Source organism: Diaporthe batatas, assembly GCF_019321695.1.
Source record: "Diaporthe batatas strain CRI 302-4 chromosome Unknown Contig00029, whole genome shotgun sequence".
Taxonomy (NCBI): Eukaryota; Fungi; Ascomycota; class Sordariomycetes; order Diaporthales; family Diaporthaceae; genus Diaporthe; species Diaporthe batatas.
The window spans coordinates 10,719-143,529 of record NW_025408576.1 but is presented as its reverse complement, the minus strand read 5'-3'; the positions used below and the strand labels follow the sequence as shown (position 1 = coordinate 143,529).

Sequence of the window (132,811 nt, the reverse complement as noted above, 5' to 3'; positions counted from 1 at the left end):
CACACTTTCGCCGGATTGAGAATGCGATCTCATACCCAGATTCCCCTGAGAGGGGACACAACGGTACATTGAAGCGGACCGAGCAATTGCGGTGATGTGCATCCGCTGACTTGAGACCACCAGGACTCATTCCCCTGCAACACAAGTCGTGGCCATTCAAGTGGCCAAGATAGTAAGTCTCACCTTTTTTGTAAATATTAGGACGAATACCTAGCTCACCACCTATGTAGTGTTGACCGGGCTGCGAAAAGACTTGGACTTCCAGTGGGTGAAGATTGTAACAATCCTTCTGCCCCAAGCATGGGGCTTTTCAACCTCGACATGGCCATCCATCCCAATGGGCAGAGAGCTTCCGCGTACAACACCTACCTCAACAGGACGCTAGCACTGGAAAGACAAAAGCGACTTACGGTTTGTACCGGCGTTGTTGTTTTGAGTTTAGATGTCGACGAGCAAGCCGGCATTGTCCGTGGTGTTCATTTTCAAGATGAGAGCGCGAATGGGGAATCGATTACATACGTGAAAGCCAGGCGTGAAGTCATCGTCTGCTCAGGTGTCATTTGCACACCCCAGATTCTGCTCTTGAGCGGCATCGGCCCGCGAAGTCAGCTTGACGCCTTCGATATCCCTGTGAAGAAGGAATTACCGGTACGAACAGTCCCAAAATACTCATCTCGGATCTCAACCATAACTAATTACCATTCTGTCCATGGCTATTCAGGTCGGTGCCACTCTCAAGGACCACTTTAGCTGCGTCGTCAGTGTCGAAATCCCCAAATCAGAGACACTGGATTTGCTCCAGACTATCCAAGGCCTTTGGCATCTAGTCCTCTTCATATTCTTTGGGAAAGGTCTGATGGGTGCCAGTTCCACCCCGAAAACGGTCTTCCTCCGCACAGCTGCCCTCGACAAGGAGACGATGCAGGTCAACACCACCGAAGACGGGTTTGACGCCTCCAACCCGGCCAACTTACCCGACACGGAGATCATGGTCCAGGCGGTGAACAGTATGTGGAGACCCGTGCCTGGTCATTCAGTGCTTACCTTCTTTACCACCCTTGTACAGCCCAAGTCCGTGGGCAGTGTCGAGCTCGCGACCAAGGATCCTCACACCAATCTGCGCATACATCATCCCATGTTCCAGGACCCAGCAGACATAACAACATTCAGAAAGAGCATGCGGTTTGCCATGAAATTTGCAGAAGAGTTCATCGGCTCCGGCTATTCACATACCGCCTCAATTGCATTTGCCCCCGGCGCGAACCCGGAATTGCTGGAGGCATGGGAGAAAACCGCACCGAGCAGCACGGCAACCGAAGGGCCACCGCCAGCTCCTGGACTAACCTTCAGTTCTGGAACTGGAGAGTTGTTGACGCCTAATACAGAAAAGTCTGAAAACAACAAAACGTGGAAGACTGTGTCTGATGATGAAATCGATGACTATGTCCGGCGGATCAGTGTGGGAAGCCTTCACAGCTGTTGCACCTGTCCGATGTCGAGGGACGAGAAGTCTGGAGTGGTCGACCAGCATCTCCGTGTCCATGGCTTCAAGAACCTGAGGATCGCAGATGCAAGCGTTTTTCCGAAGATTCCAAGCGGACATACCATGGCCCCTACTATGATGGTAAGTATACAGTCAAGTCTTGAGACGTTAATGACAAGCCTCTATAATGTACTAACACCCTACAGGTTGCAGAAAGGTGTGCAAGTTTCATTATCAACGATTGGTCAGATGCCCAATGATGTTGTTGGGCCTGATATTATAGCAGAGGGGAATTGAATGCAAAAAGATATCCACGGCAGATGGAAGGAGAAACCTCATCTTTGGGGTCGGGGGTGCAGTATGAATGGAGGCACAATTGCTGGTCACTGAGGTTGGCATGCCCGGCCAACTCCCGGTGCATCCACGTCGACAACGCTGTCAAGTTGCATCTAAAGCGTCGTGTCGCCATACTTGCTGTCTAAGATGGGTACATGAGTGCAAACTACATACCTAGGTACCTTCCCCCTGACACTTCCATTCTAAGAATGGCTGCCCAAGAAGTTGGCTCTCTTCATCACTCGCACGTGCATATGTTGAACCGGTCTGCGTCCCTTTGCACAACTTCTGAACCAACTGATGCCAAGGAGTTGCACCCCGACCATTCAAGGTCTCGCAAGGCCCCCTTTCATTTGAACTAAGTGATAGCTCAACATTCTCAACTCCTCAGCACAGTGAGATCCTGGAGCCGCAGCACAGGCTCAATATGCCGTCTGAAAGGTTCTCCTTCTTCCTGCAGTAGCCACGAGACCGATTATCATTTCCCATGTCTTGTCCATTCCCTCCCACCTTGCCCGAGACGCACCGCTCGACTACCTGAGGGCCCTCATTGCAGGTTTTAAGCTGCTGGCGTTTATTCACTCGTGTGATTGACCCGCCTCAAATTATTCAGGATCCACGCATGGGCTCCCAATACTCAATCAAGATTCAAGGTTATCGTCCCATCAAAAAACCTCTTGACATCGTCTAGCGACCCGACAATCCCGCACCACACACGTTCTCCGACCATGTTGGACAACACTGGCATTCCAGCAGCTTCGATCTCTGCAAGAGGTTTTCTCTGGGTTTGTGCACTCGTGCCCGTGTTGGTTCGTCTTATTTCCTATTTTTCCTATCACTATAGCACCCTTTGAGGGATAAAGCAGATCAGCTGACCAAGATCCCAGCTACTTGCTAGTGCACTCTACAACCTCTACCTACATCCCCTTTGGCATGTGCCAGGCCCTTTCTGGGCTAGAGCAAGCGAAATCCCGTCATGGTACTACACAACCCGCGGAAAGCGCCATATTTGGCTGTGGCAATTATTTCAGATCTACGGAAGTCGTATCCGCGTCGCGCCAAACTTGGTTCTGTTCTGTGACCCAAAGGCCCACGCGGCTATCTATGGCATGAAGTCCAACGTCTGATGGAGCAAATTCTATGTGGGACTAACCAAGAGTATTCGGGAAAAGACAACTTTTAATACTATAGATCCCGCGGAACATGCCCAGAGACGCAAGATACTTAATTCATGCTTTACCGATACCTTGGTGGCTACTATCTCGACTTTTATAGGTCAGCATCTTGACCGTTGGCACTAGATACTACTAGATGAGCACAACAGTATAACGGAGTGGTCTGCCTCTATCAATCTTGGTGAAAGAATGGACTATCTTGTTTTTGATATTACTGGTGATCTTAGCTTTGGGAGGTCCTTTAATATCAAAGAGCCTGGTGAGAATCCTCTCAGGGAGGTGCCACAGAACATTGTCCAATACCTCAAATTCTATTATCTGGTAAGCATTTCCTTTTCCCTGATTCAGGCACGGTTGACGAGAATGACTACTGACGTTTATTTTGAATGAAGATGTGCCGCTCGCCTTTTCTCGGCTCAATTATTTGGCTTAAGCCTCGTGGGTTAGACCGACTCATGGAGCTCGTCACTCCAAAACCGGTCCGACAATTCAATGACTTTATCTTTGAAAGTGTTACAAAACGACTTGAGCTTTATGAGAAGCAGGAGGCTCTTGATAAGAACGATTGTCGTCGAGATCTATTCTATTTTCTATGCAAGGCTCAAGATTCTGGAGGCCGCCCAGCATATACCCAAGATGAGCTACGTGCAGAGGCCATGTTATTCATCATCGCCGGGTCCGACACTACGACTGCCAGCTTGGCTAGTATCTTCTGGTACCTCGTTAGAGCACCGAGGTGCTACTAGAAACTTGTTGGCGAGCTACAAAGAACATTCAACACAGCTACGGATGTCATCCATAGCCCGAAGCTCATGGGTTGTACATATCTTCGGGCATGTATTGACGAAGGAATGCGTCTTGTCCCCCCTGGACCCTGTGAACCTCCACGAGAAGTCCTTGCCGGTGGCCTCCAGGTTCTAGATTATCACTATCCCAAGGGAACGATAGTTAGCACAGCTCCCTGGTGCGACTCACTGAACGTGGAAGTCTACGGGGACCCGGGGGTCTTTCGACCCGAGCGCTGGATCATAGATGAGGCTACGGGCGTCACTAGGGAGATGGTAGCCGAGATCCGTGCCAACTTCCACCCGTTTCTCACAGGTCCCGGTGGCTGCGCTGGCAAGAATATCGCACTGGCGGAGATTATGCTTGTAGTCTCCAAGACGCTGCTTCGCTTTGATTTGAGGAAAACGCCTGGGTCGACTTTGGGGGAAGGTAGGCCTGAGCTGGGCTGGGGCCAGAGGGATAGGAGGCAATTTCAAATAGCGGATGCATTGGTGTCACTGAAGCAAGGTCCAGAGGTCCAATTCAGGAAGAGGCCGTCTCCTGAGACAAAATTCGGTTGAATACGAGTTGGCATAGAGAATGTTGAAAATTGCAGAGTCGGATATGGGGGGTCTTGCTTTGGCCCCTGGAGTCACTTGTACTGTGCTTCACCTCTAGTTCACACAAGTTGTATCTTTCCTCTCCTGACTACCTACTTTACATTGTGGCGAGTTGGGCACGCTTCCAGCACGTCATCTAGGCACCTCGTGCCGGTCCTTCTGGCTCCCCCACCCCAATGTCGCCTCCAACGACCTACATCTATCATAACAAATGAACTTTGCGGTTGCTTTGTGTGACCGTTGGACGCAGCCCGACGGTCCTTCACGCCCCGTTCGCCAGTTTCCCTCATGTCACCCCCGGGATGCGAGCCTGGTGGCGTTCATCCCTAGTGTCACACGGTTCTTGCAGCATATGTACCAACGCAAGTCTGAGCGCATCCTTTTTAAAAGGATTTCCAGGCTCCCTTTCGTGAACATGTCACGGAGACCAAAAACAATCCTACACCCGCTGCTCGACCATGGCAAGCAAAGATGTCGGCAGTGGTGAGACTCCTCAAAATAATGAGGAAGAAGTGCTGAACACCAACCCACACAAGACGGAAACTCCTGCTGGGGACCTCGACTGGGAAACACCTGACGATCCTGAAAACCCTCGCAATTGGCCGAAATGGAAGAGGATCTTTCACACTATCGTGCCAGCTGTCTGGTCATTTGGATTGTATGAACCGCCGCCGCCGCTATTCTGACCTGGCTAACAACACCTTCCAGATGTGCCGGTATCTCGAGCCTAGTCGCCGCGATACCAATCCTCCAACGAGAATTCGATCTGAGCAGAAACGTCGCCCTCTTGCCCGTCACTCTATACACCCTCGGTTTCAGTATTGGACCTTGCATCGCATCGCCTCTGTCTGAACTATACGGCCGTCGCTGGATCTACTGGACCAATCTCCCCATGCTGATCATCTTCAACGGCATAGCCGCAGCCTCCAACAACTTTGTCGTCCTCGTTGTCTTTAGGTTCTTGGCCGGCGTGGGTGGCTCCGGCGTCCTGGCCGTCTCAGCCGGCTCCTTGTCTGACATATGGGATACGAGAAACTCAGGGCGCGTTGGCGTGCCCTACATCATGGCACCATTCCTTGGCCCTACAATGGGACCTCTGATCGGCGCCTATATCCTACACCAGTATGACAATGACTGGAGGTGGACTATCTGGGTTCTTCTCTGCATCCTGGCACCGGTCGCTCTGGCTCTTCCTCTGATGCAAGAGACGTCTAAGAGCCGAATCCTGTACTTGCGACACAAGAGGCGCGGGAATGATGCGCTCGGCATGACAGCCTCGTCCCGGACCAGGACAATCCAGAGGGGCTTGTTACGACCGCTGCACATGGCCATTTCCGAGGCATGCTACCCTTTTCCTGCTTCATCCTGATGAGCGATAGAGTCTGGCTAATCTGAAACGTGCAGCCGCTTACATTCCTCCTTGGCCTCTACACGGCTTACAGTTTCGCCATGATCTTTTCATTCTTTGGCTCTTATGCGTACATCTATACAACAATCTACCACTTCAATTCCAGGCAGATAGGGCTTTGTTACATCCCCGTCATTGTGGGTCAGGCAAACTCTTCCATTATATGATTCACATGCCTTGACCTCCTACTGACAACTCACAGGATTCATTATGGCAGTGCTTACATTTGGGGCCTTTGATGTGCTGAAATATCAAAAGTTGGCACGAACCAGGGGAAAGGTCGTGCCAGAAGACCGGCTTTACGCAGCTCTATTCGGTTCTGGCTTCGTTCCCATCGGATTGTTTGTGAGCCGCCCGCAGCACTAAAATATCATCTTTTATGTGGCTCACAACTGACTCGATTCCATCACAGTGGTATGCATGGGCGCCGCGTGCCGGAGTCCACTGGATAGTACCGGTGCTCGCTGGTCTGCCCGTAGGCTGGGGTACTCTGACGGCATTTGTCACCTCTATAGCGTACATTGTAGACGTCTACGGCAGCGCCAACTCGGCATCCGCTGTGGCAGCCAACGGTCTGATTCGGTTCCTACTGGCAGCCGCCTTTCCGCAGTTCATCATCCAGCTATATTCATCTCGCATTGGAATCTACTGGGCTGGGAGTATTTTCGCCTTTCTGAGCCTGGTTCTGGTTCCTGTGCCGTGGTACTTTTTCTACAGGGGTCAATCTCTGAGACAAAAGAGCCATTATCCCACTAATACCAACTGATCTCTCCTCATACTCGGCCTTTTCTTTTTGGCCAAGTTTCACTTCACAGTCGCCGCCAAGCTTGTGTGATACTGGATAAGACATTGATAGAGTCTTCACTCGACTTCGGGAGAGGTGGAATTCTACTCTGATGCAAGAATGACGATAGCATAGCATAATTGATTACCAGGTTTCAATTTTTGTTCCTCATACATCCGGTGACATACATGGCGCCTTCATACGGTGCCAGCCCAAGTAAAACACAAAGCAATTAGAATCATTAAGACGCTGTGTCAGTGGCCGAAACTCTTCCTTAGTGTATGTATCACCTGTTCCCGCCAGCCATCGAACTCGCCACATCACATACATCCACCGTGTCTCCCTCGGCATCCTCACCGTCTCCGCCAACATCGTCCTGCTCGCTTCCCTGAAGGCTTAGCTGCCCGCTCACATTCATCAACGTCATTCGCACATCAAGTGTCCAAGACGAATCAGATACGGACGTCCTCGAAGACGCCGATACGGGTCTATCCAGGTCAGCTGCGCTGTCCGAGCGGACAGATCCGCCATCCGGAGACGAGGAATCTTCCGGGGCGTCACTAGTGTCGAAAGCTTCAGTCGTCACCTTTAGTGGCCCCGGCTTGCAAAGAATCGGGTGTTCCGGGTCCGAGATATCTAGATTTGCCAAGAAGACATCTGGGTCTGTGGTTGGGATGTCATCCGCGCACCTGTCCCACTTCTGGCCCATGAGCTGCTCGTGTGCCATACGGTGCAGCTGCAGGCTGTTGTTGCTGATCCACTCGAGGTGTGCGTATGAATTGTGCTGTCGGCGTCGGTGAAGGCAGTTGAGAATCGGCTCTAGAATGTAGGATATGACGGTGATGAGAGCGCCTGTGATGAAGGTGAAGTAGAGGCCGAAGCAGCTGAAAGATGTATACGCCGAGCTTCGAACTTTCTGTTTAGAGTATCAGGGCGTTTCACATAACACATGACAGAGAGAGACGTAGTGATGGCTACTGGGTGTGTACCTGACTGTTGCAAATTTTCCTCTCGTGTTCATTCAGTGGCGGCGATTGATGTTCAAAGAATTCTGGGTTAGTAGCACCTTGTGCAGCATCGACAACTGGTACGCGTAAGCTGGAAATGTCCAATAAGATACACTTGCAGCATGTAAAGATGGCACGTGTGCCAGGACGTTGACTCACTATTGATAATTTAGCAAAGAAATCATCTGGTATAGTTCTCGACCAGCACTACCCGCTTATCATGACAGAGCGAGGCATTGCTGATGCGGCATAAAGGAAGAAGGGGTGAAAGGGGATAAAATGCTAACCGTGATGCCTGAATCGTAGCCATGATGATGTGCCACCACTGGAGTACGTCCAATTGCCATTGGTTATCCGGAAGTGGCGACTGAACGCCTTCGAAAAAGTTGGACTGAGATGCGAGCGATCTTGTCCCTAGAGAGCCTAACATTGACCCAAGAGTAGTACCGTGGAAATTCATAGCCAGAGCAGGCCATATGAAGCGAGCGGAAGTTGCATCAAAAGACAACGGTCGATCTGGATCTAAGGCATCGTCTTCCAAGTTGAAGAATGGCGCAGCTCCATATAGAGCATCAAAGAAGCTTGCCAATGGCCCACATCCACGCTCTCTTGGGTACGCTGAGTTACACCACTGGAACTGCTCCAAGCATCCCATTGGCGACGCAGAAACATCTGACCGCCAAGTCGTTTGTTCGGTTGGCAAATCCAAATAGTATATGCCACCAGATGGCGTGTTCCCTCGATACCAGTCATCGTCCGTCTGTTGGAGGAATTTGACTCCGACTCCGGAAAGAAAAACGATTGTCAAGTCTCCGTCCAAGCGCACGAGCTCGGATATCGGATCCCAATCTGGTGATTCTCCTTCAATCCTGAAGAGTCTCAGGTAGCTTCAGAAAGGTCAAACCATGATCTTAGCAGATTCCCCTAGATGGGCTTACCTCAATTTGAAATTGATTCCAGCCATAATGATACCGAGTGGAAGATTATACTGAAAGTCTACATCCCAAATTTCGTAGACGTAGTCTAGAAAGCCCGACTGATTGTCAGCTATTCCAAGGCTCGGTAAAGCCCCGTAATGATATTGATCCCAGCCTATACCGTCGTCATCGACATGACTTGTATAGTTGTCAGTCTCGAGCGGGGCGCAATGCAGCACATATCTGTACGCAAACCTTTCACCTTTGGGAGCATTAAGCCCCAAGTCATCATGACTATCGATGTAGCCTGAGTCTAATCGTAGTGTCGATTGTGGGTTTCGGCATATCTGGAATGGGCATTCGGCGGTAGTATTGATCGTATGTGTTGGAAGCCTGCTGCGAATAAACTTGTTGCAAGCTGTAGTCGTATCGGACTGGTTGGTGCGGTAGCACTGATGCACGTAGTTTGCTGCGCTGTTGGCTTGCTCGGAAGCCCACTCACGACCTATAGAGCGGCTTTCCGCCGTCGAATTGGGCACTACAAGGCCACAATTTTGGCCGTTAATCAGGACCTCGTCGCCGATTGAACTTGAAATGCTTGATGAGAAACCTCCAGCAGCTGTGAATGCCGCTAGATAACAGCTGCTGAATATAACCAAGGGCATCAGGCCGGAAAAGAGACGAGTGTGTGACTTGCGCCAAGCCCAGAATAGGAACAGAACCTCGGATAACGCCGACTCGGCAGTGCGCGAGTTACGCAGAATAACTTGACGCTGGTGATGAATGGCGTTCTTGTCTTCTGTGGTTGATAAATATCGATGCAAAATGAGGCAAGAGATTCGCCAGGCCCTGGAGGCGATAAACCCGACAAAAAGAGCCATAAATGCAATAAGCAGATTGCCGTACTCTTTGGTCATGGTGAGGGTAGCTCCGAAAATAGGGCCACGGGACCAGTTCGTCCAAAGCCCTGTATAGATGTTGTTGTCCATGGCAGCTTCATGTATTCGAGTTGGCAATTGGGGAAAAGGAGAAGCGGCAGTGCGTTAGATTTCAGACAGTCTGACGCTCGCTGAGCTGATGAAACGACCCGAAAGGAGCGAAAAAAGCATGCTTCCATATTGATCTTTAAAGCTTTCGCATGCACACAACCTTTGCTCACAAGGACTGTTGTTACCGCGGCTACCCTAAATTTGAGGGCTCTCGAGAGCTGAACCTTGCGTTACCCATTTCATGTGTCATTTGTCTGCCGCGGGGGCCAAATTGCCACAGCCCTCCAACGGCAGCCCCCAACCGATCTCCCCTTCCTCCAACAGTTTATCGTGGGCCAGGAATCGGACGGGCTTCGCGGATATGCGCCGCACCACAACATGGACAGCTGAGTGAAAATCTTGGCTGGATATTGAGCAGAGCCTCACAAATTAAATGACCCCCTTATCATAATCAAGATATGTGCTGCTGACCAGCAAATCAAATCCTGCACCGAGCAACAGGGTTGAGAGACGGGTGGGGGATATTTGCCTCACCGCAGTTGCTGAGTAACCAGCACAGGCGTCGTTGGACGGCATTTGACGCCATCTGCAGTGGTGTCACCCAGCTTCAGGACGAGAACTTGCTTATATTTGGCAGAAACCTCTTTTCCAGCCAGCCCCCAAGTTGCATTTAATTTCTCGCCACTGGTGCAGCAGCTATAGAAGCACAGCCGGCGGCGACCCCGATTGAGCGTGAGACCAGTACAGATTGTCCGTGCCAGGATTGATGGTAGCATATAACAAATTGTATTCTTTAAGTTCCTCTATTAGAGTGGATTCATTTCTAATTCCCATATATATAAAACGTTTTTTTTGGAGCAAATTCTAAGCAGTCAGACCCTCGGAGCGCAACTGCACCGACGCTCACTTCGACGTTGGTCATGTCAACCATGGAGCTTGATAACATTCGACCACATTTAAGAGAAGGGCAAATAGTCCATAGTCCATATATAAAACGTATATAGTACCTTCACACAAAGATAAAGACTTAAGACCTATTATTTTTTAAAAGAAAATATAACACTAATGATGAAGTAGAGAGAATATAGAATGTGGACTTGTAGCCTTCGCCTTAAACTAGTAGTGTATAGATAAGGGTAGGAGGTACCACTCCTAAAGGTGCTGCTGACCAGAATCATTGACACAAGTACCCTAGCCTAAGGGCTAATAGGCAGTAAAGCAATCATACAATGAGACTATAATAGTCTCCAAATGGCCCCTATAACTGTTAAGTCGGAACAACAGTAAGTGCCCTAGTAGAAGGACAAGGCAGTGTAGCATAAAGGTCTATCCAGGTATGCAAATGCTTTACCTTCACACAAGGATGTCAACACCACGGGCCTTTCTAAGGGGACTACTTCTTGAGAGTCCATCTCTCAAGAGTTCATTCTGGAAGAAAGCAGGATGGACTAGAAAACCGTCTTGTGTGGTTCTAGACGCCATCCATACTGCGGTGCCCTTCCCACATGGCAACAACTCTGGCCGCGCACCTAGGTAAATAGTGGACGACAGACTAGCGATTGTAACGATAGATGGTTGTGCTCCACCACACATATAGGGGAAGTAAGCAATGAGGACGAAAGGATCGTTCAGAATATATATATTTGATCACAAGATACCAAAGCACATGTGCACGTGAACCGTCTGCAAATTACAAACATGGACGAAGCAAGGGACTTGGTCTCAAAAGTCATGTACAGCAAAGTCTTGAATTGTATGGTATATACAGAGAAGCAACACAACGGTTCCCAAATCCACAATCACCCAGGAAGCGGATCTCGTCCCCAATTCCCCAAACTCTCATCACCACTGAACCCTAGTCACCCACGCCAGCCCGGATCAAGCCCTAAACCGCTTAGGCACGGAAGGCACGGCGGGTCTTGCGCTTGGAGCAGGCAGACGCGTTGTCGTCAGCAGCCTCGGTAGGGGCGGCAGCGGCAGCGTTGGCAGCGACCGAGGTGGTAGGGGCAGCGCTGGAGGCAGCGGGGGCGGGGGCGGGGGCCGACGCGGCGGGGGCGGAGGCGGCGGGGGCCTCAGGGGCCGGGGCCGGGGCGGAGGAGCCAGAGGCGCCGGCGACGACAAAGTCGACACAGCTCATGTAGGTCTGGTCGATGGAGCGGGCGTCCCACCACCACTGGATGGCACAGCCGCCCTTCTGGGAGCAGGTCTCGGGGAGGTCGGTGGGGATGGTGACGGAGAAGTTCTCGTCGCCGGGCTGGACGCCGCGCTCGGTGGAGGCGTAGCTGTCCCAGGAGATGAGGGCGTCGCCGATGACGGCGTTGGCGCCGAGGTCGACGACGGAGACGTTGGCGACGCCCGAGTGGGGCGCGGCGATGTCGACGACGAAGGGGACCTTCTGGCCCGGGGTGAAGCTCTGCACCGAGGCGTCGGTGGCGTCGTCGAACTGGTAGCCGCGGCACTGCCACAGGTGGCACTTGGCCGCGTCAAAGTCGGACTGCGACGTGCCGATCTGCGCCATGGTCTGGATGTTGCCGTTGTTGTCCGACGACTGCATGTTCCACACCTGGTCGCCGCAGGCGGCCTTCATGGCGGCGCCGAGGGGGCGGGGCGTGGGCGAGGTGACGCGGCCGTGGGCCGAGACGCCGGCGGCGAAGAGGGCGGCTGCGGTGATTTGCTTGTACATCTTGGCTGGTTTGTTGGAGGGTGGGACTTTTTTGGTTTTTGGAAACAACTTGTTAGGCTCGGCCTGTTAAGTGAGTGTGTTTGTTTTTTTAGAGATTGGTTTGAAAGAATGGTTTCGCAAGAGCTGGCTTGCTAGAAAAGAATGGCTGTTGATTCCAAAAAGGGAGAACTGTAGTGAAGCTTAAGCTGAGGCTGAAGATGAGGAGCCAAGAGATGGAAACAGCCCGGGAGAGAAATCAGGAGACGTCCCTTATGTATTAGTTATGCTGCCGCCCTGCTCGACCCTCCTTGGAACACAAGACCGAGGAGGACCCGCCATCATCGGTGTCAGCCGAGATGAGTTTGGCCCTGGAGATCCCACGAGCCTGGGCTGCCTGGTTCCCGCCTGCTGCCCCTTTGGTGGCAGTTGGTTTCATGCGCCTCGAAACGAATGACGAGGTGTGCTCCGTACAGTAGTGTGCGGCTCCGGGACAGGGTGGGCTCGACATGTCAGAATTAAACGCGGGCCGGGGTAGGCTCAGGGGTTGTATCAGGGGAAGCGAGCCCAAGATGGAGGCGGGCAAATCAGAGGGGGCCAGACAAGCGACGAAACCAGGTGCGTGGGTCCTGCGGTTGTACTATGTAGAAACTTGCAGTAGGAAAGGCTGATTAAAGTCACATCCCGACCCACTGCATGGTCCGGGGTCCACCGACTCAGCCGAGTCAATCAATCAGGTGAACAGTCAAGAGCCTCAGGTCGTCGATCATAAACACACATCCAGGCAGCCTATAAAAAAAACCACTACTAACCAACTTTTCTCCTCCCACACTACTAATCACCATTAAAATAAGCAAACTTTAACTACACTTTATTCAACAACTACATAACATATAATACTATTTTCTTTAACGAATTAATTTAAAATTAATTACTCTATTTAACGATACTAATTTCTTAATATTTTAAGTACTATAGGTAATTAGATAGGCTAGATTTATTATAATACCCTAAAATATATTAAAATATATAAAGTCTACCAGTTCCTCCAAGAATTCAACCTCCTTAACTATATAAAAAACTAAATTACTAAAAAGTAAGTCTTTATATACTTTAGTGTTAGTAAAAGGTAAGGTAGAGATATTATTTACTATTATATCAATGATAATAACCTCCAACCCATCCCCTTTAATCTAAAAGTTATTAAAAATAATTCTAACTCTTAAATAATTATTAATAACCCTTACCTTAAAGAGCGCTAAAAGTACCTATATAAGCTTACTAATATTAACATTATTAAAATTAATAACTACTTTAAATATCTAACTAAAAAAAACTTATAAACTATATAAAAAGCTATCTATTAGTTAGTACTTAATAATATAGTTAATACTAATATAAACCTTAAAATCTACCTAACTATACTCTTTTATTAGCTTAATAACCTTAAATAGTATATTTAAATAAAAATAATTAAAATAAATAATAATCTATTAATTAAAAGCTTACTATTATTATATTATATAAAAATCTACTTTAATTAATAATAAAACCTTAAATAGTATATTTATATATACTATATAAATAAATAATACTTTAGCTTTTATATTAAAGGATAAAAACTTATCCTTTATAAACTATATTATAAAAACGCTTTATAGATAATTAAGAACTTATTATATTAATAAAACCTAAATACTTAAAACCTAAATAACTATAACTTTAAGACTATTATTATTAGGGTAAACCTTATATTTAAAAGGTAAAAATAGTGAAAAAGGAAGTATTTTACTAAACTCTCTACTATAGAATAAAAAAATATCCATATTATAATTATAATTAACTAAAAATACTAAATAATATACTTCTATAAAATAGAAACTAATAATAATAAAAAATAGATATTACTATATATAAATCTATATATAAACAAGTTATAAACTATATTTAAAACCACTATAAAAAAAGTATAAGTCTTATAATATCATCCTATAAAAAGATAGTAATAATAGCTATACTATAATTAAAACCCTTAAATAAAAGAAGTTAAAGAGTATTATTACTATAATTAACACCTATAACTACCTAAAAACTAACCTAATTAAAAACATTAATATAGCTAATAAAATTAAATAGTATATATATAGGCATTCTCACTATACGCTAAAAGACTTTTAAAAGCTAATATAAAAAGGTCTTATTAATATATATAAAAGTATAATTCAAAGCGCTTATAAAGATATACCCTAATAATAACTAAATCTAAAGTTAATATAAAGTCGATAAATTAATTAATAAACAATTTTTTTCCACAATATAATTACTATACAATTCGTTAATTTATAGTAGTGGCTAGGTCTAGTGGGACATCCGGCTCAGCCCGGCCTAGCGGCGGTTTTTTTTGCAGGCTGCCTGACATCCTGAAGTCAATCACTGTCCAGACTTGTTCGGCCGAGTCGATCTCCCGTGGTAGAAACAAACAAACAAACAACCACAGAAACACCGGCCAATAAGGAACACCTCGCAACCTCGGAACGGCGCCTTGGATTGGTCGCCCCTGAGAATCGCATCTTTGCTCGCTGACTGATGATGCAACCGTTTCTCCTATCTCGTTCCGGCAGATTTCTCACCTGCACTCATTTCTAGCAGACTTCTCGAAGAAGACAGAGAAGAAAGAAAAAAAAGGCCTTGGGCAATCTTCCTGAGGGGCGCGCCCTCCCCGCGTGCCGCCGAAGGAGCCTCCTTTTCGCTCGGTCACGATCCATGGTGTTTCAGGACAGGCAGGGGAAAGCCCACATCAAAGGGGGGGCCTCAGCGCCAGCGATAGCCCCAGCTAGATCCGTCCCTGTCCCACGTAGCGCCAAGCCCAATACACCGACCGCACCAATTTGCGAGGGGGAGATTTTCTCCGAGCTGGACGACAAGAAAAAAAAAACATCCTAACCTTGGAAGAGATGCTGTGGTAGATCGTAGATGCAGTGGCTCGGTTATGGCAACCATGGAACGGTGAAACAGCTACCGGAAGATTATGCGCGCCGTCATAGGTGTGCATACCTGGGTACCTAGGTATGGCATCTGGCATCTGGCTCGGCGCTATCGCTGCTTGCATGAAGATGAGGCTTGGTCTCGCTGATAACCAACTTGCACGTGGGAGCGCACCGTCGTCAGCCTGGGCTGCCCAAAACAGTCATCACATCCGGGATCCTGGCGGTCCTACTCATGTGGTTCTCCTCCCTCGACCAAGACAGAAAGGAGGCTCCGTTACCGCCGATGAGGGCACGGCCAGTCGGAAAAATGTCCTCTTGGGACCCCGAGGCCCGGCCGTACACGTAGATTAATCTCGTACCGACGGGCCAGGCAGTGGACCGCTACCGCTCACTCCCTTCTGGGACCGATGCCGATCAGTTGCGAACCAATACCAATTACGGAGTCAACGGGGTCGACCTGTCACATTGCTGATGGTCCACTTTGGCGTCCCGAGTACCAACAAGAAGTGCCTGGCGGTAAGAGATGCGGGATGCATTGTGCTCGGGCACTGCCAGTGGAGAGGAGGACCCAGTGCTCATAATTGGCCGACTCCTATCTTCATTGCAGGTCTCTCCTTGCTGGGTGTTTTCTTCTCCTTCTCGTAGCTAGGTACCTAGGTATACAGAGTTGGGTGGAACTCTGACCGCTCCTTGCCTTGGAGCCTCTTCCTTTCCTCGACTGTCGATATTGTTAGGAGTGTTCCAAGGTTGGTATTCTGCCCACGATTCCACAATGCTGGATAATACAGCGCATTGCGGGGATTATTGCTGTTGGTCTGGGGCTCGAGGATGCCGCTGGTGAATAACAACCGCATCTTAGATGTCGACTTCGTACACGACCTCAATGCAAGCCTCGGCGACCTTGATCACCCAGGCCTGTTGCTACTGCACGTTAGTCGAACGAACACTTGAATATACAATTCCACATGATACCAGGCTGCTCACCTCCGCCCTGGCCCAGAGGGCAATCTTGTCCCCAGGCATCAGCGCATCCAGAAACCCCTCGCCGTCACCGACAGCCCCCGGGACGTCGATCTCGGTGGGTTCCCCGGCGACCCAGTCGACCCGGTAATCCTTCCAGGCTCGAGAGGCCGTGACTGCAGGCACGTGGGGTCAGTTGTTGTCGTCAACCCAGCCACCATCTCAGAGAACCTCGCCATGGAATGTCCCATAACAGAAGTACCCTGGGGTTTGGGATGACACACTGTTGTGATGCACCAGCCAGGTGCTCCTCCCGCCGTGCTCGACCATCCGCCAGCCGAACTGCTCGAGCTCCCCCCTCGCGTCGCCGGGGGTCTCGAACACCCGCACGATATCGCCCCGCGTCTCGAGAGGCTCATCCTCCCCCTCCCCTTCCTCCTGTTGCACCGGCTGCACCCCATCCCCCCCATCAACAGGCCGCAGGACACAAGCCTCAAACCAGGTATGGCTGTTCTCATACGTCCCCTCGCCCCCAAACGTAGCCCACCCCTGGTCCGCAGCGCGCACCTGCAGCGTGACGGAGGCCACCCTCCGCAGACACCCCGGCAGCGGGTCACGGGTGGTGAGGTACAAGCCCGCGACGCTGGCGCGCGGGCCGGGCTGCCAGAAGTCGTCGGCGTGGTACCTGGCCTCGTCCGCGCGGCTCGATGTGATGCGCGGGTTGTAGCCCGCGTGGGACAGGACGGACCGGGCCAGCTCGGGTGGGAGGTGGGCTGGCGTGTCGGCTGCCGGCGGGCGTGGGAGGCGCAGGCCCATGAGGATCCGCGCGGCGATGTAGATGTCTTCGCGGGTTGGGTTGAAGCCCGTGTGGGCGGGCTGGAGGTGGGGGGCTGCCATTCTGGAGGGGGGTTGTGTCTGTGTTCAAGTGGTGTTGTGACTGAGTGGGTGAGTGAATGAGTGAGGTCGTTGCGGCTCACCAGATAATACTGATATGCCAAGTGCCTGTTACAGGTGAGCTGCGTGGCGGCTGCCTGATTGAGCCACGGGGCGTGTCCTCCCGCCAGCTTGCATCTCCGTAGGGCTGAACACCTGCCAGACACCACGTGGCGTTCCATCCTAATCATGCTGCAGCAGTGACTACCGACGAGGCTTGAATAGACGCTTGTTCGATATTGATCATATTAATTGTGGGCCTCGGCCGTCTATTGCGCATACTCACTCGGCCTGAGTGTAGACCTCAGATATCAGAGACCAGGTTGTAGGTGAGAACGTGTGTCTCACACACGTGCGTCACGAGTTTACTAGTATGACACGGACTCTTCACCATTTCTGGCTCGAGGCTGTGACCTTGAAATCTGACTTGCCCGCATTATCAGGGCTGTCCTGTGAGCGACCAGAGGTCAGTGTCGGGCAGGCCAGAACTGGCATGTCTTTCCATCAACGACCCATGTTGCCCAGGTCCTCAAGATATAGTCCTCCAAGTAACATTTGATGTATCTGGTACCCAAGGACTGAGGCACACATCAATACAAATTCATCCCATCACCCTCAACCACCGGAATATTGTGACTCATCTTCCTCAGCTACGTCGACAGTTCTGGGCCCTGGATAGAGTCCCAGACGGCCAAGGTCAGAAGTAGAAGGCTAGGAGTGCTTATATTAACTCATGACCTGGTATCACTGAATGTTTCAAAACGTCACAGCGCATGAACATTGAGTTCTTTCCCCGCCCGTCTGTGAAGCACCCATCACCGGCAGCCATAACTACTTGGTCCCCGAGGGTCCCGAGGCCGCTCACAGCCCGCCAGCCAGTCTACGTCAATTTGGAGTTCTCGAGCCCAGAACAAAATCACAGCTGTAGGCTGTTTCTCAGCACGACTGCAACCACCCGGATGTCGCATGATAATCGTGTCTGCCCTCGGATGGTTCCCGGACTCATGAATATTGATCACGAGTCTGCCGTATAGCAAAGCGAGGCCAGATGTCAGTCAGGACTTCAAAATGCTACCAGCACCACCCAACTCCTCCAGCCAGTTGAGACAAATAACTCCACACATGGAACCGCCGCGGTGTGGGTGTAAGCAATCTCTACCTAAATCAAGACCGAGACGCCCTTGGAAGTGATTCAACAACCATCCCGGGCAGAGACACCATCACTCACAGCCACTTTCAACTCCTGTAACCTTTCACCATGTACCGCGTCAAGGGAAAACACATGATAACCTAACTTGGCAAGCCGTGTAGGCGGGCTAGGGCCATGTTTCTGATCAATTGATGCGAAAGGGCTCGTCAGAGCCTTGGAGGCAGGCCAGGCAAATCAGTACTATTTCCATCCAACATGACATGACCAATCTTGCATAATTAAAAGGCGGCTCCAAGGTTCCCTAATAAGCGGGAATCGTATCTACTATACCTCTTCATACCTTGAGAACTATCCCAGCTCGGTCCAGCCCAGCTCTATCATCCACTGTAATAGTCATCCGGGTAGTCGGTGAAGCACACCGCACTCTAACACACCTGGTCCCAAGACCAAAGCACCAAGGCGCAGTCACCACAAACACTGACAGGGTTGAGAATTATCCCAAATTCGTTGGCCCAAGTCCGAACCACAATTAAATCTTAACTACAACAATTACCAAGTCTATATACAATACCTCGCCACCCCCCCCCTTCACCCACAAAGGAGTGTCGTGCCTGTCCATCGGCCTCACCCGCAAGCTACCCCATCCATAAAATATCGAGCGAGACCCGCCAACAACGCCAGACTTGGGAGGGGTGCCATCTCCAAGCAATATGCTAATGATTATAAAAGAGTGTTTGTTTGTAATTTTATCCCAGCCCATACATAGTGTTCATTTGCGCGAGTATATCCTCATGTCTCATAATAAATAATAAACCAACGGACAAACAAAGGCGGGAGGAGCATTTCAGAACGGAACGGGCAGGGCATGCGAGGCAGCATCATGCGTGCCTAGATACACGCATGCATGCACGCGTGCCACCCAACGGGCACGCTATACATCCAACATGCTCTTGATCTGCTGCGGCGGCGACGCGAGGGAGTTGCTCGTGTTCGCGCTCGTGCTCCTCTCGGCGGCGGTGGCCCGGATCGAATCGTCACTGCGCTGCCGGCCCCGCTCCGCCTCCTCCTGGTGCTGCGGTGGCTGCTGGGGCTTGGGCTGGGCTTGGGGCTCCGGGTAAGGCGGGGGCGGGCCGTCCGCCGAGATGTAGCTCACGCGGTCGACAAAGCCCTGCGGGTTGCCGGCGCTGGGGAACAGCAGGCCTGCCACGGCCTGCATGGCCTGTTCTGTCCGGCGGCGGTCGTTGTTGCTGCCCGAGTAGGTCGTGACGCCGCCGCCCGGGGTCGGCCGTGCTGCTGCGCCGACAGCACCACCGCCGCCAGCGTTGGACGCCGTCCGTCGGACCTGACCGGCCTCGACGTCTGCCGGGGCGCTGGCGGACCCTGCTTCCCTGGTGCGGACCTCGTGCATCTCGTCAATATTCTTGGCCGTGGCGCGGCCGCCGCCGACCTCGCGCACGTTCCTCGCGATGCGCTCGCGCATGGTCTCGCCGTCGTGCACCTCGCCGTTGGCACGCCTCCACCAGGCGGGCTTCCGCACGACGCCGAGCTCGTGGTCGGCGGCGGCCCCGCGGATCCGGCGCTGGCGGATGAGCTCCCTGTCCTCGTTGGGGTTGAGGAAGCCGGCGACGATCTGGACGAGCATGATCAACAGGGCCGGGGCGTACCCGCCGACAAAGGTGGAGACGTTGTCGCCTCTGATGTCCATGACCGAGTACTGGAACTCCCAGGCGCTGAGTGCCTGGTAGGCGACGACGGACAGGGCGAGGGGGAGGATGAGCATGAAGCGGTAAGGGGTGAACTTGACAAAGCCGACAGCCCGGTTGAAGATGCCCCTGTTGCGCTCCTTGTAGTGTTTGATCGAGTGGCGGAGGTAGTAGACGGTGGTCAGCCAGCACATGAGCAGCAGGAAGGCGGCGGCCTTGAGCCTGTTGTCGGTGGCGCCGGGGGCGGCACGGAGGCGGGTCTGCTCGGGGTAGCGCTGCAGTTCGAGGCTGCCCCAGTTGCGAGGGATGCCCATGAAGAAGTCGAGCCACCACCAGAGGTAGAAGAAGAGGGGCACCCAGAACTCGAACTTTGCCCTCTTGTCGTCCATCTTGAGGCGGAAGGGGTCCGGGTCGATAAACTGCCTCTCCTGCCAGCTGCCCCAGTGGCGGACTGCCTCCCAGACGCAGGCCATCGTGCACAGGTTCATGAGGAACCAGAAGAAGGAGGTGAGGACGATGGGGATCTCGGGCAGGAAGTAGCGGTCGACGTCGATGTTGGTGACGAGGCTGATGAAGCCGGTGGCGCACATTGCGATCATCCAGTACCACTGCCACCTCCTGCCGACGGGCCTGAACCGCTTCTCGGTGGGGAGGTACATGCGGCCGTGCCTGCGGAGGCAGATGAGGGTGAAGATCAGGGCCAGGCCGAAGACGACAGCCAGGCCGATGCTGATGAAGCCCCTGGTGGAGATGGGCTTGATAGGCGAGTAGCACGAGGTGGTGTTGAGGAACGTGCCGTTGGGGAAGACATATTTGGGCGTGAAGTCGCCATAGGGACCCGAGGTCAGCAGGCACCGGGAGCCGTTGGACAGGGTGCCATTGGAGTAGAGGGTGAAGTTCCAATGCTGGAGAGCCGTCAGGTTGAAGTGGATGCCCGCAATGACCGTGTCCGTGTCGTTGTCGCCGCGATCGAAGGACAAGATGTCCCTGGCGTCGAAGACGGGCATCGTTTTGTCGTGCAGGTGTGTATTCGACGGCGTGGACAGTCGGTATGTTGGAAGAATTAATTCTTGTCGCGTCGGTCAATCACGGCGGATTGAACCTGTCGTCGTGATGTCGTGATGCGGTGGCCCGTTGACCGTATTTCAATCAAGAAATCGGTGGACTCGAAGCACAGGGGGGAGAGAGAGAGAGAGAGAGAGACAGGTAGTCAGCAGACAGCAGACAGACAGACCATTTGGCATGTCGTGTCTGTCGTGGATTTGAACTGCCGCACTGCTCTGGAATGGAGTGCAACGGGGAGGTCGAGCGATGAGGGGCGGAAGGCTGGAAGGTTGCGCTCGACCGTCGCTCTGACGGGAATGTCAAAAGTCAGTTGCTGCTACTGCAAGAGCCGAGACTCCGAAGAAGCCGCATGGCCCCCAGGCAAGCAGGCAAGGTTCAAGGTCGAAAATCACTCAATAACACCGCAGGAAGGGCCAGCCTGCCAGCCCAATGGAAGGAAGGTGGGGCAGTCCATGCTACTGTTAGCCCTCCCAGGCCAGCTAGCGTGGTGGATAAGGCGGATAAGCTCGCCAAGAGTCAGCACGCGCAGGACGTCATCTATAGGCGGTGGTGTTTGCGGTGTTTGTTTATTGGACTTGCGGCATTTCAGGTCATATACCATGGTGTGGTTTGCCTTGGAGCAGTCATGATATTTGCATGAATATAACTGTTTTGTTTCAACTGCACTAGCAGCAAGAATCCCATCCGATGAACCCCGTCTGAGAAACCTCCCAGGTCCAGAGGTACAAGGGTACATCGGTACTTGGATACACAGTACAAGGGTACATCAGATGACTTCATTCGGGGTCGCCAGTTGAACATGGGGAAGGTACAGTACCGACCCCTGTCACCCCCAACTCCCCAAGTCTGCAGACGGCCAAGGCTCAAGCTCCTTGAAGCCAGATCGTGGGGAGCTTTTCTGCTAACAAACAGCTCCTCAATTCGCCCATCCGCCCCATCACCAACTCAAGGGCCAGCCATTGACCGATTCAGACAGATACTGACAGGTGTGGGTGCTGGGATATTATTTCTACGACTAACACCCGCTCCTTATTTCCTATTGGCATCACCACCACCACCACCACCACAGCGAGATGGACAGCCCAACAGAAGGCCGTGATGATGAGCCCTCGTACATCGACTACGAGACCTTTGTCGCACCAGACTTCTCGCCTGCCGCATTCGCAAACACCCTCGTCCTCTCCACCAACAACGCAAACGACACCCCCCTCGACCTGTCCACGCCGCTGTCCCGCGTCCTGTTCGACATCCAGGAGATCGACTCCCACATCGACCTCCTCACCACCCGCTCCGCCCTCCCCTTGCTCACACACACAAAGGACCAGACCGAGGCCAGCGGCAGGATCGTCAGCGAGCTCGACGGCCAGATCAAGAGCCTGAACGACAGCTACAAGCAGCTGGAGAGGGAGGTCATCCAGAAGCATGCCGAGGCCGACGAGGTCAGGCAGGTCGCCAGCCGCCTCTGGGAGACCCTGAGGATGGGCCGCGCCGTCGGCCGCTGCCTGCAGCTCGGGCGCCAGCTGGAGGTGCAGCACGCAGAGCTCGCCCCCGGCACCAAGAAGGAGGACCACAGGGCCTTGGTGCGCTGCGCACACACCATACTGTCGCTGCGCGAGATACTGGAGCACAAGGGTTCCGGCGACGAGGGCCAGGGCCTCGACAGGGTCGACAGCATCCGGTCGCTGCAGGAAAATGTCACCGGGCCCATCGAGACGTCGGTCAGGGAGACGAGCGAGAGGATAATACGCGAGTTCTCAATGGGGTCTGCCTCGGGCTCTTCGACATTTGCGCAGTCCGAGGAGACCAAGGCCCGGACGATATCCGCACTGTCAACGCTATATCTCCTCTCACCAACAACCCTGGAGAAGGGCCAGAAGTGGTCGCCAATCTGGATGCTGCGCGCCCTGGAGGCCTACCTGCGCACGCAGCTGCAGAGCAGCACCTCCACCCTCCGCGACGCCCTCGCCGCCCTGCCCAGGCTGGAGCGGACCTTGGCCGAGGTAGCAGCCCGGTGCCAGAACATCGTCGCCCTCGAGATGGTCCTAGAGGCCACCAAGGCCCCAGCACACCCGCTGCTGCCCCCGGGCCCCGGCACGGAAAAGGGCCATGGCAACCTCCTCCACCCGCTGCTGGCCCACCTCGAGACCGGCTCCCTGCCCAGCTACTTCTGGCGCACCATGGCCGGCGGCCTGTCCTCTCGCGTCCAGGAGATCATCAACCGGGGTGGCGTCTCTGCGCGGACACTAAGGACAAACAAGGACAACGTGGCGGCGTTCATCCGGGAGTGTGTGATCCGCGGCAGCCAGCCACCGAGTGCCATGGCCAAGACAAAAGGTGAGAGGGCGGCTGGTTGGGACCGTGAGGTTGCCGTCATGGTGGGAAGTGTGACTGGCAACCTCGGACGGTGATGAACCCAGGCAGTCATGGGGCTTCATTTGTCTCCAGACAATGACCACTCAGTATTGTTCGAAGAAAAACATGCGTGTCCGCTTGTTGAGCTGCCAGCTGCGCCAATCTCGGTCCGGGGCCAGCCGGTAGTTCATCGCCTTGCCTCTGCGACAGCTGCTCTCAGCAAAATCCTCCGCCAGATCCCAGACCCAACCTAGTCTCAAAGCTGGAGAGATGACACGATGGCCAAGGGTAGTGTGGGTTTCTGTCTGCAAGATGCCACATGGACCAAGACCGATTGACACTCCGCCTCAAAGAACCTTGTGTCAGCAAGGCTCCTCAAGTCCCTCCCAAAACATTGCAAATCTTGTCTTTGTATGCCCGGGGCTATTTCCGTGCCACAATCAGCACACCAGCTTCCTGTGCGGCGCCGCGAAGAGAACCATTGGTATTAAACCTTGCCTTGGCCTTCTAGAGACCGCTATGGTCTTGTCCAACGTGCCCAGAGGAATATCATTTCGAGATTTTTAAAGGTTATTGGCTACGCTTCAACCGACTTGATGTGACTAACTGCATAATAACCTGTCCCCTTTTTTCTGCTTTGAACACGCCAGGTCTTATCCAAACATGACTTCACCCGTCGACCGTCCGTCCCACTCGGCATCATCATCGAGCCCCAAGCCGTCCAGAAAACCACGAAGCACAAGGGGCATTCTCGACGCCCATATCAAGAAGCTCAGCGCAGGGCCCTTGGTAAACCAGGTCCGCGCTGAGCTGCTGAGAAGGACAGTCCGCCGCTTTGACTCGTCACTTCCAAAGTCGGACACATTCACCTTTCAGGTCGCCGAAGCGGACAAGATGGCCCTGCTTTTCAAGATGGGCGGCAGCATGCACCACATTCGCAGGTTCATTCTCGAGTACGACGTGTCGAGAACGGATAGAAGACTCGACACGGCCGAGCAAATCGAGCCCTACATCATCGCCATCAAGCACCTCCCCTCCCTCGATGAGATCTCCTTCGACGGGGTTTCACTAGGTCCCTGGGCTGCCTTCACACTGGCGCAGGCGCTGCGGACCAAGACGAGGCTGCGCAGGGCCGACTTCTCCAACTGCTTCGCACAGCGGGGACCGCACGAGATCTCCCCGGCACTGGGCGTCCTCGCCTTGGCCATGGTCGAGCTGCCCAACCTGGGCTCCATCAACCTCTCGTCCAACGCCCTGGGCCCATGCGTCGAGGGGCCCCTCCTGTACCTGGCGGGGAACCACACACCACTGCAGGAGCTCAACCTCAACGACACGGGCCTGGGGCCCGAGACGGGCGCCGCGGTCGCCAGGGCCCTGGCGAGCCTGGCCGCCAAGAAGAAAGCCCGCGCCGGCGCACCGCCCCTGCGGGCGCTGCTCCTCGCCCAGAACAAGCTCTGCCAGGACGACGACGACCCGATGTTCGGCATGCGCGAGTGGGCGGCCGCGCTCGCGGCACACCCGCACCTGACGACAGTCGCCCTCAAGAACAACGGCATCCGGCACGGCGGGATGACGCACCTCGTGGCGGAGGGCCTGGCGCGCCTGCACGGGCTCGAGGTGCTCGACCTGGCCGACAACATCATCGCGGCGCGCGGGGCGACCCACGCGGCGCTCGCGGGCGCCGTGGGCGCGTGGCCGGCCCTGCGCGTCCTCGACCTCGACGAGTCGCTGCTGGGCTCCCGCGGCGCTCGCGGGCGCCGTGGGCGCGTGGCCGGCCCTGCGCGTCCTCGACCTCGACGAGTCGCTGCTGGGCTCCCGCGGCGCCGCGCTGCTCATCGCCGCGCTGGCGGCCGCGCCGCACCCCAGCAGGTTGGAGGTCCTCCGGCTGAGGCTGTGCAACCTCAGCCCCGCAAACACGCTCGCGCTGGCGGGGGTGCTGTGGCGCCTCCCCGGGCTGAGGGAGCTGGCGCTCGAGGGGAACAACTTTTCGCGGGCGGACGAGGGGTACCAGGCGCTCGTGCGGCTGATGCGCGAGAGGGGGGAGGCGAGGGGCGTCGTCACCTCCGTGGACCGGGTCCCCCGGCGGGCGTTCTCGGACCCGTCGCTCTCGCCTGGGTCGGAGGGGCGGGCGGGGCTGGGGGCGGGGGAGGGGGAGGGGGAGGGGAGGGCGGCGTCGCTTTCGTCGCTGTCTTCGGGGTCGGAGGAGGAGGAGGGCGGATCACCGTGATTGATTGAGTTAACCTGGATTGGATTGGGTTGTATCGGCCTTGGGGGTTTGGGTCTCGGAGCGTGCGTGCATTGGTGCTGGTGCTGCTTGGCCGGGCATGATATGTCTGTATGTGCCTTGTCGTGTCTTTTGGACGTGATGTAAATCTGGGATACTGGGAACAAGTGTTGAAGGGGGCTGCCACCTGACCACATGGACTTCTGGCTTCTCTCTCAGTTGATGTATTTCATCAGGATTAGGAACTGATGGACAGGAACGCTCTATCCAAACTCAAGGCATCTTTCAAAACTTGGCAGTTCTGACAGCGTCCTTCAATATCCAGGCCCCAGATCCATTGCGGCCAACTGATTCTTGGGTGATTACGGGCGTCGCGTCAGCCTTGCATTTGATCATGGCTCTCAGAGCCATGGAGACAGTCGTTGACGTGGAGCCAGAGTATCTGCTGTTCGATCTCTTCACTCAGGCCTGCTTGGTGACAATCCTCGCCGTGTATGGTCTTCCGGACCACTCCGGCACAGTGAATCTGGTATGCGGCATGCTGGCTGTCCGAGATTGACACAACTACTAGTGCTACGAATCGGGCGGCACCGACAGCCACTGGCATAAGCTGATCCTGCCTGGGTGGGACTTGCATTGGCAGAGTGTATCAGGGTGTTGTCCTGGTTGCTGCGGCTCCAAAGCATGCAACCAACCAATTCACCTCGGGAGGCTTTGCAGGTTTGACTATCATCTCATTGGAAACACGGTCCACCCATTTAAGGCGACCTGTCAGTCCACATGTCGTGCGTCAGATCATGGATGTGTCACGCCCATGTTCAACTAGGTAACAGAGGATTGCTTGTAATCTCATCATAGATCTCTCCGCAGTCTTTCCCTTTTGGTCTCAATCTCCCCGCAGGATTCCTATGAACAAGCCTCCCACTGGCTCCACTGCCCCCAACAATTGCATAGGACTACTACTAGTATTATGTGACGCCGGTGGAAGCTCCCCAGAAGGAGACGAGGGTCACGCCGCCCACCGCATCAACTACCTAACTAGGGACTGGAAGCAGGCTGCCATCCGCTCAGCTGACAACACCTTGGGAGGGCCAGACGAGAAGTCTTTGATACCCAGGTATTGGAGTGCAGAGTCGTCGGAGAGGCTAGGGAGCAGCATATCAGTGATGCTTATGGGATGGGCTGATGGATTTCAAGGACCGGCGCGCAATCAAAGTTGTGGGAGGGGCATCTTTGACTAATAAATGAGGCGGTTGTGCCACTTCACTGGCACTTTGCTGATAAACCGCATCTCGTCTCGATTTAGTCTCGCGTCCTGTTATCATCACAGACCTCTATAAGAACACTATTGATACCTCATTGACCACTGCTAAATATGGCGCAAGCCAGCTGGCCCCTCACCCCATCCCTCTAATCGATTCCAAGAGCTCCGTAATGATTCACGGGTCTCCTCCAGCGTCTCCTCCAGCCCGGATTCGAGTCCAAGAAGCATTTGGCGTTCCTCATCCTGATACTTGGAAAGTTTGCTCTCGGCCATCTATTCTATGAGCATACCTGGGCAAGAGTCACAGGTCTTGAACGAAACTTTCCGCCCCCTCCTCCTTGCCTCCACTTACTTCTAAAGGCTCTAGACCAGCGTACACGTAATTCCAAACGCCCGCGGCGAGTCAACACCGAGCTTAACATGATTCCGCACCCATGGCACCACCCCACAAGCCAATCCCTTGGTCTCAAAACAGTCTCCGTTGCGAAATATCCAGCCAGAGGTCAGCCAGCATATTTTATCCAAGGGATCCTTGCATCGCCCTCCGTAGCTAATAGTTAGCATTGTCCGGATAGACAGTCGCAAAAAGCCTCTTCCCTCAATAAGACCCGATGAGCCTTTTGCAGGGTTCCAACGCCGAGCAAGCAGGCGCTGCCAAGTGACGGGCTCGGCCGTGTGAAGCTTTTCGGGTACCACCGCCGCCTGCCCAGGCTGGCGGAGAATCGGGCTCGGCCGGAGCTGGAAGTGCAGGAACCGGAGCCGCTGCGGCGTGGAGAGGGCGGTGTCGGGGTTGACATGCTCAAGCTCGTTGGGCTCACGAGAGTCGCGCTGGGAGATTCTGTCTTGAATTTGACGCCTCACCTTACGATCGGCTTAATTGTTTAGTTCACCAACCTCATCTCAAGCAAGTTTCGACGAGTCAAGGGTGCCCAAATTATCAGAGGGCTGCATTCTTTATCCGTACAAATGTAGAAGCAAAACATCGCGTGCTCAGGATGAACAGGGCTGTTTAATCCCACTTGTTGAGATAGATAGCAAGTTCGACCCCCAGAGAGACTTTTCTGGTGGAAGAGTAGTACGCTTCGTTGCACTATTCCATTCGGCTTGAAAGCCGGCGTTGATGATCAACGAGTAGAGTACATGTCCAACTTGTATGGGAGTGTTTGCGTATGATTTCGCCTCACTGTGGCGATTTGCTGTCGCGACGTGAAGTTGTGCTCTCCAATGTGAACCAATGAAGAGATTAGAGTCCCAGGTACCACTGTCTGTAAAGGTAACACAGGATTGAAGAACGAGGAATATCCGGGAAACTTTTCAGGCTGGTGGAGCGGGACAAACGGCAGCGTGTCGCCTTGTCACCAACCAACTCTTGTCAGTCAGGAAACGAGCGTCATCAGGCAACCAACAACAAGGCAAGCTGTACTTCAAGCCACCACTTCCTTTCATTCTCTTCCAAGGTTTGGCGAGTACTTGTCATTCTTTCCACCTCGGTCAAGTCACACTCCTATCCTAAAATCTTGACAACCTATTAAAGGCTCTGTTAGCATGTGTGCAATGGTCGGTGGCAGTCTCAACCCCCCTCCAGACTTTGGGAGCCTACGTCTCGCGACTCCGTCTGACATCCTGCGAATCGGAATTGTAACGACTGCGGGATTTCGTTACTCTCCCGTTTTTCGTTGGGAACGCCCGCACCATGTGGAGTTCCCCGAAGACACGCTTCTGTCTTATCGCTCGCAATTCGTGGATGCAGTGAAGAGCGATGATGTGGTCGTTCTGGTCCATGAGGACCGTTATGACCCCGATGAAACAAGCAAAACCTCGGCCATCATTTCCCCCGACAACGGTTGGTCTCCACCGGAGGCTGGGGAAAAGGTTGTTGTTGGCGTGATGACAGTGAAACTGGGGCCCGAGTCGAAGAGAAGCGGAGAGCTCAAGGACCACACAGGTGAGCAAGCACGGCAGCATTTCCAGTGACAGCCTTCTAATCTGAAGGCAGGATCTTACCCAGGGTTGTCGGAAAACCCAGGGAGAGATTTGAATCGCCAGCACTACGATTCTTGGGGTTCCCAGGTGGGCTCCACTCGCAAAAGGTAAGCCGTCGTGGTGTTTTCATCGGAAAAAGTGTGAGCAACAAAGTCACTGAAATTTATGCTCTTAATCTAGGCATTGTGATGGTGATGCTGTCGTCAGCATGGTCGTCGTTCATCCCGCCTATTGGAAACGTGGGACTGGTACTAAGCTCTTGGAATGGGCACGGGATCTGGCACGCACGGATGGAATTGCAATGTGCACCAGCTCGGCGCCCATGTCAGCACCGATATTCCGCAAATTAGGCTTTCTTCACATCACTGAAATCGAAGCTGAGGGCGATGAGGATGACCCAGAAGGGTTGAGAACAGAACTCCTTGAGTACAGGCCTGACAAAGCTGCGAATGTGTCGGGTTGATTGCTCAAGAGTCATTGCTTCGAGCGCAGCAGATCAGACCAGAGTCTATTTGAGGACCACAATTTGAGAGATGTAGCTAGTCTCTTCACTGTTCCGTGGCTGCAATAGAAATGCGATTACATGAACACAAATGCGTCATCGGATGCACTGCTGAACGGGACTGTATAATATCGAACAACAGCGGCAGAGTCATTGTTTCCTTTCCCCCAAAAGCATCCCATGGGATCGCGAGGGGCCACAGCATCAAGTCCAAGCTCTACCTTGAAGAGCTTGGGAGGACGAAATTGGCAGATTACAAGGTTTCTATCTACCTAGGTAGGTACGTATCGTGGATGCATCGTCATAGGGTACGATAGTACATTCTGTTTGAGTTTTTGCTGTTGCTGGTGGAATCATTTGCTGTATTCACCCTTCACGGAGGCCAACCTGTAGACTTCCTCGAATTAGAGAATCTGACCATTGCGGCATCCCTGTTACGACTAGCTAATTATCAAATCTCTAGGGAAACCTGTGATTATAATCACAGTTGGGCTGCTGTACTTCTCAAGCTCATATAAAGAACAACGAAATAAGTGATCGATCTGTCTGCGGTTATGCGCGGTCCTGGGGATTTCACTATCTGTCAGCGGACTCTTCTCGGCACCCAGGAAACCGTCCCCAGCTTTGACATAACATTCCTTTCGACAAGGACGAACTCGACTGATGGTCATGGCCCGGACTCTTTGTTTCAGGGGCACCAGCAACTTAGCCAAGAATAGTTCTAGCGCGTGCACATTCTTCTGGGCCTTCTGGCCGAGAAATGGCCCTGACGATCTCTATAGCATTCTTGCCTAGTTTGTATACAGTTTTGGTCCGGCTCAAGCTGCTGAACACTTGCCAGCACTTCTTGCCAGCATACAAGGGCTACAGGCGCTGTCAAGCTCTGGTATTTCACTGTCAACGCGTCATATATAGACCCGCTGAAGTATCCAGGGGTTTCATCTCATCTTGTTCATGGATAGGCCTTCATGTTTCGTGTGCGACTTCAGCTCATGGCCTAACCGAAGACGTACCGTGATGTTATGCGCATCTGAAGCACAAATGCGAGCTTCCACCTTCATGGCTTCAGCTACGATGCCAAGGGGAGCATCATCATTGCCCGGCCTTGAAACTAACTTGGTAACTATGGTCTTCCCCAACTCAAGACAGCGCAAACGGCGCGTCGCTTCCGTGGCTTGATCTGGATCGTGACGGTTCAGCTGAGCGCCTGCGCCGTCGGGGGGATCAGCACGCCCCAAAGGCGCTTGTTGACTCAAGCGTATAACGATCTTCAGCTCTTTGTTCCCAGATCTGCCCAAGTGCCGCTACTCCTACGGGCCGGGGACTAGCTCAACCAACGAACCATCTGCGCGTCTGCCCGCCCGCAGCTGCTGCGGTCCGACGACCTAGTTCGCTGCGCCCGCTGTCCGTGGGACAATCGTACTAGGTGGCTAGGGCGCCAGGGCCAGAGGCCGATGTGGCTTGCGCCGAGAGAGCTCTAGTCGGGATGTTGGCTGGCTTCTGCCATAGAAACCTGGGCGCACATGGGTTCCGCGGCCTGTCAGCCTGTCAGGGGTTCCCGAGTCTCGACTCTGTTGGTAGCGAAGTGGGAGATCAACAGACGAGAGCCTTTGGACGTGTGCTCGGACTCCGGCAACGCTTCAGCACAGGACTCGGAGGCATCAATGACAGCTCTTTGAGCCCGGCACCCACGCGCCGCAACACTCACTCACTTGGGACGAATTAGGCCCGCCAAGTCCGCCGCTAGAATCGACTGATCGACAGGGCTAATTGGCTGATTTCTAGATTTAGGGGCTGTTGGCCTAGCGGCCCTTAACCTACGCGTCTCGCTTCATTCTATCATACCGGTATATTACCTAGGCACCCGGGATATGATTCCGTCCGACTGGCGTGACGACGAGCCGGGTCACCCCTACCGAAAAAATATACCCAGCCAGCCCAGCCTGCCAGCCCAGGCAAGTCGCGGGTTTTCCGGGGCCGAAGAATACCCACGGCCTGATTGTGCACTGCCATTAATAAATGGGACATAGGAACGAGCCTGCAACGACCAATTGATGTCAGCCACCGCCTATGGACATTGTCCTTCGACTGGAGCTCCAGGGATCTGCCAAGAAAACCGGATTGTGAGGCGAACCTTGACGCCACAGGAGTTCATGAGGGCCACTGTCAGATCCAACTAGACATTGTCAACAAACAAACCAGGCACTCGGATCGCCTCCTCAGGTGAATGGAACTCGCCAAAAGTGACGAGTCATCACAAGGATACATTGTGTTGAATAATCTTCGATAGTGCCTGGTGACATGGACACCTGGGCACTGCAAGAACTGCCAGACGCACGCCGGGTCCCTCCCGGATGCACGCCCTCTGCAGCCGGACGGCCGGGCGTAGGGTGTGTTGGGATGATTCCTGAAAGAAAAGAAGAGAAAAAGCCCGTTCACGCCACGCTAAGTAATCTGGGGCTTACAACCGAACCCCAACCATGGGGAATACCACCCCGAGGTTACTTGCAACGGGCAGTCAGCAAAGCTTGCCTTGACCCGACCGACCTACCGACCACGACAAGCGCGGAAAAGGTGACATCCGACAGTTGTGGACGTCCTGAATCGGAGTGCGGATGTCACGGTGGCGCCACAGACGCAACGTCTGCACGCACGCACGCACGCACCAGTTGACGCACGATCAAGATCGCAGGGGAAATAGTTCGTGTCGACACCTCTGACGTGCGTCTTGATCTGTGATGTTATCGGGTGTGGTCGGCTCGCCGGATCGATGGTGCACCAGACAAAGACATTCTCAACCCGGAGTCGCTGCTTTGGGTGGCTCCCGAGGCCCTGCAGCTCCACCACCCGGGGTCTGCAGCACGTGGACACGGAGTGCAGCTCGCACATGTCATGAACACGCCTCTTGTGCCTGGGCCTGCCTTCGGAGGCAGCTACTTCAAGACCGATATGAAACCCCCCCAGGAGGGACGAGGCCCACCACACTCAGGAACGAGAACCCCACTGGCAGGTAGTCGAAGCGAGCCTGAGGCGCCGAGAGAAACGTGGTGAGTCGGTGGCGCAGATGGGCTGCAGATTGCACTGCAGCAGGAAATGGTCAAACGAACCCCTCTCTCCTCCGACCCACCAAGGAAGCGTCGGAACGCCTCTGAGGAGTGCATACCCAGGCACATCCAATGGGAGGCCTGCACTTGACACACAGGGCAGCCACAAGAAGAAGGCATCGAGTAACACAGCCAGGTTTGAGAGGGGATCGCGTAGGCGTTATCAGTGACGGTAGTTGTCGCCAAATGTCTGAGCGTGGTTTGAGGAGTCGTTGGCAATATACAATACCCAGGTCGATCCCATCTCGACCCCCACTCCAGATGAGCACCATATATAGCGCGGTCTCCAGGGTATAATTCAAAATGCATGGATCACATCAGGCTAATGGCTTCTTGTGTGCACAACTAAGCGTAAACCATATCACAGATCTCTTTCGGTAAACCGCCAAACTGGGGACCCGAGAACTTAGACAAGCCTCCGAGTATGGTTTCAAGATCATCTCGTCCTTGATCCCGAGATGCCAAGAGCATCTGGGTCTGGCAGATCCCGAATTGCACTAAGAGACTATTCAGACGTTTCATCAGAGTGCGGATAGTAAGACGGCGACTGGGCAGCGTGAGGTTCAGTCTTTCGTTTCCGAATCTGCAGCCGCCTACACAGAACTGCACGCAGGGCCCAGAAACTAGACCATATTATCCGCTGCGGGAAGAAGGGGGCTCCGCTAAAACCAACTGGGTAACCGTCGGATACCATTGCCGAGGTACAATTGTCGGCTAGGTGGCACAAAGGCCAGGCTTTACTCTACATATTAGGAAGAATTAGCCACCCGCAACGTGACAGCCTCTACAGTATTGTTATCAAAATGCGGCCAGTCTCTAAATCTGCGAGGGGTTGCCTACGGGGCCCCTTCGGCGAGCCGGCGGCCACTGGAGATAGGGCGGGTGCATCCTGGAGATGATCATCTGTGATCCTGGGTCACCTGTCAACGATTCCCTGACCTGCACCAGCAGGGCACGGGCTCTCCGCGACCGCAACGGTGTCTAGTGAGTCTAGCGCCTTCAGGGTGGTTCGCCAAGTATGCCGAAGGGGGCCAGGCTGGCCAGGGCGGGCCGGGCGATTCTGGAGGGCTGGGTGGGAGGGCAGTGCTGCTGCATTGTTGCTCATATGGTCAGGGAAAGGGGCCTGACATAGCCCATGTTGGCCATCTCCATGCGGCGAGCAGATCTTGAGTTCGGAGTATTACCTGTCGTAGTCTCTTATGCGTAGCAGCCTAGTAGTGTACCTATGTTGTGATTTTTTCCAGGCACATATCGCCCCAAGACGGACCAGGTCAAAATCGACCTTAACACCTGCTAGCCGGACCCTCTCTGGATTGGACCCTCTCTGGATTGGACCCTCTGTGGGATTGGGCCCTCTCAAGTGCTTCCAGATCGCGGCCTATTCCAGTAGTCTGTGCACGACTCAGAGGCCATCCCCACTCCTACACTATTGCCAGTCCAGTCCAATGGGGGCAGTTGTAACCCGTGGTCCATCCAGCTGGAAACCTGTATTTCAAGTCTCGAAATCCTGGTGCCGACCCTGATACCGGGTTAACGGCCGGGAGCCTCAAACGCCACTGAACCCCTCTTGCCGCAGCCATGTCTTCTGTTGTTGTACCCTGCCTAGGTGTGTGTCTGTCTGCCAGGGCTCGTCTTGCCAGTGTGAGGGTTCGGCGGGGCTCGTGTGACAGGGTCCTTGACCATTTGCGATCGGTGGGGAGTGTGGAAGATGACAAACCTGACGAGTCGTAAATCTGGGCCGGGGCCTACCATGGAACGCTACTCACCAGGCAGGCTTCCTCTACCACAATGCTCTGTAGATGTGTTCTCATTGTGTGCGTGGTAGTCCACGGTGATAATCCGGCACTCGGCTCGTACGACTTGGGAGGGCATTGACGGTTCTTTTATCTGGTTATTCCCGATTCACAGCCGCTATTGAATGCTGACAGTGACGACAATGCCATAGATTACCACGGTGACACTCATGTAACTTTGGTAAGGCTATAAAGCCGATTTGCTTCCGGATGGTATCCTTGACCCCCGCAGCCGCCGCTGAAATGCTGGGGGGGGAGGAAAAGAGAGGGGGGTCTGGTCTGTCCTCGATGGGAAAAGCCACCTTCGTCAAGCAACGTGTCGGCCCAGTCCATTCTTGCATACGCCCCACTGTCCAATCAAGACAGGGCGGGGAGGGGCCGGAGCTGGGATACAGGCACCTGAGTCAAAAGGCCGTGCTACACTCCCCGTACGTACTCCGTAATTGCACCGAGGAGGAATAGTGGACACTGATGATATCAGCTCGAACTCTATTTTGCCCATCGTCAATCACTCTGTCACTGTCCACGGCCGAGGGTTAGAGTTCCTGTTAGTGTTGTGTGCACCCGTGCCATTGGAGTGTTCTGCGTACTATCGCGTCCGACTTGAGAGGCCATCAACATGCCCAGGAGTTCAGAATCCACGTCAATGGCCCCTCCACCTTCCGGGTGGCTTGCTCCACGTGCATGCAACAGGCTGCCCACTCGGAGTCACACGTGGATGAACTTCCAAGAGCTCGGCGACGGAATAGTGGCGAGACAGACAGAGGGGCTTGAGGGGGAACATGGCAAAGTGTACACACCTGGGCAGCCATCGCAGCTAGGGTTCAACTGGACGGACAAGTATTCGTGCCACCTCGGTCAATAATATCCGTACCTGCAGACACATGGCAGTTGACCCGCTGCCTTGTCATCTGCCTCCCCTCTCTTTTCTTTTGCCAGCTTCAGCATGAGACCACGCACCGGAGAATAAGCTGGTATCCGCCCCTGAAAACACGGGCTGTGATACCGAATGTATGAGGCTCGCCGCGGGTCTTGCCGGAGGAGTGGCTCCAGGGCATGGAATGTGCGGCAGGAGGCGAGATGCTGCCGCAGGCATTTTGGGTGGTGCTCCGGTGCGCGTGTGTGGTCCCCCAAGACATGGATTTCTGAGTGCTCACATTCCTGTCTCCGTGCACTGGGGCAGGGAAGTCCTCTTTTCCTCATGCGAGACAGACAGACAGACAGACAGACCGCCATGCAGGAATCCTGCAAGCCATGCAACAGCAGCACATGCAAGATGCCAGTGGCTCGGGCTCTCTTCTCCTGGGGTTTGGGCGACGGCCCCTGCTGGCCCCCGGGAAATGGCTGGCCGCAGTGTTCGCCGCACTGGCAGCCTCGAGCAGCGACGTTCCCGGTTGCAAGATCTAGGAATCGCGCATCATCAATTTAGTACCGGTGCTCGGACATTAAAACGAGGTTACATTGGGCGGGCAAGCGTCCTCTCTGGGTTGGCGCGAATCGAGCTAGTCGCCAAAGGTGGTGGGTGGGATTGGGGTCAACACTGCCGCTATGCGCGCTCACTAGAATTCTTTTACATGTTAATGCTGGCCCCAGAGCTGGGACAAAGGAGAGTACCACGGACGAGAAAGCTTGGTGTATTAATTCTGGACCCTGGCCGCCTCCGTTCCTGAGATACCCACATGGGCAGGCATATTGACGGGTCTTCCCTCCACGTGAAAAGACAATCATCCCTTTTCTCTCCTCCCCGACGTGTCCCGGCAGCACATTCCTTCACAACAATAATCGTCGAATCCCTAATCGAGGGAGGCTCGATTCGTCCTCTCAGCCGCGGCCTGAGAGACTGATACTCGTCGAGGGGCGCCCTACCCGGGCCATCGCCAACACCATGTCGTTCAATCCGCCAGATCACTCGCTTGACCATGAGTCGACAGCGGAGTTGATGATCGGGCTGTCGGCTGCCCTTGGAATCTTGTCAACGGCCATCGTCATTTTGCGGATGTACACGAGACTTGTACAGCTTCGAAATGCCGGGCTCGATGATCTCATGATAGTCGTCACGCAGGTATATTTCACCCACTGGTTTTAGTTTTCGACAGCGTTGGGGCTAACATACTGTTAAGATTCTTGCGATTGGGTTGAACGTCTCAACATGTTTAGGTCCGTATACGGTCACGATGAATGTAAACTCATGTGTGCGTGTGGCTGACGGCTTTCACAGAGGGTCATTATGGGACAGGGAAGCACTGGTGGCTGTCCAGCCCAGACAACCTAATGAACCAGCTGAAAGCGCTCTTCGCCGCCATCCAACTCTACATCTGGTCCCTCTGCTGCGTCAAGATCAGCTTGCTCCTCCAGTACAGGCGCATTTTCATGGCCGCCTGGCTGCAACGGGTGTCGCTCATCATCATCATCTTCTCCGTCTCGTGGAACATCGCCCAATCCATCCTCGTCTCTTTCGCCTGCAGCCCGGTCAGCATTTTCATCCCGAGTCTCGCACCGCACTGCCTTGACAGTCTCACGATCTGGTACATTGCGGCGGGAGTCAACATCACCACCGACTTTATCGTCTTCCTCTTGCCGATACCTCTCATCAACTCATTGCAGCTTCCCATCCGTCAGAGGTTCCTGTTGATCATGGTCTTCTGTCTGGGTTTCTTGTGAGTTGCCTTGTTAATTTCCCTGACTATCTAATTCTGTTTCCCGAAACCCAAATCATCACACAACCGTCAAAGCTGGAGAGCGCTCGGAAGTTGGGCCTCGGCCTGGATGGCCAGCCAGCACACCCCTTTCTATTAGGGTTTCCCTTGCCGCGGCGGCATGGGACTCGCAGGGTCTCAGCCAAGCTCCATGTCACCCCATTCCAAGAGCCATCCCTCATTCGTGTCTTGCGTTGCACTTCTTCTGACGTGTCTTCCATCAACAGCACCTGCATAATCTCGGTTGTTCGCGCCACAAAGCTCCAGGCGGTGGTCAGCGCGGGCGACCCATCCTTCTACGGCGCCCCGGGGGCGATTTGGTCGATGGTGGAGCTCAACTGCGCGATTCTCTGCGCGTGCCTGCCGACCGTTAGGCACTTGATCGGGTCATGGATCCCCTGTCTGGGCCTACGCACAGTCAGGGACGCGTCCGGGTACTATGCCAAGAGCCGTACGACCGCGAGCCGCAGGCGCATGAGTCTGTTCCAGCTGCGGTCCAAGAAGAGCGGCAAGTCTGCGCCGCAGAGTGGTGGTTACGCCAAGCACTCCAAGGGCAGCGCCGCCTCCGAGGCCGTCACGGGCGCCAGCAGCAAGCACGATGGCGGGAACATCGAGCTGGATACCACGTGGGCCAACGACATTGAGAACGACGGCGCACTGTATCACAGCAATAATATCTCGGCCTGGGTGAGCGCTGATGAGCCAAAGTCACCCATCAGGGCCAAGGTCAGGATTGCCGATGACAGGAGGGACAGGAGTGGGAGCGAGTCGCGGCTGATAGGGTCTGGGGTATCCAACGAACAGCTCCGGACGAATATCTTGGTCACCAGAGACGTGACGGTCGAAGAGGGCAGGACGACTCCCAGCCCAGCGTCGAGGTCTTTTACTGGTTTAGCGTTATGATGATATTCACGACGGCGTTGCATTAGCTGTGTAGAAATAGGGCACGCGAAACGTCTGGCATCAAAAGAAATAGTTCAATCTTAATCCAAATACCCATCAGCAATTGAATACTCAGCAAGAAACACCGGTTTCCTCGCAAGGAAACGGCGAAGCACAGAATCTTGATCCGTCGCACTGACTGGGCCTGTTCAGCTGCCTGACGTGCCATCTAATCAGTCTCCCCATTACCACCCTGCAAGGAACACCTGTACGGAATATGGCTGCAAATCTTGTGACATGCTTGGGGTGCCATTCTTGGCAGAAGTGATTTCTGTTCACCGACTCCCGTCACTGGGCTAGAACATAACATGGCTTCATCGACCGTCTGTTTCCACTCGGTCTGGCCTACCTGCAATGGCACAGCGGGTTCTTCACTTCCCCGGGGTTGTAGGCACACCTCAGAACGCGACTGGTGCCGCCCGGGCGGATGGATTACACCCACCAGAGCATAATTACCGATGTCACGATGTGTAAACTCTACAGGTGTTCTCCCGCCGTATTGGCGGCCTTATGTTTTTGACTTCCGGTCCCAGCCACCAGGGCAGGCATTTCCGAGCCATGGTTGCGGATACTACTTGTTCCTGATAACGTAACACACTGTATTTGATGATACCTGGATACTATTGCTACCTTGTTTTGATCACCTCACCCTTTCTCCGGCCTGTGTTCATTCCCTTCCCCCCATGCATTTTGGTAACCATCAACTTCATAGCTAGAATCAAGAATCAAACGATGAGCGGAACGTATCAATGGCGTCGATGAGGCTGCTGTCAAACGACTCAACCTGTAGCTGAGCATCATCAGCGTGACTTGGCAGCATGCGAATAATGACGATGGCAAACTGGTTAACGAAGGCCTTGCAGGAAAATAGAAAACCAGCAAGAGCGTTCCCTTTGACCGGGTTAGGGGCCATTAATTTATGCTTGTCCATCATACTTTTTACGAGCTGTCGAAAGTCTTGGAGGAACTGCATAGTCCGGTCGTCAGCGACGTCGACCCCAGAAGGAGATAACTTGAACTGGAAAGAGGGGTGAGACTGCTAAACGTACGCCCTTGAAAGCATTGTATATATCATTCTGCTCGACGACCGTGAATTCAGGAAGCGGTTCGGTAATGGAGGATATCGAGCTCTGGATGGCAAGCACTATGCCCGTGATACCGTCGTCGAGACTCTTTAGAGTTTGTCTGACTTCAGTATATGACTTTGGCTGTTCTCAACGCTCGATGAATGATGCTGGAATCTTACTTGGTTGTGGGGAAAATTGGCAGACGTGATTGCTTGGAGTGCACGATCAGCCTCAGACGCTTTGCTGCCAGCCTGCTTGATAGAGGCAGTCAAGGCCTTGGCTCTAGGGCCAACACTGCTCGAATCGACGGGCGCTGGAGGACTTTGAGTTCTCGACATGATTGCGACAGCCCTGGTTTGAATGATGATCATGTGCTAAGAGGTGGTCTGTTGGACACAACGCCAGAAGAGAAGAATAATGTGCAAAGGGTCAGCTCCATTGTTGCTGGAAGTTCACTCCATACGGGAGGAAGACGATCGTATTATATCATTCTGCCATGCGACTGTGGACTCATTCACAACCAGAATATGAACGCGGAGCCAGCAACCAGACTCAGTTTGCCTGGCTAACAACCTGTGTCTTTCGAAGTTGACGATCGGGGACCAAAAACAGGCTTTGAAACCGGTCAAAAGCTCGGTCCCGAGGTCGGCCTCCGTCTTTGAAACCGGTCACAACCTCGGCTGCATGCCAATGCAAGCTAAGGGAGCCGCCACATTGGGTGCTGACCACATGACAATAGGGATGCTTCTCGATGTACAAGCGACAGCCGTGGCCAATGAGGTTATGAGTGAAATAATGACGACCAATTACAAAGGCAGACCTTCCATGAGAAGGGGGGGGGGGGAGACGCACAGATAATACTACACATCATTCCGCGTATCACCCGCATGGTATATGCACTTCGTACGCTCGGATGCGCGAGTTACGGGGAGGTGCTGCAGTCGCAATTATGATGAACACAACCGACCGACGCCCAAATAGATACCTGCATATTAACGGTTTCCTACCGTCGGCCAATCCGACCCAGATCGTAGATGGCCGGAGGGAAAGTTCCTATGCAGAACCACAATTGCAACTAGATGCCTAATGAGCACCTCCTTGGCGCGGGGCTCTCCTAGTACAGTCTCAAGTTATCAAGTCCTGCATTTGGCCACGTCAGTATGGCTTGGACAACCCAAATTCTGCGGGTTCCTGATATCTGAACCCCTCAATAACTGCAGGCGTGCTTGGGACGAAGGGCGTGTTCAAGTGGTTCACGAATTGACCATGGGGCTCGCTCCATCAGGAAGTCTGGACCCAGGGCCATTTCAGGTATCGGTGCGCACATCCATGCACTATGCCTGTTGTGCTTCGGCTATGTGCGGAAGGGAGGAGAGGATTGTGATATGTGAGTATGAAAGCTGGCCGTGCCCAAGTACCTAGGTAGCTGCTTGTCTCACACGAGTTCTACTTTTAAGTGCCGCATTGATTTCTACCATCGATGTGAACCATTGAAGACCTTGCACAGAGGATTATTTGGCGAGCTTGCCAGTGTACTAGTAAAATTCATAATAGAATCTGACTTTAGAAGTCAATTTGATGTGGCTTGATGTGGCGTCTAGAACCTGTGATAAAAAGCTGAGCCCGATCTATAGTCATGTGTCATGCAAGCAACCCCATCAGGCGAGGGGCGTAGGAGATCTCACGAGCTTCTTCCCTGGATATTTGCCAACTCTGACCATTATCAGGCATTCACATGACCTCAGCGAATGTCTGATGGAATGTACCGGAGGAATATAACATTACATCCAGAACGCTGCAGCATTTTGAAGTATCATCTTGTGATCAATGTCAACGCATTGCCTGACTCCTTCAGCGAAAGTATTGTTCAATGGTTTCCAACCGTCCCGTCCATCCTACCTGGGCACGTCTTCAGGGGTCCAACAGACTGAGACTGGTCAGTAGACATCCTTAGGTAACAATAATAAGGATAGTCAGGGATGGATTCCTTCCGTGGATGGAGCTTGCGCAAAACATCCAGGAACTCGTTCCAATTGGAGTTGTGACTCCAAGCTTGGAGCCGAGCGTTCTTGACCTTGGGGTGTATCGCATGCACGGCTGCTGTGGGAAGGAGAGCAATGTCTTGAACACCCACAAAGAAAGCTGTTGAAATTTCGACCATAGTTTGCTTGGTGAGTGTTGGAAGAGTCTTGCTGTATTCTCTCTGCACTGTTACTGGCACTGTATCCTTTTAAACGCTGGGTATTAAGCGTTTACCACTACATGAAGGCGCCACATACATTTTATATGTATGGGGATTAGAAACGAAACCACCTGAAACAGTCTTACAAGCAGGGTAAATATTCAGAGACGCCTTTCCCCCATTGAGTACACAAGCCTTCTAACTTGCCGATGAACCGGAATGCTTCTTGCGAAGCGGATTGCGCATGATGCCCGATGGTGCAATGACGCTGACAACGAAATGAGGCTTGCGCTCATCCACAAATTTCCAGACCTCCTTCTCAACGGCGACTTTACTGGCTGCATAAGTATACATGCCCCTAGAAGCCTCATAGGGACGTGAGGCTCAAGCGGCCCGCACAGCGACTTCATTCCAAGTATCCTGAACAACTCGAGTGTCGTCACCCACGGCGGGATTCCTGGCGGCCAGAAGGGAACTGGTGAAGACAACCCTTTACAAAGCCGGCTCTTGAGCAGGAGCATTGAGAATGGATTGCACGCCGGGCATGGCTTGCGTGATCACGTTGTTCGGGTTCGCGTCGAAGGTGACAACGGTACTGGTAGTGATGTGGATGATGGCTGAGACCTCGGGACCCCCTTTGCCACGTCGTCGAAGGCGCCATCAACTGTTAGATCAGGGAAGGTGACAAGTTTCAGGGTGTCACTCTCGACGTAGGCCTGAACGTGATCTTTGAGAAGCCATGATGCTAGATTTAGGTCGCGAACAGTTCCGCGAAGTTTGTAGCCGCGCTGTAGGAGCTAGCTGCCTGACGACGTGGGAACCGACAAAAAGCCTGCGGTTCCGGTGACAAGAACCTATCAGCCATCAAGGATAGTTGTAGCTAGGGGAATCGGTGTTCCGCTGCGAAGAGGCTCGGGAGAAATGGAGTGTTGTTGATGTGATTGTGTCAGTGGAAGTGCAAAGACAGTGACGACATGGGTCCCTGGCGGTACCGTCGCCTTTGCAGCCCCAGCCGTCTTCAGCCACGAACTTTGTTGAGCCCAGTTTCCAAAGCTTTCTACATACTCCGCTTATCCGACCTAGATCGGCTGGCAGCAGTTCCCAATTTCACCAAGGGTGAGGCCTGCTTCGCATGGATTGTTTAGGGTTACCCTGGGTGGGCTTTGGTGATCCATCCTCTACATTTGTAGCATCTGGCAGTTCAAGAGGCTGTCGTGATCTGCTGTTCCTTCCGGAGACTGTACCATTGCAAGCCAGGCATGCAGGAGTCATCTTGCTGCAAACCAAGGGCCAATAAGAGCAACTTCGAGGGTGGTCTCACGATCCACCTGTTGGTGCAGTCCTCAAAATGTTGGTGGCGGGCGATCAACGCGGCATAGGCAGCCCCTTCTGCCCGGGCATTCGTATCCGCTATTATTGCCTACAGCCCTAAAACCTGGACTTTCGTATTAGATGCGGTGGTGAATACCTTTCTTTTGAACTACATTCCCTGTTTCTTAGACTCGCTCAGCCACACAGCTTGAGAACCCCACCCAGCACAGTGAGAGCCTTGCTCACCTGTACGATTCTGGCTCAAATACCCTCCCATATTATCTACGCAAATTTAATTCGATGATTTCACAGTGTCACAGAACATGGGAGAAGAGTCGCTTACAAAGTTGGCAGCAGAGGGTAACAAGGTCAGTACCTGGTCCCTAGTGCGGGGGAATCAGCAAGCCGTTAAGACGACACAAAGCTCAAAACTTGAATGCGGTTTAAGGAGGGACCAAATTAGAACTGTGGGTCTCGGGGCACGGGAGAACGCTTACAAGATGGTTAAGGAACTAACTCCCGAGGAGCGAAAAGCCAAATTCCAACACCCAGGCCACCACAACACGAGCTGGACTAATACTAGTATTTCCTATTAATCGGGCCATCAGCGAGATGGGAGTTTCAACAGTGGGAGCTATGAATATTCTGGAAGGTATAGAGAAATCTGATCGTGATTGCAGTAACTATAAAGCAGAAAGAGAGTCTGCTGAAGCCGAGGATGAAGTGGTAAAAAGCACAGCCAGACGAAAGGGAAGGGTGAGGAAGATGAACAGGACAGGCCGTCCCGAGACTTTGGATGATTTTCACACCTAGTATACTGTTATAAACCATCAAGTCTTCGTATCAAGTGCGTTGGCCGTGACACGATGAATACAAAGAACTCCTGAAGGTCCCGTTTGGCTTGACGTTTCACATGAGAGCGCCCAATGTGAACATTTTGCGGAGAAGTGTACCGTGGCACAACATCTGGCTTGCGGCTTGTTGACAGGAGGCTTCAGGAAGAAAAGGTCCTTGTAGTGGTTCAGCATCTGCTGTGTGTCTTAGACCCGGACGCGTCTAGCTAGGCTTGGAATGTTAAAAAAACATCCCATTTGTTTACACTGCCCTGGCCTACCAGTAGGTAACGCGGAGAAGCTGTCGCCCATGTGCATGGTCGCCACCCGAACTAGAATGTTACTTATTACTAAATGGTGAGGCCATAGAGGTCCATAGGAAATTACCTAGCCTTGGCAGGCAGCCAGGCACTCACTGCACACGTGCGAGTATGGACGGATGCACCGTTGACGCACTAGATTGACCACATGTTATTCCGTGCACGTTACCCGCAAACAGCACCCATGGACGCGTCTATTGATGTCTTAGGATATCCGACCCAATGCCGATTGAGATCTCATTAAATGCTACCCGATTCCAAGCAGCTTCATCGCGCTAAGCATCCTGACGTCGATGCACACTGGATACGAACTGCGCTAAAGAATAAAGTACAGAGTCCGGCTCATCGTATCTAAAACGGGACTGGAATGCTTTGACTCTGCTCGGACGTCGGCCTCCTTCTTGAATCAGGTAGCTCAATTTCGGCATTCTCTGCTTCTGATCAGCAGGAGATGCTGAAAGACATATGGGGTATATATGTATAGCAAACTTCTCTTCTGGACGACTTGTTCAGCTCGATGTACCTCCCGGGCATACAAGTTGATCTGTCCTCTCGTTTGAAACTTTCGCTACTCCCATCCATTAATAATATCATCAAAGATCATCCTCCCGACGACAAGATGCGCCACACTCTTTCAACCCTCGCCTTACTGGCCACCACTGCGCTTGCAGGAGATATCCTACCCCGAGATGCCTGCGTAGACGCGTGCAATGCCAAGTGGGACGCCTGCCGTGCCGCCCCTGACGCGAACCGCGCCTCCTGCGCCGCCGACTTCGCAGGCTGCGTCGGATACAACCCGTTCGCATCGGACACCTTCGTCGCGCCCACCGCATGTTCGACCTCGACCGCGATCACGGCCACGGTGACCCCGACCCCATCAGCAGCCCCCGCCAGCGCCTGCGTCACTGCCTGCAACAACGCATACGACGCCTGCCGCTCCAAGCCCGACGCGAACCGCGCCTCCTGCGCCGCCGACTACGCCGGCTGCCTGGGGTACAACCCCTTCGATGGGTCTGGATCTCTGGTTGCTCCTACTGCCTGCGCGGTCGTGTCCTCGACGTCAGCCGCGCGGAATTCCACTGCACCAAAGACGACGGCGGTGGCCCCACCCGCGGCCACTACGAAGCCAGTCCAAGTTGCTGGGGCTGGAAACCTGAAGCCAGGCATGGCAGTGCTTGTGGGTGTTGGGGCCATGGCGCTTCTCTAGTCAGAACGCGCCGAATACCGTGCCAGACCACATCGTTGAGACTTTTCATTCGAATTCAAACGCTGTCTTCGGGGGCGTGTTATGCTGAGCTACACTTATTGCTTTCTATGATGCTGTCTCTTGGATCCAGCATATAAATATTACACCCTATTGCATAACATAGTAATTATCGGTCACAGATCCATGTGTCTATCATTTAAATACATTTACATCACTTACTTCTCTCGATCGACGATGATACTAGTCGACGCCCTTGATTGGTATGGATTACTGTCTGTGTAATCAATCCGGAATTCTCATTCCTTCTTTCGGCCACATGCATGGAGTCTTATCCACTGCCTCCTTCATCCATGATCTCCCGGATCACATGTGAGCGGCTAGAACTGAGGCTGGTGTTGTGGGACACGCTGGTGATGCATCGGGTCTCACTAATGTCTTTCTTTAGATGAGTCTTGAGCGCTTACCACCGTATGGAGGCGCCATGTATGTCCTCGGACGTATACGGAATAGAAGCGAAACCAACCATATGTCTGTAGATGCATGTAAAATAGAAGTAAAACTAGTTAGAAATACATCCACCCAGCAGGGGTATCTGGGTCATATCCATATCTATCTGGATCACCATCTGAGAAGTCTCCGTCTGTCCATCCTCCATCTCCGGCTTCGTAGCTCTCGACTTCGGAGGCGTCGCAGATACAGACTGACGGGCGCAGAAACGGGCACGCCAGTGCTAAGAGACGCGTGGCATCCAGCGCCGCTCTGTGGTCGGCAGGGGTTGAGGCTGCAAAAAGCTCAAGGTCCTCCTCGTCGTCGACTGGGGTAGTCCTCCTTGTGATGTCGTTTGCAAGCTTTCTCGCCGCCTCGTCGCACGCAGCCTGGGCGGCCGCGGCATCCGTCCAGTCCAGATCGGGACTTCCCACCACCACGGCTTCACAATCATACTCTGGGTCTATTTCCATGGCGTTCTCCGGGGAATGCTCGAGCTCGACTTCAATACGAACCTGGGGCTCTCCGTCGTCCGTCAAGAAGTCCACCTGCAAAGCCCCGAGTAACTGCAGTGTGCTTTCTGAACCGCCGGGCAAGCCGCGGGGACCACCGTTGAAGGCATACAGGACCCTCTGGACAAAGGGGACCCATTCTTCCGAGTTACTTGTCCTCACTTCGAAAGCCGAATAATTATAGTAGATTCTAAGGGCCTCAGTCCGGACCTGTCTGTTGACCCGGGTGATGGCAGGCTGATCACCAAGACGAGATCCCCTTCGATCCACGTCCCAGCCAAGAACCTCCCAGTATATCTCGTTTCTGATCTCACCCGGCAAGCTCAGGAAAGGGAAAGGTTTCTACGTGAAACCTGTTAGTTCCTAGGTGGAGGGAAGGTGATGTCCTTCACAGCTTACCCTGTCCCGCCTGGGCCTTCCCCGCTCTTGTAAACGCCGTCTTTCCCGACTGGAAGTGTTCCGGGATCTTTTGGCGTTGCCGCCCTCGATCTCACCGGTTGAGGCCATTATTTTCAGGGGTTGCTGATTGTTTTCCGAGCGTGTACCTAAGCAGTCGTCGGCCTCACGCAGCCATTCGTTTGTTATGCAGCGCGCTCCGGTGTCGCTGGCTTGGCAAGACGCGAAATTCCCCGCGTTTATCAACGCACGTGCTACCAGATTACCAAAGACATCCCATGCCAGCACGCAGAGGGGCTGTGTAAATACTCATTCACCCCGTCAAATTAGAGTGTTTTTTAATGTTTCCAGTGAAAAGACTTTCGACTTATTAGTATGCAGCGCATTTGCCGTAATCTGCGATGTGTGTTGCTTGAATAAAAAAGAGGGGCGGGTAATACTTTTGAGTCGTTTTTCCTAGACAGCACTATCACCGTGTCCTGCAGACTATATATAAAGTCTAGTGCACTGGCAGTGTGGGAGCACTTGAGTCTTAACAGACAACGTCTGGCCGATGCCACCACTACCTACTCACAGGCTTGAGATAGTTTAATGCTATAACGATCAAAAGCAAAAGATGAGAGGGCCACACGGTGAGAAGTCCTCGTGCTACAAATGAAATTTCGCTGCCAGTGATGACTATGTTACTCTAAACGAGCTAAAACCGTTCTGTTTGCCTACGCAGGTCTTTCATGTTCCAAGTCTCAATCATTACCAAGGTTTTCGTCTCTCTTCTTCCCCGTTCCAAATCTACCAAACAGAGAGCCCTTCTTTGGGGGGATGTTGGTCTTGCCGTCCTGTGGCCGTGCCGGTCGATTTTTATCGGGACTGTCCGATCGCCTTCTCAATAGGTCCTTCTGTTCTTCTTCATCACGGGTACGGTGACGGCGAGCTTCTGCGGACGATGTGGATTGACGAGATCCCCCTGAGCATGAGGACGAAGCAGAAGACGAGGGTCCCTGGATCGGTGTCTTTGCTCTGGTGGTTGCCTGTGGGATGGACGAGAGCTGGGCCGCTGGCGAATGGCTTGCACTGGGTCCAGAGGGACTTTGATCAAGTTTACTTGGTATGTCCATATCCTGATGTGCGTGTCGTGATCCTGTCACACCACGGCCCCCACTGGCAGGACTGGTAGTTGCTGCCGTTGCTGGTGGCCGCATCATATGGTCGATTGTGTGTGGTGACCGATGTGATTTTGATTTATTTGACCCGTCTTTGGGATCTCCTGACGATTGCTGCTGCAATACTTTAGGGCCAGTTTGACCACCCGGCCCGATATTGGGATTCCGAGGAGCGGATGTCGAAGAGCCATGGCTGGAGGCTGACTTCGGCGTCACTTGGCCCTGCTGTCTCCCGCTCCCGTTAGAGGCGACTGACGGCGTTTTGGAGGCCACGGAATTTGCACCGTTCTTGGTATTAGGATGTTGGCTGCGTGCAGGGGAGCCGTTCTCGTTATAGTGCTTGTGTAAGCTGTCCCGCAAGTCCGAAGCCTGTTCGCGTGCGAAGTCCTGCATATTCCTCAGAATCTTGCGGCCTTGCTTGAACTCGTTGAGGTTTTCCATCGATCCACCAGCCATGCGGCATTGGTAGTACTCCGCCTTGCCGGTCTCATCGGGGTGGGAGTAGTGGGCGTACACACTCCATTCCTGGCCAGTCGTCGTGGCAGTCACCACCGCAGGTCGTCGAGGGGGGTCAACCTTTCCAATTAGCTCCAGAGCTTCATTTCTGCCATAGACCATAGCAGCTCCGTCGTAGCCTGCCTGGACCTTAGCCTCGTGCAGGCTTTTCTCCCGAGCCTTGTACTCCACAGCCATATGGGGCAGTGCGACATATTTTGGTTCATCCCTGACAAGCTTTGACGACTTGATATGCTCAATTGTTGGGGGGAAAGTGTCTCTCGCGAAGCCTTCGATCATATCAGGCTTAGGATCCGAAAGGCCATTGTTGAAACCAACGTTCTTGGGAAACTCGGTCCACATCTTGTCTTCTTTTCTGCGGTATCCGATGTCAAAATGAGAGTCCTCGGTATCCTGAAATATGTATTTGGAGTATACTGCAATGGTGCCTTGCTCGTTTGACGCTTCGACGATCCGATCTGGAAATTTGTTATACTGAGATTGAGTCGGCGACGCGGAACCCCGGGATGCGAGCAGTTTCTTCTTCAAATCCGTATCCACCACTGCTTGTTTCCCGGATCGTACAGCGTCAAGTACGCCATTCTGAAGAGCTCTATTCTCGAACCCTTCGCTTGTCGTGGAAATGCTCCTGGACGTCTCACCTGAATTCCCAGACCTAAGGCTCTGGGCACTCGCAGTTCTTGGTCCTTTGGAGTTTGTTGACATTGCTAGGCGATGGAGATTTTCCTTCGTCAAAGGAAATCGCTGGGATGCTTGGCCAGACGCGGCGGCAGCCAAGTCTCCGGCGCCTGGGTCTTCGATAAGTGCGATTGAGGACTGATCTTCTGGAATTCGTCCCTGGGGACCAGATATAACTTGGTTTGAGCTTCCGCCTTCCCAAAGAGGCTGTGGGCTGGCGGGCAAAGGGGCTGTGAAGAACCTGTCAGACCGGATATCAAAAGCACGAAGGAGAAGCATACGAGAATGCGAATCTACCCGGCGAAACTTAGAAATAGGCTCTGGCCCGGATTCGCCGTGAGCCTTCCTTTTGATGCTCATCTTTGGAGCGAATGGTTTTCATGTGGGGGTTCCTCTTTCCACGAAAGTGTTCCTCTCTGGCATGTTGGACAATTCGAAGGGTTGAGTGCGGCGAAGCAGTTTCAGGTGGTGCGATCCCGCAATAGCATGCAAAGAGGCGCGCGCTTGGATCATCGGGGACATCCTATTGGGCAAGCATGTTATGATCTTTGGTCAGGAATGATCCTGAGGTCCGTTAGACGGCCAAGTCCCATTCGTTTGGCGCTGCATGAAGGTTAGAGTTGAAGCTGAGAACCAACATGAGCAAGTCGGCGCGTAGATGTGAGGTCGTTATCTCTTATCAGCAATTTGCAAACGGACCGTCGCTAAGACGGGCAATGAAATGTCACTCGGCTTGCAAACACAGCCGCGCTGTGAATTGGGGTCACCCCGCCACTTATTAATCGCTTACCCATGCAAGCCATCCACAGCGAGACGCTGGCCGGAACAAGTGACCAGCGCAAGATCTATTATAAGGGGTTGAGAACAATGCATGGGTTAGCTTTTAGATGTGTAACGTTGTCAAGAAAAGGGCTCATTCAAACCCTTCAATGTTGGCTCGATCATACCTAGCTACCATGTCTAATGTGTCTTGTTCACGGGAAGTCATCGCCCGCTGCTGCCAATAGAGTCTAGAGCTGCACATTGTGGCTTCACAAGAGATTGTCAACCAATCTCGAGATAGGCTGCTCATGGGATGATTCTAACTAGATGTAAGAGGTTGTCCTGTGTACAGAGGTCGTCCCAAAGGACCAAGTCTTTTTGAAAGTCGTCCTGTAGGAGCACTGGAAGAGATTAAATCACAATGCCAAGGTATATCCTAGATGCGTTAGGACTTGCGTGTCTGATGTCACTCGTCTACTGCCTGCATTGCAATAGAAAAGAAAACTCTATGCATACAACCAGGTAATGGATATAGTCTGGTATTCAGCCTGGAGCAACGGCGAGAAGTTTCTCTGAAGCCTCCTCCTAACAAACTTAGCAAATGCTACGCATTTGAGTGTGTTTCTCTAAGGGTGATTAAACTTTTTGGGGGTGCCGGTGTTAGCAGATTTGTACCCGTGGGTTTACTCTCGCTCCAAGGAACCCACTACTAGCACAGTAGGTACTAAAACCCCTATATAGTTAAAACCCCTATACATTTAAAAATTCTAACTTTTAATATAAAAATATATTAAAAGTTAAAATTTAATTATAAAATCTACTATTTATAATTATATATTTAAATATATTATATTAATAGTTTTATTTAAATATTTTTAATTTAAAATTAATTATTTATAATATTTATTAACTTTAATATATAAATTTATACTTTATATTAATTATTATTAAAGTATATTTTATTAATTATTTTAAATTAATATAAATAGTTTAATTATTATTAAAATAGTTTTAAATATTTATAATTTTATTAAAATAAGAATAAAATTAAAAATAAAAATTATTTTATTCTACTTAAAATATTATACTTTTATTAAATATATATTTAAAATTATTTTATATATTTCTAACTTTAAATTAAAAGTTATAAAAAGCTTTTATATAAACCTTTTATTAAAACTAATTAATTTCTTTTAATTTTTAATATATTTACTTATATAATATAATAAAATATTTAATATTATTATAATAATTTAATAATTACCTATATACTTTATTATTATAAAAGATATTATAATTTAATATATTAGATTTTTATAATAGTAATTTTAATTTAATAGTATTTATAATTATTAAGTAAGCTAACTCTCTTTAAAATTTAAAAAGTAATTACTTATTAAAAATACTTAATTTCTTTTACTTTCTTTTAATATTTAAAATAATAAAAGTTTATATTAAACTTATTAAGTTAACTTATAAAAGTTATAAAGTTTTATTTAATAATATATCTTTTTTAATTATATTAAATAAATTATATTTATATATTAACTTATTATATTAAATGTTTAAGATAATAATAAATATTATAATATAATAAAAAAGTTTTAAAAGTATTTAACTTTTATTATTATTTATATTTAATTAATTATAAACTTTAAAATTAATAATTTAAATAATTATAAATTAAGAACTTTAATATATTATAATAATATTATTAATAAAATTATATTTATATATTATATATTTAAAGTTTAATTTAATTATAACTTTATTAAAGTATAGAATTTATATAAAGATATTATATTTAATTTATTAAAAATAAAGTTTTTAAATAATAATATTATATTTAATTAACTTTACTATTTTAATTATTATTTTTAAATATTATATATACTTTAAATAGAATAAAGTTATTTTTAAAAGTAGTTAAAAGTTAATTATTTTATTTATTTTAATTAAAAATAATAAGAATTTATTAAAATAATTAATAAAAGTTAGCTTTTAATAACTTTATTTAATAAATACTTTTCTTTAATAATTTTACTATTTATTATAATATAAATATAATTATATATACTTATAAGTTTAATATTTTCTTTTATTTTTATTCTTATATTTAATATATAAGTTATAATTTATAAATATAAATATTTTTAAATATTTCTAAAAATATTAAAATATATTTTAAAATATAATATAAAAAACTAATATATAATATTATAAAAGGAATTTATTTATAAAGTATTTAACTTAATAGTTAAATTAACCTTTAAATTTAATTATATAATATATAAATTTAAAAGGATTAATTTTAATTATTTTAATAAAAGGTAATAATTAAAAGTTATTAATTAAAAGTAAATAATTCTTTATATTAAAATATTTAAATTTATTATTTCACTAATTAAAAGTATATAAAAATAAAAGTTTATATATTATAATATATAACTATATATTATAATTATTTATTTAATAATAATATTTAAAAGATTATTAATTACTTTATTAATAATATTAAAATCTATTATTTATAAAAATAACTTATATAACTTAATATTAATTAATTAGTTATTTTAAATATTATTATAATAAATAAAAGTTTATTTAAAATAATATAAGTTAAAAGATATTATTATATTAATTTAATATAGTAAATTTATTATTAAAGTAACATTTATTAAAAATATTTAATAAATTAAATATATATTTAAAACAATAAAATTAAATTAATATATATTAAAATTATATTTAAAATATATATAAATTAATAAAAATAGTTAAGTATAAATATAATAAAAGTTAATTATAAAGAAAAATAATTAAAATTAACTATTTTATAAAATAATAAAGTAATTAAAATTATTTAATTTAATAAAACTTTATAAAACTACTTTTAATAATTAAAAGTAATTTTAATTATAAATATTTATTTAATTTAAAAATATATCTTTATATTTAAAAATATCTTTATATTTAAAAATATATCTTTATATTTAAAAATATATCTTTATATTTAAAAATATATCTTTATATTTAAAAATATATCTTTATATTTAAAAATATATCTTTATATTTAAAAATATATCTTTATATTTAAAAATATATCTTTATATTTATATAATATAAATAAATTAAACTTTAAAGTAATAATTATATTCTATTAAATTATAATAAAAAATTAAATTACTTTATTTTATTATTTATTTAAACTAATTATTAATTTAATAAATTTAAAATTAATAAATAAATTTTATATTAAATAAAAGAAATACTTTAAATATTTTATTTATAAAATAATTTAATTAAATTTAATTATAATAATAGTTTTAATAATAATATATTTAATTTAATAAAAGTAAAATTATTAAGGATATAAACTATTATTTAAGTATATTAATAAATTAGTTTAATATATTTTTATTATTACTATTTATATAAATTTATTAAAGTCTTTTAAAGTATATAAATAAAATATTAATTATAGTTTTAATTTAATTAATAAAATATTTATATATAGTTAATTATTCTTTTATAATTTATATATTTTATAAAAGGTTATTAATTTAATTTTAATAAAGATTATATATTTTTTTATTTAATTTTTAAATTAAAATAATTAATATAACCTCTTTTTTATTAAATTAAATATTTATAATCTTATTATAATATCGATAATAGATTATTATATTTAAGTTTTAACTTTTAGTATATTTTTATATTAAAAGTTAGAATTTTTAAGTGTGTGGAGGTTTTGGCCGTGTGGGGGTTTTAGTACCCCCTACGCTAGGAGGCGTAGGGGGCAACTAAAGGTCTAACCCTTAGGTTATCTTAAATGTTTAGATACCCTTAGCTAGGCCTGTAGCCTAGCTGTTATTTACGTTACTTAAGAGTATAGATTTCCTACTTATTTTAGGTAGGGACTTTATAGCTTATAGTAATCTTATAGTTAGGTTAATTATTAAGTAGTTTAAATTTAAGTAAAGGATATTTAAAATTAAAATATTAAAAATTTAGAGTAGAGGGATAGGTTTATATAATATTTTAAAGTACTTTTTTTAAATATTCCTTAATTTTAATACCTTTTTAATTAGTAATTTATATAGAAATAATATATTAAAAAAAAGAATTAGTAAAAGCTTTTTTTTAAAGTTTTTTTATTTTTATAGCTTTCTATTTAGTAAAATCTAATATATTTAATTGATAAATTAAATAGAGGGATAGAAGTTACTCTTTTAATTATTTATATTGTTTAATTTAAATTCTTTTAAAAATAGAGTATATTTTAGGGTAAAATAATTAATATTAGTATTATAAGTTTAAAAGGGTATTTATTTAAAGAGAGAAGAGTTGTTGGGGAAAAAATTTAAATTTAAAGTTAGGGGGGGAAATAGGCGTCCCTTTATTTTTATAAGGGGTGTATTTTAGTTATAGATCTCTATATGTTAAAAGCTAACCTCTTTTTTTTAGTTATACTTTAAATAAGTAGTAGCTATGAGTTAAGTGTAGCTTTCCTAGTATGGAGGTTTGTGTGTTAGAGATAACCTCTAGGTAGATCTGTGTGGGTTTTACTTGAATTATAAGTCTCCGTCAGCCGGCCAGATTCCTGACCCGTATCCTCGGGACGCTCGGACAAACTTGGAGACAAGCACGCTTGGTTTTGGCCGCTTTTCACCCGGATTTCGGCCGAACACTTGTCGTACCCTAAGCGGATGCAAGGGCTTTCCCATACCACAAACGTTCACAACAGAGATCACTCGCTACTATGCCGCTGCATCAAAGTCGTGACAAAGGCATTGATAGTCACTGTCCTCAGTGACAAATCAAGTACGTGACTCGTTCAGCCATCGGCGGAATCTACTCAATGGGTAGGCAACTTCAGTTGCCGCCTCCGCTTCATATTATGACCTGACAAATCGGCCAGCTTGGCCAAACGCAACCTTCCCATTCTATGCATATATTAAGCCCGTTGCTCATGGAACATTGTCGTCTAGATGGTGCATCTCTTCAGTGCATGAGTTGGTTACATTCATCAATTGCACAAGAACCCTCACCTGTTTTCACAGTCTGCCCCTTGCACCATTCTTCTGCCTCATCGCGGTAGACTGATCATCATGGCTCCTTCTATCTTAGTCGTTGGCGCAACTGGCAACACGGGCCGAGGTGTTATGGAAACACTGCCCAAGCTGCTCGCTGCTGGCTCTCCCTTATCCGGTCACCGAATCATTGCCCTCACCCGGTCCTTGAACAACCCGACCGCGCAAGGTTTCGCAAAACTACCAGGCGTGGATGTACTAGAGAAGAACTGGGTTCAAATCACCGCCGACTGGCTTCGTGAGCACGAAGTTGTCAGGGTGTTTATCGCATCCCACAACGAGCCAACCCAATTTTCAGAGGAGTCCGCGTTCCACCTTGCTGCCCTCAGAGCAGGCGTCCAATACGTCGTCCGGATCTCAACAACTGCGGCCAATGTCAGGCCGGACTGCGATGTCTACTATCCACGCTCGCACTGGGCTATCGAAATGCTGCTCAGCTCGCCTGAGTTTCGGCCCTTGCATTGGACTTCACTCCAAGCAAATATATTCCAGTCCTTTTACCTAGCTCCTGCGGCGGCCCTGATCAAGAAGTACCGCGAGACTGGACAGCAGGACACGCTCAGGCTGATGGCGTCTAAAGATGCACCTGTTGGCATAATCGAGGCCCTGGATGTCGGAGTTTTCGCGGCCCATCTTTTGTCCCAGAAGGACACCTCGGTGCATAACAAGGCCAAATATGTACTAAACGGTCCCGAGGATATCACAGGAGAGCAAATTGTGAAGATGGTTGAAAAGCATATTGGCACCAAGGTGCAGAGTGTCAGCTACAAGGACATGGCGTTGGTTGAGGCGATGGTCAACTCCGCGCCGGAAGCCGTTAGGCACCTCATAATGACCATTAAAGGTGCTGCTGCGACCGCGTGGGAGGGTAAATGTACTGCTTCAACGACCAGCAAGGAGGTTCTTGAGATTGCCGCGCCTAGTACGACACCTGCTGAGGGATTGAAAACACTCCTGGCAGAATAATAATGTGGCAGACTTTGGATGGGCTTTGGGGTACCTAGGTATGCAGAAAATGTGTGGTTGAAGCGAAACAGTTTTGGTAAGAATACTGTCAACTACCACAATGTATACCTATGTTTTCACCATTGGATTGCCTTCTCAAGTTATGTGGGCCCTCAGCGGTGTTTTGAGGTTACAGTCAATTATGCTTCTCATACATGTACATACAACACAACATCTTTGACCATTTTGGCTGTGCCAGGAGCGACTTCTACTTCAGCACTACACAACAAAGGCCCCGCCAGTGCATATTGGGGTCCCGCCATAACAGCACAAGTTGCTGCCAACTGCCGTGAGTCACACATGTGCCCACCGCAGAAACTCGCATAACAGCAGTCTCACAAAAGCGAATTGTCCCACACGAAGGCGGGGTTTATACACTGGCATGTTAGCACTGAACGACTTGGCGGCATCTCTAGCTCTCCGGGCAACATTCAATGCTGGGCTCGTCAAGCAAGAACTTGTGGTAAAGGCCTTGGACCACGTCCTTGCGAAAACCACCTGCAGTGATCATGGAACTCCCTTATAGCTATCAACCTAACCCTAGGGCCTATTCTCCTGCGCCCGTGGATGACGACCGGGCATATTGGTGGCGGATTCCTACTCAACAATTTCGGCCTGTGGACCAGCCGGTTTCGTCGAACGCCAGGAACAGTGGCCAATATTCACCGGCTCAGTCGACTAGTGAGTATAATACATTGTTTCTTTCGATCAGTATTCTAAGTTACCTACCTAGGTAGTTCTGTAGCTTTGTGCTAAACATCTTTCACAGGCTCTCAACCTTCATTTGTTCTGAGCAATATGCAAGAGCGCGCTGATCAGAATCACATCCTCTTAAAAGAGCTCAAAAACTACATATTTAGGGCCCACGATCCTGAAGACAGCGACGAGGAATTACCTAATCCTGACCCCAAACATGCTCTCGTCAGCTTTGAAGGTTTGCAAGTGATGCGATTGTGGAAGCTGAAGAGGGAGCTGGTCCACAGAGTGATGTCTATACACTTCGAGGAAGAGGAGCCGAGCGATTGGGAGGATCTACTAAAGGAGTACAGTGAGTGGCACTCCGATGATTGATGGCCGGTCTGCTAGTTGTAGCGTAATCGGGTGGTTATTAGGACGAGCTGCTAACTAGTTACAATTACGACAACATAGTCACAGCGGTGCGAGACAGCGAATTCATTATCAAGTCCTTAGACGACGGCTTGGCTTGCTTTCCGGACTCGTTTGTGGTCTCGAGTCGTGAGGAAGCCGATGCACACCTCCTCAAGCTTGGGCTTTTACGGATCCCGCAGGAGTGTAGGGAGAGGAAGGGGGAATGGACGAACATTGATTTTCCTGCACCATATTTTTCGCGTTTCAAAGGCAATCTTCATAGCGTCGAAAGGGGTTGGAAGCGATACGATGACCGCAAAGAACATTTCCGTCAGACTTTGCAACGAATGGGCATGGCGATCCTGGGAGGTGTCTTTCTGATTGGTCCTATGTGGCTAATGGTCTGGAGAAATCAGCTGTACACAACATTGATCACGACAACGGCGTTTGTCTTTGGATTCGGATTGACCCTCTCGCCAGGCTGATCCCTACATTTGTGGGCGGTGCTAAGATAGGACTGGAGACTATGATGAGTGCAACTGCTGCGTACGCGGCCGTGCTCGTGGTCTTCGTCGGAACGACGCTGCAATCTACCTAGGTACCACTGGCACGAGTGGCAGCTAGTCAAGTAGAAGGTGACTGAGCACCGTAGGGGGAAATGCGGGGGGTCGCTAGCGGAAGTTGAACCCAACATCCAAAGATGAATTAACATCCAAAGTTGAATTGGGGCCTCTGATTGGTTGAATCTGGGACCTGGCCTCTGATTGGTTGCAGCCGAGTTGGGGTCCCACGGAGATATCGGGGGAGAGGACTACCTATTTAGGCGGTCTGCCAAGCCCTCACCCGTGCGTATTTCCATCTTATCTCCGTAGCCAGTAGCCCGTAGCCCTGCCTGTAGTCAAGCCAATGAAGTGTGAACAAATAGTTGGGTAGGTGACGAGATGGAAGCTAGCGGTAGTGGCCCGTGTCCCCTGATTGGCAGGGGACACGGGCCCTTTTGCTTTTGATTGGATGGAAGAAATTCTGACCAATCAGAGGCCTTCTAGCTTTCATCTTTGGATGTTGGGCCAACAGCGGCTGATGAAGAAACATTGGAAGTTTTTTTTATCAGCGTCTGATTGGCCCAACAGCCAAAGTTGACCCACTTACTTTCCCACAGCGGCAGTATCTTGGCGGACGGTGTCTTTGTATCTAGTCGATGTTACATAACGGAAGGTCAAATCCGGGGACCACTCCCTGCTTCTATGAAGCGGTGGCTGGGTTCCAGTCACCTGGAGGTGACTCCGAGTGCTGCTTTCGATTACAGGAGATGATGCGTGATGTTGCCGCAATAACAAACGCGATAGATGTCGATTAATGGAGGGGCTAATATTGGAAGATCTGCCTGGTATTATGTCTTCGAGGAACCTGGCTATTTTCTGGATCACTTCAACGGACGCAGTAGTCCCCTGGAAATGAAGCCCCCGTGGATGAATATCGCCCTGTAGATGATAACATGACCGGCAGCTCTGGAGGTACGACGGGCGGATGCTGCGCGGCGTCGAGGCTGAATGTCACGCAGAATCACATGGGCAAGGTATGGAGAAGTCCGAGTCGATCACATCTGGATGCCATTGCAATTTATTGTACACGAGCACGATCTCTAGTTACGAGAATCCAGGCCGTGCCCGTAACGTATAGTCGTGTGAGGACATGGCATCAGCCGCCGCAGTCGGAAGAAGCCAGGCGTAATCTTTTTTAATATATCCCAAGGGCACGTCGGATCTGACGGACTAACCACTAGCGTGTCAACGTGTCTGACCCCAATCAATTCGACGCCGACCATGCATGGTCAAGCCCCCTTACTCGCAGCCTCGCTTCGAGTCAAGTACCGGGGCAGACCCTAGCAAGCAACCCGGACTAGGCCATCCTCTCGACCCCAGATTGCCGTTTCGCGTAAAGGTGCTGGGACAGCCGGCATTCTCTTTGGTGGGAATGTCCCGACTTGCACGATGGATGTGGTGGTGTCCACCTCACATTGAATTTCGGTAATTTCTGCAAGTCGCAGAGCAGTCTGGACCACGGCGACGAGAACACCCCGCTTGGCTGATAGCTCATGGTTTCTCCCTGATGGGCTGGTAGATCGAACCAGCAGCTGCCAGAGCATGAGTCCTCTGCGTCAGGATTATATTGATTGTAGGGAAAAGCTTGAATTATGGCTCCGTGGTCGATCGGCTCGCGAGAGGTCTACGGTCATTTCGGAGCAGGTCTAAAGTTTCCAGAGTCATTTTCATCATTCCTGCCTGGTTCGAATGTTATCAACCACTCACCCAACTTGCCGTCCCTCCTTCAACCTCCCTTCATTCTTTTGCATGGCTTCGTCTGCGCAGCGCGCATAAATAGACAGCTGTCTTCCATTCTCTTGGCATCAAACCCCCTATACAAATAATTTGCACATCGGTTTTCCTTGTCCAAATTCGCCATCAAGAAGCAAGATGAAGTGTTCCATCGTAAACGTCCTCGTTCTGGTGGGCGCAGCCGCAGCCCAGCTGTCTGGCAGCGTCGGCCCGACGACAAGCACCGCAGCCAAGCGGGCCAAGAAGACGTGCAACGTACTTGACTACGGTGCCAAGGCAGACAAGAAGACGGACCTTGGTGCGGCTCTTACCAAGGCTTGGTCTGCATGTGCATCCGGAGGCATTGGTATGTAGTTAACTCCGACCCCATGCGTGATCATTATCTGCAGCCCTTGGGCCACGTTCAGTGGTGCTGACCAAGTCCCAGTCGTCATCCCCTCAGGTGACTATGCCATGTCAACCTGGGCTACCTTGAACAAAGGCAGTGGTGTTGGCGTGCAGCTGGACGGCACGATCTACCGAACCGGAACCGCTGGCGGTAACATGATAGCCATCCAGAACAGCAAGGACATTGAGTTCTTCTCCAGCACCGGGTCCGGCGTCATGCAAGGCTATGGATACGAGATCCACAAGTCGGGATCACTCTCGGGTGCCCGTCTGCTCCGTGTCATCAAGACCAGTGACTTCTCTGTCCACGATCTCAGATTCGTGGATGCGCCCGCCTTCCACATCTCGCTGGACACCAGCACCAACGGCGAGCTCTACAACCTTGCCATTCGGGGTGGTGATCATGGTGGGCTGGACGGAATTGATGTGTGGGGAACCAATATACACATCCATGATGTGATGGTGACCAACAAGGACGAGTAAGTAATCCATTTCCAGAAGGGTTTCGTTCCACAAGAGACGATCTCTTCGGAGATTCCTTCAATGGGCATTACTGACCGCAAATGTGCAAATAGGTGTGTAACAGTCAAGTCCCCCGCTCAAAACATCCTCATCGAGCAAATCTACTGCAACCTCTCGGGCGGGTCCGCAATCGGGTCCCTCGCAGCCGGCACAGCCATCTCAAACATCGCCTACCGCAAGATATATACCGTAGGCAGCAACCAGATGATGATGATCAAGAGTAACGGTGGCTCGGGGTACGTGGAGGATGTTGAGTTTAGTGAGTTTATCGGGCACGGTAACGCGTACTCGCTGGACGTGGACCAGGCGTGGTCGTCCATGTCGACGGCCTCGGGCGCGGGCGTGCAGCTGAGCAACATGACCTTCAGCAACTGGAAGGGAACCTGCGCCTCGGGCACGCAGCGCGGGCCGGTCCAGTTCAAGTGCGACCCCGACACTCCTTGCAAGGACATGGTCGTGGAGGACTTTGCCATGTGGACCGACAGCGGGAGCAAGGTCAACTACATCTGCCAGAACGCCCTCGGCACGGGGGCGTGTCTCAAGGGCAGCGGCGGCTCGTACACCACCACCGTGGCTGTTGCGTCTGCGCCCACGGGCTATCAGGCTGCTACCATGCCGGATGACCTGAAGACTGGGTTTGGGTTCACGGTTGAGATCCCCGTGCCTACCATGCCGAGCAGCTTCTTCCCTGGAGCGACGCCGTTGGTGGCCTTGGCCCATTGATCATCGAGCTCGAGGTCCACTTACTTATGTCCTTCAGTGTATATAGTATCACCCTGATCTGCTTCAAGCAGAGTCGGTAGCATCTATTCAATTCAATATCCATGTCATCCATGAATCCATTCTTTTCTTACATATCGCTGTATTGGCAGATGATGGTTACAGAAGTAAGCGAGTCGTCTTGCAGACGACGCGTGAATAATCGTCCGATGGGAAGGCTCGCTTCCCAATCCAAACTCACAACGTACCCACGACAGTGACGCATAGAACCGAGCAGTGACCCGTTTCCCGCCAAGGTCCAGGCTCTCTGCAGACAACAATTCGCGGGTAGGCGATGTTTCGTGATGTTTCGAACACAGGGTGAGAAAGGACTTTTCATTTCCATATTGAGTTGTAGCAGTGGAGCCCAGACTCTCGGAGCCAGGAGAAAAGGGAGAGATTAACCCGACGGAGGCCCACCGGGTCCAGTTGTGGGGGTTGATTGTCGTCGCTTGCGCTATCAAGCAATGAATTGACGACACACTGATTCATTCATGGCCGGGCCCGGGCTCTTATTGTCCGCTTTTGGCTTTTTCTGGGTGGAGCCTTTCCGAGCCCAGCAGTCTGTACGATACGCGGGTTACTCGCCTCGTGCTTTTTTTTTCAAATGGTATCATTGATGGTTCATCTCATATATTTTATACTTTCTCGGCAGGGCAGGCATTTCATTAGTGCCGCCTCACCTTTTCAATAATATATACAGCCAAATCTCAAGAAGTATCCACCTCACTCATCCCCTGACGACGCTATTCCCATCCCGGGCCGCACCCGCTCAGTAGACGCTGGGGGCGGGCTGGATAATGTAGCTGGTCAGGCTGGTGGTGCTGTTCATCTTGGCGTTGATGGCCTGGGCGAAAGACTGAGCAGCAAGCTTGGCGCCGGCGGGGCTGGTGTGGGTGTGGTCGTTGGGGTAGAGGGCGTTTGTGCCGCTGTTGCCGAGCTTCTTGTAGGCGAGGGTCTGGGCGTTGTAGTGGTCGACCCAGGTGACGCTGCTGCTGGCGATGGCGTTGGCGGCCGTCTTGACGTAGCCGACGAAGCGGGGAGGCGAGTAGGAGAAGCTGCCGCCCTCCCACGCGTTGTTGGGCGTCTGCGTGCTCAGGATGACGGTCGCGCCCTTGGACGCCATGAGCTTGGCGGCCTGGGTGACGTAGAAGACGAAGGTGTAGACGGTCGAGCCGTCCTTGCTGGACTTGCACGTCTCCGTGCCGGCGCCGGGGCAGTCGCTGCGCCCGTTGTCGTTGGACTCGGGGCTCCCGCCGTCGTTGTGTCCGAACTCGATCACCACGATGTCGCCCGACTTGACCAGGTTGGCGACCTCGGTGAAGCGGCCCTCGGCCGTGTAGGAGCGCGCAGACCGGCCGCCGATGGCCTTGTTGACGACGGGGGCGGACACGAGGGCGCCCAGGTACTGGCCCCAGCCGTCGGTTGAGCCGTCGTTGGCACCGTTCTTGGCCATTGTGCTGTCACCGCACAGGTAGACGGTTGGCGTTGCCCTCTCGACGAGCTCGACGGGGGTTGCGGTGGCCGTGATGGCGCCGAGGGCGACGGCGATGGCGGGTAGTGAGAACTTCATCTTGCCGGTGAGTGGTGTATGGGACCCTGGAGTGGTGTATTGGGTGCGTAGAAACAAGGATGACGCAGAAGTGAATGTGTGCCGGCACTGGAACAGAGGCGAGGACGGAGGCGAGATAATTAATAAGAATCAACGCCTGGCGTAGCAAAGTGAATAATATGTACAGTGTTCACAATAAAGCAAATATAGAACCTCGGAAGACCAACCGGAATAATTGAGCCCACGATATGGCAGGCTGCCCGGCGTGAAGTTTACTTACACATAGTGTCTGCCCCTGACCCTGCATCCCACGGTAGCATTTGATTAAAGGGGGGTGACCACACGGAGCAGGACTGCCGCTGTGCTCAGGGCTGCTCTAGTGCCCAGGCGCTATTGCGCGAGCATGAGGCCCCATGACCAAACGACATTAGCAGGCCTAAAACGGACCTGATAGCCTCAATGGGAAACACCCCGTCGAGGAAGGCGGATTGCAATACTGAAGGGGTTCATCCAGTGTTGCGCTTTTGGCTTGGACACCCCACTTCCACGACGCCAAGGCTGATCCTCGTGACTGAGGATTTGTGGAAGATCCCTCGTGGAGAGATCCGAGCTACGCGGGTGTCCACCCAGAGCGGTGGTCGGCCATGAAACAACAAACAACGACCGGGGTCCAAACTGGCTTCGGATGCAAACATGCCGTCTGTCGGCTGGGGAAAAGTCTTGGCCTCCCACACAGGCCTTCCATAAAATAAATACCGAGTCAACGTCGTCCATAGCTCACCCGCATTCGACCCCAACTCATGGCTGACAGCCAGTGACAGCTTTCTAGCGCTCGGCCAAGCAGTGGCCGAGATTCCCTTTGATCCGGAATCGCTGTCGGAGCCGGGGAGCCGGAGCCGGCTCAAGTCGTGATATCGTGGCAGTGAACCCCGACATGCGCTGGTGCCAAGCGTGCCATTATCACCATGCAGTCGTATTGTCCTGCGACGGTGAGCAATCAATTACAACAAAGGTATGGGGTGGTCGCTGTGGATAACAAAAAAGATAACTCAACCATTACCCGCCCAGTTTTCGGGGTTGCGAGTCTGCCCACCTGTGCCGTTTACCTGGGAGCATCGCGACATGTCAGCATCTGAAGTGCTTACTAGTCGAAATGGCCACCAACGGTTGAATCACAACAGCACTCACCAGTGAGTGCAACCATCAAAATAAATGGCGCTGCAAGGGTTCGAACCTTGGTCTTTGGAGAGTTGACGTATTAAACCACAATCCAATGTCTTAAACCTCTGGACGACAGTGCCCTGGAATCCAGCCTGCGCCAGGTTGCTGAAGTGGGTCCACTGGTACTGCACATGGCCAGGCAAACCTCAGGCTGTATGTGGCAGAAAGCTGCAGTAGTTGGGATGAATTTTGTGGCTCTACTGCTGTGGCACCTCATTGGAATTCACATGAGGAGAAACAAAGCTCACATCCCAAGACCCATGGAGCCCATGGTTCTGTGAAAGCAATCTCACCATTGCCCACCCTTTCACTCATCAACCTGAAAGATGCGATCTTTGTGCACAACATAGTACTCAAATATGTGAGAATAAGATGCCTAAAGGTAAGATGCGGGTTCTCTTGCATCTCTAGCAAAGAAAAGATATCATGGAACAGAATGCATGATGCAGGGCTCTATCCAAGCTTTGGATCTGGGTCACAGACTTTGAGTGCACAATTCATGCGAGATGGGCACATTGTCCGTCATTAGCCCAACTGCCGATACCTTAGGATAGGCAGTGACGTGAACCGGTCTGTTGACTTCAGAGGGGCTCCTAGTTCGTGAGTCCTGCTTACTTACAGATTTTCCAATCACCATTTCCAGCCTGTTGTGAAACCGGCACATGCTTACATGGCATGATCCAGGCTACATAGGCCGCAAAATAATACTTATGTAGGCTCAATATGTGATCATGTGACCCCCGATATGGACACAGTACATGTCTGTTGGTAGTTGTAGATAGATTGGGAGATGAGTGTGGGGACTGGTGGGTACCCTAAGCAGCAGGCATGCGCGTTAACGCAACTAGCTGGACGAACGTGAGACGTAGGCTGTGATGTGATTTGGCCGACTCGGTGGTTCTCCAGTATCATCAATGCAACTCTAATCTCATATGTTCTCAGCACTGACCATGTCTGTCATCTATCTGGGGTTCATTATTGATCAAGACCTGTACAGGCCAACATTGGACACAGAGGAACTTTTGACACAAGTAGGTAGGTATGAGAGACACACAATTATATTCGAGATTGGTGGATTGAAATACAGACCATAATTTGCACCTGGGCAATCAACTTACTCCCTACTTGAGTGCATGTGAAGCTTCAACTGGGCAGACCTGGGCAACAAGAGTGACCAACAAACCTAGCACTGAGCCTGAAAGCCTGAGGCTGAGTCAAACCTAACAGACAAGATCAACTAGAAAGAAGCAGCCTCGGGAGCTCAAAACACTAATAATAAGCCAAGCCCGCAGTCAGCAGTTGAATGACAATTTTGTGTTGTGTGAAAAAGGATGGCTTCATACCTATGTATGTACTATGTAATAATAAGCATTTGAAACGAAATCACTCACAAAGCGAATGCTCAGCGTCAGCACTGATAAGAAATCGCGGAACCACCCATCTCTTATGCAGCCATCTTGCCTTGTTGAGCAGGTGCTATCGATGGTGGGACATACAAGACGACCCTGCAATACATCAGAACACGTGCAGCCAGGCAGATAGTAGGTACACGTGGCTTCAAAAATGGACATCGAGACGCAAAAGCTGCATGCCCAGCGGCACATTGCGGAATTCAGTCTACCATTGGCAGTGTACAGAATGGCACGGACGCTTTGAAAAGCAAATACTTTGCAGGGGCTTTTGGCGAGCTAGCCGAAAATCTGAGGTAAGATGCAGTGGCGCTTCCTAATCCTCTCTGATGTGACCTGCGTGAATGCGCTGCAACCCTGGGCGTGCCTAACCAAACCTGCGCGCTCGCAGCTCGAGGTTTTCCACATCTGGGCCAGAACAAAATCAACAACAGTAGCAGTAGTTAACACGATCCCGATTCCACAACAGATTCTCGTTGCAAATACCGAACGTCATGTGAAATACTCAAGAACCTCCTCACTCAAGAGTACCATATAACACAGCAATTAACGCGCTGTAGTTGGTCGAAGGATCCCCGATTCAACTCCTAGTGTCTTGTCAAGTCTTGACTCCTGCTAAGCATTGTGGGGATATCTTGGCCCACGGGAGCTATTGGCACCAAGATAAGCCACCCGCCCGTGGAAAAAAAAACACCTAACAGGCAGCATGTTTTGGGCGTGCCACACCAACACCAAGAGCCCAACTACCGTCAGCTTGGCCCTGCCCGTTGGGCTGGCTCAACTGGAACAGCTCATTCCTGCCAAGCGGCGGGGATTCGGCCGCTAGAGTAGTCTTGGTGGTCTAGTACGCGCTGTGGCTTGCTGGCGCGCTCCCTTGTCTAAGACGTATTGAGCGGCAGAAGCGAGTGACTGACTCCTCGGGCGCTCCTGTTGTGCGACCTGCGAGGGGGGTGCAGTCTAGAAGCTGACCTGCATTCCACGGCTGCCGACCTGACCGATAAGCTGAATTCCGTGTGGCCACGATGCAAAGTCGCCGCTGCCAAGCGGCGCTGGGAAACAAGCTACCGGGAGACGGCGGGGGGCACGAAGGATTACTGGGTGGCTTCCTCCGGTAAGGTTGGATGGAATCTTTATACGTGCATGGTCGGGGTTCTTACTGATATGCTTTTTGCAAAATATGGATGAATTATTTAAATCTGACCCTCCCCCTTCCCTCCCTCTGCGCAACTCGTATGCGACTTGTTTCCTCCTGTCTTGGTCTACTGTTCCGCGCCAAACTACCCTTGGAATAACAGAGGCGTATTCACTTTCGGCTTATGACAGTTCCAAATACACCATAATGGTACCTTCAATAAAGGAGAAGGGCATCGAGCCCACGGAGATCTCGGCGCATGGGTCCGTCGTCGAGATCAACGAGGCCGTAGCTTACGACCGCAGCGCAACCAAGAAGCTCCTGCGACGGTTGGACTGGCACATAATCCCGTTTATGTCGCTTATTTATCTGTAAGCACCGCTAAGCGCTGTGATTTGATCATATTGGAAGTGGACTACTGACGCTGAGGAACAGGCTTTGTTTCTTGGATCGCACCAATATTGGGAATGCTCGGCTTGATCACCTTGAGCAAGACCTCAAACTTAAAGGCTTGCAATACAATGACTGCCTCGCTATCCTCTTTCCGTTTTACATGTTAGTAATCTAATTGCCCCATCTCTTCAGACGAGTGCACGTCAAACCTGTGCTGACTATTATTCTGCCAGCGCCGCCGAAATCCCCTCCAACATGATGATGAAACGTACCCGCCCCTCCATTTGGCTGACCTTCATCATGGTGGGATGGTCAGCCTCCATGATCGGCCAGGGCTTCGTCAAGAGCTACTCGGGTCTCATGGCCACCCGCGTCTTCCTCGGCGCCTTTGAGGGCGGTCTGTTCCCCGGTGTCAACTACTACATCACGCAGTGGTACTGTAGACACGAGTGTGGCTTCCGCATGGCTCTTTTCTTCTCCGCTGCCACACTTGCGGGGGCCTTCGGCGGGATCCTGGCCAGGGGCATTGCCGAGATGAGCGGTATTGGCGGCCTATCTGCTTGGCAATGGATCTTCATTCTTGAAGGTCTGCTCAGCATATTGGTCTCCTTCACCGCGTACTGGGCTATCTACGACTACCCCTCGACGGCCACGTTCCTCAGCGAGAGTGAGCGTGCTGAAGTGGTAAGACGGCTACGAGTCGACGGGGGACACCTCTCTGAGCACTTCAACATGAAGTATGTGTGGCAGGCCATCGGCGACTGGAAGATCTACATGCACTGTGGCATCTTCCTAGCCGGGTTCTGCCCCATCTACTCTATCGCACTGTTCTCTCCGACCATCATCAAGGGCATGGGGTACACGGCCAACAACGCGCAGCTGATGAGCGTCCCGCCGTACGTCTTCGCCTGTATCTTCACGATCGCGGCCAGCTACGCGGCGGACCGCGTCAAGCAGCGGGGCATCTTCCTGCTGTGCTTCCAGCTCACTGGCATCGCCGGCTTCGCGCTTCTAGCGGGCACAAGCAACACCAAGGCTCAATACGGAGGACTCGTGTTGGCCGCTGTTGGGGTATATCCAACGGTGCCTCTTGCGATGGCGTGGAACAGCGGCAACATCGGCGGGTCCCTGAAGCGAGGGACGGGCATCGCCATGCAGGTGATGGGCGGCAACTGCGGTGGCATCATAGCATCATACGTGTACCTGACGAGGGACGGTCCTCGATACGTCACCGGTCACAGTATTTTGATCGGCATCATCAGGTAAGAAATTCCGCACAATTCATGACCTCTGGATCTTACTAGTAGTGGCCTTTTGACTGACAGTCCACGTACCCAGTCTTGCATTCTTGCTGACGCTGTTCATGACGATTTGGTACCGGCTTGAAAATGCTCGCCGGGACCGTGTGACGGGCGATTTAGCAGGACAGGAGTTAACTGAGGAGCAGAAGGCTCTGGAGCAAGAGCTTGCTGACAACGCGCCCTTTTTCCGGTACACGGTGTAGAAATCTGATCAGGGCAAGGCGCCGTTAACCAAAGGACTATTCCGTTGCTTGAGTTTTCTCTGCAAGTACAAAAGAATATTAGATCTCTATATAGTGCTATAACTATTTCTCTTCATGTTCTCTAGGCCACACAGTCTAAGACGATCCACGATACTCGCATACATAGCGCCTAACCCACAACCACACTAGTAATAGCCTAGTAAAAGTTTTAATTTTCAAATATTTTAGTTAGCTATTTGATTTTATTCTATTAGGATGAATAATTTTAAAAGATTTTATAAGTACCTTATTTTTATAAGGTACTTTTTATTTTAATATATCTTTTATATAATTTTATATATCTTTTAAGTTTTTAAAACTTAATAAACTTAAGGATCTTATTAATCCTAACCCTTAATAAGGTACCTATATTAATACCTAATTAGGACTATCTTAAATTTCTATTTCTTTTACCAGACCTCATAAAATTTCACATTTCTTTCAGAGAGGCTGGTGGGCCTGAAATTTTGCCATCGCTGGACCACACTCCATGTTCGTTCGCTCCTTGTGAGAGTGAAGAACCCACGGTATTCAGAGAACCCCCCCTCCCGGACATTGTGTACCTTTGCGATCGTGAGGCTTCCCAGGTCCATGCATGTAAGATTTGTGCTTTACGACCTATGTGTGGGTCTCGAATGTACAGGGACCCAGCCCTTTGGAACTACCTAGGTAATGTTGGTGCCAGACCCAACGACCAGGCGACAATAGATGCTGAAACGGACAGGGTGCACTTTTCGGGCTGCCACAGGTGGCACAGCGTCAACCGAGAGGGCCGAAAATCGTACTCGGTTGAGAAGTGTGGATATGCCAAGTGGGGCGCAACCAACGGAACATTGACTAACAACACCAACACCTGCAGTAGACTGTTGCAAGCGCTGCAACGGTGGGATGATTGTTCATTCTTCGTTCCAGCAGCCGTGTTCTCAGCGGCTCCTCAGTTGCGATCCGGGCAGAGAAGTAAGGGTTAAAAACCCGCCGTGCCGGAAGTGGTCCCGTCCACGGGTTGCTGTGTTGGAGGAAAACCAGAACTCAAACACATTATCCTCCAATCTTTCACAATCGCATCAATCCCGGCACAACTGCTTGCTCTGACCAGGGAACCCGCAACTTCTTGCCCCCATTCATCACAAACAACTTCCTGCACCACAACCGGAAACCAAAGAATATATTCTCCAAGATGAGTTCCAACAACAAGCCTACACTCGTCATCATCGGGGGCGCCTTTCACACCCCGGCTAGCTACGGTAAACTTGCCTCTGCGCTCGAAGCATCCGGCTTCGAGGTTCACGTGCCACGCCTTCCCACCTGCAACGGGGCTCGTCCTCCCAACACAGGCTTGGAGGATGATACGGCCTTGATTCGGAGCTATGTCGAGAGCCTCGTTCGGGCTGGGCGCGTTGTTGTGACCATTGGTCACTCCTATGGCGCTCAGGTGATGTCCAATGCCCTGTGCGGTCTCGGGACTGAAGCTCGGTCTTCCCAAGGTCTGAAGGGAGGTGTCTCCAATCTGATTTATATGGTTGGTTATGCACTTCCAGAGGGCATGTCTACCTCTGATAAATTCAAGGAGTTTGGCAAGATGGAGGATGCTCCCCTGGTATTCGACATGGCTGAGGACCACACGATTGTTCTGCGCGATGCCCCTTTGAGCATGGGCCTTAGAGCCCCTGGTATCGCAGAGGCCGAGGTCCAGGCATATGTGAAGACACTGTGTCGTTGGAACGGGAAGGGGATGATGCAACCTCTCGAGAAGACAGCCTGGAAGGAAATTCCAGTGGCCTACATTCACACTACCACCGATATCTCGATCACGCCTCCTGAGCAGCAGAGTATGGTCGAGGGCGTTGAGAAGGCCACTGGCCGTAAGGTTCAGACTTTCACAGTGGAGTCTGGTCATTGCCCAAACTTCACCGCGACGCAAGGTGTTGTGGATGCTATCGAAAAGGTTGTGTCTGCTTGAGTCGGCATAGTAGTTCTGAAGTTTTAGTTTCATTTCAGTTTCCTTGACTCTTCCGTCCACGTGTGACGTTTGAGCCCAGTGGAGGACAAGCTGTTGTTTTGGTGTCAGATCAAATGCCGGTTGAAGATAGCTCATGCAAAGGCCCATCAAAGTGAACCCGCAAGTATGTGCCATAAAAATGCCCAGGTGTTTCAAACCTTGGTCATTCCATCTGAACTCAAACTAAATTTACGGATCGAGCTGGTTCTGGTCCCTGTGAAGTTATGCAGAGGTGTTCTGCGCATCCGCATTCGAGCATACTCACAATTCTTCTGATCACCGTCGTTCGACTTTATTGTGAACAGTCAGTGATCGCATTTTAATACCCTTAAGAATCCGTAATGATTGGAATTATGGACGCTGCTGCGAACCGCGGGAACAACCCATTCAAATATCAGCTACCAATAGTCGATGATTATTATGCTATGAAGACTTAAGTATGGCATTGGGTTTGATCAAAAATAAAACGTGAAATACAGCCAGGACCTCCAATTGTCTTGTCCACTTTAGCTAGGCCTAATGTTCTTTCCTGACCGGTTGGGGAGGGGGGTCTCTAATATATCAAGGGTCCTCTATACATTTTCAGTAAGCTTAGCATAGAACCAATCAACCATATGCAAGACCGTAGGATGGTTCCAAGTCAAAGTGACAGGCACTTTAATACCCATGGCCGCCTGAAGCTTCTGGCTGAGAACCACAGTCATTACAGAGTCAACGCCCAAGTCGGCGACAGCAGCCCGTGGGTCGATCTCGTCAGGGTCACCCATCATCACAGCTGCGAGGCACCCCCGTATCGCCACGTTCAACCATTCCTTGAGCTCGGGCCCGGAAGCCGGTCTCGAGTCCGTCACCCCGTGAGACCCGGGCTGCTGCTCCGCGACGACGTTGCCGACAGAGGTGAAGCGGCGGGGGGCCACCTCCTCGATAAGGGGCAGGGGGACCTTCTCCCCCTGGTCGTATGTGCGGATGCGAGTGACAACGGCATGCTCCACATCATGCTTGCCGACGTGCTCCCACGCGCGGAAGCCCTCGTCGATGGTGATGTCCGTGATGCCCTTGCTGACGAGCTCCGCCTCCAGGGTCGACGAGTCGGTGCACGTCGCCAGGCCCAGCCCGCGCCACGCCGTCCACTGGAACGCGACGGCGTTGTCCCCTTGGGCCCGGCGGTGCGTGGCCAGGGCATCCAAGAACGAGTTGGCGCTGCCGTAGGAGCTCTGGCCTGCTGTCCCGACTAGCTGGCCGGTGGACGAGAACAGGACGAAGAAGTCGAGCGTGCCTGGTGGGAAAGCCCGGTGGAGGGCGAGAGACCCGGAGACCTTGGGCGCGAAGACATTGGCGTAGGACTCGGCTGTCGCGTTCTGGATAAAGTCGTTCTCCATGATACCAGCTGCGTGGATGACGCCCAAGACTCGGGGGAGTGAGAGGCGATCCATCTCGGCCAGCAATTTGTCGTGGGCATCATTGGCGCCAATATCTAGCGCCATCGCATGGATCCAGGCCCCGGCCTTCTCTAGCTTGCGGATCTTGGTGATAGCAAGTCTCGTGTTCTCCGAGAGATCGTCAGAGTCCCAATCCTTGCGCGGCGGCAGACCACTGCGCGAGATGACAACAATGCGACGGGCCTTCTTCTCGACCAAGAACTCGAGGACCTCGCGGCCGAGGTCACCGAAACCGCCGGTGACGATGTATGTCCCCTCAGGCTTGGGCAGAAGCGTCTTGGGCGAGTCCTTTCCGTGCCGCTGCTCTCTGGAAAGAGGACGGAGACGGCCTACCCTTGGCACTCCGTCGTCCATCCGAATGATCTGCTCGCCCTGAACGTACTTGAGCGCCATCGTAGGGAATATCCCGCCCTCGTTGTCGATGAGGGCGCCCCAGTTGTCTGGGTGCTCCTCGGCCGCGATACGAGCGAGGCCGTGAAGAGCACCGTGAGCAAGAGCGGTGGGGGACTTTCCCTTGTAAACCTGGTCTGTGATGATGTACAACTTGGCAGCGGCAGAAGACGTCGCGAGCAACTTGATCATACTGACAGCCTCCCAGACGAAACGGTGGGTTGCTGCTGCAACGTCATCCAAGTCCTTCACCTCGCAAGGCAGATACAAAAGAGCGGAGTCTTTCTTGCTCATGGCCAGGATTACTTCTGGTCTGGTCAGGTCCTTGAGATTCGCTGCCTCAATTACCTCTTCGTATCGCTCGCGGATTTGGCTCGCGTACTTTTCAAGGACGGCTAAGTCTTCGCAGATGAGAATAACACTTCTGAACGACACAGGCTTTTCAGAGAGCGTTGGTGGGATCCACGAAAGCTGGTGAACAAGACTTTCGACGCTGCCGCTGATACCAGTGGCACCCTCAACGTCGGAGAACCTCAAAGCCTGGAACTTGGCAATCATCTCGCCCTGCTCCGTCAACACGGTGACATGGGCGGCTGGGCTTATAGAGTCAGATGCCTCCTCAATATAGAGGTACGCAATCTTGGGCCGCGGGTCATCGGACACGATCAATACTCTGTCGATTTGAGAGACGATACGCATCCTGGCCTCTTTGAAGAAAATGGTGGAACCGACAGATGTCGCTGCATCGAGGAGAGGGCCCCAGGAGTAAGGATCCCAGGACATGGAGTCAGAGTCTGGGTCCATGTCGACTTTGACCATCATCTCCTTCTCGTTTCCATAGTGTTCGACTACCTGCCACGGGAAGGCGATGCCCGAGACTCCAATCTTCTGCAGGTACTCCCAGGCAAATCCGTTGCCCAAGACGGTGCCGATGCGCTTCTGGATCCCCACTATGTCGTAAGTGGACTCACTGGGCAACTTCTCAGGCTTGCTCCAGCGTGCGGAGCTGTGCTCAACCCACGGGAGTTCTGGCTGGTCTGCCAGGGCGTCGCTCCTCTTCTGCTCCAGACGGGAGGCTACCCTGATGTCCTGACCCTCGACGATGATCTGGACCTCCCTCGTCTCGCTACTCATAGAAACAGGCACACGGAGCTTGACCTCGTCCAGAACTGTCGCGCCAGTAGCGTAGTGGAAGGTGTTGCAATACACCCCCGCTGGGATGATCTCAGTACCATCGAGCGGGTGGGTCCGTGGGTACGGTTTGTTCTGGTCATTCAACTTGGTAGTATAGACGATAGTACCTTCAGTTCCAGCGATGCTGGTGCGCTGGCCAAGCACGGTGTGCTTGTCGACGTCGTGGCACGCAGTATCTCCGCCGATTGGACCCGTCTCGACCTCTCTCCAATGTCGCTTGTGGACCCAAGGCGTCCCGGGAACATTCTTTGACCAGATATTGCGGCCAAATTGAACCTCATAATCGACGGGGCTGCCCCTGGTCCACAACTGTGCAATTGCACGCTGGATGCTCCGCTCCGCAGGAGCATCCCTCTTCATTGTGCCTATTGCCACAAATTCGTCCACGTCCTCACGCTGACCAAGTGTCTCATTGATCGAGTGCGTGACAATTGGATGTGCTGATATCTCGGCAAAGACTCGGAAGCCGTCCTCGGCTGCAGCGTTTACAGCCGAGGTCAGCCACACCGGGCTGATCATGTTGTCGACCCAATAGGCGACGTCGCGCGGGCTTTCGGACCGCGGTGCTTTCGAGGTCGAGTACAGCGGAATCAGCGGCTTCCGGGGGTCGAGTTCCCCTGCTAGTGCCTGCGACAAAGGCTCTGACAGTTTCTCGAGCATCGGGCAGTGGAATGCGATATCTGTGTTGACCTTGAACGTCTTGATCCCTCGAGCCTTCAGATCAGCGAGGTACTCTAGAAGAGGGGCGGACTCGCCACTGATGACGCAGGAATTGGGTGAAGAGTCAATGGCAGGGACGACTGCTCGAGAACCCTTCAACTCCTTGGCAACAGTTGCAAAGGGAAGGCTGACGAGTGCCATACCACCCAGGCCCTTAACCTGCGCATACAGCTTGGCTCGCCGGGTCACGATGAGCGTTCCCTCCTTCGGGGTCAAGCAGCCAGCCACCACTGAAGCAGCAATCTCGCCCACGGAATGACCTATCACAGCCTGGGGCTCCAAGCCCTTCGACCTTAGCACCTGGCTGAGTCCAACCTGTACCAGGTAGGTCAAGACCTGAATCCGATCCGACTCTCCAATGTCACCGTCCTCCAGAGCCTTCACAGCCGAGTACCCGCATTCCTCCTGGACCACTTGGTCCAGGGGAGAGATCATATGCGAGAACTCGGCATATCGAAGCAACTCCTTGCCCATCGCAGGCCACTGGGCACCGTGGCCGGAGAATACCCAGACGACGTGGCCCTGTGTCGGATACGCGTCCAGAATCCGGCCGCACGTGGTCCCCTCTGCAGAAGTGTCGTGGGAAAAGCTTCGTAGCGCTTCGATAGCCTCCTGATGACTCGTGGCGATGAACGTGGCGCGGTAGGTATGAGTGGCGCGGCGCAGAGCCAGCGTCACAGCGATGGCCTTGAGATCTTCGTCCTTGCCGGGGCCGGACAGCCAATCAGCCAAGATGGTGGCTTGAGAGGACAACCGCTTCTCCTGAGGTGCCGATATGACCAAGGTCACGACCCCGGGCTCTTTCTTCTCGGGAGAGACAGACTGCCCATTCAAGGTCAGAGGTTGGTATTCCTCTATGACAGCATGCGACACCGTCCCGCCGTATCCATAAGAGCACACAGCGGCGCGACGAGGCACGCCTTCTGGCTCCGTCCATGTGGTGCGCTCCCGGACGACCTGAAGACCTGAATTCTTCCAATCTATGCGAGTGTTGAGCTTGTTCAGCCTCGCTTGTGGCGCAAGCTCCCCCTTGTTCACGGCCATGATCGCCTTGACCATCGAGATGGCACCGGCAGCGGCCTCAAGGTGGCCGACGTTGGGCTTTATGGAGCCGATCAAGGCGGGCGCGCCAGCTGGTCTGCCCCTTCCATACACAGAGGCAATGGCCGAGACCTCAGTGGGATCGCCAAGCGAAGTCGATGTCGCGTGTGCCTCAACGAACCCGACCTCGAGAGGATCTACTCCAGAGCGAGCGAGGGCCTGGCAGGCAACCAACTCCTGGGCCTTGGAGTTTGGGGCCATGATGCCCTTGGTTTTGCCGTCCTGGGCAACTGCGCTGCCCTTCAAAACAGCCAATATGTTGTCGTTGTCGGCAATGGCTTTGTCGAGGCGCTTCAGAATGAGCACTGCTCCGCCTTCGCCCCGTGCGTAGCCACGGGCAGCATCGTCAAAGGAAAGACAGACGCCGTCGGGTGAGAGAGCACCAGCCTTGCTCAGCATCACGAAGAGTGCAGGTGAGCACAAGACGTTCACGCCCCCGACGATGGCAACTGTGGACTCGCCGCTGTCAATGGCTTGTCGACCCAGATGGACTGCTACACCAGATGAAGCACACGCGGCATCAACCTATACAGATTTGAGGGTTAGTGGTTGCTTTCAAGGCCAAAGGTGAGAGGGATGAGAGCTTCGGCTTGTGGGCATCATGCGTTGTGTATCTTGTCACTGCTCCGGGGCGAGGGAACAAGAAAGAAAGCGTTGCAACTCGCGAAAGGATGGGTCACGTACTGCAGCACTTGGACCCATGAGATCCAGGTGGTAGGATATCCTGTTTGGGATTCCGTGTGGTGTTGAGCCAATCCCCATCCAAGCCTCAATGTTTGGAATATCTTCAAGTACAAGCCTGGAAAAGTCATCGGAGTCACAACCCATGTAGACGGCTGTGTCAGATCCCGACAGGGACTTTGGGTTGATGCCTGCATTCTCTAGCGCTTCCCATGTCAGTTCTAGCCCTAATCTTTGATGAGGGTCCATCTGCTCGGCCTCTTTTGATGAAATGCCGAAGAACGCGGCGTCGAAGTTCTCCAGGTCCTCGATGAAGTAACCTTTTTTGATGGCCTTGTCGATGACCTTGGCATTTCTCGCATCTCGACGGTACCATGGCTCCCAGCGTTTCTCGGGAACTTCGCCAGACGCGTCTTGTTTATTCATCAGGAATTCCCACAGCTTCTCAGGGCTGTCGTTGCCACCGGCTGTGCGGCAAGAAAGGCCGATGATGGCAACATCCTCTGGACGGGAGGTACCGACTGAGCCCATTGCGGATATAATGAGAAACAAAATGACTATGCGGATTTGGTGGAGAATGTTTGGACTCACTCAGTCGTCGAGCCTGAAGGAGTCAAATATAGCCTGTTATATGCTGCCCCGTCTACTCCCAGTCTCCGCCTAGAAAACAGGTCCACTTGGCTCTTTATCTCGGGAGTGACAACGCACATGATCCGATACCGTTGGTGTCCATGAGTTCTTACTGTAATTGTCTCGCAATACCACCCTATTGTTGAGGCTATGGGCTATTGGCAACGCTATCCAATCGCTGGGGCCCATAAGAGGATCCCACCGGAATTCAATCACAACTCGTATCAACTTGTCTCGTGGATCCCCGCAAGAAGGATTGCGGCTCATTGTGATGCTCCGTTGCTGCATATGTGCTGTCCCCGCGATCGTCATGGGCGGAGGACCATTGGCTTGTTCAACCCATGGACGCGCGCGCGGTGCGAACATTCCGGTTCGCGAATCATCAGATTGATAGCTTCAGTGATTCTTGATCTGGTATCTGCATCGGATGTGGCAACAACAAAGTTTGTACCATAGATAACGTCCCCGGCCACAGTCTCGGTGAAGGGGTTCCTGTGGACACACGTAGATGCATGTTGGTTCTAAATCCGTGGATACTGTGGATACCGGTACGTGGATGCAACCTTGGAATGCGTGCTGCGTAGACCCCAGATCCGGCAGTTGAGCCCGAAACTATCGTCCTGACAGCCTTACCTTCTTCTATAAGGCAGATGAGATTTGAGAAGTCTCAGAAAAATGGAAGCCGGCCTTAGATACGTCCATTAAAGTTGAATAGGCGATGTCTCTTTGAGCAAAACGGCGGTGCAGGGAAGACTTTTAGAATAATTTGTAGCGGGGGAGATGGCACCGCTTTTTGTCAGCTAACTGCATTAACCCCACTGGCGCGTACCCACACGCACCGTAACCTTTTTAGTTTGGCTGGCATATCTCGCCCTTTTTTATGTAAGAGGAAGATGCTGTAGGGGATGGCTGGCACTCTACGCCGTTCCCACTATACACCCTTCCAGGACCCTTCGTGCGTTCTGCAAGCTTCTCGCTGTAACTTTCCGTAGAACTGAGCCGTTTCTGGGGTTTTGGTCGCCTCAATATGGGCAAGCGGATTTCGGAAATGCACCAGCTCCTATTCTTGGAGAGTTTACCATCATATGAAGGGACCGAACGCCTTCAGGATGTATACGGATTAAGAACTAAACCACACCAGCTCCTGTGCAGAAATCGGCATTAGGATGACGTAAGCCCACGAACTAGATATCAACGGGTTACATGCTGAAGCGAATGCTACCCCATGAATAAGCTAAAGTCAGGCCATGAACCTCTTTTGAGAGAGGAGCTGCGGGACCTTATTACCCTCGGGTATGTGAGAGCTGTAGCACGCGGATTCGGCCATGGTTACCCCAGGACGATCACTCCAACGAGGTGGTGTCAGGCGCAGCCAGCAGACGCCCGCTCAATGCTTATTGGCCTGCAGAATCGTGGGATTTTGATCTGCGATCATTACTGAGTCACTACCAAAGGGATCTATATGACCAAAACATTCCATCACCCCTATTGCTCTTAACATTGAATCATTGTCTACCGTCGAGGATAGAAGAGGACATTGAATGTGATTTGTTTCCAAGATACTGTCAAATTTCTTGGATCTACGGGGGCGATTGTTATCCTGGAAAGCAGCATGGGGAGCTGTATGAAACGATGCCGTGTGGCAAAACATCAATTGCGGTTGAGTCGGCACTTAGATGGTATATTACTTCAACGATGATTAGGAGACAACTTAGACTACTTGGCCGCGTATTTCTATTCATGTAAGTTATGAGAAACCTTTTCACAGGGTCAGGGCCTATCTCAAATGCTGGGATGGCGTCAATATGACTGAATGAAAATGACAGATGTTTTTGTAAGCTCTGGGGGAGACTGAGGGCTCAGACGGGTGACGAGATGTTGTGGATACAGGCCTGTTGGCATGTCAGACACTTTAACACAACAGCCTATTCAGTTAAGAAAGCGGATATCGTCCTGGGAGCGTAGGAGTTGAAGACGGTTTGTAAATAGCTGAGAGGGATAAGACGATGGAATCCTCATGTGCTACCTCCTACCATCCTACTTCTTAGATACAGGTGGACTCGTTTTGAACATGACGACGACATAGCGGCTGGTGTAACCGAGTTTCTCTTGGGATTCTAAATCGAGCGAAGATTGACGAGGGAATGGTCTGCAATTTGCAATCTGCATTTGTCAAGCAGTTCAGCCCACGAGGTGAGTTAAGGGGCCTCAAACCGGCCCTTCTGAGCAGTAAATACATTATCACTCTCATCTCGAGCAAGATATGACCTCTGAGCAATCAGTCGACCGGCCAGCCACGATGCCTGATGTACGCTAATTCAACAGCCCTAGGTGGTTTCGCTTCTATTCCGTATACCTTTGAGAACATACATGGCGCCTTCATACGGTGGTGAACGCCTAGGACCCAGCTCTTTTTTTTTTTTTTTTTTTTTTTCAAAAAGAAAATACAGTGCCAATAACAGTACAAAGAAAATACAGTACGTGGGCACGTGGCCTCAGCCTCGTGGGCTTGAAACATCCGAAACGTGACAGAGTATCAATCATAACTCACTTATTGCTTGTACTCGACGATTATCAGATAAGATAATTCGTGTCCTGTTGGGCGGGTCTTGCGAATCCATTGAATCTTTCCGAGGGTCTCCAAGTGGAAGTCTAGTTACTCAACGTAGGCATTGAAGATGCAGCCAGCGCAAACAATGCTTTCGGGGTTTTCTTTTCGCAATAGCTACACCTCCGGCATGAGCCAGCTTGACAAGCAGCGCGCCGTTATCTTCAAGGGTGACTCCAGGATTGCCATGCGCGGCCGTAAGATAGACATTGGATGTCTGTCGCTAGGCCTGACATACATGGGCATGTATAGGCTGTTTGGGTGATTGAAGAGGAGGCATGGATGAAGTTATAAACAAGGGCATTGATTTCGTGGCACCGTATGAAGGCGCCATGTATGTCCTGGGACGTGTACGGAATAGAAGCGAAACCACATTGGTTTCGTGGCAGATAACGCCCACACCGTGCCCAACACCAATGTGGTTTCGCTTCTATTCCGTATACGTCCGAGGACATACATGGCGCCTTCATACGGTGGTAAGCACTCAAGACCCAGCGCTTGGAAAGAATACGATGCCCAACACCAATGCCCAAGGTTCTTATTGCCCAAGCGTGACGGGGCTGATCGACTCCGTGGATCACGCTACCCTGAGTAACAAGCAGGGCCAGGAATTCCCTCCAGAACTGGTCTTCAAAGCCCTTCCCCCCTTTCTGAGGCATACAGCCAGCCTGATGCTGAAGTTGAGAGGGGAGATGATGACTAAGTTCGACTACTTTTGAGGTGCGAGCCGCTTCAGTTCATCATGGTGACTAGCCTGTACTGACGTTTCAAAACAGAAATGAATATGGCTTTGATCAGGAAGCCCCATTCACCGTGCCTCGCTTAGCAGCCAACCTCAACCGAACATTCATGTACTATGTTTTGTTTACTCAATACATCGTCGCCGACTTGGCGGCTGATATTGGAGCTGGAGAAGAGGCTGTTCTGCGGAGGTAAATCGATGGACAAAGCTGGTATGGATCAAACGTTGCCGGCGAAGGTATGAACATGGTTTCTATCATGCGGTCCATGTCGTCAACGTCTTCAGCGTCATGATTTAATCGAACCGGACTAATTGACCTATGGCGTAATAGCTGAGACCTCAGGAATATAGTATCTTGACCGTTCTAGCCGAGATTCTGGCAGAAGACATCGAGTATGTGCATTCTCCTCCTACAAGACCAACATTGTCAGTCCACGTGGATCAGGGCAAGGTTGATAGTACAAAACCCCGCCAGCAGGGTCGGTAGGCGGTGACGCCGTGCTTAGCGACAGCTGACTCACCAAGCACAAAGAGCGTCTTGCGGACAAGAATGTTGAGGAAACTCTTCGAGTCCAAGGCTGCTATGCTCAAGTGATCCCTCATGGATATATTTCCTGGGGCTGTTCTTTTTTTAGATTTCAAGCGGAACATTCAACACAGAAACACGTTCCTGTTACATACAAAGCATGACACCACCTTGCGGTCACATGCACTCCAATAATATGGCTTTTCTCGGGCATAAAGTTGAGAAAAACCCTTGTCGGTCTCAACCAGCCCGTATATTCTCAGGTGATTATCTCGATATCCACCATTGATGTGTGGACCTCAATGAAGGAGTTTGCTGGCTTTTTGCTTCCCTATCTCCGAGACTCCAGAAGTCTCGACACTGCAAACACGAGAAATAATCCAGTGCGCTAGAGACCCAGGCTCAAGTGTCCTACTTTGATTGCGTGTCGTTGATAAAAGATATCGAGACCATGTTTCCACGAGTGAAATTTCATTTTTGCTATTCAAGTCTCAAAATACTTCAACCTTGGAACCCTAATATGGCTCACGCCACTCGGTGACGGTGTAACCCTTGTGCTTGCAACCCTTCCCGAGGTCAGTTTTCAATGAGTCGCGAGCTCGGGAGTGAATCGTGCGGCACCGACTGTCAACGAGCTTGGCAACAGCTTGTCTGTCGACAGCGCTGATCAATATTTGAAGACTTTCCAGCACACGTGCGGCTGCCAGCCGACCACTCATGTCGCCTGAATTACAGCCCCGGTGCTTGTAAACCTTAGGGCTGTTGCTTATCGGATGTCGGACTCACTACTCATGAAGGGTTCAACGCGAATAAAAAAGTTACGCAAAGGAGATGACAGAATAACCGGGAAAACATTCAGGAGCCACACTCGTTTGCAGTAAGGCAAAGATCGCCAACACCCCTATCGCCAAGGCTCTTGGCGTAGTCCTGGGAAAATTGCAGCTCAAAGGCCACTGCCTGTCTGCTCTTTAAGATCAAACAAGCAGGATCCGATTTCTCCACCGTTCACCATCGAGAAACATGTCGATCAGCGGCCAATGGGCGCCCAGCCGGGAGACCCACGACCCTGGAGGATGTAAGGATGTACCTAGGTACTCATCGAGCCATGCGTATGGATCTATAGTGTGCCGGAGATGATGGTGTGAACACGAAGTCGAAGCCAAGAAGGAGACGCAAAACATGCAAGGCACGCCAGGGGAGTTCGCGGCTCGCAGGGAGCGGCTCCTGATCAAGCCTGTCCAGCGACGGCCCCCACCCCACAGGACAACGCAACCGCCAAGGCGGCAGTCGTAACACTATCCTTGGCCAGGCCCACAAAAGAAGGGAAGCGAAGCCAAGTTAGCGCCAAGTATGGCCAAGGGAGATCGCACCAGATCGTCCATGGTTGGCCGCTGTTGGGGTTCGGACGACAAAAGACATCACCGCCTGACTTAGCACACCCCTCACGTGGAAGGCCTCCCCTTGCTGTGCCCCCAGTTTTAATATCATTACAGCGATGTAGGGATGAAACAGCGCCGGAAACAGCGCCGAAAACACCACCAACATACCCCATACATTTTCGAAAAGGTTACGGATCATCATGAGGTTCCACAAGTTTCCGCCCTGTAGGGTCTACACAATTCAATGTGGCGGTCCCAGACTGCAATACGTACGCAACAGGCAAGCGACAGGCATTCGACAGGCAGCCGACAGGTGTTGCAAGGGACCTACGACGTCTCCGATTCGATATTGGCATCGTAAGCTGGCGACAGAGGCCCTGGACAGGAGAATGTGGACCGAATGCCTGAGGGAGGCGAGGTACTATGCATCAGAAAACTCCGTAGAAAACATCTATATAACTGCACGACCTCGAAGCCTTTATGCTTCCTGTTCCTTTCTTTCCTCATCATCCAACCAAGTCAAAGAGTCTTCCCTCCTCACCTTCCTTTCCGATCCAGTATATACAAGCAGTGCTTGTCCCTCGCTTTCAACCCTACAACCAACTCACTGCCAGTACACTCTTTTCGTACGCAAGAACCAAACATCAAAATGCAGTTCGCCGTCCTCATCGCTTCCCTGGCCATCGGTGCCATCGCCTCCCCCGCCCCTGCTGTCACCCCCGCCCCCAAGGCCCGTGACATCCAGAAGCGCCTTAACGTGCCCGCCTCTTCTGGCTCGACCGTCTTCGAGGAGGTCAAGACTGTCGCTTCTGGCGACACCTTCGACGGCGGCATGAAGGTCTACGACCGTGGCGTCAGCTGCACCGGCCAGGTCGAGGGTGGCGACTCGGACGCCGTCTTCCAGATCGAGAACGGCGGTACCCTGAAGAACGTCATCATCGGCCCCAACCAGATCGAGGGTGTCCACTGCCAGGGTGCCTGCACCCTCGAGAACGTCTGGTGGCCCGAGGTCTGCGAGGACGCCTTCACCATCAAGAACCAGGACGCTGGCGAGACCACCTACATCAAGGGCGGTGGTGCCGCCGGCGCCGAGGACAAGGTCCTGCAGCACAACGGCGGCGGCTCCCTCGAGGTCTCCGACTTCGAGGTCGAGGACTTCGGCAAGCTGTACCGCTCCTGCGGCAACTGCAAGACCATGTACGAGCGCCACTTCACCATCTCTGGCTCCACCGCCACCGACGGAAAGTCCATCTGCGGCATCAACTCCAACTACGGCGACTCCTGCACCATCAAGGACACCAAGACCTCCGGTGTCAAGGATGTCTGCGTCACCTACGACGGCACCGAGGACAACGACAAGGAGCCCGTCAAGAACGACGACAACGGAGACGGCTGCGACGGTACCTTCTGTGTCTGCTAAGCGGCAGTGGCTCGCAGCGGGAACTAGGGAGGACATTCCGAGGATCCCGAGGGTTGACTTTTTTGACTTGAGCGTGTTGCATCGCTTCTTTTCCTTGTACATACTATGCTAGAGGCATAATATACTTAAGTACATATACAAACATATTCAAATCATGCTTGAACTTAACAGTGATGTTTGCAATACTTTGATGCCTGCATAAACTCAGGAATGGAACTATAGAGCGATTCGGGGTCTGGTTTGACCCAGCCCTGGAGATCGGGGGGCGTCCTTTGCCTCAGTGACAAAGTAGTGGAATGAATTCATGGGCCCTTCCAGGCTTCTTTTGCTGTGCCAACAACTATAAATATTTGTAAGATGCTTGTATTGCAGATAATGAGAACCTCTGAGTTAAGTGGCCGAGGCCTTACGCTTTTGCGTGACAAATCCTTCCACCTCACAAGGCCATTCGACCGGGCGTACGATGCTAATATTACCATGCGGCTATGCAAAAATGACCTCACCAGAAGAGCGTTGATCAGTTATCAGAGTTTTTTAGACTGCTTGGAATCTGAGTTACTATCGTTGTCCAAATTTGCACTGACAATGGTGGAAGTGGGAATGCATCATGAACTGACGTCGCAGAGCCGACGTTGGGATATGCAGGGCCTCGGCCTTATATCCCCACAACACCATGTCTAAAACTTACAATCCGGGGTAGAATACATCTAGATCACAAAAAACTGAACATTTCAGATGGGGTAGCGCCGATTTAGTCACTAGTATAGTTGGAGCGCGGCAGTCGATTATCTTGATCTGCAGCAAAGTGGGAATCATGGGGGAGGCTGTGCAAAGGCTAGAGCATCGCTACAACGGCAGTTCGGCACAAGAGGCACGCATCCAGCAAATCCAATGTGCACACACGGAATTTCGGCACACATGATAAGATCCAGCAGATTAGAGCCATCAGTTACACCGTGTCGTTCAGACCCATTATATCTGGTCGCCGCTGTCGCGCAAGGTGACGCAAATGGCAATGTTTTTATTTGAGCCTTAAGTGCGGCCTCTAGAGCTTGAAGCCTTTACGCCAATATCGGTGGAAAAGCTTTTCAAAGCCTCCGTTTACAGCCTGATCCCGATCAGAGAAATCGGGGGCGGTCCCGAAATGATCAGGAAAAGGTGTGGATATTCTCCGGATTATCTCAAGAGAAGCATTCATGTAGTATTTCGGTGTCATCCTTGACACGTCGACTCGATTGAGTCGTAAAGACCACCATGCATGGGACTCCTCCGGCGGCCACTGACACATGAGAGCTGATAATTTGGTGATTCCACGAACGGAGGGTTGACCGACTGCAGCCGTCTTCGTGAATTCGACTTCTCGTGAATGATTGTCCTTAGTGTAAGTAGGCATATGGCTACTCTCGTAGCGGCGTATAATACTATGCCCTGCCAAGCGAAAGCATTGGGCGAGCCACTTCGAACTTGCAAGATGCTTGACACTGACGATTCCAGCGAGACCATTGAGGTAAAGGCTTAGCATTTCCAGGGTTCGGAGGTCCATGACAAGTTAGGGTTCACACGAAAAGGCAATGGCTTTTGACAAAGGCAATATGAAGCCTGATATTTACAGTTCGACACCTCTCTAAAATGCGTATATACAAGAATATTAAGCCCATATTCCCCAGTGAGCTACCGCCAGAATCAACCCCAGGGCGAGACCCTAAAGGGCAAGAAGCCATACAATGGCTCGTTGCCAGCCATCCCCGGCTCGCGAGGGAGGGAGAGAGGCAGCGAAAGCCATGTTCCGGCCCTCTGCTTAGATCTTGCCAACACCGGCAGTGTTGGCGACGTTGGCCGAGGCGGCGGCAGCCGAAACGATATTCTTGCCCTTGAAGTTGGACAGGAAGCTGTTGTCGGTGCTGGTGTAGACGCCGGAGCTGCCGTAGGCGTTGGCCACGCAGTTGCGGCCGAGGTAGGTCTTGCAGGCGGCGTTGCTGTTGGCGTCGGGCGAGGTGAACATCTTGCCGGCCTTGTTCGAGGGGTCGATGACCTCGACGACGTTCTGGAAGGTGTTGCCCTCGGACAGGACGTAGGCGCCGGCAGTGGTCTCGAAAGCCTGAGAGGAAGATGGTGTTAGTTATATATGGTAGGTATGGGGTGATAGCCCGAATGTGTGGATTATGGATTTCACTTACGTGCTTGCTGTTGGCGTAGAAGTAGTTGTTGACGGCGTGCAGCAGGGTGTTACCGGCGACCTTGGGGCTACGGCCGGAAGAGTGGTGGATGTAGTTACCCTTGAAGGTGATCATGTCGTTGGAGCCGGTGAAGTAGATGAGGAAGTAGTGGTGGCCGTCACATTGGGCAGACCAGTTGGTGGAGCCATCGAACTCGGAGTTGGAGACGGTAACACGGTTGGAGGCAGCCTCGCCGAGAACAAGGTGCTGGCGGCCAATGCGGGAGGTCTTGACGTGGTCGATCCAGATCATGTCAGCGCCGGCGATGGAGATAGCATCACCACCCCAGACGTATTGTGGGTTGATCTCAGTGAAGTGGACGTTCTGGATGATGATGTTCTTGACACCGTTGGCGATGTAGACACCCTTGCCCTTGATGACACCGGCGGAGCCCTGGCCGACAAGAGACTTGTTGGACTGGACCTTGATGGCGTTCCAGCCAGCCTTGTCGTAGGTCAGGGAGCTGACCTTGGGGGAGTTGGGCTGGTACTTGTTGCACCACTGAAGTCAAGACAAGCATTAGTGATCAGATGAGCCCGGTATAATAGCGGCAGATAATGTTTCCACTCACGTCATCCTTGTTGATGGCCAGCTGGCACGCGGAAGCGGTACCGTAAGGAGCACAGCCGCTCGTGGTCTGGGTGCCCTCGGTGCCGGTGAAGTCGAAAGTCTTGGTCAGGATAATAGTACGAGCCGAGCTGTCGGTCAGGTACGAAACAAGCTCATCGTTGGTCTTAGGGTAGACGGCAGCGGCAGAGCCACCACCGGTGACGCCCTTGGCGAAACCCTCAGCGGCGCCGGTGACGCCAGCGGCAGCGACGGTGTTAGCGAAGGCAGCCAGTGCCGTCAGAATCACGGTTGGTGAAAGCATGGTGAAAACAATGAATGGGTTATCGATCGGAAAAGAGTGACGATCGGTTGAAGAGAGTGTTGAAAGAGAGTGTGTTGATGATCAGCAAGACAGATCGTCGTTGAAGAGGCTGGTGATCCTCTTCCTTTTAAGCATATTGAACAAGACTTTCAAAGTGGACCTTTCCGATCATCAGGGATATCAACACAAACTCCTTCGGCAGAAACGGCAGAGACGTCCGAGGCTGCATACGCGTTGGTTCAGCTTGGCCCACAAAGTATCCCCATGTTTTGGCTGGTGGCTCCCAATCATCGTACGAGAGGGAGAGCGTTATCGCGCAGACGGTACTGCACAACTGTCAGACCTGTCAGATTGTCCCCACGTAGGATTCTAGATCAAATGACAGCGGCCGCCTCCTGATACATTAAGGGGCGTCTTCTCGAAGCCATATCTCGGCATGCAGGCCAAGAGCGGCCTAGTTGCGACTGTTGAGCGGTACTTTTGAGGTTGGGTCCATGTGCCTGGCTGCCTTGCCGCAACTTGCTGTACTACTGTGTGTTGTTTTGCCTGCGAACCACTATTTTACCTGATTATTGTGGGACCCCGGAGATGCGAAATATTGTGTTGAACTGAAGTTCGCACTAGTAGCTGTGCCTCGCTTGAGGACTTCCCCACGAGGGATGCTAGTGGCAGTGCTGTACGCGTGGCGGAATGGGATCTTCCCTGAAAAGCCACAGCAGTTTTTATCAGTGCAAGAAATTGGATCTGATAAGGTGTTCAACCTCGAGCATTTTTCCTCAAGTGCTTTATGATCCGCGTTCGCGTGGCGCGGCTTGTTTCGATGTGAACACACAGCCTGACGCAGCGACAGTTGTAAAAACCACGGAATGAAGCTCAAGTCAACTGTATTTGGTGGAGCGTGTAGATCGCTATGTGCAGAGGACTGCATGCATTGCACTACGGAGTACACAACCGAGAGACAGATACCCTACCGGCGCAAAACCCGGCAGTGGTTGCCCCTTGATATCGACACAAGAGGGCTCACGCAATTTAATCTCCATGCAACTTGGCTGCAGTGGTTCTTCATCCCTGCCCCGTTCCTGGATCGCTGACCCCACCTCGCAGATCAGGCGGCTGGGCGGCAAATGAGAGCAAAACGTGCGTGCGTACCTGACCACTCAGCCACTGTCGAGCCGGCATACCAGATGCGGTGTGCTCGTCTCATAAACATCCAGCGTCAGGGGTACTTGGGTGGTGGGCCCCGGACTGACGACTTCCACGAATTAGAAGCCGAAGATGACGGAATGCTGGGCAGTTGGCTGACGTGGAATCCACCCGGGGGGAGTGCACGTCTGCTCGCTTGGGATCTCCCCTGATGCCCACTTCGGCTGCCACATACACGGGCCGGCGGCAGATCACCGAAAGAAGCTCGACCATTTCTCTTGGCTGCTTGCGAGCTTCAGAGTTTCGTCCCGCCTCGCTAGCTGACTCAGGTAATGACCCGAGTCTTAGCCGTGCAAACATCAATTGATGCTTACCTGAGCCCAGGCCATCGGGTGCGCCTCGGATGCTTACCCACATCGAATTCCAGGTGAGACACGCTAAGGATTCTGGTGGAAATGTCGGTGCAGAGCCGTCGTGAGTGAGCGATTACCTCAGCGGAGGATTTCTGGAGAACCACAGATCCGCAAAGGAAACGTCTAGATGTCGCTCGGACTTGACCGATCTGCCGGCATACAACTCAAGGGTAGGATGGGATCCATCGTACTTGAGCAAGGTTCCAACATACCACAGTAGAAATGACCGATGAGTGTTAGAAGCTCCGGACGTGCCTTTCGAAGGCAATATAGGTAATTCCCGTTGACCAGGGCCTGAGTCTTCGTCCGGCATGGCGGATCGTGAGATCAGAGAACTGCACCCCCAAAACCAGAGGGTACCAGTTGATACCCATACAAGTGCAGCAAAATATAATACAAGATCGTTGACACCGTACATGCTATCATCACCCCATGGTAGAAATCCTTCCTCTTCACAAGTCCTATAGGATAACCTCCGATGAAATAAGCTCCGATGGGATAACCTCCCGATGAGATAACCTCCTATGGGACACCCGGTTTGGTGCTAATCTGAGTACTGTAACCTTTGAGTGGTCTACGGAGTAGTATGATGTACGGAGTATCCTCCGTTGTTCCGCGGATGTGAATCTCCGGACTCCATTTTATTCGACAAGGGGAGCCCAGTAATCAACACATTGCAGCCCAACATACCGGCCAGGTTGTATCGGCAGCTGGAACTCTTATCAGTTCCAGGTTACGTTGCGGAGTGCGACAGACCTACACCGCAGAGCGATGTTTGAAACTGTCGTCACGAGCACGGGCTCCACTGTTGTAGAGCTCCATTGCTTATAAATACAGGCTTCCCACGCTCCCTATTCCAGGTTGACAAACCACTCGAGCCAATTTGCTCGGTTTGGTATGTCCTGCTCGGATCGTAGTAGCTAGGCATTACTTTCGATGGGATAGAGGAGGGTGATTATTCTGGCGGGCCTTACAAGGCTTGGACCAGGTCTTGGGGGCAATACCGTACCTCGGGGACCGCCGGTTCGTGTAGGGTAACTACCGTACATCACACCACGCGCCATACGACTACAAACCTTATTATTGTCCAAACGGCAGGTGGAGCACTGTGCAGTCTCGTCTCTGAACGACACCCTTAGAATGGCCATCGAGAAGACATATCAGAGGCGTGATTAGTGATTCCGCGAAAATACATCAGAGCCGGAAGAGTGGATTCATACTAGGGAGGGACACCGATAACCCCGAGCTTATTACATACACTAGAAGCGAGATTGCTGGCAGTTGAGGCCACAACAGAGCATAACACCTGTGGACAAGAAGGTGCAGTGTGCCGCTGGTGTCCACTTCCAATGTTGTCCAAGACCAAGTAAAACAGAGCCAAGCGGAAGCATAGCCTCCGCGAGCGCAACAGATTCCGTTCAGAAAGCTCAGTCTGGTTGGTCAATATGGACAACTAGGAAACATTGTATCATGCTCCGAAGACGGACGGCTCAATGAATAGCCGAGCAAAGATCTTGCGTTTTGGGCCCTGAAAGTGTGCTTGTGAAAACTGGGAGTACGACGTTCACGGCGCCAAGCGTGATCACGTGTAATATCAATGAGTGAATGCCAGGTGGTGAAGCCGAATCTGCCAGCAACAGGAAGGCAACTCATAGAATGATTCCGCCAGGCTCTTTATAACTTTTTCGATGCCGTAAAATGCTCTGTGGTGGTGGTGGTTGCAAGCAGGGTGGTTGAAGGCACGGGGTGCGGGGATGGCATACAAACTGCGCAGCAAGAGCAATAGTATTAGGCTAAGAATACAACCGAAACTGGTCCCCTCTCCCTCTTCTTTCAGGTCAAGAACCTATTGCTTGCTTTCACAGACAGGCGTTGCGCCTGGATGGCTCGTAAGGCGTGAGAGATGCGCGCCGACCCCCTTCTTTTGGCGCAGGATTATGGAGGCAAGGTACCGTGGCGCTGTCAACCTCGACATGCTCAAAACCTGAGTCAAATAAGACATGTGTGTTTGAATCGAGGAAACTTGGTGGTGTGAAAGTGCACGACGTAGAGTGGTCGCAAAGTAATGGCCTCCCTGGAAACAGACACAATATTGAAAAAGCCCATAGGCCAAAGAGGTCATTTTGATGTGTGACTAAGATTCAGTCTTTCTATTCCATACCATCGCGATGATACGAAAGTTTAAACGGGAGGGAAGACAAATTGAAGCTTCTGCAAGCAGTGATATATTGATACGCGTCGACGTCTTAGCTTACACCAGTCCGACCAACTTGAGCCACTCCTGAAAAGGGACTGAATTACACTCCGTGATCCCTGCAAATTGATCCGGCCCCGAGACATTGCTGTCCAAATTCTATTCTAAACCATCCATTTATTCCAATCCGATATCGTCACATCGCCTGTTATAACACAAGGAGATCTGCCTCCGACGAAGCCGCCTTAGAAGTACAGTTGTATAGTACACATCGGAGATCGCTTAAGAGCTCTCCGGGACGCCGTTGACACCGCAGCCTCCGACGCAGTCCTGTTAAAATGATCATGGTTAGCAGAATATTCTCATCAGACAGAGAGAAAGAACGTTGAGGCAATCTCCGTTGCAGAGATATTGGGTAGAGTATGTGTTGGGCGAGGAAGAAAACATACAAGCTCTTGAGCCACAGGCGCGGCGGCGGCATACGAAGCGAGAGCCACGATAACGGCAGAGATGAAGGTAGAGGCGTTCATTTTGATTTTTGGGGAAGTACGGTGTAGTACAAGTTTTTGGTTGCGAGTGATGATTGGTTGGATTACCGCGGTCAGCTGTCAAAGTGTTGTGAGACAGTTTATTAGAGTGCTGAAAGATGATGATTGATGGTGCTGATGAGGATGATGATGGAAATATTGCCAGAATACTGAGGACATCAGACTTTATTATATAGTTTATCACGAGTCTATACTCAGCACTGCGATCCATACTCTACTCCTACCTCCATGAGTGATGTCCTACCCGTGAAGCTGGGGGCCTGCGGCTGTGCGATTCCATCTGACCGCATGCCACACCGAAGCGTATGCCACCAGCGGTCCCAAAACGGCGCTTACTGGCACGGCCCCCAACCCTCCACCGCTCCAGGCGGATGGGAACGCCTTGTGACACTTCGGGACCATATTAGGATGAGTCAAGACTTTTCCTCTCTGTTAGTCTCCCCTGTCTCCCCAGGCACCTACTCACCTATTCTTGACGCTGTGTCGTGGCTTGGCCCAGGTTTCAACTCTGCAGGACGTCGGGCTTGGCCTCCCATTGGCTGATAAAAGAGCCCCAAGGCATATTACATCCTGCCTTATTTTGAAAGCCTGAGAAATGGATTTATCGATTTTCGGTCTTGTGTTTCCTCACCGCCACTGCGTAGTATTGCTCTTTCCGGACTCAACGAAAAAGGTCCAACGACGTCCAAGATCTCACCTCGTACGTGTCTGACGCCGGTTGATTCCGACTTCTGACAGGTAACCTAATTCCCGCTGAGTAACATACACCTCGTAAAGTACACCACAACCCGTGATGTCTTCAATGCTGGGAACCCAGGCAGCATCCGAAGAAAGCCAACACCTGCATTGTCTACCCTGGCCTGGTATTAACCCGCAGCGGCCAAATATGGAAACTTAGGGGCCATGCTGTCCTCACCGACTCCATCTGGACAGGGAAACAATTTTCGATTCGAATCCTGAAGCCCTCGGGGGTCACCGACTGTGAACATCATGCAAGCCTACGGAGCCTCCTCCTGCCTGGATTTGATGCCCAGCACTCGAATGGAACGAGGCGTAGCAAGGATCGCAAGTTATGCGAGTAGTCGGGTTGCGTCGAGAAAATATCAATAGGACTTGGTAATACCGGTACTCACGCCTAGTACCAAAATCTCGGGTATTTGGCCGACGTCAATACTAAGGCTCTAGGGAAACTAGTGAAGGGCCATTATGATAATTTCTTGCCCGCAGATTTGTTTGTTTCCCTTTTCGGTCTCCCATGTCTCGAAGCAATCTTCTAGAATTAGCCCATCGAACACCAACTTGGAACATGGCGGTCAACACCACGTCCACGGATGGTGCATCCAAAATCCCATACACGTGAAAAAGATCCCAGACGCCGGCGATGAGTCAACCCTAGCAATACCAGCCCACTGACTGACTGTACTGTACTGCAGCGATGATGACGAGGGCTTGGCAGGGACCCACCACGGAACACGGGCTGGCCGAACAGAGCCGCATCTCTCAGCATGCAAGCAGTCTGCCCACGGACGGGCAGTGCATGCATCGTGTCTTGGGTGCCTGGCGCGCGACGCACCCAGCCAGAAAAAATAAAAGTACAGGTCTAGGCATGAACTAATAAACGGCGCTGTGCAACGCACACACTGCCCTGATCCCCGGGGGCCGGTCCAGTCAGCCGGGGATCGGGATCGGGGCAACACTGGCAGCAGTGCCAGGGGGTGGCGACAGAACCCCTGACGTGCATACCGACTAGTAACTACCCAGGTACCTAAGGTATATACTATTCGGTAACAAGTATCGAGCTGACACCGTGGCAGTGGCTTGCACCCCTCTTCCGTGACACGACCTGCCAGCCTGCCTGCGTGCACAGTAAGTAAAAGTACCTAGGCAGGTAAGGTAAGGTAAGCAAGACTTCCTCTGGACCCCACATGAGATCCTCCCCTCGTGGCGGCGCACATGGCTCAGCCCTACGGGGCTCTGCACAAAGTTCGACTAGTTGGGGAAAAAAATACACGAGCTGAGAGGATCCGCTCCCACACGGGCGCGAGTTCCCGTCCACGTGGTACAACCCCCCAGGGACCACGCTCCTTCTTATTACTCATGACTTGCCCGTTTCCCGCTGCCAGACGTCAAGTCTGGTTTGACAGGTCGAAGGATCCCGTGTCCGACGCAGGGCTGTCCTATTATTTTGTAACACGGCGTCGCACCAGGACAGAGAAGGGATGAACTGTCCTGTCCTGAGGCCGGCGGAATTTGTCGTGCATGCGAGGAGGAAGGTGTCTTTTCTGGACGCATATGCGCCGAGATAGAAATAGAATTTGACACATTATTCACAACGGGCGATCAATCCTGCCGGCCAGCGGGAGAGACACCTTGAGCGCTGCCTAACTAGTCCGTCGAGATTTAGACCATTACGCACATAGCCACGAGAGTGTGGTGTCCAGTATAGTAATCTAGCTACTGCAAGAAGGCGCCGAGCAACGACCGATGCGTGCAGCCAGTCCCAACTTGGCCAGCGTGGTGCCTTTCACCGCATCTTTGAGCAATGTCAGCTGCGGGTGCTTGTGTCCCCGGGTCACGGTGCGCGCCACAGCCTGCTTATCAAGGTGCCCTTCCACGCTCCATGTAAGCACTCAGGCGGCCGCTGGGAGGGGGTAGAAATAACCCACGCCCATTGGACACATGTCTCGAGGGTTGTTCAACAGGGCCATCACGCTTCTTATTAAGGCGAGGGACTGCCCACCTATCGGACCTGCGTTCACCTTGGAAACAGGATTAGACCACTTTGTAGTGACTTCAGGATCGCTATGGGTCAGCGCAGGTCACCGGAACAACTTCTCAGATGAACCTGTCGATGGACTGATAATCCTTGTCTTTCTATTCGTCGTTGTACTCCGGACCATGGTAACGGCCATGTCCATCTCCCCTGCAGCCCGCCTCTCATGTGCTCGTGCTCTACCTAGTGTTTCGAGTCCCCGGTTCAAGTGTGGACTGAAGTGGTATTATTGGCGGCTGATGTGCACAGGGGTCATTCGGGCGGGAAGAACCAACAGGTTGGTAAGTTTCCAAGGGGGGCCGCCAAGGGAGGACCGGCCAGACCCCCCTCCCAACCCGCCGAAAGTTTATTTTTTGAGGCTTAGCAAGGGATTCACTGATTCAGTGAAAAATAAGGTTTAATACTTTTCTTAGTCAGTAGTACTGACTCGGTACTCGAGATCCACGGACTGTTTAGTAAGTTTTCTACTATAAATATGTTGAATATCAGGTATACTCGCTGGTTGCGCTGGTTGAGAGTAAAATGCCCCCATCATGAAAGGTATTTATAATTTTATCAGAAGAGGGGAATCTCCACGGAGTCTGGTACGACGTCATCCCTGACTGCCCTGACATGAAATTAAAATGGCCCCAGGGAGGCGTTCAATCACGGTACGCCGTGCCGTGCCGTGCCGTACCGAACTCCACGACAAGGTCTGGGCAACACACTCGAGTCGGGAGTGGCCGGGTGCACATGTGGCCAGCTGCGGGCGCGTGTGCCTGAGGCTGGCAGAGATGCGAGCTGACTCGCTGCGCCGAGGGCTCAGCAGCATGATCTCCGGGGTAGGTGTGGTTCAGGCAGCAATCGGGGCTGTAAACCAAGAAAATGATGAGCAAGTGGTGGTGGAGGCATGCTATTGGCTAAATATCCGACCTATGCCTACATTGGTCGGATCAGTCAGCCCTGTCGAAATTATTGACTAGTAGATAGCAAGGAAATCAGGTTGGGAAATATCGCAGCCGACGCCATAAGAAAACAGTCACTGATTTTGAAAATTGACAACAGCAGAGTGTAAAATGGCGATGCATTCTGTGCCCTTGTCCGTGTCATTCTAGCCCGATCGTCTAGTCTAGTAATTACCATCACATTTACTACCTGGCCAACGGCCCTATACCATCTGCCACGCTGATCCAACACTATACCCCCCCTTCGTCCCGCATCATATAATTCTAACAAGGGAGGCCGAAGTGACCATAGCCCCGTCATCCCGGAACAAACAGGCAGATGCCGATATCCATAGCAGGCTGGTGGTATTCCCGGTCACCGGTGTGGAGTCTTCTCTCCAAACAAGTGGATACCACTCATAAGCGACCAGCGACACCAGCCTCCGGTGCCAACTTGGCAAGCCAAACGTGGACGTGTCTGACCGTCCAAAGAACCAGTGTATCATCACGCCTGTCGGGGCCGTTCTGCCAACATCCACAGCCACGGCGCCGGTTCCGATGGGGGATTATAAGGCATACACGCGGCGGCGTAGTGTGCTCACATGCCGTAGCCTGGAGGGGTCGCCGGGGGCCAATGTAACGCTTGCAGTATGTTCAAAGCAGCAGTTCTGCCTGCCCACGTAGCACAGGGGGGAGGGGGGGGGCGTACATTCGCCCTGAAGCCGCGCCTCAAAGGGACAGCCAAGCAAACACGACGGATCCGCAGCCTCAAGATTCGACTCGACCATGTTGACCGCCGCAAAGCAACATCTTGCGACGTGTGATTGGGGTCCGGCGTGACAGCCCGTCCAGGCATTCGATGTGCCAAACGATCCGACAGATGGGATGCGCCGTGCGCATGAGAGCCCGTCTCGAGCTATTGTGCCTCTGATACGCGGCAGCCCAGGCATGCGAATCCGCTGTGCCTGCGCCGCACCACGGGGACAGACCAACAAGGACATGTGACCCCCTTCCGGAAAGCAGTGAGCATCACACTGTTACATGTGCGGATCGTCCGACGGGATGTTGCACTCGAGCGCAGGGAGCTCCTCCGATCCGGGAGGTTTCCAGGCGGACAACTTGAAGTTGGCTGTTGCACGACAGGCCAGACAGGCAGGCAGGCAGGCAGGCAGGCCTCAAGTGTCTGGGGCGGATGTCTCCATCAGTCGACACCATCTTCAGTCTGGTACCCTCGAAGGCCCCAGGTGCACTACCCAGCAGGCTCGCTGTTGAGCGCAACAATGATCTCGGCCGACTTGTTCCGGGGCTCAGCAAGCTTGTCGTCGCCCTCGCCCCACTCGGCCAGCCTGTTCTCGAGCTCAAACAGCATCTGCAGGACGCGCTCGTCGTTGGGGCCGTGGCGCCCCGCGGCAGTGTCGATGGCATCACGCAGGTAGCGCTCGGAGAGGTCACGGCGGCCCTGGTCGTTGAAGATCTCGGCCAGGTTGCGCTGGCAGTTGTACTTGGCCACGAGCCCCATGCCCGGCTCGGCCTGCTCGATGCCCGCGAGCGCCATCTCGAGCAGCTGCTGCAGCTTCTCCGTCGGCGCCCCGCGCGCCTTGACCTTCTGGCGCTCCAGCTCGGACAGGTAGTAGAGCTGGGACCAGGACTGCATGTCGGCCTCGCCGAGCTCGGCGACGCGCTTGCGGTAGACCTCCCAGTGCATCTTCTCGAGGAGGTCGGACGGCAGGACGTCGAAGCCGGCCGACTCGCCCAGGTCGAGCCAGTTGGGGAAGGTCTGGGCGCAGTCGGGCGAGCCCAGGGTCAGGTCGTGCGAGCGCAGCAGGCAGCGCCAGGCGTGGACGGTCATGTCGCGCAGGGCAAAGTCACCGGAGGCGCTGAGGTCGGCGAGGCTGCGCAGGATGCGGCGCACGGGGTACTGCGGCGACCAGTGGCGCGAGTTCTCGTCGGCGGTGGCGGCGGCGTAGGCGAGGAGGGCCTTGATGCTGGAGACGAGCTGGGCGGACCCGGAGGTGCTGAGGAGGTGCACGATGACCATGAACAGGCAGTGCAGGATGTTGGGGGGCTCGTACACGATGACGTTCTTGAGCCGGGCGGGCGCCACGCGCAGCAGGGCGAGGGCCTCGTCGAGGTGGCCCTGCCGGAGGAACTCGCTGGCCGCGTGCACCATCGAGAAGACGGGCGAAGTCATGTCGTAGTCGGACCGCTGCACGAGCATCAGGCCCTTGGGCTCCAGGATCCGCCCGCACACGTACGCGTGCACGTCGGCGAAGACGATCTCGGATATGCGGTACATGTCGGGCGAGTTGATGGCCAGCGCCGTTGGCGATGGGCTCCGGGCAACAACGGCGCTCATACTCCCTCCTCCGGCACTGGCACTGCCACTACTCCCACTCCCACTCCCGCCGTTCCGACGATACTTGGTCAGGGACGTAGACGTGGCAAGCCGGGTGTCGACCGCCAGTGCCTGGTGCTGCCTCTGTGCCTTGCGCCGCAGGTGTGCGGCGAGGCGGTCGAGGCCGACGACGCGGCCGGTGGCGAGCTGGACCTCGCTCGACGTTGCGCGGGCGTCGCCCTTGTGCTCTGCCTCGTCGAGCAGCCTCAGCAGGGGCTCGATCTCCTCCGACTTGACACTGACGTTCTTGGTGTAGCCCCACTTCTTCAGCCGGATCTTGTACATGCGGGCTCTGCGGCACAGGTTGTGGGCGTAAGCACGAGGGCGTCATCGAGCGTAATAAGGGCAAGTAAGTAAAGTAAGCACAGCCTCAGGCAACACTCGGGAGCAAGGGGGCAGGGGGGCCAAGGCCGGTGGCGAGCTCCACGTCCCCGTCCGTCCGTCCCTCCCTTCTTCCCGGATGCAGCCCGGCCGCACTCTTTAGATATTATGTGTGCATTTAAATGTGAAAAGGGGGTCTCGGAGAACAGAACCTGGAGACTCACGTTGCGATAAAATTGTGCTCCTTCTCCATGATCCCCATCACCTCCTTGAGGGTCTTGTCCTCGTCGATATAGAGGTGCTTGATGGTGGGCATATGCTTACTCCAGTCATACCTGCTGGGACACCTGCCGCCGCCGCCACCAGATGTCTTGCCAGTGGGGCTCGTGTTGTCGTCAGAATCCCGGTCGTCGGCTGTCGTCCTGCTGCTTCCCTGCATCGTGGGAATATGTGAAGATGCAGTGGCAGTGCTTGGGACCTCTGCCTTGACTACCGCCGTGGCCCGAGATACATCTGACGGTGCTGGTGCTGGCGCTGATGTTGATGGCAATGTGGATCCGACGCCCACTGGCATGGCGAAGGGATTCCCGGCCTGCGTGTCCCAGCTTCGTCCGCTGCCACCACCTGGAGCAACCCCACGATAGCGGCCGACCGAGGCCATGGCGCATCGAGACACAGGGGACTTGTCGTGCAAAAATAACCAGAGTGTTATCCAGTGCAGCGCCTACCGTACCAGTTGACCTAGATCAGGCGTGGTGTGCTGTGCTGTGCGGTGGTCGGGGCATGGGCTGTTGTTGCGTGCGAGTCGGCCGCGACATGCATCATGTTTTGGTGGTTGCACTGTTGGTCGGTCATGAGGAGAAGCCAACAGCTCTGAGCTCCAGCTCCCTGCTGCCTGGGGGGAGGGTAGAAGAGCCCAGGCGCTAAATGGTTCGAGGCGCTCGCTCCCTTTGGACCCCTTTGGAGTAATGATCCGGTTGGCCCGGCCCGTCAGCCAATAGATTGATCTGTCACAAGCTGTCTGGCTGTCTGGTGTTGGCCCTCTGCGTAACACCCACCGGTGTGGGTGCCCGCATGCACATGCAACGGTAATGTACCGGAGACCTGGCTGGCTGTCTGTCTGGCTTGGCCCCCCACGACCCACTCTAGGCCCAACAGCCGACGTGGAATTCGGAACACGGGTCGCGGAATGCGTGTGCCGGACGGCGATGATACATATATGTGTTGTACCCGAGTAACCAAAGAAAGGGCCGTGTTGGTGGATTTCTGAAGGCTTCGGATCATGATTATTATGTACCTAGTCATGCAGCTTAGGTGATTGATGTGCCGGATTATTTTGTGCTCGTCAGGGTAGCCCATGTGACAACCTGCGGCTGAGTTCTCCCTACCTAGGAACCATGCTCTTTCCTGGGAACTTCTGCCACTCATTTAAAATGCCAACGACGCAGTCTGTACGGCTGCTTTCATAGGTACTTACACCACGCTCGAAAAAACGCTGATGCTCCCTGGTACGGCTTCACGAAACTCGAGAACTGGTTTTCGTAAGTGGCCTGAAGTACAAGTGCCCAGGTGTGCCTGTTCCAAGCTGCTTGGATGTGCGTATTCCATCACCCAGAAAGGCATAGTCGACTCGTAAGCTGAGGACAGAAATCAAAGACCCTTGGTTAGTATGTAGCCTCAAGTCTCCTTCAGGATTTTGAACGAAACAGGCCTTTCGCGACCTCCAGGAAGAAGGGGGTCTTAGACTATGCCAATGGACACTGCGGACCTGGGATCTCTGCAGTCTGTACTCATTAATATACGGAGTCTTTCGTCTGCTCGTTTGCCAGTTCATTTTCCTCCGTCATGCCTTCTCATATCAACATCGTCCAGAAGCCCATACTTCAAGTTGTTCCCTACCAAGGGGCCACAGTAGCTACCACAATCTGGTGAATGCTGTATTTATGGCTTGACTTGGTTATGAGGTTAGCTGTCGCAACGACTTCGGCTATCGGTGCACATGGATACACATATCGTCTTTCCCCATACTGCCGTATATTGTAGTGTCGTGAAGAGTACTCAAGATGGTCCCTCCCGACACATCATTCAGGGCCTGCGACTATGGACGATGAGTCCAATGGTGTTCTTCGACGACCAAGACACACATCATCATCATCCCCTCCAAAGATCCAGCATCCCGAGGTCTCCTCGAGATAGGGGCCATGCTCTTCGAGCTTCATGCGACCGATTCCGCATCGGTTGCAGTCCACCTGTAAATGGGCTACTACGATGTAGCCCGCAGGAGTTTCAGGCGATTGCTCATGAGCTCGCTGTCGAGGTCGTCCACGTCGAAATCGTCAAGGTGAGAGCCATCCTCTCGAAAATACATCCGGCCAAGCTCCGTCTGGAAGTCGGAATTGAGCAGGATGCAGAAGTTCAGGCGGGAAAAGTGGCGGCCATCTATGTGGGGGCTGGTTCCCGCCTCGCGCACCAAAGCACGCATATCGTCGACGAGGTTCTCGAGGTTCCTCATGGCCTTGCGCAGGCCGAAGCTGCTGCTCGTCACTTGGTAGTCACTGTAGCAATTGATCTGGCCACGCATGGACCCCGGGAAGCCCCGGAGGAACATCCTCTCGTCCGCCGTGGTCTGGCCCTCCCAGCCGGACGTGGGCGAGATCTCAAAGTAGGGCGCGTGGAAGCCGACGGACTTGAGACTGCTCAGTCGGCACCAGACGGAATCGCCGCGGAGGTGAATATAACGCCGATAGTAACTATGCCTCGTACCATAGTGAGGAATTGCAAGGTGCTGGACGCGGCATATGTCAGTCGTGCATCGTATTTCATCAGGTACATCAGCTTGAGGTATGATGGTCGGGGCATACGCCATTTCTTCCATGCAGACCCAGTCGGTGTCATAGTAGAAAGGCCGGATGCTGCCCAGGTTGCAATTCCCAAGCCTGGAGAATTCTGCCCCGTGCCTGTAGTGGAAGTCAAAGCTGGAGCTCAGCTTTGGGCAGCGCATGAGCTGAGTCCGAGCTTCTGAGCAGCTCGCGAACAGAGCGCGGATGTCACGAGTGAGGGCGGAGACTTGTTGGGAGGGTTTAAATGTCATGACCCAGCGACCTTCGTAGGACCAGGAAAGGAGCTCATGAATAGGTCTGGCGAGGGGGTGGTCGTGGCCGATCTTGTCAAAGTTTCTGTGCACCCTCCCGGATATGTCAGGGTATAACGGTCCGGATTCCAGCCTGATGTTCTTGCGCGTGAAACTGTAAATTCCAGCGGAAGGCTTGGCGTTGTGAGCGGCAGCCATCCAGATCATCGATCGAACCTCGAGTGGGAAGTCGTTGAATCGCTCGAAGACAACCTCGCCGTTGTCCGCGCCGGCTGGGTCATCGGTGGATGCAGGAGAACCCTCGACAGCTTCGGGCAGCTCATCCATATCGTCGCCTTGGCCGGTGCCCACCTACGACACGTTAGCTGCCAGTATAACAACTGCCTGCGAGTATTCTCCAGTGTCTCTATGAAGACGACCTATGGGTGGGGAGGTGAAGATAAGAGTAATGTGACGGTTAATATCCGCCAACACGCATCATGGAGCTCATGAGGTTTAATAATAGATGCCGTGGACAGTTTACTTACACCAACGGTGCTGTCATTCGAGTCTGCATCGTCAGGCGTCTTGTGCAAATCAGCAGCGTTGCCAGTTGGGTCGTTGGCCACATCTGGGAGCATGGGGTTATATTCAACTCCAGACGGAGGATCTGAGCCATATCGGAACATGGTGAAGAGACTTGATACTATGAAATACTGGAAGTCTCAAAGGGAAAGATAAGAAGTGATTCCGAGGGTTCCCGATGATGGGTTCACTGAGACCCAGATTGGAGTTGCAGTCAGGGCGATGCTAGAAAGGAGGGAAGAGTGAGCGAAACCCCATCCGATGTTAAGTGGTTGCTAGGGGCCGTCTGGGGGCCGTCTGCGCACATGGCAGGATACAGGTAAATGGTGAGCGCGTTCACACAATGCCTTGGAAGTAAACAAACGCCGATTTGATATCAAGGTACGATAAGAGGCATCAAAGCGTAGTACGTATCCATGTGCTGACGATAAGGTGAGTTCAGGCACAAGCCAAACGAGGGCCAAATAACAAGGCTGCACTATCATGAAGGCAGTCGTTTAGGCAGTCGTTTGGGGTCCGTACCATGCCTGTCCGATAGACAGAGGCAGCACTGTTGCCTGGCATTCCACTAAGGCCGAAGTCTGCACCCGTCAATATATGAACAGGTACCTATTCTATGGATGGTCCAGGACGAGCCCAGGAGTTCTTCATGATCTGTTGTGATGCGATGGTACTTTTGAGCCCATAATCAGCTTAATAGGTGATGTAGAAACAAGTGAGTCTGCCTACCTAGATAATATAGCCCTTGAGCCTTATCCTTCTCTTGACCACTGCCCAGGTGACCCTGTCAGAGTAACTTTGGCTTCAGGTCACTACACACACCCCAGTGTACTCTCTGCTATTGCCTGCATGGCATCAATAATGAACCTAGTCCTCTAGACATTGCAGTGGTCTCAGGGCAGCACTTTGAACACGCATGTAGCATGAGAGTGCGATTCAGTGCTCTTTAATCCAATCAGAAGTGGCACAGTGGCCCTGACATGTTCTCAGAACCCCGATTTTATTTGGGAGTTCTGGTCTAAGGTCCAGCAAGGTTGTGTTGCTACTCACGGTGCCATCCAATGATGTCCTTGTCTGGTCCATCCTGGGCGACAAAGAATTGTTTGGGCCCATATCCATGGTCAAGCCGTTTTACAGTGGCTTGCCTCTATCTATCTCTCTGCTCCACCATCTGTGTCTCTGTCACCACTGTGAGGGCTGAATGGAGTTGAACAACATATCTGGATAAAGTGCATCATTTCTCCATACCTAGATATAGGCTACACATACGGCTTCAACCACACTATATTTTTCCTTTACACTATATAACTATCTTTTAGTGTAGCTACTTATTTCTTCCCCAATAGTCTAAAACTTATATATAAAGTCTTTAACAACTTTATATATATCCTTATAGTTCTCTTAAAAAGAAACTTTAAATCCACTCTTTCCTTTATTTCTATTATATTTTTCTATATTATTAAAAACTTAATAGTTATTAATAATAAAAGTATAACTTAAAAAAAGATAAACTTATTATACTCTTTTTTATTTTTTATAAATTACTTTTAAAATTCTTTTAAAAGTTTTAATATTTTATTATGAAAATCTTAAAGGTAATATATTATAAATTTCTTTTTATTTTTAGTTCTTTTAAAGTTAATAATTATATATTTAAATAAAGAGTATAATATTGAATTTTATAAATTTATTTAATAAAGGTTTTATTAATATATATATATATATATTTAAAGGGATAATTTTTAATTAAACTTTTTAATATAATTTATTTATATAATAATTATTTTTAAAGACTTAATCTTATTATATAACTCTTTTATAATATTTTAATTAATATTATTATTAAAATAATATTCTTTAACTTTATTTATATATTATAAAGTTAAGATTATAAATACTTATTATATTATAACTATTATTATTAATATTATATTCTTTTTAAATATTAAGTTTTAAATACTTATTATTATATAAAGGTACTATATATATCCTTAAATATATATAAAATAAAAGTAAAACTATATAGGCTATATATGTAATAAAAGACACCTACTTCCAAGAATCACTCCATGTTATTCGGAACTACATATATACAACCCTATGTACTCACCCCATGTCTCCTCTCCCACTCCAAAATAGACCTAACAGTATCAACAACACTCTCCTCCAACCCGCGATACTCAATCCCTAAAACCCCCCGGCTCCGCGAATTATCGAACCCATACACATCCGCAGGGAAATCATCAACCACCCCCTCCCCCACGGGCGGCAGCTTCCCCTCCCTCTCCAGGGCCGGGAACCGGTCCCGGATGACATCCGCGAGCCTCTTGTTCGAAAAGTAACCCCCGACCACGTAGAACCTCCTCCCGCCCGCGTGGGGCCTCAGGATGGCCCGCACGTGCGCGAGCGCCACGTCGCGCACGTCGCACCACGTGAACACGGGCGCGGTGGGCTCGAGCCCGTGCCGCATCCGGCCCTGGACCAGGTCGCGGATGCGCTGGTTGGAGGTGTTGATCGACGCGAGGGTGGGGAGCTGGCGCTGGACGGGGCCGAAGGTGTAGGTGTTGTTTATGGTGGCGAGGTCAAAGCTTGGGTTCTGGGTGGCCACAAAGTCCCAGGCTGCCTTTTCGGCTAGGACCTGTGGGTTCGTGGGGCGTTAGGTTGTGGGTGGGCGAGAGTAAGTATTCTAGAAGGGGGGGGGGCTGGGAACTTTCCAAGCGCTGGTAGGAAGGAAGGGCAGAAGGGCTGGGACCGGGGCTTGCTCACCTTGCTCCCTGGATAGCCGAACTTGGGCTCGGCCAGGACCTGTTCCCAGGTGAAGGGGGCCCATTTGCTCTCGTCGTAGACCTTCTCGTGCTTCAGCGGGTTGATGATGGCCGCCGAGGACGAGGTGATGACGACGCGCTTCACGGACGGGGCATATGCCTTGATCGACTTGAGGATGCCTGTGGTCCCCTTGATGGCGGGATCGAGGAAGTCCTTGACCGGGTCTCCCACGTTGAAGTTGTAGGGAGACGCCGTGTGGATGACATAGTCGAACTTTGGCCCGGATTGGAAGACCTGAGAGAAGTGAGGATGACTCTTTTTCGCATGGACGGACTGCAGGAACACACATGGTCAAATGCCCCCTCCTGGGCGATATCCTCCACCACAGCAAAAGACACGTCAGACCGCAGGGCCTCGTCGATTGAGCCGACGATGGCCTCGCCCTTTGCGGTTGACCTTGCCGTCACGACCACTGAGAACCTGAGCCAAAAGAGTTTAGCAAAGGCCCGTCATGTCCCGGACTGTGATGGGCTGTTGAAGTCATGAGGGAGGCTGTGCCATGGATTCATGAGAGCATTGTCATAGAGGCGCGTATACTGACCCATGCGCAAGAAGTGTGTCGAGTACGTGTGAGGCGATGAATCCACTACCGCCTACAGCAGACCATGAAAGATTCGTCAGCCACATATGTATCACCAACTCAGCGAATGACCACACATATGCAGGTCTATAGGTCGCACACGCACTCGCGTGTGAGCTGACTGGCTGGCTGGCTGTTTAACACATACCCGTCAAAAGAACCTTTTCCTTGCTCAGGCTGTACTCCCCGGCCATCTCGACGATGTTTCGTTGCTCGTGTAACCAGACCAGGTGAGTAATAATCGATATTGATATCCCAGGTCTGCCCACAACTCAAAATTGAAAAGAGAAAACAAGAACCGAGGCTTTCAAATCTCCGGCCCGTGCCGGGTTAGACCTGCAGTCATCAAAGAAGAGCAGCCATAACTAATCCCCGAGGTCCCGGACCTCCGCCGCTGGGGGCGGCCCCAAAAGGAACCTTGGAACGGCGGTCGGACTCCGAGAGGGGGGAATTGCCAACGTCGGCACGGCACGCCACAGCCAATGGGCCAGCAGGAGGAGCAAATAGACGCACTGGCATGGAAGCATATCCGTGCCCCTCAGGGACCTATTTACCGAGCTAATTAATTCTATGTGATGGAAAGATGGATATCTGACAGAGCTCTCAGCTGTCAGCTCACAGCTCACAGCTCACAGACCCAACGACGCTTTCACCCAACAGACCTCACACACTCACTATTGCCTCACATATCCTTCTCCTCAACACGTGAATCTCTGCGCATCAAACGAACAAACCCCTCCCCCAACACACACACACACACACACAAACATGTCCCCCACGACCAACCCCCCTCACATCGCAATAATAGGCGCAGGCATAACAGGCCTAACCCTAGCAGCCGGCCTCGAGGCCCGCGGGGTCCCCTACACGGTCTACGAGCGCGCCCGCACGCGCGAGGCCATCGGCTCCGGCGGCGCGGGCATCGGCCTCAGCCCCAACGCGGAGCGGGCGCTCAACCTCCTGTCGCCCGCCGCCGCCGAGGCGTACGAGGGCGTCGCCAACCCCAACGGCGAGGACTACTTCCAGTGGGTCGACGGGCTGAGCCGCGAGGTCTACTACAGGCTGTTCGTGGGCGAGGGCAGGTTCCGCGGGTGCCGGCGGGCGGACCTGCTCGAGGAGGTGCTGGGGCGCCTCCCCGGGGGGCGGGTCGTGTTTGGGAAGGCCTTGAGGGAGGTGAGGGACGGGCGTGAAGGGGAGGGGGAGGGGGAGGGGGAGGGGGAGGGGGTGAGGCTCGTGTTTGAGGATGGGACGGAGGAGGCTGCTGATGCGGGTGGGTGATTTTGATATTATCCTATTATCCCCTTCCTCCTCCACTTACACGCAGGTGAGCGAGCAAGTACGACCTCACACATATATACTCACATCACACACCCCACAACCAGTAATCGGCTGCGACGGCATCCGCTCCCGCCTGCGCACCCTCCTCTTCGGCGCCGGGTCCGCAGCAACATACAGCAGGAAGTACTCGTTCCGCGCCCTGATCCCCATGGAGCAGGCCGCCGCCGCCCTCCCGCAGCACATGATCAACACGCGCTACATGTACAACGGCCCGGGCGCCCACGTGATAACCTACCCGGTGGCAAACAGCACCGTCCTCAACGCCCTCGTCGTCGTGTCCGACCCGAGCCCGGAGTGGCACCCGCCCGCGGGCACCAGGAACCCGCACGTCGGCGTCGCGACGGCCGAGGAGGCCCGCGCCGCGTTCGAGGGGTGGCACCCTGACATCCGGGCCGTCGTGGGGCTGCTGCCGCCGGCCGAGATGGACAAGTGGGCTATCTTCGACATGGTGGAGAACCCCGTGCCGCGGTATCACGGCGGGGGGTCAGAGACGGAGACAGAGGGGGCCAGGGGTGTGGGTGTTGGTGTTGGTGTTGGTGCTGGTGCCGGCAGGGTGACATGCCTCGCCGGCGACGCTGCGCACGCTTGCGGGCCGCACCTCGGCGCCGGGGCCGGGTTCGGCATCGAGGACGCGTACCTGCTGGCGGAGCTGTTGCTCACGGTAGTCCAGGAACAGGAGGGTGTTGTCGACGGCGTTGGCGCGGACGGCGGGAAGCCCTCGACCAAGACGACGCTCGGGCAGAGGCTGGCCGCCGCGTTCGGGGTCTACAGCGAGGTCCGTTACGACCGGACGCAGTGGCTGGTTCGGCACACGCGCGAGGCCGTCGACCTGTTCCAGTGGAAGGACCGGGACCTGTCTCGGAGCGCGGAGGGGTTTGGGAGGGAGATAACATGGCGGTTTCACGAGATATGGCACTATGATGTGGAGGAGATGGTGGAGGAGGCAAGAAGGAAGTTGGCGGAGGTGTGATTGCTACAAAAAGACATTTAGAAGTGTACTACTTAGTAGTATGGGTAGAATAGCAGACAACTACCAATATGGCATTAGAAATTTCGCTAGGAGGGGGTATTCGAGAAGGCCACGATGCCAACAGAAACAGGAACGGAACACTCTTTCCAACCATGACAGCCGAACCAAAAAAAGAAAGGGGTAAGTAACAAGAAGGAAGACGATGGAGAAGGCGGCTGGGTGATCACCCGCCTATTTCTTCGCACCACCACCCCCAAACAGCCCGCCAACATAACCCCCAGCCGCCTTGCCGCCGTCAACAATGCCCCCGCCGACCTTCTTGCCCCCCTCGGCGAGCGGGTTCACGACGCTCCCCGCCGGGCCGGGCGCATAGCTGCCGCTGTCGTCCTTGCCCTGGCGCTCGGCGCGGTTGATGCCCTCCCTGGAGAAGGCGTCGCCGACGGGCTGCAGCATTCCGTCCTGGCCCACCTGGCCCGCGACCAGGTTGTTGACGCCGTCCTGCAGCTTGTCGACCTGCTTGATGCCGGTGACCTTGGACTTGTCGAGCGTGTCTGTTGTTGCGCGTGTGTCAGTGTCAGTACGTGAGGGAAGAAGTAGTGGGAGTAGGAGTACTGATGGTGAGGGAGAGTATGTGATTACGACGGTGACTGACCCTTGGTGGTGTAGCTGGCCTTGTTGTCGCGCGTGAACCAGCGCAGGTAAAAGTCCTCGATCCAGGGCATCCACCGCTCGTACTGCTCGTTGTAGACCTGCTTGCCGTACTCGCCCCAGGTCTGCTTCTTCTTGTCCTCCTCGGAGAGCTGGGGGGCGCCGGCTGTTGCGTTCTGGATGTTGGCTGCCATGTTGGGTGTGTATGTTGGTCAAGATATCGTGGGAGACGTAGTGTATGTGTGTAGTAGGTTCTCAAGGTTACGCTGATCTGGCAGGGCCGCAGAGCAGATCCAGATGATATTCCTAGGTTTGTCTATCTGGAGGTGGACGGTCAGTTTTGGTTTCGATATTATATGCAGCCTGGTTGGACTTAAACGTCACATGCTTACAGTATCAGAGGTCCGGTGTAGTTGCAGAGTGTATGCCCAAAAGGGAGAAAGAGCAGAGGCAGATCCAAGGGTCCTCAGCCACGCCTTATAAGACAGGTAAGCCCGAGTGACAGCACTGCAGGCACGCATAGCATCATCGTGCACCGGGCCAGCTCCCTCTAGTCTCATGCCTGCCTGCCTGCTGGCATATGATACCTATGATATCAGATCTCAGGGCCTTGACCAGGGCAGGGCAGGGCAAGGCTCTAACAGTTTGCACACCCAGTACAAGCAGTCTACTGTTAACGACAACCAAGCAAGCAAAACTAACACAAGACTCCCTCACCTGCCCTGTTTTGCGGCCCTGTAAGTGATGTGAGCCAACGCAATACGCCATATGTACGGCCAGGCCTCTCGGTCATTGGTGCATCAGCCACACCTGGCTACGTCATACCCCTCACTCACCCATCCCTGTCCTTGACGTTTGACGCCACACTTGGGCAGGGGTGGATGGGTATCTGCTTTCCGTCTTCCCGCCCAGCCCAGCCCGGCCCAGCCATCATATCTCTACCCTAATGAATCGAGATGGCAGACGAGACGACACCAAGGCAGGATTGACGGCACGATGGACGACATGACGGATGATAAGGCATGAGCGCGCCACCGCCCACTAGGTTGAACTCTGTTCTCCTACCACGCTCGCTGGCACTGCCGCGCTGTATTTCTCCCAAGAGGCTGGGGGGCTGGGTTGGGTGAGTGAGTGAGTGAGTGACATCTGGTGTGAGTGTGTGGGTGAGTGAGTGAGTCTTCCCGTTTCATGTGCCCTTCCCTTTCAGCCATGAGATCAGCTGGGGCAGCTGGGCAGCTGGGGAAAGGGTCCAAAGGCAGGCTGCAGCACTAGATATGTATATGCGGTCCACTCACCACCGACGGTTAAGCCCACGGGGCATTTCAACTGTGGAGCTGCTGCCTCTTGCACCCCTGGTCAAGAGTGACGACATTTGTCTGAGTCTTCCCACCCTCCTCCAGCTCACATGTGTGGGTGGTCTCACCTCTGCATGCCTCAGGATCTAAATAGACAAGACAACAGGACCCTGGGCTCGGCTGCTGCGGGTGTACTCGTGGTGTTAGTGATGCATGTGGATGAATTCATCAGCCACAGGGTCTATCTAGTACTAGTACCAACTGACTGACCAGACATGAAGGCTGCGGAAACACTGCACGCCCGGGACGGGATTCATCAACCACAATCTAGAACATCCTCATGTCTGGGGTCAGCAAGGTGCAGAGTGCCACTGCCACTGGTTCCGACGGACAGGGCCTGCTGCAGACACGAACACACACCCCTTCCTACACAACACGCACCCACATGGACCAATTTCGCGGAACTCACCAAACAAATACAGCAGACAGGGGCAGACCAAGGTGAAACATACATATCAAGCGCAGATACCCCAGCCCAAGCCCAGGGTGCGCACACGGAGAGAGAGAGAGACCCCCAGTTTTCCAGCCATGGCAGGTTTCCACACACACTTTACAGTTCTATAGACCTGCATTGCATAGTACACGCACAAATGCAGGCTGGCTGGCGTACCCAGGTGCATTAGTAGATGAGTGCACGAACTAGTCACCCATGTACGCGGATAGATAGATACAAGATCTTCCGAGTCCCAGCCACAGGGGAAAAAAGATGACCAAGAAAAAAAAAAGAAAAAAAAAAGACACAACGGATCATCCCATCCCATCCCACACACCCTGCCCGAGAAAGACACCTTTCCCACGCGAGGGCCAGCCAACCAACCCCACATGCACCCATGCCCGCCGCCGTTGATCCCACCCCCCTCCCCCCGAACGTTACACCCGCCGCGATACTACTCCCGTGCCAACCCGGCCCCGAATCCCCATGCTCAAACAAAAGACAGCAAGCAGCAGGAGTGGCATCACATCAGCAACCGGAGCAAGCCCAGCTGACCCCATCCTCGCTGCCCCACGGCCTTCGCGGGAAACAGCGAGACCAGGCCAGACCAGGCCAGACCAGGCCAGATTAGACTACTACTGTACTTTAAAGCACAGCCTGAGTAGCTAACAGTCAGACAGTACAGTTTGTTACACGCAACACACGCATGCAATGCAATGCAAGACGACGCTGCTGCTGCTGCTGCTGCTGCTGTTGCTGCGCGTTGCTGCGTGTTGCTACATCCGCGATCGGCCACTCCATCCATACACCCACCCACTCCCACATAATGCAGACCCGCAGACGTGCAGACGTGCTGACTGACTGACTGAACTGACTGAACTGACTGACCACCGACACACACGCACCACTCACCAGCGTCCACAGACCGCCCGAGAGGAGTATCCCCCATATCCCATACTCCTGCCACTGGCAGTGTGTAGCATTGATCCCCCGTGTCCCCGGCAAGTCCCATATCCCCAGCCACAGGACAAGCAAGCCAAGGGGGCCCCAAGACGAGGAGGTACATGTACGGAGTATGCATGCAGCCCTAGAGGGCAGCCGACCTCTAGGTCAACGTTACTACACGACGCAGGGGGTGAGAGGGGGGGGGGAGACAACAACAAGAACAAAAACAAAAACAACTAAAAATACAAAGGCGCGCGCGGAAGAAGGGGGGACAACGACACATATGTACAATAACAATGCGACATCAAACCCCGCGACTCCCCTCCTGCTACCAATAGTATCTAATAACTGGGAGTCTCTAACTACCTACCTACCTAGCCCGTCGCCGCCTCTGCGTCTCCCCCCCCCCTTCCCCCTATCTCGAACCAACGAACCAGCCACATCTCCCTTCGCAAATGTGCCACATCTCCAACCTGGGCAGTTTCTCTCTAAAGGGTAGTATCAGTGGCTCATGTGTGTGTGTGTATGTCTCGGTTACCACCCGAACGAACGAGCCGGCAACGGGCAACGGCAGCGGCGCCGCCGCCGCCGCGGGTATCACGGCTGGCAGTACCTAGGTACGGACGGCCTGTTGTCTTTTTGTGCTCTATACATACCTACCTCTACTAGTACCTACAACACTCCCATCCAGGGTCTCCACGCAACGCGCGCACGCGCGGCAGAGCAGGCGGGTATCTAAAACCCGTGGACCCCCTAGCCCCGGTCGAGAGACATATCCCGTCCCTCCTCCTCCCTTCCCCACCTCCACCTCCCCGGTGATTATTCATACATAGTAGACGGAGAAGCCGCAACCGCCGCCGCCGCCGCCGCCGATAGGTACCTAGGTAGGTAGGGAGGCCAGGTGGGAGGCCAGCCCGGCCAGGCCAGGACAGGACGGAACCACACATCACTTGAGCAGCATCCCTCACCACATAATAGACGAGGTGGTGATTCATAAGTTCACCCTCACCAAGACATCCATTATTAATGCGGATAAATATCAAGATCCCATTGAAACGCTATGTAAGAATACGAGAAAATAGAGATAGGACAGCCCGGACCGCTGTGTGGGGGACCCATCTCACTTGACGGGAATAACGACCCCCCTTCCGTCCAACCTTAGGGTATCAATCCCGCCCGCCCGTCGAAAACGAGCCCCATCCCTGGGAGCCGCCCACAATACGATATCAAGGTCAAGCTCGGATAGTGCGGCCGAAAGAAGTGAAATACGTGAAGCCCAGGAGTAGAGATGATCACGCCCCCAATCCAATTGCCGATGGGCACCCGGGGTCAAGAGGCCGAGATGTGGCTCAGTTGTTGATGGACTGTGGCCCTAGCTCCCGGCTTGGAGATGGAGGCGGACGAAACAGAATGGTTGTTCAATCTAGCCTCCCAAATGCCATGTCCGACGGTGGCATCGTGTAGACTCGCCCCCCGTATTGTTGTTTGTCCTCGTGTCCTGTCCGCATGTCCAAGAGATAGCCCACGCCCGGGCGGCCTCTACAGAGGACCTCCAATGATGATGCAAAAGCCTTCCGTCATTCAAAGATGGTGGGGTATCATAGAAGCAGAGTACTTCCCGTCCCCATGGCCCGCCGTGTCACATTAATGTTCCCTCCCCACATATCCCCGTTTTGGGGAAGAGCAGGGAACCGCCGTCGCCCTCGTCCTTGCTCCTCAAATCACGTCGAGAAATGGTGGCGGGAAAAGTGGGAAAAGTGTTGGTTGATCAAGTAGACTTCCAAGGCAGGTCTTATCTAGGTCGAATCGGGTAGGTGTTGCTTATCCCCGTGGCTAGTAAGTAGCTGAAGTGGATTCGCAGTTGAGAAGCAGAGGTCAAGCCGGAAGAAAGAGGATGAGGTGGTCGAGGAAGGCACAAGGAGATGGTCAGGTAGCGGAGAGCGAGAGGAGGCAAGCAAAGGAACGCCACAGGTGACCAAAAAAAAAAAAAGACAAGACGGAAATCAATTGCAACGCTGATAGACATATCCAAAATAAATAAAGCAGGTATCCACAGCGCCAAACTAAGTCAAAACCGCCGACCTGGTATCACTGTTTCGTCAAGACCGCCCGGAAAAGAAAACCCAAAAAGAGAAAAGACACGGATGGTGAGCGAGTGTGTGCTGCCTTGTCGTATCCGGGGAGCAATGCAAGCCTCTCCCAATGCAAGTGTAAGGTTATCGTGACTGTCGTTGTAATATTCGAAAATGTGTCGTTCAGGTCATGAGCAGGGCATGGTTTGTAGTGCCGAGACATCGGGTCGGCGCAATATCGACATCGTAGAAATAGAACGAGCACACAGGTGGGTCGGTTATCCTCGTACAAATCAAGATCCTCCCTAGCATGCCGTTGCAGTAGAAGACGACTCGCTCGTGGCCACAGCAACAAGAGCCTCCAGCCTTCTCATGTTCTCAGGAGGGCTTGTCGCCTGGGGCGCGTACTGAGATTGCTGCTGTTCACGGGCAGGGAAACCGGAGAAAGCGTGCAGATTTGGGTGCGCAATGCGGTCGACATGCGGCCGTGACTCCAAGACCCTGTCTTCGTGGACGGTGACTGCTGGTCCGTTGTACCAGCCATGGCGCTTAGCTTCACGGTGTGTCGATATCAACGGGGCCGACATCGTATGGTGATGCCCTCGAGGGGGTCCAGTAGCAGAGGGAGCGGGTGGGGGGTGCACAACCTGCGGCTGGGCTTCAAAACGAACGGTAGGCTGATATGCCCGAGGGGGTTCTGCCCGGGATTGCATGGCCTGCTGGACCTCGCTCGCCCAGGCTCCAGCGCTGTCTCGCGGAGGGGTCGTGCTGTTGATCTCCAGACGGTTCAGCCCGCGATGAAGGCCCATCTCCCACTGTTGTGAGCCATGTCTCTCAACAGAGATGTTGGCAGACGGCAACAGAGTCGGCGGAGTGGTGCCCTCAGAGTCCACCATCATGGGAGAAGGAGCCCTCCTGACAGGTGAGGATGGTCGACGCGCGATGGGATCGAACGACTCGATACCAGGCAGGCGGATGCACTGCTGTGGAGGGCCGTTCTTGACAACGGCAGGCAGGGGCTCGGGAGGAGGGTCGAGCTGCGACGATGTGATGACCTGGCTGAGTCGACTCCCCGGGTTAGTGAAGTTGCTACTATCTGGGTGCCAGGTCCTCCTGCGCCATTCATCAGTAATGCTGTTGGTCGAGTCGCGACGCGACCACCCAGAGGTTGAGGTGGTGGGTGAGCCAAGCAAGCTGCCGCCCGGAGAACCAAGGGCGGCAGAGTTTGAAGCATTCTGAGAGCCAGGCCCAAAGAGGGGCCGACCAAGATTCCCAGTCCCATGAGGAGACTGGAAGGGGTTGACGCCAGAAGGCACACTAAGCCGCCGCTCGTGTGGGGTGCGAGACCCAGATGGGTACATGGCATGGCTGCGTGAGTATGTGGTGGCAGGTGAGCCAACACCGGAGCCCCATCTCGGGCTGTTCTGGCCGGTGGAGAAGGTTGCCGAGGTCGGTGTGCCAAAGTCACTGGGCGATGGCTGCCGGAACGGGAAATGGCCCGAACCAGCGCTGCGGTAGGAGTCGATCGATGTCATGGACAGCCTTTGGGCCTGGGGGTCTCCAGCCATGACGAGAGGAGGCGGGCGCCTTCCCGAGCGGATGTCGTCCCTCGAACTGAAAGTCGAGCCGATAGAGCTGATGCTAGTGATACTGGACGTCGACAGCGACTTGGAATGACCGCGAGCCGGTGCGCCAATGCTGCCAGCCGTCGAGGCCCTTGCTCTTCCGGTGCCCTGGCGCACCCGGTCAGTCCGTACCTGTCGCTGGAATCTCGTCCCAGTCGCCGCCAACGAGTCCATCGGGATGTCCTCGTTCACATGTACGGTCTGGGCGTGCTGTCGCAGGTTGTCCAGGCGGGAGAAACGCCTCGAGCAGTGGCATGTGAATGGGCGTTCGCCAGTATGTTTTCTGATTAGATGTGTTAGTATTCGCTGCATGTAACAAGGGCCCATCGCTACAACTGGGACCAATCGTACCTGATGTGCCTTGCCAAGTGCTCGCTCCTCGTGAAGCTCAGATTGCATGGCGGGTAGTCTGTGCACCAGAAGCGCTGTGATTTCTTCTTCTTGCTCGAGCGGCTTCCATCGGCGTTCACGCTGTCTTCGTCCTCCGACTCGGCACCTTCCTCACCACCTGGCGTGCCCTTATCCTCGGAGCCGTCAACGTCCATCTCTGCAGAGTCCCTTGATTTCTTGGGGTTGTGCGAGGTCTCCCTGGACGATCGCTTGCTCTCTGTGGCGTCCTCGGGCTTTATCTGAATGCCCTCGGGGAATGGCGACGACGGGAGAGGTTTTTGTTGGGCCATGACGCCGGCACCAAATGTGGCTCTCGTTGGGGTCGTCGCATCATCCATGGCGGTCTGTGTCGGCGGCGGCGGCAAGTGCGGGGCTGTACTGGGTCGGGGCGTCGTGGGTGACTTCACTTTGGAGTCGGCCTCGGCCATGTCGGGAGGCGGTAGTTGTGATGAGTTGACGGATCGAAAAGTCGCCGCCATCTTTGTAGTCGTTTGGGGGGGAAAGGGGCTGGTTGGAAGCGGTGCAGCTGAGAGGAGTCAAAGGGAGAACCGGAGGATTCCAAGGGAGGGTGATGCGGCGCTTAAGAAACCAGTAGCCTATGGTGAGGCTGAGTTGGGACGCCGCCAACAGTCGGTGCGTCCTGGTCCAGCAGGGAAGGGGAGGGACAGGGGTGATGCGGGGCCCTGCGGCGGGATGATGTTTGAGACTGATTGTTAAGCCTAGTGCCTAGACGGAAGTCTGACTAGAGAAGAGGAGAGGCAGGGAGGCCGGGTAGAGATAGGGACAGGGTGAGGAGAGCAAGACAGCGCCCAAGGATTATTGATGTTGATGTTTCATTGAGATCGAGCTGTCAACCTGGGACGGTGGGATTTTTTGCCCTTTTTTTTCTGTGATGATGGGTTGCCCTGTCTGAGAGGAAGCGAGAGAGGGGGTTGACAAGAGCGGATCCCGTGCACGCTCACTACGCGCCTCACAGCAAAAAAAAAATGGCGATCGAGGTCCACAACGCCGGCTGCCCCTGTTGCTGACGATGCGGTTTTCGGATTGCCAAAGTGGGGGATCGCGATACGCTCAGACCGGCCAGCTGGACAACACAGCAGCAGACCGCATGTGTTTCGCGGAGGAGGGTGGGATGGAGAGTGTGAGTGAGAGAGAGCGAGACAGTGAGAGAGGGCTCAGGAGAGAAGAGGGCTGTCAGCTGTCGTCGGATGTGGAGGCAGCAGAAGTCGTTCGTCCCCCAGGTTGGCTGTACGATGATGGGTGGCCGGGGAGGTGGAGTTGGCGATATCTCGGAGCCGAAAATAATACAATGGCGAGCAGAGGGAGGCTGCTGCGCTGGTCTGCGCTGGTGACAGACAGGGCAGGGTCGAGAAGGCGGGAAAAGGCGACGGAGTGGATTGATGAGAAAGAGGAACTGACGTTGCGCAGTCCGGATTGGGGCAAGGAGCAGAAGAAAAGGTGGCAGGGGAACCGGCCCTGTGGCAATGTTGCACCGACCAAAGCCGCCAGTTCCCTGCATGAAAATCCCCTAGGCTAAGAGGAAGATTGCTGGTGCCGGTCCAGGGCCAGCAAGAGGTGGAACGTCCCAGGTCCGTCCCTGACGCCCGGCTTGTCAAGTGAGTACCGTACCGTGGTAGAGGGGTGCCTGGGCATTCCGGGCTGCCTGGCTGCATGTACATGTACTGTTACATACAGACAGTACCTCCGGTGTCCGGCCTCGTCCGTCAGCCTCCCCGTCTTGTTGTTCCGTGCAGAGTGCCAACAGTACACGGAACGTCGAGGAGAACACTTGGGGACTTGGCTGAGAAGGGCAGGACGGCGAGGCTTCCCGTACGGCGACTACCAGTACAAGTTTGAAGGCGACTGCGGCGGGCTTCGTCTGTTTTCTTTTTTTTTTTTTTTCTCCTCCTCTGCAGCAGCGGATGCAGCCTCTTGTCCTCTCCACTTTGGCCCAGGTACTAATGTGTGGGCGGTTTGCGGCTGGCCAACCATGGCGGCTTGCAGCAGAGGAGAAAGGGAAAGGAACGGAACCACCCCCCTGCCTGTGAGTTTCCAGGCTAGCTAGTGACCCCCGGCCAGGCACAGGCGAGCGAGCCAAGGCAGGTTACAATGGGTACCCGGTGTTTCCCACAACTCCAGCGGATGAGTTGTACAGACAGCGGGTGGAGGCTAGGCCACCTCGTAGCCTGGGCTGGCTGGCTGCGACGGAAACACCGAAATGCAATGGCTAGCAGACAGTCGTGATAATTGCAATAAGCTTAGCTCAGCCTGCTCTACCGGGACAGAGAGGCGTGCAGGTGCGTGGCCGCTATCTGCCGTGACCCGAGTCGACGCGGACAAGTGAAGACAGGTGAGACTCGGTGCTCGTCTTGTCGCATGCTACATTACAATTCCATGGTCCAGTTCGTATGAAGCTCTTGGGATATAGTCAAAGCGGGCTCATCGATGCTTGTACGGGTGGAAGAAGGCGTCACGGTCATGTCGACTTTGACTGGTCATGGTGGTGCATGGACCGTGATAAAATGCAGGAGTCGTGATGTACAGCGGCACACTTTCTGAGCGGCGGGCGACAGGGGCTGAGGTCGAGCGCGACACTGCTGCGAGCTTGGGCGTCTGGCCAGCCAAGCGAGATAAGGTTGGCGAGGCGATGGCGGAGGGGTAATACAGCGCCACGTTGCTCTAGTACTGTAGTCTATTGAGTGCACAGTAGCAAGACTGTACCCAGGGCAGGAGGAGGCAGGAATTCCGGTCGTCTGATTCGTAATTCGGGTCCTAGAAAGGGAGGCTGTGGGAGCCCGTGGCAGAATTATCCCATATAAGGTTGTCGCGTAGGAGGCTGTCGTCTGTCCCTTGGGGTGGGGGGAAGAGGCACCATGACCACACAGCGGACCTTTGACGGGCATGGCACTGAGATGCGGAGGTTGGGAAGTACAGTACACAGTCCAGACTACCCTGCCCAAGTACAGCACAAGAGGACTGCCGGGATGCGACGGCGACAGGTCGGGAGGAATGGCTGAGGAGGGCTGGTCGGCGAGGTCCAGGCCCGGGCAACGGCCTGACTGCCTGAGAGGCGCTGGCGGCAGAGGACGCACGTTCTAAGGGATGCCCCTCGCATTGGCGCAGGAGACGGCTGCCCGAGCGAGGCAGGCGGTGGCGGCAGCGGGATGTGGGATGAACTGGCTGGGCGCGAGCAGGTGCCCGGGCCTGAAAACGAGGAGTATCTCGTGTGGCAGCCAGGACGCAGGAACACCCGCCCGTGGCTACGGCTTTATGTTGTGCCTGTGTGTTTTGTTTGTCTCGTCAATCGGCTGTGCCTGACTGCCAGTCTGCCTGCCCTGTCCGATGCGCCCGCCCATCATCCAATGCCAGCCCCCGGTGCGTCTGATGCATACTGACTGCAGGCAGTATCTACTGTCCCTGGTCTAGCCAGGTCAGGCTGCAGGCAGTTTTTCCGAAGTGGGCCGAGTCGACGGAAATAGGATGATATCGACGTGGGTGCCGCTGTCGAGACAGGACAGGTCGTGGCAATTCCTCCCAGACTCAAAAGTACTACGGATACAGTCTGCCGTACTGCACAATGTTGCGAGTCGGCTCGAGACCACGGGAGGAGCGAGCAAAGCGTATGTGCGTGCGTTGGGCGCGTGAGTGATTGACGATGCATCGGAATCGGCGGTTGCAGGCAATAAGGCGGACCCAACCTCCCACAAAAATGGCCGCAAATGGTGGCTGTTAATAAAGGCCCGGCGTCAAGCGTGCCTCGCACGGGGGCCAACTTGGGACGAGCAATAGACGAGGGGCACGGCCGCCCGGGCGCGCTGTGGGCCAGGCCAGCGAGGAGAAGCGCACAGCACAGACGTCGGTGTGCCTCGACGCACCCCTTGGGCCAGCTCTAAGAAGGATAGTGTCGTTGACGGCAGTAAGGGGTAGGCGTGACAGCTCGAGTGTTGTTCATCATGGTGGAGGGGTCTCCTTTGTTCGCGGCAAAAGGATGGGTTGGGGGAGATTGGCTGGCGTTGGACTGGACTCTGCTGGTGGTGGGGACTGGTGTTCTCGAGCAAGGCTGGCCGAGGTTGGGGCTGAGGTTGGGGCTGCGGATTGGCTGGCTAGGTGGCTGGCTGGCTGGCTGGCTGGCTGGCTTCGAGATGGATTCCATGGGTTGGTTGGTTAATTGATCTGGGGCCCTTAAGACGGCTGTTCGGCCTTCGTGCTTTGCCAGGTGGTGATGATGAGGATAGGATGGGCCTGGCAGGGGGGCAGATTCGCAGAGGAGGGGAAACAGACAGCAAGCTGCAGGCTCTCAACGAGAGATGGATCAACCCTGATGAAGACGACGATATCGCTGCTTCTAAGTTCCTTTGTGGTGGGGGGTGAAAAGGTGGTGGCAGCAGCTTGACAACAAAGGAGGGGTGGAATTGGCTGGGTGGCAGGGACAAGGTACCTGGGTACATCCACCCCACCATTTCCTACCACGGTCCTGTGGTATACCGAGCCACGACGGATACATGGCAGGTAGCAGGTGCAGGGCTGCAACCGTCTTATCTGTCATTGTTCTTCTGCTCATTCCGTACTCTGCTCTACACAGTACCGCAACATGCTATGGTATGATACGGATGCTGTTGGAAGATGCAGACGGTCAATGTCGCACCCCAGACCGGGTGTTGCCCGTTTCCAGATGCAGGTACTTGTTCCTGTGGGGGTACCTGAGTACCTGACAAGGGTCGGTGAGTGAGTGTGTGCACAGACGGGGCGGAACGACGAGGGGGGTAGGAAACATGTTGATGATCGGCCTTCCGATTTTGGCGGGCCTGGAACGGGCAGACGGGCAGACGACGGGAAGGCACAGCTAGGGGGAAGGAGGAGAGATGCTAGTGTAGATACCCAGTGTAGATAAGTACCAGGGCCGGCAGGGACGGGCGGCAGCGGGCTGGCAAGGGCCCTGGAGAGGACAAGTCCAGCCCATTAAAGCCCCTGTCTCTGCTAGATGCCCAGGTCGATACCCAGGTGGGCAAAAAGGCAGGTACGGTACACCAGACCAGGCACAGAGGGCGGTGGTACGGTACAGCACTTCAGATGATACGGGGGCGATGCCCTGCCCTGCCCTGCCCTGCCCTGCCCTGCCCTGGCATGCCCTGGCATGCCCTGGAGCCAGAAATAAGGTATGGTCTGTGCTCCCCGTCGGGCAGTGGGTAGTGGGCGGTGGGCGGTTGACAATGCACTGCGCTGCACTTGCTGCAATTGTCGTGGAAGATGTACTGTACTGTGTAGACCTACATTTCGAGTGTCCTCATCTGACGATGTTGTCTGCCTATGATCAGCTAGACCCAGGCATGTGCCTTCCTCTCAAGGTTGCCTGGCTGCCTGGCTGCCTGGCTTCCTGGCTTCCTGGCTTCCTGCCCGCCTGCCCGCCTGCCTGCCCACCCTCCTCCCTTGATATGGCAGTACCACGTTATGCGACTTCTCCCTCCGTCTTGTTGGTGTTACCCGAGTCATGAGCCATCGCATCGCACACTCGATGCTTTCCGTCTCCCGTTGATGCACACACAGATCATCTCCTCCCTTCACTCTCCATCGGACTGGACCGAATCCGGGTCTCTCTGCACAGTACTGTGTGCTCCGTACAAGCAGCACACATCCATCATCCCCATCTTGTTGCATGCCATCCTGTGCTCGTCTGTCAGCTCGATTCCCCACCATCTCCAATCCATCGTCCATTCGTTTTAGCTTTGGCTTCTGACGCGCGTCCTGCTCTCGCCCATACAGAGGCCATCTGTCTTGTCGCAAGCACACAGCCAAGCCGTGCTGGAGCAGGGACATGCCAAGCCGACCCCACCATTATGATCGTTATTAGCACACCTTTCCTGACTGGGCTTCTTCAATCCAAGACAAGATGGGCCAAATTTGTCCAGCAGCAAACTCAAATCATCATCGACAGGGCCCGTCACTGCTGAAACACCTTACCAGTTCCACAACTTGGGCCTGCGGTCCTGGGTCCCTGTCTTGTTCGGCCTACTGCCTGCATTCTCTTCCCTTGCTCAGATGATCATTCTGCGGCAATGCATCCGACAGTGTGCAGGGAGAGGGGGGTGTTGGTGGTGATGATGATGTTGATGATGATCATGATGCTGATGCCGCTGTTGCTTTTGAGGCTGACTGCAATCCACCACAGATGATCGTCGACATGTTGCCACCAGCTTCTCCAATCCCGTCAACTTGTCTCCCCGTCCAGTCCTAACAAAGCCCCGCCACCGCCCCGGCAAGGCTTAGAGCTCAATGACACGGCGCCGGGCCATCAAGATCGGCGTGCGATGATCTGCCAATGCCATCTTACACCCAGGACACTGCGCCCTGTTCAAACGCAAGACGGTTCGATGTTGTTTGGCCTCCACGTCGGCCGCCATCTGCCAGTCTCATCCATTGGACGACGACGTAACTGTTTCTCTGAGGAGGAACGCCTGTGTCGTCTGTGGTAGTCGCTGGTGCCCTGCCGATCGTCAAGAATTCCATTGCGAGACTTCAACCCCATTCGCCATTGGACGAGTCGCCGTCTGTTCACATGTTCCCAGTCGCAACTACCGTGTGAATGCAAGCTGGCATCTCCAATCGCCGGCACTGCTCTCATACCGACAGACCGAGCACCGAGATAGCATGAGGTGCGATTCAGCTTCCAGCAGTCCCAATCCTACGGTACGACGTGGACAAGCAATCAGTCGCCTGCCTGCCTGCCACTCACCTGCCTACCACCCGCACCTCGCCAGGCATGGGTACAGCTTGAGCACGGCCCTTGCCCACTCTTCGGTAGACACAATGTAGTGTACATGTACGGACTGTGCAGTCCAACGGCGGCCAGGCTACTTGCGCCAATCGACATCGACAACGCCCTTCAGAGTCAAGGCACACTGGCCGACTGGCAGCAGAGACAATGCGACGAGTGGGCGCTGCCCAACCATCCAGTCGCCTGACCTCTATCTCGACCCACACAATACCACCCTCCACCCACACACGCACACTCGCCCATGATTGCCAGACTGCCAGACTACCCACAGAACCCCGACATCAGAGTTTCTTAGTCGGGCCTGTGCCTTGCATCATGCAGGACGACCAGGGGCCCCGCCGAATTCGCCATCTTCCTGGCCTGTGACCGCCGGGGCGCCCAGAAACCTAGATGGCTTGACAACATAGATTGGATGGTTACTTCCTTAGATCCAGCCCTCGACTGCCGATGCTGTTCCTGAGTTTGACCCCTGGAGACCGCCCGCCCTTCCGATTTGGGTCTCAGGCCCCCTCCGCCTGGCTTTGGGCATGGCTTTGCCCGGGCTCATCCACCGCCAGATGGCCAGATGGCCCGCCCTGTGCACTGCTTGCAACTACGTTTCGCCATTCATTGTTTCTGTCTGTGTGCCATCCGGAAGCCCCAGCGCACCCACCCGATGCCTTCTTCCCGGTGCCGAGAGTTCGGCTCCGTTTTCGCCCCTTTGTCTAGCTCGGCGACGGTCTCATTGAGGCACACAAAACGCTCTGTCTAGCCTTTGGGTCATTACCTAATTGGCCCACTGCGCACTGCGTGTGCTCAACCCAGAGCACGTCTCCAGAAGCTAGCACGGCGCACATCGCAAAAACCATCACCAAGGCTGACCTATGAGTTGTGCTTGTTGGGCGCCCCTCGTGGGATGGCCATACACCACCATCCTTCCGTCGTGGCCGGTGTGATTGCCAGTGGCGTCAGGCCGCCTGGACAAGGCCGCCACATCCTCAGCTGGTGGTATGCTGTGCTCTGATTTGGCTCTTGTCGACCAGCTGAGCTGGGGATGACGCCTGATAAGGCCCAGTGCCAAACTGCACAGTACTTTGGAGATGTGGTTGTTTCCACGCAAAGCGAAAGCGGCTGCCACTGATGCGTTCGTCCCCATCCCGCGAACCCAAGGCAATGGGAAAGAGAGCGCCCTGTCAGGCTGATCCTTGTACCAACTACCGCAAACCTCCAAACTCTGCATGTCGGCGCGCGCGCAACTCAAACGTGTCTGACCTGCAGTGGCCAAAACTCACGAGCGGGAGCCCTTGCGTCTCTGTTCAACACGTTTAGCTCTGGAGCAAAGGGGCCAAGACAGACTCTTGACAGTCAAAGTACTATGTAGTAGCACCCACATGGGCCGAAAGCGCAGTCGCAGGCATCTGCGGCGGCTGACTTGTTGTGTAGGCGCAGAAGGTTTCACCAAGAGACGCACTCTGCCTCCCGCGAGCTGCGACGCCACGGCCTAGGCTCGATCTGTGGTCGAAACTTAACAAAGCTGCGGACTGCGGACTGCTTTGTGAGGGTACTGTATTCAGCACTTAAGTTACGACCAACTCTAACTGTGCTATATTTTCCACCCCGGTCGTTAGCCAGGGCACGAACCTTATCCCCGCGGGACCGAGGCAGATCGCATTCAACACTGTAACGGCGGCCGCAGCGCGCGGCATTCCTGAACTTGGTCCTCAGCCTGGCCTGCCCATCGCACCACGAGCCTACGCTTCTGTCTCGTTCTCAAACGCTAGCCACCCATTGCGCCCTGCGTCTGAAGTCGCGGCCTTTGGGTGCGGCCCAGGTTGGGAATCAGACAGCAAGCGCTCTGGGTTTGCAGGCATCGAATCGATTGTCAGATTGGGGGTCCGATCTCCCCTGACATGGTGGTGCCCGAGGAGTCGGAGACCAAGCCCCAAAACCCCAGGCTCCAGCTCTTGGCCCTGGGCCGACGGGCGCCAGCAGCCTGGGACCGAGTTCATATGACGGGCGCCTCTATTGGCCATGGGTCAAGGAATATGTCAAGGAATATGTCAGATCTCAGATGGATGGGCGACTCAATCTCTAACCACTCACACAGGCTACTGGCAGTGCCTAGTCGCAGCGGCGGCGACGAGATTCGTCACGCCAAGTGGCATGCCCATGCATGGCCTTAGCTGGGCCCATTTATTATCGGTTCCTGCGCGCAGCAGCGCCTGAGTGCCCACTCTGCCACAGTGTCGGCCAGCAGACAGGGCTGCCAGGCAGCCAGGCAGCGTTTCTGTCGCGCCATATCGGCCGGAGCCACCTCTTTCTTTTTCATTCTTGTGGTCCACGTTTCTGCACTAAGATCGGCCTCCGCAGGCAATTCAGCCTTCTCGAGCTGCAAGAGGTCAAGCCCGGGACCCTTGCATTGATCTCGTAGACACCTCCGCCGGGCTCATCCTGGCTCGGCCCGGATCTGCCTCTGCGCTGGCTGGAGCTTGCCGAGCCCCAAGCAGAGTAGGCCGGCCGCTCTGGTATAAGTGCCGCACCATTAGTCCCAGCTTCCCGCAGCCCGTCGCATATCCTGTCTGTCTAGGACGTCAAATATTCACCGCTCTTTTGAGTGTTTGCCACGCAAGCCGCTCAGCACCTTGTAACCCGCTGCCTCGGGCTGTCGTTATTTTTTTTATTTTTCCTTGCCGTGAGCGTGAGGACCGCGGCCGGATATGCGGGCGGGCGGGCGAAACGGGCTGGCGGACATTCTCTCGCGCTTATTTCGCTCTTATGTGATATACCACACTCATCAGTGGCTTTTTGGTGTCAATTGTGTTAGCTGCATCTGACAACGTGCGGAGACCATCAAGCGATATGCAAGACATTTTGAGCGCCTGACCTGCCCCATCCTGCAGTCAGTCTCCTGCAGTAGTAGGGCCACTCACTACCCAAGGCTAGTATTATCTAGCATCTAGCCCTACTGCGATCGCTGGGGCCGTCTTGTCGGACCAGGCCCCCGGATCGTCGGTTATTGCTGTTAGTCTTTTGCTTTTTGGCCCCCAGCTGTCCAGTACCCGAGCAACCCAGCGAGGAGTGACGACGTCGGGCTCGAGTTGGTTCCTTCAGTGTGCAGGGCCCAGACCGGATCCAGGTACACGGTGCATGAAGGCGTAGTCACGGGGGTTGGAGGAGAGCGATGGGGAAGGCAGGGGAGGGAAGGAGAGGGGGGCAGGTGTTGGTTTTGTCGGGTCCCCGACCGACGGGTGGTCAGATTTGGGGCCCTGTGCAATGCCAGATGTGGCGTCGCCCATCCCGCAGGAACGTGGTGTCTTTCGATTTGCCCGCCCATGTGCTTACGCCCTTTCTGTCCTGTTTGATCGGCATGACGGCTTGGGTTGGCTTGCTCGCTTGCTCGCCTGCTTCTCTTGTGGGGTGATTTGATCTTGGACCGGAAGCAATCCAGGTCGGAAGGATTGTGTGGCTTGGGGGAGAGGGAAGGAACACATGGTAAGTATGTAGGTAGACGTCAGATGTCAGCAGCCCGCGGAGCCGGAGGATTGTCGGTCGGATGGGGGATGGCTGACGACTTTCTGTGTGTGCTTCTGGCGTTCCGAGCACCGGGAGCGGGTGAGTCGGAACGTTTTTTTCCCTTGCTTTTCTTTTCTTTTTCTCTCTCCCCTCTTGTCTTGTCTTACTTGCACATGGTCGGTCTGCTTGCCTGCCCTGCACTGCCTTGCCTTGTGCTACCACACAGCCAAGCACGCGCGTGCTGGGCGGACGCTGCTGCTGCCGCTGCATCATGTTGCATGCTGCTACTTGGCTGGGCTACTACTGCTGCTCGGCCCGAGGACGGGGGAAGTCCCGCATGGGATGCCTGGGGGGTTGGGTGGGTGTGGATGGACTGACCTGCTAGCGGTGACTTGACCGACCTCGATGCTTGTCTCAGAATATTTAATATATAAACGAGAGAGACTGCATGCGTGCATGTGTGTGTGTGTGTGTGTCTGTGTGGGCTTGTTTCTTTTCTCGTCATCACTTTATCGTGCGTCTGCCTTGCTGCCCGTTGCTATGTATGCTGCCATGTGGTGAGGTCCCCGGGGTGGTGTCTCCTCACGTGTGACTTGGTTGTTCCTCGGGCATGTGGCTGATGGGCCGCAGGCAGGCGGGCCCGTATGTGCAGCCGTTGCGGTTGCATGTTGTTTTGCCGTGTGTTTGCGTGTGTGTGTGTGTGTGTGTGTGCTCCAGTGTGTGGGTCTGTTCCGTCCGTGGTGGCGGTGGCGGTCAGGGCTCTGGAGGTCCTACTGGCTCGACGAGCGGCTTTTGTTTTGGTTGGGCTGGGTTGTTTAATCTGCGCATCGAGATGTGCTGCGTGTGGCGTTGCCTGCTTGGTGTTCAGGGTTGGGTTGGAGCTTTGCAGGCTTGCTTGCCCGTGGGCGGGTGGTTGTTGGAAGGAGGGGGGGGGAGGGACTGCGCGTCGGTAAGTAGTATCTGTCAGGAGGCCGGGGGTCAGGCGGGTGATGGGTGGGTGCTTGGGGTGTGAGTGTGGGTGTTGATGCAGTGTTAGACGGGGGGGCTCGTGTGGAGATGAGATGAGGTGAGGGAGGCCACGACAGACAGACAGGCTCCGGAGATGCTCTTCTGCTGTGCTGCCGTTCATGCTGTGTCTCGGCTCGGCTTCGGCTTCCGTCCCCGCGGGCACGTAGGTAGGTAGGCAGGTAACTAGGTCGGCGGCGGGTCTTGTGTATCGCGGCCCCTGGTGTGGTGTTGTGAGATGGACATGGGTTTTGTGAAGTATGTATGGGGAAGGAGGTAGGTTGGTGGGGATCTAGGTAGAGCCGCGTCGGATATCCCTGTTCTGTCACTCTCCCTTTGTTCCGTGACTTCAGGAGGATGTGGGCTGGATGTGTGGATGGATGGCGACGGTCATGTGGAAGGTGGGGGGGGGGGGCAGGTTTCTAATGGGCGGTGTTGCGGGATTGATATGGTCCTCAAGCTTGAGGAGATGCGTATGGGTGTTTCTGTGGAGATGGGGGTTGCCCGGAGTCTGGATGATACTTGAGGGATGTTGATGTTGTAGAGTTGTTGTTGATTTGGTCAATCTTGGACCTCATGGTCTAATGATAAATCCATCGTAGGTGACTGTGCCGCATGATACTTGGTCTTCTGTCATGGGTGTAGTTTTGAGTGTTGATAAGGACGAACTCGAATTTGGATCTGAGGGATGGAATTAATAAACTGTGATTTTTTGAAAAGAGTCGCTTTCTCTTCTCACTGCGCTGTTGAGATTTCCTCTGCGTCAAGGACAGTCTTGAGTTACGAGACTAACAATATGATTTAACTTTTACACTGACGCTCTTACTCGAATTGCGGTTTCAAGCGAAGTGAGTTTATCTTAGCATGATGGCTCAGAATATGCGTAATGCGACATAATTACTGAGCTAAGATATGTCTTATTCAAAGGATGAAACACAATGGAACACGAAACCTCAGCCCAGAATTACACCACCGAGGACGAAGACGAGCCGTGGAATTTGTGCAATGTCCAATAGCTTATTACGCTTCACCCTTCCCGGACCGCAAGGGCTTTAAAGGCACATACTACTTTGATTAGATAGAGTATTATCGCACATTGTAAACGAGGCGTGCAAATTCCCGGTCTCTTGGGAAGAAGTCGACGCAATCTACCAGAAGTGTGAAGATTCTTCAGCCCGTCGGCCGAGCCGAAAGACTCTGGAGAACATTTTCAAATTGGAATGAGAAGAAACTCCTTGCTTCGATGGGTGAATATGTCTCAGCCAGGGCCATCAAGTTGAACATGGTCGGTTAGCCAGCTTGGCTGGCATGTATAATGTGACCCATGCGCATCATCCTCAGTGATATCTGGAGACCGTGGCCAATGTCTCAGGGTTGCATTATTCAGGACCGATGGCCAGAATCTCTACTTCTCGCACAGGCTGGACGGGGACGGCAACATCTGTGGTTGGTTGAGCTCTTTGCCTCCCCTTTTGTGCCATAGAGTCATTGGGCTCATGATAGTACGAAAACAAGTTTCATCGTTTTTGGTAATGTAAGTGTCTGTTTAGTCAACTGGTGCGATGTGGTTTCCTGACGTTGTACCAATTTAGCCCAGCCACGAGTAGAACTCTTTTCCGTGGGCGTGCCATCTGTCAAGGTTTTGTGGCCCTCAGGTGGTGGTGGTGGTGGTGAACTGTGGCTGGTTGAAATATCAATTGCTGACGCTACTCACAAATGCAATAATTAGACTTTAAGTGGCAACCGGACTCGTGCGTGCTAAACCGACCCGAGCTGCTCTCAAAAGAACTTCGCAGCACCCAATGTTTAACTGGATAAACTACCCGACCACACATCATGGCGAGCATGGCTTCTCATTGCACCATGTCAGGTGCATCAATACCTCCATATGTCCTCCAAAGACGTCCAGGCTGAAGCAACCTCCCCCTGCGCCTGTCTCGTGTTGCATGAGAGTCGTGTGCCCATCATTCCGAGCTGCGCACACAATATCGAGCAGCCACAAGCTCCTGGGGTAGTGGAGGCTGAGAATGTCCGTCTTCTCGCCCGCAGAGCACATGGAACCGCCGAACCAGGGCTGGCGCGTGCTACCCCCGGCCCTGCCAAATCATTGTCGATCAAAACGCCAACCTCGGTCCCGGAAATCTCCCTTCCCATAATATCGGTCGTGTCGTGCCTTCGTGTCGTGCCTTGACCTCCCCGCGGCCCGGGTCGCGCCCCAGCTATCCCACCACCATCATCACACTCGTACATGCACGCCGCTCGCCTTGGGGAGGGAGGCGCTGGCGTGTACGTGGCGCCCGTGGACGCCGCCGCTGACATGGCCCCTGCGCTACTTGAAGCAGTTGAAGCGGCCGAGGGAGAAGCGCCAGGGCCCGCGGCGGACGCCGTGCCGGTCCGCGTTGACGCTGGTGCCGAAGTGCTTCCCGCCGAAGGCTTTGTCTAGTGGTGAAGTTAGTCCTGCTACGGGTCCTAAAGTGTTGTATTCTGGAACATTCCAAAACATGAAAGACGGGGATCCGTAAAAGGTGAAAAGTGATACTGACGGTAGATGAGAGGCATGTTGTGCTTGGGGTGGACTTGGCGTCTCTAGGTCGTGGTAGTTGTGTGTAGATGTTTTGACTGTGGTCTGGAAGTGGTTCGAGTCAGTGGTGCTCGGTGAGAATGGTGAGATGCTCAGGGGGGTGTCGCTGGATACCTTTTTATGTGGCTGTTGTGTACTTAGGTATGGAGTTCTAGGTTCAAATGTTGATGTTCAGGTAAAGGTATTTCAGGGCGATGGTATAACTAAGTCAGCAGGAGAGCAGGGAGGTTGTTAAAGTATGTGGAGGTGATAAAGTCAGGCCGTTGAGGCAGCCCGTTTCCATGGCAGTGGCTGGTTGCGTCATTGTGAAGCAAAGCAGGGAAGCCCGCCTCGAGATGTTCCCTGCACATTGACGCCGGCGTGCCTTGGCAGGTGTGACCAGCATCACGGGCCCTGCACAGTTGGATGGACGGTGCACGGTCTCTTTCTTAGCCAGCATATACCACAGTCACATCATCTCATATAACAATCTGAATATTCGATTTAAAGTTTAACTGCGCCCCGTGAGTCCAGCGTCGTTGTTTGCCCCCACGATGCTGCCATCGCCAAGACGTCCTTGGCGACGCTTGCACCCGCCGCTGTTCGCCTCGTCAACACCGGGGTTGGTCCCACGGGGTGTCATCAGGACATTCAGAATTTCAGGGTTTGCTAAATGCTACCGTTCCCGGACGGGCCACTTCATTTTCTGATGCCGAATCTTGCTTTGCTCTCTGGATGTTGGCGACCTGGTCATCCGGCTTGATGGCCGATGGTAATAAATTGAGGCCACAGTAGATATGGAAGTGAACACAACAAATTATTGGCATTAATCTGTAATCATTCCGTGCTGCCAGGACAAGAATACTTGCTGGCCTCCCGAGAAAGCAGTTGAGCTCATCCCTTTGGATGAGAAGAGACGAGCTCATTTGCCACAGATGAAAAAGTATTTTGCCAGCTTCCCGGCCGACCGTTGCGTTTTGGGCTCTTCAATGTCTAATTCAAGTTGCCTCGTAGTCGAAGTTGTAGTGGGGGGGACTCTTGCCCTGGCTTTCTCCCTTCTCGTCCGCACCCACATTTGCGCTACGCTTGGGAGACCACCTGGAGTCTCAGACTCTCGGACGAATCTTCTGGGAGCTGGGGGGCCGAATACGAGAGAAGCATTCTGAGCCTGCGATGCGACGTTGTTGGAGGTATCCCGCCTTAGTCCAGTCACCTTCTCAAACTGCTCCTCGTCGATGAGGTGGATTCGCAGGGCCCCCTCGTAGTACTCGTACCATTGTTCCGGGTTGTCATCCAGTGTGAATTTCTGCCTGACAAGACCCCCGGGACATATATCCATCAGATGCTGTTCTTCGCTAGTTGTTGCGGTCACGGGGCTTAGAACCTGAGTGGTTTCCCATCTCGACCGTATTCGAGAGCTTACCAATCTATGACGGGGGGGCTCTGGTGCATGTTGATGAAGGGGTTGCGTATGTTGTGGAAGGGGTCGTGCATGTTCATGAAGGGATGCATGTTGATGAATGGGTCGTGCATGTTGATGAAGGGGTCGTGTAAGTTGACGAAGGGGTCGTGGAAGTCGAGAAGTGCGCCGTGCTCGGTCGATTGCGAGCTCAATACTTTCTGCATGTGACATATCGTCTGACATCTCATCAGACGTGAGCCCTTCTTCATGTGATTGGGGTGAAGTCCGTTCATCTACTAATATACCAGTCCTGGGCCTTAATCTCTCGCCAATGAGCAAGTACAAGTCTCTCGTGGCGGCGCAGATGCCAAACAATTCCAGAGGATAGACTGTCAACGGTAGATGTGAGCGCACTTCCCAGTAAAACCCATCAGGGTTGAGTACATACCGTCTCCGAGCTCTGTCCCAGCCAAGAAGACTCTTTGCATATTTATAGGTATGCCTTCTTGTTCTTCAATCCTCATCTTCAGGTCTTCCACGAGGTCCTTACCGTGCATATTCCGAACGTGGATGGGAATGAAATTAGATCCCGCGAGGTGAACTTCGAAGCCGCCAGGGATCGAGTGCCTTTTTGGAGGAATGGAGACCAGTTTATTGGTCTCTGGTTCCTTGACTGCATCCCCAGTGACAGTTTCCTCCCCATCAGTGGTAGGCAGAGTAGAAGCTGCGAGGCTTGCATCTTCGGCTGAAGTGCTTTGGAGGATATGCGTATAGGAAGTTCCAGAGGACTGTTGTTCATTTGCCTGAATATCACATGTGCCCGTGGCTTCATAGGACCTCCTAAGGAGTTTACCATCAGTAGTGCATCACCATTTTGCTGTTCGAAGAAATTGGGACCCGCTGCTGATTCCGTGGTGGACTTACTTGCGTGATGATATCTGTACTTCCACGCACTTGATCGTGTCGTCTTTGGAAAGCACAGAAGCAAGCGAGAATCTTTAATCCATGTTGAATTAATTAGCGAAGCATGAGACGTAACAAAATAAACCCCCACATACCCTGACTTGCCCTTCAGGAGTTGGAATTGCCGTACTATGCATGGATCACTGGCAAAGCGTGTACCGTACACCCACTCGTGTGCAGGCGCAACAAAATAGTCCTGGCGAATCCCTATCGGCGTTGGCCGTGCCACGTTGACGCCACCAGCGAAAACTTGGTACTTGTACATCGAATCAGATGCCACATTGAAGACTCGTAACGACACAGCGGTGCCTCCTAGACGCTTGGTTAATATTCCCATACTAGCCCCTAGAACCACAAAGTGAGAGGGCCATAAAGTGAGCGGCAGGATGACGGAACGCGTCAGAGTGCGGACGAGTGATGGGGCATGAGGAACAGATATGAGATGTTGGAAAACTTTACTTTTGACGGGAACGAGGAAGTCGAGCGCAAATGGATCATGTCTGGTGGTCGAGGGAGGCGTCCATTTGCTTGTCATTTGTGCATCGAAAAATTGAAGCGCCACATGTCTGTCATCGTCGATATCATGGATTCGTTGGTGGTTTACGACAGGCTTGTCTTCAACACGCGGCGTTTGATAAATACCCACGCTGAGGGCCTCTCTTTGGTTGTGCTGTATCTGGATGCAGTCTTGGACGATCTTGCCGACTAACCGGCTGGGCCCGGCTTGCTGTGCATGGCCGTCAGAGCTGTCCATGTCTCTGATAATACTGCCGAGGACCAGCTCTCACAAACGAGGGTACCAGGCTTGCATTTGATGAGGCGAGTTGTGCGAAAATTGGCCACTTTTGAGAGAGGAAGAAGTGGCGGCATCCCATGGCTGGGTTCTCTTGAGTTTAATCCTTCGCGTTGCTGTGCGACCCGAAATCCTACTTAGAGCACTGCAGTGTAACCTCAATGGACAGTAGACACAAGTTGAGGCTGTGTTGCTCCAATTCATGTGTCTCCCGGAGCCGAAAATAGTTGCGCAAAGGCGTAAGCGCTACCCCGGCTCAGCTGAAGACTGACTGCTACCATTGGTTCAAGTTTCTGCCCCCTCATGCGGAAAACCGGTCCGCACTGCTGCCTAAAGATTTTGTCTCTCTAGAATATGGGATTTGCATATGTGCGACATTATCACAGTTTCGAGGAGGATGCTGCGCTGAAGTGCTCGCTGGCCTGGCTATTCCCACTCCCTCAAACCACTGCCAGGGTCTTTTGCCGTGTCATCCACATCAAACATGGCTGATGGGGACAGCGCGCTCTCGACGACAGCCAATATCATCGGCATTCTGACCTTCGCCCTGGCCACCTTGTCCTTCTGTTTAGCCTTCTATGCCGTGACGGCAGATGCGCCGAGAGAGATGAAGAGGTTTGCAGACTACGTGACCCAAAGAAAAGCGCATATCAACGAGATTTCGGAATTCTTCGAGGATAGGGATGTTGAGGCCGACAATGAGCTGGAGAGTTCGTCACTGGGAGACTTGGTATCAGAGTCACTCGGGACCGCCGAGCGGCGTAGGAAAGAACTGCAAGAGAATGTCTACAAGATATGCGGTAGCTCGGCAACGAGCCTGACCAAGAGGATATGGTGGTGGATGGAGCGGCGGGATATGAGTCTAGCGATGGCAGAGGTCGACATGCAGATACATCATCTCACGGCATTACAAATTTCCTTTTTGCTCAGGTAATAATCAAGGATAAGAATCTCTATTTGCATTTGCATTCTGCTAACTGATCCGTCAGGAAAATGAACCGGCAGAGCACGCAGTTAGATGAAGTGGAAAGGTTGGTATCACTTCGCGATGAGATAAGAGTTACTCCAAATCCATTATAATAGAGCAAGATGCTGCGCAGTACAGCACAAATATCGGGGCTTGAATAGTGTATACAAAACCACTAGCAACACATAGCCCATAGCCCACCCGGATGGGTGTTCATTTCTGGATCCGCTACGTAGTCCCGGAAAGTATTTATGAACCAGTTGACATATAGTTGCGATCCATGGATCTTGTGCAACTGTTGAGGCGGCTTTGCAATTCCAAGCACGGTATGTACCCGGAGACCTTGGTCGTTTTAGTGGGCCTTACAAAGGATCTTTCTGTTTGGATGACAGCTGATTTTGCACAGATTATGCAGGAGGCCTACCGCGTTTCTGAATTGGTCAATGGTGGGCGGGTAGGTGCCTAGGCAGGTCACTCCAAAATCCTTCTATCTCCGGGCAGCCTGCTCCATGTATTTATGCCCAACAGGTTCCTTCTCGCTCCCCTCTTCACTGTTTCTTGTTTTTTATTGCTGAGACCGTCTCGTCTCCTTTTGTGATAGCGTGCTCGAATTTTCTATTGCAGTAGGACGGATTACTCGCACAATGACAATTAACAACCAGGCAGCAACGATGAACGACGAATCTGCTCAGGAGATCCCTCCTATAAATCAAGACCCCATCAGAAACGCCGAGGGTGCTCAAGGCGCCAAGGCGCGGATCACAAAGTATCTTGTTGAGCGTGTTCCAGAATTCGCAACGCTCAGTGAGATTCGAGACAAGGCAAGAATTTTTTTCATCATCTGTAGAATAACTTGGTCACTAATCCTACGGTGCTGGAACAGGGCTGGAAGAATGCAGAGGGAGATCGATTCTTCCAGAACCAACGAAGACAAGCCGACGAAGGATCCCATACAACACAAGTGATTCTCAACAACATGATGGGAAGAATCGCAAAAGAAATGCAGGGAGCCACCGGGGCTTTCAAGATCCAGCCGACTCGCTCGAACACCGGACATGAGCCCCAGAAACGTATCCTTGACTGCTGCATGGCCCCAGGGACCTATCTACAAGCCGCACTTGAACACAATCCCGGTGCTCACGCCTTGGCGTTCAGCCTGCCGCCAGAGAAAGGCGGACATCCCTCATTGTTGGTGGACAATAATGAACCTGAGGTCACCATCAAATTACTCGACGTGACCCTACTTGCGGCCGACATGGGCGTCGCACCAGAGCAGATCCCATCAGACCACCCCGATGCCGCGGCGTTCCTGCCGCGTCAGGTTGAGGACGGCCGACACTTTGATCTGGTCATCTGCGACGGACAAGTCCTACGAACACATGCCCCGCACAGGGCGGCATACCGCGAGAGACGCGAGGCGCGGAGGCTCATCCTCACACAGCTCATCCTGGGGCTCGACCACTTGCGGCCTGGGGGCACAATGATTGTGTTGCTGCACAAGCTTGAGGCCTGGGACACCTTGTGCCTTCTACGCACGTTTCATGGGTTCTCTACCATCCAGACTTTCAAGCCTTGGGCGGGCCATCGGAAGCGCTCATCTTTCTACATGGTCGCGACGGACATCAGGGCTGACGGCCCCGAGGCCGTCTCAGCGGTGAAAGCGTGGAAAGAAGACTGGAAACTTGCAACTTTTATGGACGAGGAGGAGTACCAGTCATATAC

The 132,811-nt window shown here is 52.6% G+C and overlaps 31 protein-coding genes across 31 annotated transcripts in view; 15 read left to right on the top strand and 16 right to left on the bottom strand.

Annotated features, from left to right (window-relative positions):
* KVR01_013638 (uncharacterized protein) overlaps positions 1 to 2,287 on the top strand; it is a 2,840-nt gene extending 553 nt beyond the window's left edge. Inside the window, exons 2-6 of the mRNA XM_044790179.1 lie at positions 1 to 63; positions 124 to 172; positions 231 to 648; positions 722 to 1,624; positions 1,690 to 2,287. The exon at positions 1 to 63 is cut by the window's left edge and continues 339 nt beyond it. Coding sequence (XP_044637413.1) covers positions 1 to 63; positions 124 to 172; positions 231 to 648; positions 722 to 1,624; positions 1,690 to 1,743 — 1,487 coding nt within the window. The 3' untranslated portion in view covers positions 1,744 to 2,287. The remainder of the gene's footprint in view (positions 64 to 123; positions 173 to 230; positions 649 to 721; positions 1,625 to 1,689) is intronic.
* Positions 2,288 to 3,183: 896 nt separating this feature from the next.
* KVR01_013604 (uncharacterized protein) lies at positions 3,184 to 4,340 on the top strand (the record flags this gene model as incomplete). The annotated part of the gene is made up of 3 exons (XM_044784783.1): positions 3,184 to 3,315; positions 3,387 to 3,730; positions 3,764 to 4,340. The coding sequence occupies 3 exons, from the start codon at positions 3,184 to 3,186 to the stop codon at positions 4,338 to 4,340; spliced, it is 1,053 nt and encodes a 350-aa protein (XP_044637379.1).
* Positions 4,341 to 4,837: 497 nt separating this feature from the next.
* On the top strand, positions 4,838 to 5,748 carry KVR01_013651 (uncharacterized protein; the record flags this gene model as incomplete). The annotated part of the gene is made up of 2 exons (XM_044791607.1): positions 4,838 to 5,037; positions 5,088 to 5,748. The coding sequence occupies 2 exons, from the start codon at positions 4,838 to 4,840 to the stop codon at positions 5,746 to 5,748; spliced, it is 861 nt and encodes a 286-aa protein (XP_044637426.1).
* Positions 5,749 to 6,782: 1,034 nt separating this feature from the next.
* On the bottom strand, positions 6,783 to 7,888 carry KVR01_013621 (uncharacterized protein; the record flags this gene model as incomplete). The annotated part of the gene is made up of 3 exons (XM_044783946.1): positions 6,783 to 7,487; positions 7,561 to 7,669; positions 7,866 to 7,888. The coding sequence occupies 3 exons, from the start codon at positions 7,886 to 7,888 to the stop codon at positions 6,858 to 6,860; spliced, it is 762 nt and encodes a 253-aa protein (XP_044637396.1). The 3' UTR covers positions 6,783 to 6,857.
* Positions 7,889 to 11,206: 3,318 nt separating this feature from the next.
* KVR01_013652 (uncharacterized protein) lies at positions 11,207 to 12,776 on the bottom strand. Its single transcript, XM_044785825.1, has one exon. It carries the CDS (start codon positions 12,165 to 12,167, stop codon positions 11,379 to 11,381), a length of 789 nt encoding a protein of 262 aa, XP_044637427.1. The 5' UTR covers positions 12,168 to 12,776; the 3' UTR covers positions 11,207 to 11,378.
* Positions 12,777 to 15,117: 2,341 nt separating this feature from the next.
* KVR01_013657 (uncharacterized protein) lies at positions 15,118 to 17,050 on the bottom strand. Its single transcript, XM_044792159.1, has 3 exons — positions 16,375 to 17,050; positions 16,115 to 16,266; positions 15,118 to 16,051 (listed from the first exon to the last, which is right to left on the bottom strand). Exons 1-3 carry the CDS (start codon positions 16,985 to 16,987, stop codon positions 15,986 to 15,988), a joined length of 831 nt encoding a protein of 276 aa, XP_044637432.1. The 5' UTR covers positions 16,988 to 17,050; the 3' UTR covers positions 15,118 to 15,985.
* Positions 17,051 to 18,676: 1,626 nt separating this feature from the next.
* On the bottom strand, positions 18,677 to 21,356 carry KVR01_013641 (uncharacterized protein). Its single transcript, XM_044785116.1, has one exon. It carries the CDS (start codon positions 20,881 to 20,883, stop codon positions 19,105 to 19,107), a length of 1,779 nt encoding a protein of 592 aa, XP_044637416.1. The 5' UTR covers positions 20,884 to 21,356; the 3' UTR covers positions 18,677 to 19,104.
* A 658-nt stretch (positions 21,357 to 22,014) lies between these two features.
* On the top strand, positions 22,015 to 23,349 carry KVR01_013646 (Golgi transport complex subunit COG5; the record flags this gene model as incomplete). Its single annotated transcript, XM_044792918.1, has 1 exon — positions 22,015 to 23,349. The coding sequence occupies one exon, from the start codon at positions 22,015 to 22,017 to the stop codon at positions 23,347 to 23,349; it is 1,335 nt and encodes a 444-aa protein (XP_044637421.1).
* Positions 23,350 to 23,956: 607 nt separating this feature from the next.
* KVR01_013630 (uncharacterized protein) lies at positions 23,957 to 25,808 on the top strand (the record flags this gene model as incomplete). The annotated part of the gene is made up of 2 exons (XM_044785292.1): positions 23,957 to 25,000; positions 25,095 to 25,808. 2 exons carry the CDS (start codon positions 23,957 to 23,959, stop codon positions 25,518 to 25,520), a joined length of 1,470 nt encoding a protein of 489 aa, XP_044637405.1. The 3' UTR covers positions 25,521 to 25,808.
* A 9,907-nt stretch (positions 25,809 to 35,715) lies between these two features.
* KVR01_013612 (uncharacterized protein) lies at positions 35,716 to 37,870 on the top strand. The gene is made up of 4 exons (XM_044787071.1): positions 35,716 to 36,225; positions 36,284 to 36,320; positions 36,382 to 36,820; positions 37,087 to 37,870. The coding sequence occupies exons 1-4, from the start codon at positions 36,049 to 36,051 to the stop codon at positions 37,760 to 37,762; spliced, it is 1,329 nt and encodes a 442-aa protein (XP_044637387.1). The 5' UTR covers positions 35,716 to 36,048; the 3' UTR covers positions 37,763 to 37,870.
* Positions 37,871 to 38,386: 516 nt separating this feature from the next.
* KVR01_013632 (uncharacterized protein) lies at positions 38,387 to 39,466 on the bottom strand. Its single transcript, XM_044785785.1, has 3 exons — positions 39,048 to 39,466; positions 38,851 to 38,973; positions 38,387 to 38,768 (listed from the first exon to the last, which is right to left on the bottom strand). Exons 1-3 carry the CDS (start codon positions 39,237 to 39,239, stop codon positions 38,520 to 38,522), a joined length of 564 nt encoding a protein of 187 aa, XP_044637407.1. The 5' UTR covers positions 39,240 to 39,466; the 3' UTR covers positions 38,387 to 38,519.
* A 4,514-nt stretch (positions 39,467 to 43,980) lies between these two features.
* Positions 43,981 to 44,721, top strand: KVR01_013584 (uncharacterized protein; the record flags this gene model as incomplete). Its single annotated transcript, XM_044782362.1, has 1 exon — positions 43,981 to 44,721. Exon 1 carries the CDS (start codon positions 44,032 to 44,034, stop codon positions 44,719 to 44,721), a length of 690 nt encoding a protein of 229 aa, XP_044637359.1. The 5' UTR covers positions 43,981 to 44,031.
* Positions 44,722 to 45,248: 527 nt separating this feature from the next.
* Positions 45,249 to 46,280, bottom strand: KVR01_013624 (uncharacterized protein). Its single transcript, XM_044790064.1, has 2 exons — positions 46,119 to 46,280; positions 45,249 to 46,061 (listed from the first exon to the last, which is right to left on the bottom strand). Exons 1-2 carry the CDS (start codon positions 46,224 to 46,226, stop codon positions 45,285 to 45,287), a joined length of 885 nt encoding a protein of 294 aa, XP_044637399.1. The 5' UTR covers positions 46,227 to 46,280; the 3' UTR covers positions 45,249 to 45,284.
* Positions 46,281 to 46,772: 492 nt separating this feature from the next.
* On the bottom strand, positions 46,773 to 49,122 carry KVR01_013585 (uncharacterized protein). Its single transcript, XM_044787627.1, has 2 exons — positions 48,751 to 49,122; positions 46,773 to 48,699 (listed from the first exon to the last, which is right to left on the bottom strand). The coding sequence occupies exons 1-2, from the start codon at positions 48,827 to 48,829 to the stop codon at positions 46,859 to 46,861; spliced, it is 1,920 nt and encodes a 639-aa protein (XP_044637360.1). The 5' UTR covers positions 48,830 to 49,122; the 3' UTR covers positions 46,773 to 46,858.
* A 5,220-nt stretch (positions 49,123 to 54,342) lies between these two features.
* On the top strand, positions 54,343 to 55,290 carry KVR01_013602 (uncharacterized protein; the record flags this gene model as incomplete). The annotated part of the gene is made up of 1 exon (XM_044783353.1): positions 54,343 to 55,290. One exon carries the CDS (start codon positions 54,343 to 54,345, stop codon positions 55,288 to 55,290), a length of 948 nt encoding a protein of 315 aa, XP_044637377.1.
* A 3,602-nt stretch (positions 55,291 to 58,892) lies between these two features.
* Positions 58,893 to 60,386, top strand: KVR01_013581 (uncharacterized protein; the record flags this gene model as incomplete). The annotated part of the gene is made up of 3 exons (XM_044787615.1): positions 58,893 to 59,100; positions 59,182 to 59,620; positions 59,717 to 60,386. 3 exons carry the CDS (start codon positions 58,893 to 58,895, stop codon positions 60,384 to 60,386), a joined length of 1,317 nt encoding a protein of 438 aa, XP_044637356.1.
* Positions 60,387 to 61,194: 808 nt separating this feature from the next.
* On the bottom strand, positions 61,195 to 61,995 carry KVR01_013661 (uncharacterized protein; the record flags this gene model as incomplete). Its single annotated transcript, XM_044788483.1, has 1 exon — positions 61,195 to 61,995. The coding sequence occupies one exon, from the start codon at positions 61,993 to 61,995 to the stop codon at positions 61,195 to 61,197; it is 801 nt and encodes a 266-aa protein (XP_044637436.1).
* A 3,850-nt stretch (positions 61,996 to 65,845) lies between these two features.
* Positions 65,846 to 67,659, top strand: KVR01_013590 (uncharacterized protein). The gene is made up of 4 exons (XM_044787386.1): positions 65,846 to 66,107; positions 66,172 to 66,291; positions 66,363 to 67,391; positions 67,468 to 67,659. Exons 1-4 carry the CDS (start codon positions 65,944 to 65,946, stop codon positions 67,631 to 67,633), a joined length of 1,479 nt encoding a protein of 492 aa, XP_044637365.1. The 5' UTR covers positions 65,846 to 65,943; the 3' UTR covers positions 67,634 to 67,659.
* A 1,056-nt stretch (positions 67,660 to 68,715) lies between these two features.
* On the top strand, positions 68,716 to 69,653 carry KVR01_013616 (uncharacterized protein). The gene has a single exon (XM_044792326.1). It carries the CDS (start codon positions 68,850 to 68,852, stop codon positions 69,630 to 69,632), a length of 783 nt encoding a protein of 260 aa, XP_044637391.1. The 5' UTR covers positions 68,716 to 68,849; the 3' UTR covers positions 69,633 to 69,653.
* Positions 69,654 to 70,243: 590 nt separating this feature from the next.
* On the bottom strand, positions 70,244 to 75,727 carry KVR01_013640 (uncharacterized protein; the record flags this gene model as incomplete). Its single annotated transcript, XM_044781836.1, has 2 exons — positions 70,244 to 75,040; positions 75,200 to 75,727. 2 exons carry the CDS (start codon positions 75,725 to 75,727, stop codon positions 70,244 to 70,246), a joined length of 5,325 nt encoding a protein of 1,774 aa, XP_044637415.1.
* Positions 75,728 to 81,602: 5,875 nt separating this feature from the next.
* KVR01_013627 (uncharacterized protein) lies at positions 81,603 to 82,501 on the top strand (the record flags this gene model as incomplete). The annotated part of the gene is made up of 2 exons (XM_044790812.1): positions 81,603 to 82,312; positions 82,376 to 82,501. The coding sequence occupies exons 1-2, from the start codon at positions 81,731 to 81,733 to the stop codon at positions 82,499 to 82,501; spliced, it is 708 nt and encodes a 235-aa protein (XP_044637402.1). The 5' UTR covers positions 81,603 to 81,730.
* A 1,576-nt stretch (positions 82,502 to 84,077) lies between these two features.
* KVR01_013658 (uncharacterized protein) lies at positions 84,078 to 85,934 on the bottom strand. Its single transcript, XM_044789137.1, has 3 exons — positions 85,289 to 85,934; positions 84,679 to 85,218; positions 84,078 to 84,599 (listed from the first exon to the last, which is right to left on the bottom strand). The coding sequence occupies exons 1-3, from the start codon at positions 85,586 to 85,588 to the stop codon at positions 84,300 to 84,302; spliced, it is 1,140 nt and encodes a 379-aa protein (XP_044637433.1). The 5' UTR covers positions 85,589 to 85,934; the 3' UTR covers positions 84,078 to 84,299.
* Positions 85,935 to 92,528: 6,594 nt separating this feature from the next.
* KVR01_013625 (uncharacterized protein) lies at positions 92,529 to 97,279 on the bottom strand. The gene is made up of 2 exons (XM_044783388.1): positions 96,523 to 97,279; positions 92,529 to 96,269 (listed from the first exon to the last, which is right to left on the bottom strand). The coding sequence occupies exons 1-2, from the start codon at positions 96,957 to 96,959 to the stop codon at positions 94,832 to 94,834; spliced, it is 1,875 nt and encodes a 624-aa protein (XP_044637400.1). The 5' UTR covers positions 96,960 to 97,279; the 3' UTR covers positions 92,529 to 94,831.
* Positions 97,280 to 98,561: 1,282 nt separating this feature from the next.
* Positions 98,562 to 100,057, bottom strand: KVR01_013606 (uncharacterized protein; the record flags this gene model as incomplete). Its single annotated transcript, XM_044794008.1, has 2 exons — positions 98,562 to 99,740; positions 99,917 to 100,057. 2 exons carry the CDS (start codon positions 100,055 to 100,057, stop codon positions 98,562 to 98,564), a joined length of 1,320 nt encoding a protein of 439 aa, XP_044637381.1.
* Positions 100,058 to 102,051: 1,994 nt separating this feature from the next.
* On the bottom strand, positions 102,052 to 103,553 carry KVR01_013615 (uncharacterized protein; the record flags this gene model as incomplete). Its single annotated transcript, XM_044791475.1, has 5 exons — positions 102,052 to 102,591; positions 102,720 to 103,013; positions 103,067 to 103,199; positions 103,321 to 103,372; positions 103,508 to 103,553. 5 exons carry the CDS (start codon positions 103,551 to 103,553, stop codon positions 102,052 to 102,054), a joined length of 1,065 nt encoding a protein of 354 aa, XP_044637390.1.
* A 436-nt stretch (positions 103,554 to 103,989) lies between these two features.
* Positions 103,990 to 105,667, top strand: KVR01_013601 (uncharacterized protein; the record flags this gene model as incomplete). The annotated part of the gene is made up of 2 exons (XM_044793913.1): positions 103,990 to 104,629; positions 104,742 to 105,667. Exons 1-2 carry the CDS (start codon positions 104,128 to 104,130, stop codon positions 105,665 to 105,667), a joined length of 1,428 nt encoding a protein of 475 aa, XP_044637376.1. The 5' UTR covers positions 103,990 to 104,127.
* On the bottom strand, positions 105,234 to 107,861 carry KVR01_013618 (uncharacterized protein). Its single transcript, XM_044792709.1, has 3 exons — positions 106,708 to 107,861; positions 106,320 to 106,635; positions 105,234 to 106,218 (listed from the first exon to the last, which is right to left on the bottom strand). The coding sequence occupies exons 2-3, from the start codon at positions 106,507 to 106,509 to the stop codon at positions 105,899 to 105,901; spliced, it is 510 nt and encodes a 169-aa protein (XP_044637393.1). The 5' UTR covers positions 106,510 to 106,635; positions 106,708 to 107,861; the 3' UTR covers positions 105,234 to 105,898.
* A 1,638-nt stretch (positions 107,862 to 109,499) lies between these two features.
* On the bottom strand, positions 109,500 to 114,649 carry KVR01_013599 (uncharacterized protein). The gene is made up of 2 exons (XM_044790119.1): positions 113,097 to 114,649; positions 109,500 to 113,028 (listed from the first exon to the last, which is right to left on the bottom strand). The coding sequence occupies exons 1-2, from the start codon at positions 113,612 to 113,614 to the stop codon at positions 111,426 to 111,428; spliced, it is 2,121 nt and encodes a 706-aa protein (XP_044637374.1). The 5' UTR covers positions 113,615 to 114,649; the 3' UTR covers positions 109,500 to 111,425.
* Positions 114,650 to 127,487: 12,838 nt separating this feature from the next.
* Positions 127,488 to 130,164, bottom strand: KVR01_013580 (uncharacterized protein). The gene is made up of 5 exons (XM_044785523.1): positions 129,789 to 130,164; positions 129,425 to 129,641; positions 129,291 to 129,362; positions 128,815 to 129,206; positions 127,488 to 128,755 (listed from the first exon to the last, which is right to left on the bottom strand). The coding sequence occupies exons 1-5, from the start codon at positions 130,081 to 130,083 to the stop codon at positions 127,887 to 127,889; spliced, it is 1,845 nt and encodes a 614-aa protein (XP_044637355.1). The 5' UTR covers positions 130,084 to 130,164; the 3' UTR covers positions 127,488 to 127,886.
* Positions 130,165 to 130,606: 442 nt separating this feature from the next.
* On the top strand, positions 130,607 to 131,056 carry KVR01_013647 (uncharacterized protein; the record flags this gene model as incomplete). The annotated part of the gene is made up of 2 exons (XM_044784612.1): positions 130,607 to 130,832; positions 130,860 to 131,056. 2 exons carry the CDS (start codon positions 130,607 to 130,609, stop codon positions 131,054 to 131,056), a joined length of 423 nt encoding a protein of 140 aa, XP_044637422.1.
* A 704-nt stretch (positions 131,057 to 131,760) lies between these two features.
* The window catches only part of KVR01_013626 (uncharacterized protein), a gene marked incomplete at both ends in the record, with an annotated part of 1,190 nt that continues 139 nt past the window's right edge, over positions 131,761 to 132,811 (top strand). The window contains 2 exons of the mRNA XM_044783312.1: positions 131,761 to 131,910; positions 131,973 to 132,811. The exon at positions 131,973 to 132,811 is cut by the window's right edge and continues 139 nt beyond it. Of these exons, the coding sequence (XP_044637401.1) occupies positions 131,761 to 131,910; positions 131,973 to 132,811 (989 nt within the window). The remainder of the gene's footprint in view (positions 131,911 to 131,972) is intronic.

What these genes read in the sequence shown, in the direction of transcription:
- KVR01_013580 (XM_044785523.1), bottom strand. Translation starts at nt 130,083, where the DNA reads ATGGACAGCTCTGACGGCCATGCACAGCAAGCCGGGCCCAGCCGGTTA. An exon ending in GTACAGATATCATCACGCAA is followed by an intron (nt 129,207 to 129,290) that starts GTAAGTCCACCA and finishes TAAACTCCTTAG; the next exon opens with GAGGTCCTATGAAGCCACGG. An exon ending in TGGGACAGAGCTCGGAGACG is followed by an intron (nt 128,756 to 128,814) that starts GTATGTACTCAA and finishes TACCGTTGACAG; the next exon opens with TCTATCCTCTGGAATTGTTT.
- KVR01_013624 (XM_044790064.1), bottom strand. Translation starts at nt 46,226, where the DNA reads ATGGCCTCAACCGGTGAGATCGAGGGCGGCAACGCCAAAAGATCCCGG. An exon ending in GAAGGCCCAGGCGGGACAGG is followed by an intron (nt 46,062 to 46,118) that starts GTAAGCTGTGAA and finishes GGTTTCACGTAG; the next exon opens with AAACCTTTCCCTTTCCTGAG.
- KVR01_013616 (XM_044792326.1), top strand. Translation starts at nt 68,850, where the DNA reads ATGAGTTCCAACAACAAGCCTACACTCGTCATCATCGGGGGCGCCTTT.
- KVR01_013652 (XM_044785825.1), bottom strand. Translation starts at nt 12,167, where the DNA reads ATGTACAAGCAAATCACCGCAGCCGCCCTCTTCGCCGCCGGCGTCTCG.
- KVR01_013625 (XM_044783388.1), bottom strand. Translation starts at nt 96,959, where the DNA reads ATGGCCTCGGTCGGCCGCTATCGTGGGGTTGCTCCAGGTGGTGGCAGC. An exon ending in GAGCACAATTTTATCGCAAC is followed by an intron (nt 96,270 to 96,522) that starts GTGAGTCTCCAG and finishes CCTGTGCCGCAG; the next exon opens with AGCCCGCATGTACAAGATCC.
- KVR01_013632 (XM_044785785.1), bottom strand. Translation starts at nt 39,239, where the DNA reads ATGATCATCATTCAAACCAGGGCTGTCGCAATCATGTCGAGAACTCAA. An exon ending in CCAATTTTCCCCACAACCAA is followed by an intron (nt 38,974 to 39,047) that starts GTAAGATTCCAG and finishes CAAACTCTAAAG; the next exon opens with AGTCTCGACGACGGTATCAC. An exon ending in TATACAATGCTTTCAAGGGC is followed by an intron (nt 38,769 to 38,850) that starts GTACGTTTAGCA and finishes CGGACTATGCAG; the next exon opens with TTCCTCCAAGACTTTCGACA.
- KVR01_013612 (XM_044787071.1), top strand. Translation starts at nt 36,049, where the DNA reads ATGTCGTTCAATCCGCCAGATCACTCGCTTGACCATGAGTCGACAGCG. An exon ending in GAACGTCTCAACATGTTTAG is followed by an intron (nt 36,321 to 36,381) that starts GTCCGTATACGG and finishes CGGCTTTCACAG; the next exon opens with AGGGTCATTATGGGACAGGG. An exon ending in GTCTTCTGTCTGGGTTTCTT is followed by an intron (nt 36,821 to 37,086) that starts GTGAGTTGCCTT and finishes TTCCATCAACAG; the next exon opens with CACCTGCATAATCTCGGTTG.
- KVR01_013599 (XM_044790119.1), bottom strand. Translation starts at nt 113,614, where the DNA reads ATGGCGGCGACTTTTCGATCCGTCAACTCATCACAACTACCGCCTCCC. An exon ending in CACTTGGCAAGGCACATCAG is followed by an intron (nt 113,029 to 113,096) that starts GTACGATTGGTC and finishes ACATCTAATCAG; the next exon opens with AAAACATACTGGCGAACGCC.
- KVR01_013618 (XM_044792709.1), bottom strand. Translation starts at nt 106,509, where the DNA reads ATGGCAGCCAACATCCAGAACGCAACAGCCGGCGCCCCCCAGCTCTCC. An exon ending in GGCCAGCTACACCACCAAGG is followed by an intron (nt 106,219 to 106,319) that starts GTCAGTCACCGT and finishes GCGCAACAACAG; the next exon opens with ACACGCTCGACAAGTCCAAG.
- KVR01_013585 (XM_044787627.1), bottom strand. Translation starts at nt 48,829, where the DNA reads ATGAGCATCAAAAGGAAGGCTCACGGCGAATCCGGGCCAGAGCCTATT. An exon ending in CCGGGTAGATTCGCATTCTC is followed by an intron (nt 48,700 to 48,750) that starts GTATGCTTCTCC and finishes GGTTCTTCACAG; the next exon opens with CCCCTTTGCCCGCCAGCCCA.
- KVR01_013590 (XM_044787386.1), top strand. Translation starts at nt 65,944, where the DNA reads ATGGTACCTTCAATAAAGGAGAAGGGCATCGAGCCCACGGAGATCTCG. An exon ending in ATCCTCTTTCCGTTTTACAT is followed by an intron (nt 66,292 to 66,362) that starts GTTAGTAATCTA and finishes TTATTCTGCCAG; the next exon opens with CGCCGCCGAAATCCCCTCCA. An exon ending in ATTTTGATCGGCATCATCAG is followed by an intron (nt 67,392 to 67,467) that starts GTAAGAAATTCC and finishes CCACGTACCCAG; the next exon opens with TCTTGCATTCTTGCTGACGC.
- KVR01_013657 (XM_044792159.1), bottom strand. Translation starts at nt 16,987, where the DNA reads ATGGCAGCCCCCCACCTCCAGCCCGCCCACACGGGCTTCAACCCAACC. An exon ending in CTGGCTGGTGCATCACAACA is followed by an intron (nt 16,267 to 16,374) that starts GTGTGTCATCCC and finishes ACGTGCCTGCAG; the next exon opens with TCACGGCCTCTCGAGCCTGG. An exon ending in CCCTCTGGGCCAGGGCGGAG is followed by an intron (nt 16,052 to 16,114) that starts GTGAGCAGCCTG and finishes AACGTGCAGTAG; the next exon opens with CAACAGGCCTGGGTGATCAA.
- KVR01_013641 (XM_044785116.1), bottom strand. Translation starts at nt 20,883, where the DNA reads ATGCCCGTCTTCGACGCCAGGGACATCTTGTCCTTCGATCGCGGCGAC.
- KVR01_013658 (XM_044789137.1), bottom strand. Translation starts at nt 85,588, where the DNA reads ATGCTTTCACCAACCGTGATTCTGACGGCACTGGCTGCCTTCGCTAAC. An exon ending in TGGCCATCAACAAGGATGAC is followed by an intron (nt 85,219 to 85,288) that starts GTGAGTGGAAAC and finishes TCTTGACTTCAG; the next exon opens with TGGTGCAACAAGTACCAGCC. An exon ending in TCTACGCCAACAGCAAGCAC is followed by an intron (nt 84,600 to 84,678) that starts GTAAGTGAAATC and finishes TCTTCCTCTCAG; the next exon opens with GCTTTCGAGACCACTGCCGG.